This window comes from Vigna angularis, chromosome 9 (assembly GCF_016808095.1).
Source record: "Vigna angularis cultivar LongXiaoDou No.4 chromosome 9, ASM1680809v1, whole genome shotgun sequence".
Classification (NCBI taxonomy): domain Eukaryota; kingdom Viridiplantae; phylum Streptophyta; class Magnoliopsida; order Fabales; family Fabaceae; genus Vigna; species Vigna angularis.
In genome coordinates, this window is record NC_068978.1 from 23614652 (window position 1) to 23752318 (window position 137667).

Genomic DNA, 137667 nt, shown 5'->3' on the forward strand with positions numbered 1-137667 from the left:
GCTATGCGAAGGTGTGCGCTGTGCGAGGGGTACGTTTTAGTTCAAGTCTTATGTGTTCTTATGTTGTTAGATATGTATCAATAAGTGTTGTATGAAGTAAGTTGAAGTTGTAACATGTAATATATGTGGTGATTGTGGTATGTTGTAATCAAAAATGGTAAAGTTCAAGTGTGTTTATGGACGTAATTCCATGATCCTTAAGGAGAGGAGACATGGTGGTGCCCTATGTTGTGGTTCAAAGTAAAATCTCTAGTTGAGATTCAAGTAAGTTTAGAATGGATGCAGGAGCTCAGTCTTGGGGGTTATCCTAAAACTCCAATGGACTTTCATTCTCAAGTAGAGAGGATTGATCCATGTCGTGAGGAGTAGCAGGAGGTCCTAGTCTTGGGTGCTTCCAGTACGGCCCAAGGTGAGTGATAACGGACTAACCTCGTGAGTGTGGTAGGGTGAAACCCATTGGCAATGGCTTTGCAAAGCAGTAGAAGCCACCACGAGTGCACGACCCGCCATAGCTCGGCAAACATTCTAAGTCCGAACAGTCAGAGTCAGTGTGTGTTATGTGTGAAGGGTTTAAGTGATGTGAATGCATAATATACTTGTATGAATTCTATTGATTGTGGTATGAGTAGTCTTTGTTTAAACTAGCTTACCCTGTTGTGTGCTTATGTTTTGTATGTTCTGCTGTTATTCATCTGCGATGACCATCCTTTGGATGTGAGCAGCGGAAGAAGATGTTTCCTTGGAGCAAGCATTGGATGGAGGTGATGCTGCTGCTGAGTAGTTGTGTTGGGTTCTTTAGATCCTTGTAGATAGTTTTGGAATAGTCTTCAATTTGTAAAAAAAGTTTTAAATTTATAGTTGATTTTGGATGACTGTAAAGGTATCACTTTATGTTTAGATGGATAACTGTACTACTTTATCATGTATGTTGCTTCTCCTTATTATAGTCTATACTATATATATTGGGATGTTACAAAAAACACATGAATTGACACGTGACACTCTCTTTAACAGTGTTAGTACAATACTAACGAAAATGGTCAGATTGCATCAACTTTTCTAAATTAGGGACCCAATTAAGACAAAAAAAAAGTAAAAAAAACGATTTGTGATTTCGAACAAAAAAATAGAGACAAATTCCTTATTTTTGATATTTTCATTTATAATTACATAAAATAATTATTAAAAATATCTAAAGATATATATGTCTCGAATTATCTTTCATTATGAATGTTATTATATTATCAAAACATTTTCAATTTAAAAAAATATAGAAAACATCATACAGACCATTCTTTTCTTGGTTTTCCCTATTGTTCGCGGCTCAACATTCCTCTTATTAAGCTGAACTTTTGGGAGTTACTCCCTCTATCACCACACACTACTCCATGTACCTTCTCATTCCTCTTTTACCCTCCAGTAATATTTAAAAGAATGTGAATATGCGTTAAATTCTTAAACGGCTGTCAACATCCGTACACGGATATCAACTTTCGTAGAAGGACAAACGGATGTTGATATCCGTCTACTGACATCCGTTTAAAAGTATATATGCCAATCCTCCAATATAAAGTGTGCACGCATTGGTCCAGTAGGGTTTATGTGTCAACAATCATGAAATATGTCGGACAAAAGATTGAACAAGTCGGTCGTGAAAAACACCGTGAGATTTATACAGACAAACATAATCTTCAATGTCGTGTGCTGCTGTTTACGTGGAGTTAATTTATTGATCGAAAATGGAATACTGGAATTAATTTTTTTGCCTATGAGGAAATACATTTTTGAGTGATGTGCAGAAATTTCAGCAGCAAACATTGAAAATAAGAAGCAAAAGATTTTGTCTACAGTAGCAACATAAATGGCCAACATCTTTGTTAGGGACCTCACGTTTATTTCCTTTGTTACTCCAACTCTATCTATATTTATGGCGTTTATGTTTGTCATAAATATAAATATATATAAGAGTGAAAGTAAAAAGGAATTAGGGTTTTAAAAATAAAAAGTAAAATAGATAAATATAAAAGTAAAAAGAATAAAATTAAAATTTAGAAAAAATTGGGGAGGTGTAAGAAGAAAATAAGGAGGTGGTGAAGGGAGTAACACTCCGAACTCTTTTGGACTTGTTGGGCGCCAAAAATTCTAGATGAACTATTGTAAAAAAATTCATTAGGACAATGGATAACTTGCTAGACTAGACCGAGTTTTCAACATTTTTCTTTTTTTTTTCACTTTTTCATGATCTTTTTATTGTAGCTGGATGATGCTTGGATTGACTTTTCATGAATATGATGATTTGTTAATTTTGCTCGTATCATCAAAATTTAATTAATTTTTTTCACATTATGAGTTTATCTTTAGTTCTAATTGCACTAATACTTCTTAAAATATCTAAATCATATTTGTACAATTTAGCATATTTTCTTAACTTATAGTCAATAAGTCTAGTTATAACAAATTTTAATTCAAATAATTTTTTAAACATAAAAACCAATTAAAAAACTAAAATTAAAAATTAAATAAGACATAAATTTATACTAAGCATTCAAATTTATAAAATAAAATAAAAGCTTAATTATTGTCCTTTGTACAAAATTGGGCTGTCTCTTTCAATTTGATAATTAAAAATATTAAATAATGAAAACTTAGTGAATATCATTTTTATTGATTCATATAATAATATTCCTTTCATTAAATTATGTTCATTAAAAATTAAAATAGAATTAAAAATAAAATTTTAATTAATTAAAATATATTCTAAGATGTATATTTCCTAAAGCTGTCAAAACGGGTCATCTGGCCCGACTCGGCCTGACCCACCACGGGTTGATAACTTAGTGAACCAACCAAACCCGACTCATTTATTAGCGAGCCAGAAAAATTCGAACCCGGCTCGATCCACCACGGGTTGGTGGGTAAACGGGTTGACTCACTGACTCACTTAATTACAATTTTTTTTTAAATAAAAAAAATTTACCTATAATTCAAGTCTAGACAAATTTCATTCCCAAATTTTACTCCTAACATGATTGTTTAATTAATTTTGAAAATAAGGAATTTAAATAATTTTTTCAAGAAAAAAATAATAATAAATATTTTTTTATAAAATTAAAATTAAATTTTAATAAAATAAAATTAGGTAGGTGAGTTGGTGGACCAATCCAGTCCACCATGGGTTCAACTCGCATAAAAAAAACCCAACTCGGTTCAAACCTGTGGTGGGTCAGGTTAACCCGTGAGTTCTGAATCATTTTCACAACCCTAATATTTCCATATTATCAATACATTATATTCATTACATTATAGTTTTGTTTGGTGACTTTCTTGCAAGACTTTATTTAAGAAGATTGAATTTACTACTATTAATACTTGTTGGAAATATAAGGTGAAGATGATATTAAATAAGTTGAAAGTAATTAAAGTTTATTTTAAATTTTGATCGAATAATGTATTTAAATTTAAATAAATAGGAGGTATATTCTTATAGGATTAGCAGAGTGAATAATTTAGAAAGGAGTAAAAGAGAGTGTGGGCATTTTGAAACACTGAAACCAACGTACCACCCTGCTCCATTAATGCTTTTTTCCTCTCTTTTTTTCTCTCTTGTGACCCTGTGGCCTTTCTTCCCTTGTCATGTCTAATTCCATCACTTTCTCTCTCCTTCACAGTGCCTTGTCTTCATCCCACACCCATCTCACTCCCACAAAATATTTTCTCTCTCTTCAACAATCATGGTAATTCTGTGCCCTCCTTTCCCATTTCTCTTTCTTTTAGCTATCCAAATAAGTACCCTCCATCAACAATCAACCAAGCTGCTAGGTAGTTAGGGAGCAACATCAACCCTTTTACCACATCATCACCACTTTCTTCTTCTTGCATTCTCACCATTCCTCTTAGCAACCAACCAAGGATGAGTTTATCTTTGTGTTCAGGGCTTTAGGATGGTGCGGTTTTATACAATGTTCTTTTCTATGTTTTTCTATCTCTCTTTGTGCATTTGTCTTTTGATGTTGTTTAAGGCACTAGATTGTGGAAGTTTTGTATTGAAACGCTTTGTTTGTTTCGGCTTTGTTATCTTTGGGTTGGTGATGATTTAAGTTTTGATTTTAGAATAATTCTTTAAAATATTAAATGCATTTACTCTTTTATTGAATATTTTCTTTATAAACTAGTAACAATATGTGAGTTTATGTTTTCTTTCTTTTATTGTACTATCTGGGGATACTGAATCTGTTTTTTTTTTTCTGTATACTATGCTTTTATGCTTTGTTTTCGAGTTTTTATAGCTGATTCTATAATGAAAATGAATCACTGGTTCAGTTCTTATTTATGTGTTCCGTTCATTTGAGATTCTACTGGATACGAAATGCAGTGATATGCTGAAATTCATGTAATTCAATAAAAGAATTTAAGTAGTGTATTTTTTGTCTCATCGAAATGAATGCTTCGGATTCTATTATTCTATTTTGAAAAAAGAGATAAGGAGGATAGTTTTGTTTTATTGAGTGATGTGATTGTTTTTGGCTACTACCCTTATATAATTATTAGTAATTCAGAAAACAGTATATTAAAGGACCTGAAAAATTATTCACTTTTAGAAAGGTTTGTTGCGGACATTTTTTTATTCAGTAGTATGCCAATTGAATTTTTCTCTGAAAGATGATGACAAAATAGCCATTATTTTAAACTGCTTTCACCGTTTTATAATCAATTTTCACTTGTCTATGGAAGATCTTGACTAAATAGTCATTCTCTATTATGTATGCTTTACATGCATTATACATACCGACTGTGTACTGGATTAAATTTCATTTCTGGGTTTTTAGTAAACCTAATTCCCGAGTGGGTTAAGTGTTCTATTCTTAGTGAAACTCCTGGTTTTTAATCATGTTTGTCTTGTGAATCAACTTTGAAATGTACAAGTTTATGTAACTATCCAATTTCACGTCATTGTTGTGATGAATTATGCAGATACAGTAATGAAGAGTTCAAAATTGAAGAAATGGGCTGTTGGATTTGCAGTTGGAAATGAAGGAAAGGCAACGTTGGAAGGCCGAAGAGGATGCGTTGTTATGTGCTTATGTGAGAGAGTATGGTCCTAGGGAATGGAATCTTGTGTCTCATCGCATGAACACATCTCTCAACAGGGATGCAAAGTCATGCTTGGAAAGGTGGAAGAACTACCTCGAGCCTGGCATCAAAAAGGGGTCTCTAACCGAGGAAGAGCAGCGCCTTGTAATCCGGCTTCAAGCGAAACACGGCAACAAATGGAAGAAAATTGCTGCAGAAGTTCCTGGTAGAACTGCCAAGAGGTTAGGGAAGTGGTGGGAAGTGTTCAAAGAGAAGCAACAGAGGGAGAAACAAGAGATTAACCAAGCAATTGGCCCAGTTGACAATACCAAATATGATCATATTCTTGAGACTTTTGCTGAGAAGCTAGTGAAAGAACACCCTTCACAATCATCATACCTTATGGCTGCTTCTACTGGACCCTTTATCCACACTGATGCACCTGCAACTGCTTCTGCATCTGCATCTGCATCTGCATCAGCAGCAGCATTCCTTCCTCTTTGGCTTTCAAATTCTAGCACCACCAATCCCTCACCAGCAATTAGGCCACCTTCCCCTTCTGTTACCCTTAGTCTCTCCCCCTCAATAGCACCTCCTCCCCCTTGGTTGAATGTAACAACACCTCATGGTGATAACATAGTAGTGTTAGAGTTAATAGAGTGCTGTAAGGAGTTGGAAGAAGGACATCATGCTATGGTGGCGCATAGGAAGGAGGCGGCGTGGCTGTTGAGAAGGGTGAAGCAGCAGTTGGAGGCAGAGAAGGCAGGCAGAAGGAGGGAAAAGATGGAGGAAATTGAAGCAAAGATTAAGGCTCTAGGGGAAGAACAGAATGCTGCTTTGGACAGGATTGAAACAGAATATAAAGAACAGATAGCAGGATTGAGGAGAGATGCAGAAAGCAAGGAGCAGAAGTTGGTTGAGGAATGGAATGCAAAGCACATGAGGGTAGTGAAGTGTATGGAACGACAAGTAGGAGGCAGAATACCCCGAATTGATGAGCCTAATGGAAGATAAATAAAAGGCATTATTCAGAATCCTGCTCTTTGTGTAGTTTGGATTTTGTAGTCCAACTATCTATGTGTATTGATGTACATGTGGAATCTTGCACGAGGTGCAACCATCTTCATGAATTGAACTCTGGCTGTGTTCTAATTTTTGCTGCAAACTGTGTTGCATCTCAATGAAGGAACGATGCGTTGTTCCCTAAGAAATTGCCTCTCATTTGGGTATCTTGTTTATATATAATAGTTTCAAACATGTTTGTTTCATGCAAGATCGTTCAATTGGTGCGAAAAAATGTAAACAGTTAATAAATATTGTTATTTGTTTCAATCCCTAAAACTCTCAAATTGATTTCTATTGGAAGAATATTAAAGATTGAATTCCATATATATGTGTCTCAGTGAATTGAATTAGATAGTGCTATTGGAAGAATGTTAAAGATTGAATTCCATTTATATATAATAGAGAATTGAATTACGTTGTGTTGTATAATGAAAAATTGTATAGAAAGCTAGAATCTTTGATTTCAACATAGATATATGTTAGAGAAAAGTAAAACATAATATTTATTAAGTGTTTGATCCAACGAAAGTATAAAATATGATTATGTTTTTATATTTTAAAAACGATGTTTTAAATAGAGCTGTCAACTGGTAAGACTCACCCATCACAGGTTGGTCACTTAGTGAGTCAACTCAACTCGGAGCTCAAAAAAATTCGAACTCGGTCTGACCCACCACGAGTTGGTGAGTTAAACGAAGACAATTAAAAAAATATATTATACAATCGAAGCGTAGTCCAAAAACATGTACAAAAGGTGAACAAATGAGTTTTTAATATTGATAATTTTTGTATTACTTGTCCATTTATAATATTAGAGTCTTGAATATATAAATCTATAATATTTTTCTCTCTTTAAACATCTTCTTTATCACCATCTAACATGTAATAAAAAAAATACTAACTAATAATAGTGAAACACAAAATAATAAATAATTAAATTAAATTAGGTGGGTTGGTGAGCCAACTCGGCTCACCACGGGTTCAACCAGATGAGCCGAGTTCTAAGTGAGCTGGGTTAAAAATTAGCCTGCATAAAAAAATTACATTTGTTTTCAAACCCAACCTGGCTCAAATCCGTGGTGAGCCGGGTTCACCTGCACGTTACAATCCATTTTGACAACAGTAGTTTTAAATGAACAACATATCATGTAAGACATAATTGTCTCATCTGACGATGCAAACTCAAGTTATCGTTTAATAAATCACGAATGCTCTTAAATGGTAAAACACATAAAAGTAAATTAATGTCGTATTACACGAAAAATATATAAATGCATATTCTATGTTGAATATAAGATCTACTACTTTTATTTGTCAAAGAGATCCTTTGGCCAAAGGACAAGACAAATGAAAAGATCTCTTGAATAAAGAGTTAAAGATGTTTTCCTTAACCAAATCCTTGAACAAACACATTGTCAACTTTAGAATAATTACGAACTTTCTACAACACTGCAATTTCGAATGAGAGATGTTGTCAAAATGAAGAAAGGGTATTAATTACTACAAGAAAGTGCATTAAATGCACTCATTTCTATCAAGTTCATCAAACAAAGGAAAATGCACTCAAGCGCACACACACAAACACACACACATAGAGACACACACATACACACAGAAACACAAACACACACAGACACACATATAGACACACACACAGACACACAACACAGACACAAACACACACACATATTCCCGTATAAAACGATCATCACAGGTGGAAACTACAACTACAAACATAAGGGTGAGCTAACTGAGAATCAAATATAAGCAGAATAACAAAATACACCAAGGCTAAATATTCATCACAATATGAAACAAATAATAACACACTAATAACTTAAACATGGTTACACATCATTATCACAAACTAGTTGTTTATCCCTTGTACCCTACCATACCACTTGTTCTCTTCCTTCATCCACGGCCAATAAGAACCTTTTTTTCACATCCACGACCGAAAGAGTGATCTCTAGATTTACTAGGTACAGCGAGGCGACCCCACAATAACTTGTCACATTTTCACGCATATACATCAAAATGACAACACATATATACAATATTCACACACGAAAAAAAAATCAAGAATATAAAAACCAAGAATAACAAAAGTTAAGAATGTAAGATCCTTACGATACACATACCTCATTTAGCACCTATACAATGTAGAGTCTTGCACCTGATATTGCCTCCAGCTGAGGCATCCAACATCAATTTGGTCTGTGAGCCGAGACCTCCAAGGAAAAGAATAACTATCGTTGCTTCATCAAAACCATGAGTGGGTGTCTTTCTTAGCAAGCTTTTGTATCTATCCCATGCTTGCCCTAATGTCTCCTCCATGCCTTGTCTGAAAGAAGAGATTTCCTGCTTCCCTTTGTTGATCTTTGGTTGTGGGAAGTATTTATTCAAAAAATTTGCAACCACATCTTCCCACTCAGTAAAACTATTCTCAGGAAAAGAGTTCAACCACAGTTTAGCATTGTCTCCCAATGAGAAAGGAAACAAGCTCAGTTTAATAGCATCATTTGGCACTCCATTCAGGTTTACAGTATTACAAATCTCATTAAAAATGGTCAGATGCTCATATGGACTTTCATTAGACATCCCATTGAGCTAGTTGCTCTTTACTAGATGGATCAACGCAGGCTTCACCTCCATATTCGCGGCATTGACCCTCGACTTTTCAATGTTGTTAAAATGATGAGGGCCAACCACGGTTGCATAATCTGCTAAAGTGTGTCTGCCACCATTGTTTTCCATGTTTTCTTGATCTGATTGTAAGACTTGTGAAATTCTTTCTAGAGAAGGTACTCTAGATAGTCTCTTTCTCAATGGCCTTATATTAGTCTCAAGTTCTTCAAGCAGAGGTTCAGAACTTTTGTTGCTCCTTGTTCTAATTGTATCCTGCATAAACTAAAAACAAAACCCTAGAAAATATTGTTAGCACAAAAGTAAAAAAATAAATTAAATGACACAAAACAAAAAATTGAAAATAAAAATAAAAATGAGAAAAATAAAAATAAAAATAAAAATAAAGTCAAAGTTAATCAAGAATCACACAAATAGAATAGCTTAAACCGTGAGTCCCCGACAACGGCGCCAAAAACTTGTTGATGGATTGGCAAGTGTACCAAATAGCACAAGTAATATAAAATGGTAAGACCAAGTATCGTATCCTAAAGGACTCTCGGCACTAAACAGTTGTGTGATAACTCGATTAATTAAGACTTAAATAAAACAAGATTGTTGGTTTAAAATGCAAAGACATACAATTAAATATAAATGCAAATTGATCAATAGTAGAGTAACATAGAGATGAACAGATGTTGTTTAATATGAGATAAATATGTTGTTAGGGTTTGATTTCACCAAGTTTACTCTCATGTATATAAGAATTCTTCTTTTTACATTAATGTTAACGTCACTCACTAAAATACTTAGAACTCGATCCCTCGGCACAATAAGTCTGCCTTAATTCCTAGTTCGTGCAATTCCTAGCGTTCCTAGAAAATTAAGTCTGAAGATCAAGAGCTTAAGACGACCAAGTACTCATACCCTCATCCCTGAGAAATATTACCCTTGGGAGAATTCAACAAGAACCTGAATTGTAAGGAACCTCCCGGCACTCATGCAATTCATAAATCATGCTACTAAATGAGTTAAATAGAGCAAACATTGAAACAGATGAATTCCCAAACAATTAATGAAAAAACATATAAATTAAGAATCAATTCAAATACATGAGAGTTCACAAGGTTACATCATCCACCAACAACAAATAGAGTTTAGTTCCCCATAGACATGGAGAAACTATATGAATAATGGAAAAGCATGAGATAGTGAAACCCTAAGAGTAGAAGAGGAAGCTCCCGCCTCCAGATCCGCCTTTAGAGAGTAGAAGAGTGTGCTATTTTGTTCCTCCAGCCAGAGATACCAAACCTAAAGCGTCTGAGTCCTTTAAATAAAGTCAGAAAAGAGTAGAAATAGAGCCCGGTCCAAAAGAGTTGAAACAAAGCAAAAACTAGGCCGGATCTGCGACGCTTGACGCTCGGGCGCCCCATTTAGGGCACTCGGGCGGTGGATGGTCCTCATGTAGGGCTTGAGCCTTTAATTGGTCGCCCAGGCTTCGGGGGCCGTCGTTCGGGCGACCTAGGAGGGCGCCCGGGCGGTGGACGTCGATTTTTCTGAGGCTCAAGCCTCGGATAGGGTGCCCAAGCTTCGTGTGGTTCCTCTTTTGGTGCTTTTTCAGGCCTTTCTGAGCTCTAACTCCTTAGCACTTTATCTCTGCTTTCCATATTATCTCATTACCTATCAAAACAAGGGAAATTAGTTATAAAATCATCAAATTCAACCTCAACTCTCTTATTCACACAAATTAATGAAAAAGCATGAGTCCAAGCAAGTTTCTAAGTGAAAAAGGGTGTATTTAATATCAAAATTACATCACAAATAATGATATTTTCAACCGTTAACAATAGACGTCTGATGTGGGGGAACATACTTCTATATACTCATTTTTGAAATATAAAAAGTCACGTTTTGACTCCATTTAGACGTCAGATCCCGCCAATCCGACTTCTAAGCCATATAGATGTCTGATGTGGGGGAACATACTTCTATATACTCATTTTTGAAATCTAAAAAGTCACTTTTTGACTTCATTTAGACGTCAGATCCCGCCAATTCAACTTTTAAAGCCATATAGACGTCTGATGTAGGGTGAACAAACTTCTATATACTCATTTTTGAAATCTAAAAATTCACTTTTTGACTCCATTTAGACGTCAGATCCCGCCAATCCGACTTCTAAAGTCATATAGACGTCTGATGTGGGGGGAATAGACTTCTATATACTCGTTTTTGAAATCTAAAAAGTCATTTTTTGACTTCATTTAGACACTAGATCCCGCCAATCCGACTTCTAAAGCCATATAGACGTCTAATGGGGGGGGGACAGACTTCTCTATGGCTGCATTAAAACACTGCGAACGCGAGGCAGCAGTTATGCGCACTTAATGTTCATCATCTTCCTCGCGTTTTCTCTCCACGGGCTATGTTTTTCAGGTTTGTTTTCTCACGTTTGCACTGTTTAAAATTAGTTTTACTCCAATTACATTACTCTTTGATGAATTATCTTTCATTTGAATCGATTAAAATGCATTTTTGTTGGGTTTTGGTGCAGTCTTGCTCGTGTCCTTGGGCGGCGTTCTTGGGCGGCGATGTTTTGTGTTTTCCACTCCTTTAATTCCCTCCACTACGTTTTTAAAATCATCCAATACAAAAAAATTTACAATCCATTCTCTTCAACTAAAATATAAAGTTGTAAACTCGAATCACCTTGAGCTTGGAGCAACCCAAGAGGACTCAAGTGGAGAAAGATCCAATCAAATACGGCGACGCTTTAGACGTCTGATCTGTAGTGTCGGATGTCTATATAGACGTCTGATCTGTAGTGTCGGATGTCTATATAAACGTCTAATCTGTAGTGTTAGACGTCTATATAGACGTTTATATAGACGTCTGACAGTGCAAACCGATGTCCCATCAACGTCACCCACAAAGACGTCAGGTCAGGATCAAACGTAAAAGCCCAAAATAACATACGTCTAAAGCCTTTTCTGCACTAGTGAATACTACCTAAATAGTAGAAAATATAAAATGCAGTTTTTTGTTCTGAACAAACATTAAATGTCATTAAATGCTAAACCTTCAAAAACAACAAAAGTAATAAGAGAAAAGACATATATGTTGCATGTATATCTACTCTACTTTGTGCAAATAGCCTACTACATGCATCTACCTACTCCATCGGATAATATAAGAAGTGTGTTGATAGGGGAAGCACTATGATAGCTAAACCCAATCCCTGTGACTTTGGTTTTTGATGATGACAACACATTGATAATAAAAGTACATGAATATGCAATGTGTTATATGTCATATGTTGTATGTGTTGATGTTTACTTTGAAATATACACATATTATGATTGTCACATATGTTGAACATATAATGTGTTGAATGATACATACTTTGTTAGTAAAGTGATTATACTTGTGTATGCATACTATATGTTTTGATGAAATTCACATGCACAAAAGCATATCTGAATGACTAAATCAATTACAGTGGTGTGATAATCAATTCAGGTCATTAGACTGTTTGTGTTTTTAAACTAAGGCAAAACAACTTGTTTGAATCAATTATATTAGTTGGTGGATCGATTAAAACACGGGTGTTTGCACGTATCTTTTTCAAGTGTGTTGTGATGTGAATTAGAAAGAAAAGTTTTCAAAAATATGCTAAGTGTTGAAGCTTAATCGATTACATGGATTTTGTATTCAATTAAGTCTGTTATTGATTTGAAAACTGTTTCATGCTTGTCATAACTGTTTCAACGGTCATATTTTTAAATGTGTTGACGAAGCATTAAATGAAAATCAATTACATTAATTGCGTATTCAATCAAGGACCTCAGTTAGTTATAAATATGTTACAAGTATTTAATGTAACCGATTAGATTAAAAGAGTAATCGATTATATTGCGTCTAAAATGACTAAAACCATATATAGACGCATGATTTTATTTCTATAAGACAATCGAGATTAACATTTTCATATATGATTCAGATTGAGTTGAAAGGTTTTATAGAGGTGATCAAACGCTCTAAGAAACAAGAAATTGACGTGGTGAATCATTCTTAAAGATTTCTTGAGAGACAAGCTTTACGAATTTGAAGAGTTTGATCTTTCTACACAACTGAGGTGCTTGCTGTGTGATCAGGAGAAGTTATGCAATCTAAGTGTTGTTGTGTCCTTGTGCGTGTCACTAGGAGGAAGAACAAGAAGTTCTTGTACTTTGAGAGGGTTCTCAAATGGTTGACTGCAGGAGAGGATTGTTCTTGCTGCATGATTGTTGTATTTGGCTATATTAGACTAGTGAGTTAGAGAGGTGATTACATTTTGACAGTGTGGTCATTGTAAAGCCCTTGTTGTAAAAACTCAAATCTCTATAGTGCAAATTGGCTTTCAATCTCAAGTTGATTACAAGGACACTGGATGTAGACATTGAGGCCGAACCAGTATAAAACTTAGAGTTTGATTTTTCTTCTCCCTATTTCTCTACATTAAATCAATTACATACTATCATCATTCGAATACGCATACTGTTACATTGCATACATATTGCTTGCTGTTCAAGAAAGATTTAAAGATTCATTCCTTTTGCAAAAAAGATTTGAAAAACGATTATTTTTTTAAAACACCAATTCACCCTCCTCTTGGTGTTGAAAAACAAGACTTATCGTTTCTAACAAAGTGGATGTTAGAAACAAAGAAGACATTCACATAATGTTTTGTTCATCAGAAGTCGTTCTAGAAAAATAATACAACTTACTTCTATCAAAGTACTAAAAAAGCAAGCATCTAACAAGTTGATTTTAACAAAGGACTACTTCACATGACAACGCTAAAAAAATACAAGATTCAAAGCACAAACTCAGTTTAAGAGATATCTTTTGAGAAGCCTTTAAATAGAAAAAAATTCGAAAAAAAATCAATAATTACATAATATATATTTAATTACAAAATAATAATTTTATCATAAGTGAACATAACGTGCTCATAACGCATCACTATAGTATTATATAGAAAGATTGTCTCTTTTGGGATACATACTTTATTTTACATTTTATCCTTTAAATATTTTTTAAAAAAATTAAAATAATTACCTTACCAATTTTATCTTTTATATGAATTTTTTTTTAAATTTAATTAACTTTTTTTTGACAATTTTTTTAAACTTAATCACTTTTCTAAATGAAAATAACTACCTATAAAACAATAATTATCTATATAATAAATAAAATTTGTTTACAATAAATTATAAAAATTATTTATATTTATTTTTATAATTATAATAATAAAATTTTATTATTTTTATCATAAAATAATAAATATACATAGCACATCTATTTCCATTTATGTTGATAAATACGTCTTTTAAATAATCTTTTTAAACTCAGTTAACTATTCAGAATTAAGAAAAAATACGACAAAATAAATTACCTATACAAATTACTTATTTTATAATTATTCTTTATATAACTATTTTGTAACTTAATACTATTTTTATTTTAATAATTATTATATTATTATAATAATAAATTTTTTATTTTTTACATAAAAAAAATCGAGATCCACTAGTTCATTACCATTGGTTTGTTTAAATTGGATCAAACTAAAAGTTGAAATTAATTTGATTTGAAGTTTTTTAGTGTAATTTAAATTAATGAATTATTTTATATTTTTATTTATTTGAATACATGATTCCAGAAAACTAAGATATAATAAATCCAAGCTTGCTTGAATCTGTTCCACTCAGTCACAGACCACAAAACAATACCACCCTCACCACTCCACCCATGCTTCTCTGAAATTTTCTTTAACCATGGCCGTACGGGCAGTTGCCACCTGCTCCCTCTTCCGCCCTCCCTCTCCGCCCCTCTTATCCTCCGCCCTCCGCCTCTTCTCCTCTCCCTCCCGCTGCTCCTGCTCCCTCCGTCATGGCGCCAAAACCTACCACCGCTCCTTCCACTCCGTATTCGACAGCGTCATGGAAGAGCTCCGTGCGGCTCGCAGAAGCCGCCACAAGCGTGTCTCCGCCGCGGGTTCCAGGTACTCTACTACTCTCTCTCTCTTCCTAGGAAGGCTTATTGGCATATATTCTATGTCAAATTGTTTGTGCCTTCATAAACTGCAGACTTAACATAAGGCACTTTTGGTTAAAGTTTTCTTTGTCTCCATAAGCACTTCTTAGATAATAAATAAAAAAGAAACAAAATTAGTTTTTCTGCAAGTTATTCTATGTATAAACAAATAGCTAGAAACTTTTCAATATCAACTTCATCACATTCTCTCCATAACAGAAGAGAACATTAAATTAATTTGAACCTTGTTGCCCAGTAAAAAATAACAGTTTCTAACATGCTATTGGGAATCCCAAAGGAGCAAGGCTGATGTTGTCTGTCATGCAAAGACTTTGTAAGCTAGTGACTTTAAAGAATATACAAACACAAGCTTGCTTCATGTTCAAGGCTCCAAAAGTGGTGTTCTGTTTTTGTTTTATTTTAAAGGAGAACAGAAAAAGTTAGCAGTTGAACAATTTTCTGAAAAACTCCTTTCAAGGAAGTGTTGTGGAGGAATAAGTAATTAAATCCAAATTTTGAAAATATTGTATTTTCATTTTTATTTGGTTCTTATGTTTTCGGTTCTGCTTACAGGAAAATCATTAATAAGATCTAGTGGTTTCAAACTTTTAAGTTACATGAAAATCTATTTCTGCAATCTGACGTTCCCGAGAGTCATATTTGAAACTACTGCCATAAAAATCCTGAATTGTAATGTGGAAAGCTTGATCTTGTATTTTCCAGCTTTTTGATCGCATCAATTATTAATTATTTTTATGGATTTGGCAGCGCGGGATTGTTGAATGAAGAGCTTGTTGAAGATAGACTTGTAAACCGTTCATTGCAGAAAGGGTTGCTTTTGGAATTCAAGAAGGATTCTGATAGAGTATTGCTAGCAGTAGCTCAAAGACCTGATGGCAAGAAGAACTGGATGGTTTCTGATCAGGTTCTAGTAGAAACAACATAATGCGGCATGTTTAATAGGTTGCTAGGTGTTGGATCTTGCATTTTTATAAATGCTAAATTTTGCTGAATTTTGTGTAGTCTAACTTTTTGTTGGTTTTGTTGGGCTGAAGAATGGTGTCACTTCTTCCATCAAACTGCAGCAAGTGACATATATCATTCCTGGTATTGATAATTTTGACCAAGCAGATATCACAGATTTTGCTCTAAAGGCTCAGGATAACATGGTCAGTTCAAGTGTTCCACAATGGCGATGGTAACAGATAAGCTAATTTGTAACTTTTTACATTTGCCCATTACTAAATTCTGGATGATATACAACAGGACCCGTCTCTACTTGAATATGCTTGGGTTGAGCTCCTAGAAAAGAATAAGTCTGTCACAGTTGAAGAGTTGGCCGAGGTAATATGATTTATTGACTAAATGTCAAATAATGTTATTTTTATCCTTACTTGAGTTGCTTGCTCTGCAGATAATTTTTGGCAGCACCGAGCCCCTTGACAGCTATACTGCTCATCTCTTGCTATCAAAAGATGAAGTATACTTTACTGTATTGGAGACTAAAGGATCTCTTTCCATTTACGGACCTCGACCAAGTAGGCAGGTAGATGTTTTAGTATCACGTTTAGGTAGTTTTGAAAATTGATTCTTCTTTGCTCGTAAGTTATGTAGCTCCTCTGCGGAGTATTTTCATAACATATACACATTGGCTCCTGGGAGAGTCTTCTGTTGCTTTAGGTGTTTTATTTTTAGTTGTTATGAATTACTTGTAAACTAGGATCAGAGAGCGAGCACTAGGTAATTACTACGATAGATCAACAATCTAATAAAACATCTATTGATAAAATAATAAAATACAATATCGAACACTGTAATCACACTGAGATATACTTACTTCCCCAGAGACAAAAGTCTCCTTGTCAGGTACAATACTTCAATCCACTTATTGTCCCATAGATGAAAGTCTCTTACAGTGAGTATTCCTTGTTCTTAAACTTTAAATAACTTCACCCTCCTCAATTACACAGCCTTTTGTTAGATATAAATTGCCTAATTATGGTGAACAACTAGCACTGGATCTGAACCAAAAGATGTTACGTACTCGAGAAGGAGGAAAATGAGTCTAGGTGAAAAATAGAATTAATGTTGAGTTAGCTTTCAGTTGATCCATATGTTGGGGCGGGGAGGGGGAATTCTTTTAGAGGAGACTCTGTTAGTACGATGTTGCTAATAAGTCAATAGGTCAGTGGGGGAAAGACGATGGGTATTGTTAGGTTCCTTTCTCCCTCCAACTCCTAACAGGTATTGATTCTGATTGTATTGAGTTAGTAAGGAGAGCCCCTCTTTGGATAGGAGCAATGGGCTCTTGTCGTCTTTTTGTTTGTTAATAGGATTATACCCAAATCCTTTCCCACAAAACTGGTTTGATTTACTAGTTGTTTTGAGAAATGGAAATAAAAGTCTAATATTTTTTTTGGAAACAACAGGTTGAGGAGCTCATTCACAGGAAGCTTGCAAAGGAGGCTGCTGAGAAAGAATTTTTAGAGTTTATTGAATTACTGGCCTCTGTGAAGTCCATGTCTTTACAAGATAAACCTCCAAAATCTTCCTGGACCAATGATGAAAAAAATTGGAGGAGAATTGAGTCACTTGTAGCATATGCTATTGATTCATGTAAAAGTGATGAACAAAGAAAAACAGCTGGGATGGTAATTTTTCCTTCATAAATTGTTTTTTGATTTAATTTACCATTGCAGCAATTAGGGTTTGTTTGGACTACAAGCATTTCTAGAGAAAATAAGAAGAAAAAAATGAAATGGACTTCTCCATAAGCTAAAATTAGCTTATGCTCAAGTTAGAAAAGAAAATTTAGAGATACGAGAGAACTTCTACATATTATAGCTTCCCTAATTTAGCTTCTACGCTTTATGGAGAGTTTTATTTAAATTTTTCTTATTTTTCTTTCCTGTAAGTGTTTATAAAGAAGTTCATCCATATAGGTGTGTAGTGTTTTTGTAACATCCCATTTTAGTAGAATAAAACTACCAAGTAAAACATTACATAGATGATAACTTATCAGAAACTACTAACTTCCGATGAAGAAGATCTTACACTTGAAGAACAACACCGTATCTATGCGGCTGCTTCACTGTCAACTTCACACTGAAACGACTAAAAAGATGTTCTCCTTAAGCTCACACCATTTAGGTGATCATCGCAAAAGAGAAAACATATACAGAGACAGACAAGAAGGGTAAGCTAGATAAACAAGACAATTCATATATATATTATATTACAATTTCAAACATTAGTTCAAAAAAAAATAAAATAAACCATAACAATCCATTCATCTATACATGTCATAACCTAGACAAGACTCATCCAGATTAGTTATGAATGTCGAACTATTGGTAGTCTGTGCACTTGTAATGGTAATACAGCTAGCTGAAACCAAGCTACCATACAAGGTTAGTCCATTTCAGTTGTCTAGGGCCATGATCAAAGCCTATAGAGAAGAACCATCCGTTACTTTCACCACATGACTCACCCCTCTCTACTTGAGAATGGATGATTATTAGTGTATCAAATAGACAATCAGTCCAAAGCTCCATACATTCATACAACAACAACAACAGGCACGACCATGCAACCACTCCACGAGTCATGAAATTATGTCCAACAACCATTCACTTCATTCACAAACTTTTCATCACAATATTCATATGCATCATTTCTATTCACATGTAAATCATATACATTGACTAACATCATATAAGATCACTAATTATAATTCAAAGAACCAAAACCAACCAAACAGTCATCAGAAGTCATATAATAACATAATTTTTCTTCAAGACATCTTATTACCCACACTTAGGTAAGGAAAATAGCTTGGAAACTCTCACCAACAGCTTCGAAAGGGTCCAAAACCCTCAAAACGACCTAAAGAACGTCCAAAACTGATACCCAGAACCCTGAATTTGGTATTTCCAAAACCTGAAAAAGAAACCAAAACTGGTGTGGTAGCGCTTAGTGCCCAGAAGCTACCCTCAGTGCCATAGCCACTGGAATGGTGGCGCTCAGTGCCAGAAAGCTGGCGCTCAACACTGGTGCCCCTTGAATGGTGGTGCTTAACACTAGGAAACTATCCCTTAGCGCCATATTAGTTGATAACACACTGTTTTCATGGACTTTGATGCACTTGAGACTTGTTCTAATGATCAAATGGATTCCTTACACACTAGAATTGATGCAAAAACATATTTAGAATTAAAACAAAGTACCCATTTGATCATTAGACCCGAAATTAGGTGCACTAAGTCCATTTGATAGCTCCAAAAGTACTTAAACTCAAAACAACACTTTCTAATCCCTATATCAGTTTATCAACTGCATAACCAAGTCTAATTACACTTGTTAGCACCCTCCAATACCTCAGTTTCATCCCAGTTATCCTACTTTCCATTTCCATCACTTTAAACCTCTAAAATGACTAAAGAACTCAACCTATGAAACACTTTTCACTTCTATGACAGATTTTTCTGATCTAAACCTTCTAACAAGTCCTATTTGATCTCCTAACTTACCAAAAACTCTCCAAAACAGTTTACAATCCTTCCCTCACAATTTCACTACTCAAATCCCAAAGTTAGAACCAAAAACATGTAAAAACTCACTCAAACCATTCACAACCTCTTATACCAGATTTTACTGGGGTTTTACATTTTCTTCTTGTTTGCAAACAATACGAAGAGATAAGAAAACAGTGAAGTGGAGAGCTTTGCATGTGATTACTGAACATGTTTTAGTTAGACTACTAATATATATTTATATAACTAAGAATTGGATCAAATAAAACAGTGCGAAGCTATGCATATCCCAGTAGCAATTAGTTATCTTGGCATGAGAAAGGATGATTTTGGTGGATCCTTGTTTGGTAGTTCAGTATAAAATCAATGAATAATAATGCATCTCTAGAATGTTGTTTATTATTAAAGATGAATTTAATAAATTCATCTTCTGTGTTGCTAGCAGATACTGAAGGAATTGGGTCTGGCAAAGACAAGTTCCTCAGCCGTTAAACTTCTGATAGATATTGGATATTTTCCTGTACATATCAATCTTGATCTGTTGAGATCCGGAATTCCCACTGATCATTCAGAAGAAATCATATCTGCTGCAAAGAGTCTTTTATTGGACACATCTGATCCAGACAAGGTAGGTTTTAATTTCCTTTACAATGTTGCTCAAATATGAGATCGATCATATATGTTTTAATGACAGGATTCTTTATATGATATTTTAAGTTCCATGGAGTTAAGATGCAACTTTTTGACGCTTCTTGAATTTGGATATGATAAAAAATCAATGAGCATCTTCCTCAGCTGATTATCTCTCTCTCTCTCTCTCTCTCTATATATATATATATATATATAGATAGATATATATATATATATATATCTATATAGATATATATCTATATATCTATATAGATATATATATCTATATATATATATATATAGATAGATATGAACAGAGAATAGTACAATATAAGAAAACATTATATCCTATAACATTCAACTCTTGGCTAGTTACATACACCCAAAAAAGTAGTGTAATGAAAGCTGTAAAATACAATAACAATCATAAGTTTAACACTTCCCTTAATCCGGAGCATATAAATTCTATGCACCAAACTTGGAACATATAAGCTGACTTTTAGGCCTTCTCAAGCACTTAGTGTGAACAGATAGTTATAACTGATAAATCCAGCATGGAGTTCCTTGGACAACAACTTCTTCCTGATAATATGACAACCAATCTCTCTATCTGCTTTGTTCTCTCATTAAACACAGGATTATAAGCAATATGAAGTGCTGCGTGATTATCAAAATACAACTTGATCTGCACAACATTACAAAATTTCAGTTCTTGAAATTGTTTAACCCACACAAGTTCTAAGTGGTCAAAGCCATAGATCTATATTAAGCTTTTGCACTGGATTTGGCAACAACATTTTGTTTTTTGCTCTTCTAGAGGACAATATTCCCTCCAATGAATACAAAATATCTGGAAGTTGATCAATTGTTAATGGGGCAACTGACCCAATCTGCATCACAGTACCCTATAATTTGAGTATTTCCTTTGTCCTCATACAGCAATCCTTGTCTTGGAGTCTTTTTGATGCATCTTAGAATGCAAATTACAACATTCCAGTCATCAATGTGAGAATTCCTCATGAATTGACTATCAAATCTATTAATGTTATATGTTTTTTGTTTGTTGTTGTTTGTATTTTCTTATTTTCTATTCAGTTGTATCCCTTTTTCTGTTTTCATTTTCTCTTTATTTTGTAATTTTCGAAAGTTACACTAGTTTGTAACCACCCATAACTGCCTATAACTTCTTTCTCTCTCTCTCTCTCTCTCTCTCTCTCTCTCTCTAAGTTCTGTCTGGCAGAACTGCAAAACTGTATTGTATCATTCCAAACACTCAATATTAAGTATTATTTTTACACAGTCACACGCCTATTTCCCTGTTTGTTCAATCTCTATTAAAATCCAATAGCATAAGAAATATTAGATCCTGTTATACCGAGATAAATGAGTTTTCCCACCAACCTCTTATATATTTCTGAATCTAAAGGAATTTCACCTTTTGTCTATGATCAACTTTTTGATTCGGATGCATGACAATTAATAGGCTTGCAGTTTTCCAACCTTGTTTTGTCTAAAATGTCAAGAGCATATTTTCTTTGTGAAATAATACCTTCCTTTGATTGAGTCATTTAAGTACCGATAAAGTATTTTAGATAACCAAGATCTTTAGCTAGAAAATGGTTGAATTAGTGCTCCTTTAGTTAAGAGATACTAGTGGAATTGTTCCCTGTAATAACCATATCATCAACATAGACCATTAGGTAAACACACTTCTCAAGAGAAGTATGACCACAAAAAATGTCCAAAAACTGCATAGGATGACTGAATTTAACAAACTAAGCTCAAAGTGATTGCTTTAGTTCATTGGGTGCTGATAGGATATAATGTGATAGGTTATAATGGGTAATAGGTGCAGGACAGAGGAAACAGTTTAGGAATTAGTTGTTAGTTTGGTTAGTTGGTTGGACGGGCCTTTATAACAAGGCAGGGAGCTCTTGTGTCAGGGGACTTTTGGATAATCTTGTAGATTGAGCTTTGGCTCTTTGTGAAGGGGAAACCCTTGGAGGAGAGAGTGCTCTCCTATTCTTTGTGTTCTATATAGTCTATGCAATAAAAAATATTACTCTTTTGTCTCTTTTCAATTTTGGGTTCCTAACAATTGGTCCGACCTGCCGGATCAAAGGTTGCAGATCAAGAAGTGATCAAGAAAGGGTTGAAACATGGAAGGAAGAGACAATACCTTGGAGAGGAGGACCAACGAACAGAAAATGAGCAGGGCAGAACCGAAAATGAGCATGGCATAATGAGGAAGAAATATGCAAGAAATGTGGCAAGAAATTAGGATTCTCATAAAGGGCTTAGAAAGAAGTGAGAAATCTATCATGAAAGGAAAGAAAGAGGGAAAAATGGGTGCGTATTTTGTGAAAGATAGTTTGCTAGACATTAAGAAAGCCAAGAAATCCTCATATGGAGGAGAAAATTCAACCAATAGGGAGAAGAAAAGAGAAACGGAAGCTGCTGTTTTAAGTGTTGATGGTTTTGCAGGAATTAGAGGGCAGGATAAGAGAGAAGAAAATATTCGTGAAGAGGAAGGCAATGACGAAAACTGTGATGGAGACATTGGTGTGGTTGCTCTTGAGTGGAGATAGTGTGGTAGGTTGTGTGTATGTCAAAACTGTGAAGAAGGGGGAAGAACTGTTGAGGCATGGGGTTAAAACAATGGTGTCAGGGAGCAACCTAGTTGAGTATGTTTACAGAGCAAGAGAGGAAAGAAGAGAGGAACTTCTGCAAGACATCAAGAAAGCAAAGAAACACTAAGGTGAAGGAGACAATTCAATTAATTGGGGGCAAAAAGGAGAAGAGGATGCCATTGACAATATTGAAGTTAGGAAGGGTAAGGAAAACCCAGTTTTTCTGTAGGTGAAAAGAGAAAAGTTGACCACTAATGAAGCGATTGACACCCAAGGTCAAACAACAGCGGCATCAAATGCTTCTAAAGTTCAAAACACCAAAGGATCAACAAAAGTACACCCAAACAACAAAGAAAATGTAGTCCAGGGGTTCAAGACCTGGCACCAAAAATCCAAGAACCTTTCTTGGAAAAATCGAGCAACAAATCTACTAAAGAGAGTTGAAGGGAACAGGAGAAGCCTGCTATGTGAGAGTTAGGAAGCAGATTGGAAGTGTGGAAATTTTACATGAGAGTTTGCAAGTAGATGGAGTAGCTGCCGAAAGTGTTGTTGCCACAAGAGCCGATGAAGTCAGAGATGAGACTAAGGATTTCACAAAATTGGGCTAAAAGAATCCATGAAGAGTGGAAGTCATTGGAGGAGGATTTGCCACCACCCAAGCCTCCAGACTTGAATTGGAGGGCAGTAGCCAGTGTGTTCTATTCATATGATAACATGATGATGATGACCCATGAGACCAAGTTTCACGGTTCCAATCTTGAGGACAAGGTTGTTTTGCAGCGGGGTGTAATGATGGGATATAATGTGATAGGTTATAATGGGTAATAGGTGCAGGACAGAGGAAACCGTTTTGGAATTAGTTGTTAGTTTGGTTAGTTGGTTGAGGGCCTTTATAAGAAGGCAGTGAGCTCTTGTGTCAAGGGAATGTTGGATAATCTTGTAGATTGAGCTTTGGCTCTTTGTGAAGGGGAAACCCTTGGAGGAGAGTGTGCTCTCCTATTCTTTTTGTTCTATACAGTTTATGCAATAAAGAATATTACTCTTGTCTCTTTTCAATTATGGGTTCTTAACAGGTGCAGTGTAATATACACTCTACACTAGACTCCCTTTTTTTAGAGTAATGAAACAGAGAAAAGAGAGAGTAAACTGATCAAGCGTCATGAATTTTATTGATGCGTCAACACTTTAAAATGTGTTGTACAATTCTGTATTTATAGAGGATTACTCATATTGATAGTTGTCCACTTAACAACACACATTCCTAGTTGTACAATAATAACCTCCCTCAAACTCAAGGACTTCGTTTTCACAGTAGAAAAATTCTCCACAATGAGTTTGGAACGTAGAAAAAATAAACAAGATGAAGAAAGATGCTTAGTTAAAGCATCTGCCCACTGATCAAGAGTAGGAATATGAGAGACTTGCAGTTGCTTGGTCATACTTGAGATTCAAAACAAAGAAAAAATATATGTTTAGAGTGCTTAAGGGACCCCCTGCACAATCTTCTATTTATAATGAAAAATTGATAGAAGAATACATGGAAGATTAAGGGACGACTGCACTAGACATGTTGGTGCAAAACTAGGGACGACTGTAGGTACAATTGATACATGTTTCCAACACTCTACCTCCTATATATAGACTTAATGATAATACATAGATGTAATTATTTTAGCACTCACCCTCAATTTAGAGGATACAAATTGTATGTCTAGTTTGGAACAAATGAACTCAATCCAAGGTCCCTTTAAGGACTTCGTCAACATATTTGCAAGTTGGCCATTTGGTCCAACAAACCCAGGACAAATTTCCTTGAACAACAATTTTTCCCAAACAAAATGACAATCCATTTCTGTGTTTAGGCCTCTCTTGAAACACTGGATTTGATGCAATGTGGATAGCAACTTGGTTGTCACAATACATCTTCATGGTATGAATTTAACAAAAATTAAGCTCTCGAAGAAATTGTTTTACCCATATAAGGTCAAAAGTAAGAGATACCATTGCTTGATATTCAACTTCAGTCGTTGATTGGGCCACTACATTTGGCTCCTTACTTTTCTATGAGATAATAATTTCTCCAAGGAAGCCATACTATCCCATAGTAAAGTGTCTGTCAGTAGGAGAGTTTGTTTTACCCATATAAGTTCAAAAGTAAGAGATGCCATTGCTCGGTATTCAGCTTCAACCGTTGATTGGGCCACTACATTTTGCTCCTTACTTTTCTGAGATAATATTCCTCCAAGGAAGACACAATATCCCGTAATAGAGTGTCTGTCAGTAGGAGAACTGGCTTAATCAACATCACAGTACCCGAAAACTTTAACATATCCTTTATCCTCATGTAGCAAACCTTGTCCTGGAGCCTTTTTGAGGTACCTTAAAATATAGATGATGGCATTCCATTGGCCAATACATAGGGTTTGCATAAACTAACTAACCACTCCAACTGATTAGGCCTTGTAATAGTAAGATAAATTAGCTTTCCAACTAGCCGCCTATATCTTTTTGGATCTGGGAATGATTCACATTCTTCTGTCGTTAGTTTTTGATTTTGGTCCATAGGACTATCTACATGCTTATAATCAAGAGCGTATTTCCTTTAAGAGATTACAATCCCATCTTTTGACTGAGCTACCTCAATGCTTAAAAAGTATTTGAGACTTCCAAGATCCTTGGTTTGAAAATGTTTGTACAAGTACTCCTTCAATCGAGAAATTCCTGCTACATCATTTCTTGTAGTGATTATATCATCAACATAGACAATTAGGTAAATACATTTCCTAAGAGGGGTATTATAATAAAAAATTGAATGATTTGCTTCATTGCGTTTTAGCCCAAAAATTTGAACAATTGAGCTGAATTTACCAAACCAAGCATGTGGCGATTGCTTCAAGTCATAAAGAGAGCAATGCAACTTACAAACCTTAATAAACTCCCTTGAACAACAAACCAGGAGGTTGCTCCATGTATACCTCCTCTACAAGATCGCCATGAAGAAACACATTTTTGATATCCAATTGATGGAGTGGCCAATGACAAATTGTTGCCATGGCAAAGAAAAGGAAAATAGTAGCCATCTTGGCCACTAGAGAGAAAATATCACTATAATCGAGGCCATAAACTTGATTGTACCCTTTTGCAACTAATTAGGCCTTGAGACGATCGATGATAGGTTTCTTTGGTCAAGAAATCTATCTATCTACTCTCATGGCAAACAAAAGAGAAAAGAAGTTTGTATATTTCTTCTATAACAAAGCTAACCCTTTACAAGACCCTAAAAGAATTAACAAAGCTAACCCTTTACAAGAGTTCCCTAGCCTCTTATATAGGCTCCCCTCCCCTAACTAACTGATGCTAGCATTTACAATCATAACAGTATCCTCCTATCCACCTAACTACTTTATCAATTCTGTTTCCTCCTCTCATAGACTCTTAGTATCCTACCAATCGACCTCACCATTTGGACCAACTTTAATGGTATAAACTCATTGACATCCAACTGCCTTTTTCTCAGGTGGAAAGGAAACCAACTCCCAAGTATTACTCTGGTCAAGAGCTTGCATTTCTGCAATCATGGCTTGTCGCCATCGAAGATGATCAAGTGATTCCTTCACATCTTTGAGAGTAGAAATAGAAGACACTGAGGATAGAAAAAAACAATAGGAATGCGACAATTGGTGATAACTAAGAAAATCATAACTAGAATTTGGGTTTCAAGTGGAATGCATACCTTATCTAAGAGCAATTGGCCAGCTCGAATCATCTTTACCAAGAGTCGTGGTATTGAGTGACGAGGGAGAAGAATTTGAAGTAAAGGATTCACCTTGTTCTTGAATAACTAGACTATCCATTGGGGTCTTGTGTTGGAGGAGATCAATAGGTGAAGATGATGGTTTAGGAGGACTTTAATTAAGACTGGAATGGGCAGAAACACTACAAACACTGGACTTAACCACTAGTATTGGAAGAACTTGTATGAGATGGGCATCTTGAACAAATGAAGAAAGTAAGGAGTTTGTTCAAAGAATGTAACACTGGAAGAAATATAGTACTTCTTGGTTTCAGGAGAGTAACACTTTGATTGCACGAGTGGACAATTTGTCTAACCCTGGAAACATGTCATGAACAAAGCAAACACAACCAAACACACAATGAGAAATGTGAAAGAAAGGATCATTTGGAAAAAGAATTGAAAAAGGAACCTTATTGTTAAGAAAACATGCAATTAGGATGACATCTCCAAATGATGGACATGAATATTTGCACCAAGTAGTAGGATACGAGTGGTCTCAACTAAATATCTATTTTTTCTTTTTGCTATACCATTTTTCTGTGGGTGTGTGACGACAAGTGGATTGATGTAATATACCAAGTGAACTCAAGACAATAGAGAAATTAGATGAGAATACTCTTGCATTATCACTTTAGAAAATTTTTGATTACTTGACCAAATTGATTCTTGATTTCATTCAAAAATGACAATTCAGAACGAAAAGAACAAATTTGTGGTTTAGAGAAGGGGAAAGTGAAATTTGACCGACTCCCTTTGAGGAGGTTTTAGATCCATTTGCCAAGGTTATGAAATGATGATTTTTTTGAAAGGAAAGGGATGAGAACATAGAAGGATTACTGGAGATGTGATTAGAAACACCTAAGTCAGTTACTAACATATTTTGACCTTCCATGGATTGAGAAATGGAAGTTATTGATGTACTTGGAGTTTCAGATGTTTGTGCCAAGTGAATTTAGAGTTGGTAGTTCCACCCTTAGACACATTGGTTGTTTTGTAGGAAAACCATGTAGGGAGTAGCCGTTCTTTTGGGTGTGACCTATCCTTTTACAGTGTGCACTAAGGACATCCTCGACCTCTATATCCTCCTCCTCTAGTGCCACGTCCTCCTCTTGCTTGTGTGGCAACCATGATAGATGGTTCCAATAGTTCATGAGCTTCCTTAATTTGAAGCATTGGAACTCGAAGAAGGCGTGTGGTCAAACTATCCATGGAAGGGACCTCACAACTTGTCAGAAGTTGTTCTTTGAGATGATCAAAGTCTGGATGTAAAGCACGAAGGATCATCACCGTATAATATTTGTCAAGTTTTTGATGTGGTGTGGGGAGACAATTGGACTGATGTAAAATTACCTATGAGGACAAAAACAAAGCTCAACAAAAAAATATTCTTTAGCATTGTCACTTCAGAAGATTTTAATTATTTTTTCAAATTGGTTTTAATCTTATTAAAGAAAGGCATGAATATGAACAAATGTTCAAATTTGTTTTTCATTAAATAAACCCAGTTAAACCCAATGTGATTCATGTCCTTTGCTAGTTAGATGACCCATACCATGTTTCCATATGACAAAGGAATTAGCGTAAAAGGTTACAAAACAATTTAAAGAGCAAGTTGATTAGTTTAGAGAAATTCAACTATAAGGACAACGTGGAATATACAAGATAGAATTGGGATTTAAAAGAGATAAAGGAACTCTACAAATTCCTTGAGAAGCCACATTGGAAACATTCGTCACAGTGGCGATATGGGGATTTAAAACGAGGGCATCATCAATCATATATATTTGTTAGAAAAACTGTTTCTGACGTTATTCATAGAGGAGCAATAGCTCATAAATAGAATACAAAGACATAGTAACTGAAAAATCCTAATTTATGATGGATATAATCTATCCCTACAATACAGGATCAATGATCCTGTACAATAAATATAAAATACACTGTCTACCTATTAATCCTCCTAGTTATCCTCTTGAATATGGAATGCAATTAAATCCTAATTATATAATTAAAGCTGTAGAAGGAAATATTAAGTGCAGCATAAATCGTGGGATTTTGACGATATGATTTAGGAATTTGAATTGATTAACAATTGTTGTAAAACAATGGTAATTCTAAATATCTAGATTTCTTATTTTCCAATGTTTCACTCCCTTGCATTACGTGATGTCTGTGTACCTAAATACTTTAGAACGATGGATTAACCAAATTCTTCTGTTAAATACTTGACCTGTCCAATCACCATGGTTGTTTTAAATTGCTGTTGAGGCTGGACTCAAACTTTTCTTACATCTTGTTGTTCTACGCTCGTAATTATTGTAATTGTTATTTATCACATGTTAATATCTTGTTTTTATATAAATTTGTGTTTTCATTTTGTTCAGATTGACAGGAAGAATCTTACTGATTTAAAGGTCTATGCCATTGATGTTGATGAGGCTGATGAGGTGAACAGTCAAACCTTTTTATTATTTGATTTGGTTGATATTATTTCAAGTGTTACTCCATTTATCTTTAGAAGCTTACCAGTTTATTAACTGATGATGCATAATATTTAGCTTGATGATGCTTTGAGTGCAACAAAGTTGCAAGATGGCCGGATTCAAGTTTGGATACATGTTGCAGATCCAACTAGATATGTTCAACCTGGAAGTATAGTGGACAGGTATCTGGTTGATATTCAAAGAGAAATTTAATTTAATATTCAGTGTTGTGTGTTTCTCTATAATATAAATGTACTTCATGACTTGCAGAGAGGCTATGAGAAGAGGAACTTCCGTTTTCTTGCCCACTGCTACATATTCTATGTTTCCAGAAAATCTTGCCATGGGGGGCATGAGTTTGCGACAAGGAGAGCTTTGTAATGCAGTTACTGTATCAGTTGTGCTGCATTATGATGGCAGGTAATTAAAATGCGCTGTAGCATTGTGTGGTATAAATTCACCTTCTTTACTTGGAGTAGAATATTTCACTAACAAGTGAGATAACCTGTTAGAACTTGTCTGTTGGAGGGAGGAATTAATAGAACCCCATATTTAATAGGTTAGAGGAATGTTGTGTGAGCTCATGAGTTTAGAGAAACCGCAGGAACTATATAGTGTTGAAGTGAGGAAAAAAACGATAGCTCTTCTGAAGGCGTGAGTTACCTAGAAAAATATGCTTGGGAGATTTTGAAGAAACTTTATCTTTACATGGAGTAAGGTCATAGACAAAGCATGTCCAACCAAAGACACAAAGAGAAATGGAGGAAAGATCTTGTCTTGGATATAAGAGAGAGTGAAGAACCTTATTAAGGACGGATGAAGGCATGCTGTTGATCAAATAACATATTGTCAAAATGGCATCTCCCTAGAATCGAGGAGGAACATTGTGATGAAGAAGAAGGGTACAAGTAGTTTCAACCAAGTGTCAATTCTTTCTTTCGATGACACCATTTTGTTGTGGTGTGTGAGAGAAAGATGTATGATGAAGGATACCTTGTGAACTTAGAAAGGACTGAAATTGGAAAGACATATTTTCAATATAGTGAAAAATATGAGTTTAATCTCCCTTATGTTGAATATATACATATATTTATAATAGAAGAAATATGGGTTATGTCCAAAATACAAATAAGGAATAATAATAAACTAACTAAAGATAAAAGATAGAGATAAGATATCTAATAATATAGTATATCTAACACTTTTCCTTAAGCTGGTGCATACAAATCGTATGTACCAAGCTTGTTACTAATATAATCAATAGACTTAGTGAAAATATCCGCTTCTGCACTTGAGTGACATAAAATTGTTAATGAATTACGAAGACGATATAGAAGACGAAATACCAATCCATAAGACTCCCCCTAAGCAACAAATTTGGGAGGTTGTTCCGTATAAATTTCTTCTTGCAAATTGTCGTTTAGGAATGTATTGTTGACATTTAGTGGATAAAGAGGCCATTGTTGAAGAGCCACCATGACTATAATAAACTAACAAAAGCCATCTTTTTCATGGAGAAAAAACATATATGGACGGGTTAAACGCATCGGTGACAGAAGAGAGGTCAGAAGAGACAGTAGCCAAAGAAGCTATGGATGAATAGAAGAGAGAAAGCCTAAAAATCCAATATTCTCCAATTAAGGCATCTGGAAAACGAAAAAGAGGCGACCTTGATGGTCTAAATCTTTGCGCGAGAGGAGATGAAATGCGCGACCACGCACAGTGGACCTGAAAGAGGAAAAAGAGCGACCTCAATGTTTTGAATCGCTGCTTGAGAGGGCCACCACGCACGACGAAAAAGGGAGTAGATCCACAACTTCGAAAGGCACTAAAAGCACGTAGGAGCTCTGATGAAGGTGTTGTTAAAGATACGGTGGTCGCTTAATTGAGACGATCAAAACTTTGTGGTTGTCGGTCGAAACAGGAACTCCGGACTGCGGCGAGTGCAAGGGCACAGGCATCGAAAATTTTATAAAAAAGAACCTTAGGCTCTAGATACGATGTTCAATATAGTAAAAGTTATTTATGGGTTTAATCTCCCGTATGTTGAATATACACGTAGGATACTCTAGTTATAATAAAAGAAATTTGGGCTAAGTCCAATATTCAAATAAAGAATAATAACAAACAAACTAAAGATAAAAGATAAAGATAAGATAGAGATAAATTATCTAATGATATAATATATCTAACAACATATATTCACAAGCATTGTTAGTGCGGAAAATTTTTAATAGAGGTGCCAAATTGATTTTGAATTACAGTCGAGAAACCTTGGAATATAGAAAAAACATCAAAAAGATTTTTCATTAAAAATAACCAAGTACATCGGGAGAAATCATTGATGAAAGTAATGAAGTAATAAAAACCCAAAGTTGAATGGACATGACTAGGATCCCAAATATTGGAATGAACCAAGGCAAAAGGTGATGAAACCCTTCTATTAACTCAAGTACTATAGTTATGACGAGTGTGTTTTTCTAACTGACAAGACTCGCATTGAAAAGACAAACTATGAGAAAAACTTGAAGCATTAGATGCATTTTGGTAGGAATAGGATGACCTAAGTGTTGATGCTCAAGATCTTGAGATGTAGTGGAGATACAAGCAATCGATTATGACAGAGTATAATCCTCAAGACTCATGTCTTGTTCCAATCGTGAGTGAGCTTGCTTATGGAAATTAAATTAAAAGGACAGCCTAGCAATATATAGCACAAAATCTATTGTAGGATTAGAAGAAGGTTGTGTTTGACTAATGCTAATATCATGATTTTCCAGCTTCACAGTGATGAGGTTGGAGACAACATTGTAAAGGCAATGGATATCATTGGAGTATACTTTCTTGGCTTTGTTCCATACATCATAACAACTAATAGTCTGGTATTGAGGCTGCAATAGACATCAATGGAGAACTAGAGAACGCTACACAAAGAGGCTTCGATTTCATCCATTGGGCTTGATCATTGCGAGAAATGTCTTTGACCTGTTTGGTCAAGTGGTCAATATGAATTTGGCCTTGAAACCACAACTGGACAACAACATCTCAGGAGCTATAATTACTCGTTTTCACATGGAATTAACAGAACAGTAGTAAAATTCACTGTAGAGGGGGTACATGAGTGTGAGCTTTCAGAAGCCTTGGGGAATGAACCTGAAATTGGGCTAAAAAGGGGCACTTGGGTGTGAGGAAGGAGGTAGAGGAGGCGTTGACAACTAGGTCTAGCTAAAAATGGATAAAAAACGTAATCTGAGACGGGTGCGTGAAACGCACATGCCAGAAAGAGGCACATGTGGTTGTCGGAGGAAGGCGGTATTGGTTACAGTGGTCACCAGAGTGAAGGGACGCTTGGAAACAGAGAAAAGGGGCACACAATGGCTGAGTGTACAGTTCACCAGAAAAAGAAAGAAGAAAACTGGAGATCGAAGATCAAAACCTTAAACTGCTAATACCATATAGAAAAGTATATTTGTTGAATGTATTGTGTGTCTAATACATACCACACAATATGTATTTATACTAATTTACAGAATCAATTATAATAAATTTTCACCTAATAATAAAAAATCAATCATCCTAATTTCCTAGAATATGTAAATTTTAATTTCCTAGAAATCTGTAACAGCTAATTACATGCTAATAATATGTATCAAGTTTGTTACAAATATAATGAATTCCCGGTCATGGTAAAGATAGTGAAAATATATGCTAACTCATCACTTGAGTTAATGAACTCAATCTTAATATCTCTATATACAATCTTCTCTAGAATGAAATGACATTCAATCCCCATGTGTTTGGTCCTTTCATGAAAAGCAATATTAGAACTGATATGAAGAGCAGCCTGATTATCACATATAAGTTAATCTCCCTTGTTTAGAAAATACACATAGGGTAAAGTATTTATAATAATGAGAATGTGGGTTAAGCCCAAATACAAATGGATATGTAAAAAAAAACATAATTAACATAGGGACTATGTTTTCTGAATTAACATAAACCACAGTATATCTAACAAAAAAAATTTTCCTTACATAATAGTGACTCTAAATCAAGAGCAAATCTACCAAATAAACTCCTAATCTCTATCCCTTAATTTTAAGAGTTTCTTACAAACAAATTTATGTTTATTATTAAATTATTTTATATTTATTCTACCGTGACTGTGCAATTTATAATACAATAGATGATTCTAGAGTTATATTCTTGGATTTGCATATGGTTACTCTATCACCATTTGCAACTGCAATATTTTTGTTCTTTAGTCATTTTGACCTATGAATTGAAGAGATTGTGACTAAGAGTCATATGATTAGTTGCTTGAATCAATAAGCCAAACGCCTTGAGACAAAGAGCCAATAGCATTGAATATATTCTTACCTTAGATGGGTAGGTTATACAATCCGGAAGACTTAGTCATTGATCCAATCATTGTTTTCAAATGATCAAGTTTCTCTTTAAAAGCTTTCATACTAAACATTGGAAAACACAAAACAAAGAGATAAAGATTTAACTATTATCACATTCATTTGTAACAAAAAGAGACATGTTTGGAAGTTGAACTAAATCAAAGTCGTGAGAAATCACCCCTAGTGCTCAAGAGGTCCCTACTTCCTTGTCTAGGGCGGCAACATATGGTTTACACCTTTCTGGCTCACCACCAACCTCAATAATGATGGCAAAGATATTGAGCATAGGAATAAAATGAGGTCCGATGGCAAGTGGCATGATAGGCCCTCAAGTCCCCTCACTAGGATAAACTCTAATAGGCTTTGTTGCTATCTTAGAAAGTAGACTTTAAGCTTAATTCAACCTCAAAATCAACTTTTAAGGTGAAATTTGCATGCACTTATGTATTTTAATATAGTCTTATCTCTAGTTATTGTGTGATCTCTAGTACACCTCCGAGAACTAGACATATCGAGCATGAGACTAGATATTTGTAGATAGTTTGACAACAACCTAATAGCTATTGACATGATAAGTCCAAGAAACTTGGATAAGATATGCTTCCTTACCATTTTAAGAAGTGAACTTTAAGTGTAATTTAATTTCACAAACCTGGCTTGTGAAGTGAGATCTTATATACTGTAACTTGGCTTTATTTTAGTTAATGCAAGATCTTTAACAAAGATTAATGAAGTGTTAATGATATAAAACTGTTAACTCTTAAAGCTCTGTAGTAACTCAAGTCTTTGTTTTTCTATGTACTCAGGTCCTGAATTACTAATTCCTTTTCTGTTGAAACAAGTTAACATACAGGCATAGAAGGGTCATTTGAAATATGTGCTGAACCTCTGCTTAATTTTTCCTGTCAATGAGAAGACATCGCAGTGACAATAATAACTAAATGACATTCTAATATTGATGCCCACTGTGGGTGTAACAGCATTGCAGAATATTCAGTTTTTAACTCAGTGATTAAACCAACATACATGCTGACATATGAGAGTGCATCCGAGCTACTCCATTTGAATCTTCAGGAGGAGGGTGAGCTCAGAATTTTGTCTGAGGCTGCAAACCTTAGATCAAATTGGCGTCGTCAACAGGTATATTGTAGTTTGTTCTTTTAACTCAGGCATATAAAATTTGTGTTTGGAGGTATTTGAGTTTTTTCTTTCTTCCTTTTGATAGAAGGAATTCATTCTAGCCTACGTCAGATAATGTTCTTTATTTGAAAAATCATATATCTATTATTCAGTTAAGGAAGGTTTCCATTAACTTCATCAATGATTCCAAGTATTGCAGGTTCTAACACTGCCTTAAAAACCTTAGAACTGTCAATTATTTCTCCATCAATATATTATGTCAAGAGTCTTTGGTCCATTCCACGGAATCTAGTATTATATTTCCCAATAACAATGCTAGTACTACTCTGTTCTGGAATTTGTCTCATAACTTGGAAGTTCATTACCCTCTGATAAGTTACACAAATATGCTTTATTGTTTAATCTTTTGTTATTTAGCAAAGGGAACCACAAATATTGTTAATTGTATCATGATTTGAGGGATGAATTTCATTTTTTTCCTTTTTTTTTGTTGCTGCAGAAAAGCTTCTTTGATCTAACAACACACATATAGGAATGTCTATACTATTGATTATTGTTCAATAATAGTTTTTATCTGAGTGTGCTTGAATGGATTTGGCAGTGATTGAATTCCATGCATGTGGATTCATAAAAGCATTTGGAATTATTTGCATAAGTTAAAAATTGTTGAGAATTAATATCCTCTATTAGTAAACATTTCCTCTTCCTGCGCATGTTCAGGGTGCCATTGAGACGTCAACTTTAGATACTCGGATTAAAGTATTTAATCCAGAGGATCCAGAGCCATCATTAAAACTTTATGTGGAAAACCAGGCAGATCCTGCCATGCGTTTAGTCTTTGAGATGATGATACTCTGTGGAGAAGCTATTGCCACGTTTGGATCTCAGAATGACATTCCCTTACCATACAGGGGACAGCCCCAATCAGATATAAATGTTTCCGAATTTTCCCATCTTCCAGAAGGACCTGTTAGGAGCTTTGCACTGGTCAGGGTAATGCGTGCGGCTGAAATTGATTTTAGGAAGCCAGCACGCCATGGTGTTTTGGGGATTCCTGGTTATGTTCAGTTTACATCTCCCATCCGTAGATATTTGGATCTTCTTGCACATTATCAAGTAAGTCGTTTTCAATTTTATAGTTCATAGTTATAATAGATTGCAGTATTGATGCTTCTAGATACTTGCTATGAAATTTGAATTTTTAAGAAGGAATGAGGAAAGTGAAACAAAATGAAAATATCATGATACATGTTCCCTTCAATGAGGGACAGGATGCGGACTGTGCATCACTAGGCATTATTAAAAATATTTCACTTGAGATTAATAAGAGAGAATATAAAATTGGAGGGCTTGAAAGACCCTTCCTATGATCTTCTATTTATAATGATAGAAAAATGATACAATGAGGAGATAAAAGATCAAAAGATCACCCTAGACCCTAGGTACAATTCATAGAGTGCACTAAATTCCTAGGTACAAAACTAGGTACTAATCATAATTATATCCGATAAATGGTTCCCAATGCACTACTTATTACTTATTTCAACACTCTCTCTCAAATTGGAGCATACAAATTGTATGTCCCAAGCTTGGAACTTATAAACTCAACTAAAGGAACACTTATGCAAACATTTTCAAACCAATGGTCTTTTTAGTCTCAAATATTTCTTCGGTATTGAAGTAGTCTAGTCAAAAGGTGTTATTACTGCATTTAGGAGTAGACCACACAGCAAATGCGTCTTGTTATATAGATAATTTCTATTGGTGTAAGATGGCTCTAGAAGCACTGGAGGGGATTGAATAGAGCTTGTAAACAATTTATACTTTTTTGTGTAGATATAGAACAACTAAATAAGAGTATAAATGATAGAGAGCACACACAAAATTCATACTAGTTCACCCTTAACGCAAGGGCTATGTTAGTCTCTGAAGCACCAAGCTTAAGAAGTTTCCCTAATCAAATATACCAATCATGGATATCAAACTCACTATTCAACACATAGAATCATCCGAGTTTACATTCCCACACCCATTTCCTGAGTTAACTAACTTGATTTTGGAGCAGACTTGCTAAACTTATCATGAACGTGGTGAACTCGACTAAACTCGCGATCCAACACCCGAGATGGCAAGTCCATATGACTTTTCTTCAACCCAAAAAAGACACCAAAGATTATTGTTTCCTATGCAAAATCAGCTCGATTCGTTCTTCTCCTCCATTGTTACTTGTGATTGTTGATGCAACGTAGTTTTGTTCTGGTCGTTCGCCATTGTCTCGTTGGTGACCCATTGTTGCACGATCTTCCTATGCTGTGTTGGTGTTGCGCCACTATTATGTTGGTGCTACACTCCTAAGTGTAGGAGTAAAGTTTCATGAGAGATAATGTTTTAGGATTTCCTTTCTTCTAATATGGGCTTCCATCAACCTTTTTATTATATAAAATATAGTAAATAATGTAACTAATTAAAGTTATATAAAAGAATATTTAAAGTTATTATAAGAGAATAATAATATTAGAAAAATATAAAAAATATTTAAATAATATAATATAATAATCTAATAGTAATAATAGTAATAATATTATATTAAAAAAATTTAAAATTATTTATAGAATCATATAACAATAAAATATTATATTATTTATAGATATTTTAATTTTTTTATTTAAAGTAAATTCTTACGAGTTTACGTGAACTCTCGATTTGACAACCTTAATACCAATTTTGATCACGATAAGTACTCAAATCTTTGCAAGTTATGACTATCAACCTCTTTATGAATCATATGTATCAACCTCTCCAAGTGTGTACAACCTCTCAATTGAATAATGAAAAAACACTCTCACAGAGAGTACAAATAAAGTTTGCAAGGGTAAACTTCATAATATGAAGAATGCTACAATGGCTTTTCTCACAACCCTTTAATGAAGCAAACTATTTTAATGGACGTGATAAGCTCTTGTCTTTCTGAGTATTCTTTTCTCTAGTGTATTCATTGTATATTTTTTCTCTTCTCTTTTATGTATTTGAGTATGTCTATGTATTGCTTTTCATGTTGTGTCTCTCTTGATGAACTTGCCATCTATTGTATATTTCTTGTGTGTTTCTTCATAACCTTGTTCCTCAATTTATAGGAATTTTGGGATTATGACCGTTGAGGCTTTTTGATAGGTTTCTTTAGTCAAAAAACCAATCTTTCACTCCTCACAGTACCCACACACAAAATAAAGAATATGTATGTATATTGCTTTGTAATCAAAGAATGAAGTGTTTACAATCTTACTCTCAAGGGAGCACTCTCCCTCTATAGGAACAACCTCTTGTTAATACACTGAATATCAAAAGCTACCTTCACACAAGACCTCCCTGCCTTCTTATAAAGCCCCTCTCAACCAACTAACCAACTAACAATTAATTCTTAACTATTTCCTTTGTCCTGTACCTATTACCCATTATAACCTATCATATTATATCCTATCATCACACCCCTCTGCAAAACAACCTTGTCCTCAAGGTTGGAACCGTGAAACTTGATCTCATGGGTCATCTTCTATCATAGGAAGGGAATCCACTGGCTACTGCCCTGCAATTCAAGTCTGAAGGCTTGGGTGGTGGTCGATATGAGAGAATTGTTGACTCCTTTTGTTCCATTAATGATAAGAGTTGCTTTTTTTCTAGAATTCCCATGGACCATGTGATTGTTCTATACTGCTTTGTGACCTGGTGACCACTTACATGGGCCTATATATTAGCAATTCTCTAATGAATGATCAGTAATTCTTTTCTCTTCTTCCAGTCCCAAAATTTTTTCTGTACTTTTATAGCAGCAACACTTGCTAAACCCTCTCCTTGTCCAGATTTGTTCATCCTAGAAGCTAAAAAGGAAAGAGCTTGTTGATCTAACCATCCAATTTCCTCATCATCATCATGTTGAGCTAACTGTTTCCTCTGAATGTTATATTGTAGTCCTGCAAAGAATATCCCTGCCATTGGTCTTCTGGTATTTTATATGTTTGTGACAACCATATCTTGAATTCTTGGATGAACTTTTCCCCACTCAAAACAACTGCATCTTCTACTTTATTCCCAGCCATAATAGTCACCATGTTCCCACCATATTTTGCTTTCTTTCCTCTATCATAACCCTTCTTCACTATTTTGACATACACACCACAACCTACCCCACTATCTCCCGTAAAAACAACAACTTTTGCCACTTTCTCAGTAGCAACAACAATGTCTCCATCACAGTTTTCATCTTTGCCTTCCCCTTCACATGTATTTTCTTCTCTCCTATCTTGCCCTCTAATTCCTGCAAAACAATCAACACTCAAAACAACAACTTCTGACACTCTACTCCTTGATGTAATGGTAACAACATCCCCATCATGGTCTTGGTCAACCCTGTCCTCTGTACTGATAACTGTTTCTCTTTCCTTCTCCCAATTATTTGAATTTTCCCCTCCATCTAAAGGTTTCTTGGCTTTCTTGATGTCTAGTAGACTATCTTGCCCAACCTCCATACTTATCTTTCCTTTTTTCTTTCCTTTCAAGACATCTTGAAGAAATTCCTCTCTCCTTCCTATTTTTCTTCTAATCCTTTTTCCTGGTTACGTGCCCTTCCTCCAAGAACTCGTATGAGTTCTTTGATTTCCTGCTGCATTTCTTACATATTTCTTCTCCATTCTGCCATGCTCATTTTCGGTTCTGCCTTGCTCATTTTCTGTTCGCTGGTCCTCCTCTCCAAGGTATTGTCTTTTCCTTCCATGCTTCCACCCTTTCTTGATCACTTCTTGATCCGTGTTAGGATATTTATCCTATTTTATCATCATTATAGTGTGTCAAGAGTTACCCTATTTATCATGATTATATTGTGTCTAGGATTACCTTATTTATCATGATTATATTGTGTGTAGGGTTACCCTATTTATCATGTCCTTGTGTATCAATTTATTCTTATAAATAGAAGATTGTGAGAGGGATCAATTAAGCCCTCTAGAATTATTTTACAGTTTCAATCTTAAGTTGGTATCAGAGTGGGGGGTCGATCCCGCTCTGGTTTCTGTCTCGTAATATATATCTGTACGGCGCCATAGTTCCTCGTCGCCTGCCACCGTCCGCCGCCGGCCACTGTCCACCGCCTGCCACCGTCGTCCATCACTGTCACAGTTTCCTTCGTCTAAACCCTTAGGGTTTTCTTGTTCCTCGCTAGCACTATTCGTCTTCTTCAGAAATGGCGTCTGGCAGTACTCTTTCCTTCTTCGGAAGTCTATCAATTACCTTCGAGAAGCTAAATGGAAAAAATTATCTATCATGGTCTGCTGCCATTGAAATGTGGTTCCTATGCCAAGGGCATTATGACCACCTTAAGCGAGATGGAAGCCATGTGCCTACTGAAAAAGCTGATCAGTGGAAACAAGTAGATTTCCAGTTGTGTGCCCTGTAATGGCAATCAGTGGAACCCAAACTTCTTGTATCTTTGAGGACTTTCAAAACTTGTCACTTCTTTTGGAAGAAAGCCCAAAGCATTTATGCCAACGATATTCAACGTCTCTATGACACTACGAACAAGCTTGCATCTCTTAAAATGGCAGACCATGATATGGTGTCCTTCATGGCTGAAGCCCAATCTGTTGTCGAAGAACTTAGGATGTTTTTTGAAGTAGATCCATTAGAGGATATCAAAAAGAAACTAGACAAATTTTACATGGTGTTGATCCTTCGTGCCCTATATCCCGATTTTGATCATCTCATAGATCAACTTCTAACTAGTCATGAGGTCCCCTTTATGGAAACATTGACCACTCGCCTTCTGCGTGTCCCAATACCTCAAACTCAAGAAGCGCATGAACTAGTGGAACCATTTGTCATGGTTGCCACACGAGGAAGAGGAGGACGTGGCACTAGAGGAGGAGGACGAGGAGGTCGGGGACGTCCTTAATGCACATACTGTAAAAGGATGGGTCATACTCAAGAGAATTGCTACTCCTTACATGGTTTCCCTTCCAAAACCGCCAATATTTCGAAGACTGAAACTTCCACTTCGAAGACTGAAACTTCCACTTCTATGTTTTCTGAGGATGAATATCAAGAGTATTTAAGGTTAAAGTCTAACAGCTTGGCACAACCATCTCAATCTCCCAATACATCAACAGCCTGCGTTTCTCAATCTATGGAAGGTCAAAATTCATGGGTAATTGACTCAGGTGCTTCTGATCACATTTCTGGTAATACCTCTTTGTTCTCATCTATTTCCTTTGCAAATGGATCTAAAACTTCTTCCAAAGGAGTCGGTCATGTTTCTTTGTCTCCCTCCCTCAATCTTAACTCAGTCCTTTTTGTCCCTAATTGTCCTTTTAATTTAATTTCCCTAAGCCAGTTGACTAAAATGTTAAATTGTTCAATAACCTTTGATCATAAATCTTTTGTTATACAGGAGCGTGGTTCGGGGAGACAAATTGGAGAAGGATATGAAGCTGGCGGATTATACCATTTTAGATCTCGTCAAAGGGTGTCCAGTGTTGCTGCTCCTAATCTTAAAGTGCTACATGATCGACTTGGCCATCCTCATTTGTCCAAATTAAAAAAGATGTGTCCTGAATTTAGTGGTCTCCAAACCTTAGAATGTGAGTCATGTCAATTAGGAAAACATGTTAGATCTTCCTTTCCTAAAAGGTCTCAATCAATATGTAACTCTAGTTTTTCCATCATCCATTCTGATATATGGGGACCTAGTCGTATCTCCTCCTTTGGTTTTAGATATTTTGTTACCTTTATTGATGAATATTCAAGATGTACTTGGGTTTATCTTATGAAAAATCGTTCTGAATTGTTAGCTATCTATACATCCTTTTTAAATGAAATCAAGAATCAATTTGGTTAAGTAATCAAAATATTAAGAAGTGATAATGCAAAAGAGTATTTCTCATCCTCCTTTTCTGCCATCTTGAGTTCCCATGGTATCTTACATCAGTCTACTTGTCCTCATACACCACAGCAAAATGGTATAGCAGAACGAAAAAATAGACACTTGGTTGAAACTGCTCGTACCCTTTTGCTTGGTGCCCATATTCCTGTCCATCACTAGGGGATGCATCTTAACTACATGTTATCTTATTAATAGGATGCCCTCCTCCTCTCTTGATAATAAAGTCCCTTTCTCCATTTTGTTTCCTAATGATCCTCTCTTTCATACATCTCCCCGAGTGTTTGGCTGTATATGTTTTGTTCATGACATGTCTCCAGGTCTAGACAAACTCTCCGCTCGCGCTCTCAAATGTGTCTTCTTAGGCTATTCTCGACTTCAAAAAGGATATCGGTGTTACTCTCCTGAAACTAAGAAGTATTACATGTCTTCCAATGTCACATTCTTTGAACAGACTCCTTACTTCTCTCCATGTGTTCAGGATGTTTCTATCCTCCAGCAGGTCCTTCCTATTCCAATGGCTGAGTCAAATAGCTCCACTGTCTCTGTCATTCCAAGTCTTGATCACAATCCTTCTACACCTGTTTCTCCACATACTGAGATCATCCCACACAGGGCCCCAATGGATAGTCCACCTCCCCAAGACAATGGTGAATCTCCTACTTCAGATTCTTCTCCCTTGTCACCTCCTCCCACGCCTCTTGGTGCAAATGATTCAGCATGGCCTATTGCCCTCAGAAAAGGTACTCGTTCCACTTGAAACCCTCATCCCATTTATAATTTTCTAAGCTATCATCGATTGTCGCCCTCCTATTTTTCTCTTTTATCCTCAGTGTCCTCTGCTGTTATACCCAAGAATGTGAAAGAAGCACTTGATCATCCTGGATGGCGACAAGCTATGATTGCAGAAATGCCGGTTCTTAACCACGGTAATACTTGGGAGCTGGTGCCCCTTCCCCCAGGAAAAAAGGTGGTTGGTTGTTGATGGGTGTATGCAGTTAAAGTTGGCTCTAATGGTGAAATTGACCGGCTCAAAGCTTGGCTTGTTGCAAAAGGTTACACTCAGGTTTATGGTCTTGATTATTGTGACACTTTCTCTCCTGTAGCCAAGATGACTACTATTCGTCTCTTCTTTGCCATGGCAGCCATTCGTCACTGGCCACTTCATCAATTGGATATCAAGAATGCCTTCCTACATGGTGATCTTGAGGAAGAAGTTTATATGGAGCAACCTCCTGGGTTTGTTGCTCAGGGGGAGTCTGGTATGGTATGCAAATTGCATCGATCTCTATATGGTCTCAAGCAATCCCCACGTGCTTGGTTTGGAAAGTTTAGCTCCATTGTTCAAAAATTTAGGCTAAAACGTAGTGAAGCAGATCATTCAGTTTTTTATTGTCATTTCTCTCTCGGGAAATGTGTTTACTTAATAGTATATGTTGATGATATTGTCATTACAGGAAATGATGCTGTTGGAATATCTCAACTAAAAGAGTACTTGTGTAGACATTTTCAAACCGGATCTTGGAAGTCTCAAATACTTCTTAGGCATTGAAGTAGCACAATCAAAAGATGGAGTTGTAATTTCTCAAAGGAAGTATGCTCTTGATATATTACAAGAAACATGCATGATTGATTGTAGACCGGTAGACAATCCCATAGACCCAAACCAGAAATTAAGGACAAAAGAAGGTGAATTATTCTCCGATCCAGAGAAGTATAGGAGGCTGGTTGGAAAACTGATTTATCTCACTATTATAAGGCCAGATCTATCCTTTGCAGTTGGAGTGGTTAGTGAGTTCATGCAGGCTCCATGTGTTGACCATTGAAATGCTCTCATTCGCATTCTAAGGTATGTAAAGAAGGCTCCCGGGCAAGGATTGTTATATGAAGATAAAGGAAGCATTCAGGTCTCTGGGTATTGTGATGCAGATTGGGCAGGTTCACCTATTGATAGACGGTCTACTACAGGATATTGTGTTTTTCTGGGAGGAAACATTATTTCATGGAAAAGTAAGAAACAGAATGTAGTAGCTCGATCAACCGCGGAAGCCGAGTATAGGGCAATGGCATCACTAACATGTGAACTTATATGGGTGAAACAATTCCTTCAAGAGGTTAAATTTTGTGTATTGCGACAATCAAGCTGCTCTCCACATTGCATCAAATCCAGTGTTTCACGAGAGGACTAAACATATAGAAATTGATTGTCATTTTGTTCGTGAAAAGTTGTTGACCAAAGAAATATGTACTGAGTTTATTGGGTCAAATGATCAACTCGCAGATGTATTGACAAAGTCATTAAGGGGTCCTCGGATTGAGTTTATTTGTTCCAAGTTTGGTACATACAATTTGTATGCTCCAGTTTGAGGGGGAGTGTTAGGATATTTATCCTATTTTATCATCATTATAGTGTGTCAAGGGTTATCCTATTTATCATGATTATATTGTGTCTAGGATTACCCTGTTTATCATGATTATATTGTGTCTAGGGTTACCCTATTTATCATGTATTTGTGTATCAATTTATTCTTATAAATAGAAGATTGTGAGAGGGATGAATTAAGCCCTCTAGAATTATTTTACAGTTTCAATCTTAAGTATCCGCAACCTTTGTTCCGGCAAGTCAGACCAATTTAATAGGTTTCTTTAGTCAAGAAACCAATATTTCACTCCTCACAGTATCACACACACACAAAAGAAAGAATATGTATGTATATTGCTTCTGTAATCAAAGAATGAAGTGTTTACAATCTTACTCTCAAGGGAGCACTCTCCCTCCTTAGGAACAACCTCCTCTCAATACACTGAATATCAAAAACTACCTTCACACAAGACCTCTCTGCCTTCTTATAAAGGGCTCCCCAACCAACTAACCAACTAACAATTAGTTCCTAACTGTTTCCTATGCTGCACCTATTACCCATTATAACCTATCATATTATATCCTATCACTTTTTCTCTTCTAAATCTTCGCCAGTATCATAACCTTGTGTGTTTCTTGATTTTCTCCTTTCTTTTTTGGATATTCACGTCAATCTTCAATATAATCTTCAGATCTTCTTTGGACTTTTGAAAATCTTCAATCAATAGAATTTTCTTTAATTCTTGTCTTGTATTCAGGAGGCACTCAGTATAGGAAGGAAGTATTGATGTGATCTTCTCTTCTAACATTCATATTTTCTCTATCAAAAGAAACATATAAAATAAAATGTAATATACAATATTAATTTTTAGATAATGTTTGAGCATATATATGATATTTCTATAAATATGATCGGTTGACATTTATAAAGATTAATTTCAATTTTAAGATATGATTTGTCTATTAAATCCTGTGTTTCCTTATTTAACTTATCCAAAAGGATTATCATCGTTGTAATCATGATAATAACAAATATTAGAACAAGAATCCTTATTAAAGATGTTAAATCATAAAGCATCTGCTCAGTTCATTATGAATGGTCTTATGGATTTTGACATTTTCTCTTCTGATTAGCGCTTCACTTTATCTGGTCAACTTTGACTATTGAGTCATTTTTTAGTAGAATCGTCTAATGAACTTTGTTATTCTAAGGATGTCATCTGTTCAGTTTTGACTTTTTGAGTTGTCTGGTCAACTCATACTTGATTCATCTAATGAGTCACTTTATCTTTGTTACGTCTGACAAGTGCTACTTTGGGCTTTCATTATTTGATGGTGTTTGTCTTTACATCGTCTGATCAGTACTGTTTGACTTGTATAGTCTGTTCTCAGTCAGAGTAAACTTTGACAAACTTATGTATATCAGGTGCACTCATATATAAGCATCAGATTATGAATAGCAATATTTGTCTAAACATTGTTTTACCAGGTCTAATCAGTAAAGTCTTTTGTAATGTCTGATGGGTTACTTATAGTCTAACATTAGTGTAAGACAGAATTACTCTTGCGTTGTCTAGTCTATGCAAAACACTTTCAAGACTTAAGTACGTGAATGATTCTAACATATGTCTTCATTATATAGATTTTGTTATCATCAAAATCTAATAGAAGATTCCTCTTGAGGTTTCGTATAATGGGGTTTGATCTTTTGGTTCTAACAGTTTCAGCCTCTAGTGCATTCATGTTGACAACTTATAGTCATTGTTTAGTACATAACGTAGACAACCTTGCTTGATGTTCTGATAGTCTTTATGTGGGCTTGTTTTCTTCTCTTCAAAAATAAGGACTTGTTTTTCGCGATACACAATTGTAGAGAGATTAAAATTAGTGTGAACAAATGTGTAGGTAGTAAGCAAAAATTATGATTTCCTTTTTTATCAAAAAGAAAAAATACATTGGTATTTAAAGGAAAGTGAAATAGTAATAAAAGGATCTAAATCAAGAGCAAATCTACCAAATAAACCTCTAATCCCAACCCTTAATTTTAGGGATTTCTTACAAACAAGCTATATTTATTATTAAATCAATCTATATATATTGTACAGTAAATGTGCAATATTTACATCTATATTTCAATAATGAGCTCATTAAAACTTTGATTTGTTGTTATTAAAACCATAGTTATTGGTTGTTTTGAAAAGACTATATTAGTTGATCAGGATTATACTGTCGATGAAAGGGGTTTATTTATTTGTCAGACTATTTATGCCTTCACAGCCTATTCACCAGTATATCTGTCTCGATATTATCCACTTCTCTTAGATGCTTTGTTCATGGTTGTTTCAAGGGACTGAATGTATGCTTACCCAAAAGACTGGATAGCGTTGTTGCATTTCTTGTTATGTTTGTTTTTGTTTTCTTATATTTTCCTTCTCTCATTTATTTTTTGAGGATTTATTTCATTTCCCTATTCTGTACTTTCTTTCTGTGCTTTTATTAGAGTATACTTACCCTTATCTATAATCAATGTAAGACTTGGGTACTTTTTTTCCAATACACTCTCACGTTCAACACTGTTGTCTTGGTTCATGGATAATGTGGTAAATGATTATTTTAATGGATCTAAAATAGACTTGGATACCATTTTATTATTTAGATTTAGATGTAGCTGAACTCAACAAAATCAGCTATTTAGTGAGTTTTAAAGTACTTCCATTCCATAGTCATAATTATTGTGCTCGCAACTTTTCATATGATTTATTTTCCTTTTTCGAATCATCTTTTGAGTGATACCGATTTGGGTTATCTTGAATGAATCACTATGCCGTTGGTTTATTTGTATGTAACGATGTCATAGGTGTATTAGTTAGGTGTATTTGTGCAAAATATACAGCCTAGAAGACTTGATTATAACAATTTATGTTTTAAACTTGATTAATTGGATTTGCGTGTTACTGAAATACACTACTCCATCTTGGTATGTTATTATTCTAAAGACACTTTTCTATCTCTGTTTTCATTGTCTGGAATGTTTGTTTTCTTTAGGTAAAGGCATTCCTTAGAGGCGAGCTTCCACCCTTTACAGCTGGTAAGCTTGAAGGGATAGCAGCTGTTATCAATGAGAATGTTAGAACAGTGAGGAAACTCTGCAACAGCAGTCTTCGATACTGGATATTAGAATATTTACGAAGACAACCAAAAGAGAAATCGTATCGTGCATTGGTTCTTAGATTTTTGAAAGATCGAATTGCAGCTCTATTGCTGGTGGAGGTAAGCACTTGGCCGGTTTCCATTATGTAATTTATGTGGCTGTCCATGTTATTTGTTGGTTGTTGCAGTAGGAAATCTCAGTGTATAATGCATATAAATTGCTAACTTCCTAAAATTAGCTGCATCTGTGATTAGTTATGGATGACTTTACTATTTTGAGATCTACGGAAAATTGTAATCTCAATGTTCTTAATTTGATATGAATGATGGAATAATTTCTTAGGTTAACTTCTCCAGATGTAGTAGAATACAAAACAAGATCATAGGGAGGCTAATCATCAAATTTTACTACTTTTATTTGATGACTATCTGAAATTTGGTTACAGTTTATAAGTGGGGGAAATCCTCATCTTACAAGTTAGTTTTGTGAGATTGAGTTAAATTTATAGTTTATTTATGATGGAATATGTATATCCTAAGTTTGATAGGCTTATCACATGCTATAGAATCCAACCTACAAATATCTAGTCTTACACACGAGATATTAATGCTTTAACGTGAAATAAGACCAAATTATAATTTAGAAGTAGAAGTAACTCAGTTTATAAGTTAGTTTTTTAGGATTGAGATAAATTTAAAACCTACTTAATAGGATGCGCTTAAGAGACATTACTTTTGCCATTGTACACTTTTCATAAGGGTGGTTTTTGGGAAAATTTAGTTTGATAAAAAATATTTTCAATGAGAAAAGGTTCTTCGAAATAAATGCCTTATTATCCAAATAATGCAGATTTTAAAAGTGGTTTGGTATCATAATGCAGATATTACATGGTCATGTTTAGTCCTCGTAGATATTGCTTTTAACGGTGTCTTGCCCCATGTTTAATATGGAGCGAAGATGCAAATTGTGATATTCTATTGTTTTTTACTTCGTAGTGTGATTTTCGTTTGCAGATTGGATTTCAAGCTTCTGCCTGGGTCCCTGTTGGATCACAGATAGGGGATGAAGTATTAGTTAAAGTGGAAGAAGCGCATCCACGTGATGATATTCTTTTTCTGAAGGAGGTTGTAAAAGAGTGAGCTAAGATAGGATTTTGAATAGACTTGATCATTGTTCAGCGATTTATTCAAAACGGGTAAGCATCTCTCCACATCCCTCATCTTGGCTGGTAGGATGCAAACCTCCTTTCTCGTCAATTGCATGGAAAAGAGATCATACTTCATTGCCAGAATTTCATTATTTGAAACTGTCAAGTTGTTCACATCTTTAAGTGCCATTTCTGGCAGAGTAGTTATGGAAGTTAGAACCGACATATCAAGCCTTCATCCAGCTGCTAGTGTACAGTCCTCCAAACATTTTCTCATTCTGTTGATTTGGTGTGTGGTATTAGCAGCATACATGTAACCAAAAGCAGCCTCTTTTTTTTTTCTCTTTTCTTTTATTCAAAAGGCATGGTAAAGTAATTTGTATGTTACTCCCAGTTACTCATACCTCTATAATGGATCATCAAGGGCTTTGCATCCTCAAGTTTTGAGATTATGTAGATTATTCCTACTAACATAATCACAAATGTTAAATATTGTTTCTTTTAACAATTTCTATGTGTATATAGATGGGAGTTTGTGAACTTGATTGTAGATTACTTTGGTTAAAATTGAATTTTGGTGAATGGAACAAAACATAAAATAAACATTTTTGTAACATGTATTTGTATTTTAATGTTCGTTGACTTTTTTAGCAACTTTGCATATACAATTTTATAACTTTAAATAGAGGATACCTTATTATAGGTATAGGTACCTTTTTAACTTTCTCTACTTCACTAATAATAAGGATGACTCTTCCTGCACTCGGTTTTCTCATTTTACATGTACATTTCACTTTAAAATAAATCTAAATCTTCTGAACATGCCTTCGGCTCCTTGCGGCTGTTTCTTCCTGCACCCCATAAAATAGACTGATGCAAATTTTGTTCTGGAATAAAGGTGGGTGGTGGGAATTTGATATCCGGATTGAGTTTTCGGAGAATTATTATGTATTGGTTTAAATATGTTTCCGTCTTAATTTTTGTAAGATATCTCAAATTGGTTCTTCAATTTTTTTTATCTTAATTAAGTTTTGATTTTTGAAAAAATTGATTTAATTTAGTTTTTTCAGTTAGTATTGTATTAAGAACGTTAATGGTATATTTTGTTTTTTATTTTATTTTTATTTTTTATTTTTTAATATTTAAAAAAGTTCATGTGTCAAGCCAGTTTTGTGTTAGAGTATATGGTGGCAGTGGTAGTGACAATATCACGTATAAGTGAGTATTATTGTTAGTTTTATATTCAATTTAATTGTTATATTTATTGTTTTAATTAATATAATTTTAATATTTTTTAAAAGTGGAATAATTATGTCTTTTTCAAATTAAGATTAAATTTAATTTTTATATATAATAATATTTTTATTAAAATTTATATTTTTATTAAATATTTTTGGATTATTTTTAAATCAATTCAAACTATAATTTTATTATAAGTAATTTTATTAACATAGATACCTTTATTATGTGAAATGGATAAGTTGTCTAACATGGTATTGTGAAGGTTGTGGCAATAAAAAAGGAATTCGCTAGAAGAGATTTATGATCACCATTTTATAACATGTATATGGAATTTTATTTTATTCATGTAAACAATGTGGCACGACATATGTTTATGTTATAATGTATTTGTTTAAGTATTTGATACTTACTTGAAGAAGCACATAGGATAGCATTTTGAATTGGTTTTATAATTGTCATGTTAAGGTTTGATATATAAATACACAACTAGGAAGAAAAACATGTCTTGTTAGGTTGTGAATAGGTGATAGATATAAGAAATGTGAAAGTGACTTGCAAGTTATTGTAACTAGTATAGAAAAATGTGATTCCTTTTTTAAATTGTCGGTAAACAAATTCGTAATGGAGAAAAATAGATGTTGAAAGTAACATATGATAGTAATTGACATATATTGATAGTCACCCTTTGTTGGTAAATGAAACAAAATGAGAATTTTATTCTCATTGACATCACTAAAAGTTAGTAAAAACAAATATATTATTCACTTTAAGATGATAATAATATCAACAATTCACTTCAATAAAGTAAGTGTACAATGTCAAATATACGAGGATATTGGAGAAAAAGTTTAACCTCTAATATAAGATATATGACGTCTAAAAGAGAGTAAATTTTACAACTACCTACCAAACGTTTTAATAAATTCACCAAATTTAAAGGATACATAACGTCCAAAAAGTAAAACTCCTACCTAAATTGACGTTGGAATTTCACTTTTCAGAAGTCTAATTGCTTTCTTGACAACCAAAGGGTCATTTTTGTGCAAGTTGAAATGATTCATGCATTTATATAACGTCTTAGGAGTTACTTTCTAATGTTAATTGACGTTAGAATCTAATAATTCTGATGTCAATTAAGCATATGATGTTGGAATATGGGCATTTTCAATGTCTAAATAGGTGAATTATTTATAACAATACCACCAGTCATTTTTAATGTTGATTTTTTTCAATATTGACGTTGAATGCTAGATATGGAAGACTTATTTCACACTAGTGAAAAGGAACTAACACAAATCTTTGCATATCTAACCCTCATGTCTCTTTAATTTTCATTATCTTCTTCACAACAACGCGAACAAACACAGTAACAACCACTACTTCATTGGTGCTTGTTTTGTTTCTTTTGCTTCCTTTTATAAAACATTATGAACGTTAACGACCACTTACATTTTCTCTTTCTTCTTTATAGCTTGTGAACCAACTTGCAAACATGTTACACAAGCAATGTGAACCTTGGAGGGCCTCCATTGGTGCTTGTTTCTTGCTTTTTCTTCCTTAAATATCAAACCCTCCTTCTTTTCACTAATGTCTTCCCCTTTTTTCTTCACAACTCGCGAACCACCTTGCGAACACATCATAAACCACCTTTCAAACACGTTGCACAAGCACTACAAACCTTGAAGGGCCTTTATTGGTGCTTTTTCTTTCGTTTCTTCTACTATGGTATGCGATTCAATGGAAAACCTCTTTCCCTCCATTATTTTCAGAGGCTAGGTTGTTTTATTTTCATTTATCATCTTCTCCCTTTCGCATTGTTGGTTATGCGTATTATGAAGCATGGTTATTTTTTTTTCTTTATCTTTTATTAGATATTAATTTTAGGGTTTAGATATTTTACCGACCATAATTTGTGTGTGGCCCATTTGTACCAGACATAAATTTAAGTATGTTATGTACGTAAATTTAGATATTTTATTTTAACATACTTAAATTTACATCGGTCAAATTTACATCTAAACTAAACTGAACGTAGAAAGTCAAAATCACCAAACGTAAAAAGTCTTTTTTGTGTTAGTGAGTGGACAAAAAAAGAGTCAACCTTGTGTAATTGAACAACAAAGCAATGTATACTCTAATTTATGCTTTATCTAAGTACGAATATAAAAAGTCTTGTAAGTTAACGATAACATAGAAGATTTTGGACTCCTTGAAGATAAATTATGGTGTAATTAAGAAAGTTTGCCTCTTTCTAACATCAATATGAATCTTTCACCATGAAGAATAGTGAGTTTTTTTAGGGTATGTCTGGAAGGATGTAAATTCTCTTAAATGGTCTAAAATCTTTAGGTTGTGTTCACTTTAGAGGATGTATTTAGGGGAGAGTGAGTGGATGGATTTTAGGGGATTTGAGAGTAACTTGATTGTTGTTTTTTAAGGAGATTTGGAGGTGATGAGAGTGGATTTGAAAGTAAAATTTGTAAAAACTAGTATAGTATTTGACCGATGTGACAGATAAAAAAAATTGTTTAATTAGTAGAAATTGATTATTACCGGTGCTCTTAGTTATAATTTTGGTGGGTTTAAATATTTAAAAGAGATATTATTGTTAGATATTGTAGATATTTTAAATTATATATTAGATATTATTGTATATCATTAGATATTATGGCTAGATAATAATAATATATATTATTGATAAACTCATTATAATAAATTAGAATAAAAAGTATTATTAAAAGTGAGAAGATATTAGATATAGAGTTGAGTGATTCATAAATATTAAGATATAGAAAAGGAGGTGGTTTTGTGTTTAGAAAACCTAGAAACTCTAAATCAAAGAGAGAAAAATAGAGGAAGAAAGGAGATTGACGTTTTGGGAGAAGAAGATACAGCAATGGGAAACTCTTAGTGTAAAAGAAGATTGGTAGTGTTTGAGGGTTGTAGATAAAGCCTTATAATTGAACAAAATATGGGGAAACTTACCTTTTTTTTGTTTATTGTTATATGTTATATGTGTTCTTGGTTATTTTGGATTGATAATCCTTGTTGATACATGTTTATATGATTATGATTATATGTTGCTATTGTTGGGCAAGAGTTTGTGTATGCATGGACATATGGATTATGTAATATTTGTGTTGGGTTTTCCCTATGAATGTATGTATGGTTTGTTGGGTTATCCCAACAGGGGGTTTGATGGTAAAGGAGGATAAAGTTATGATGTTTGGGGGTTTCCATGCAAATATATGTCGTAAGTGTTGGGTTATTAGGATCTTTTCCTATGTGGAGAATAAGCCAAATAATGTGGACCATTATGTCTCACTTTGTTTTAGTGGAGATGGGTTATATTAGTATGGCACATTAGAGTCATTTGAAGAGAGGGAAAAACCAAGTAAGAGAGAAAGGAAGAGAAGAAGTAATTTTCCCATAACATATAACCTGCACTGCTGTTTTCGTCATTGTGAAGTCGTTCACCGTTGGATCGGACCAATTTTTGAACAATGGGTTCCAGACCTATGGTTCTTAATTCTTACTATTTGGATCATCAATCAGAGGTCTAGTGTGGGAGAAAACAATCTCGCATCAGCAGCTCTATTTTGGAGAATTTCATAAAATTGGCATTGGTGTTTCCGTTGTTTTGAAGTCGTTCACCGTTGGATCAGGCTGATTTTTGGATAGTAGGTTTCCAGACGTATGGTTCTTCACTTTAATCACTCGGATCGTCAATCAGAGTCTATTTTGGGAGAAAATAGCCTTGCATCACCAGCTCTGTTTTGGAGAATTTTCATCTTCTTGTTTCTCATTCGTAAGCATTATGCTTAGTTAGTTTGGTTGATCGAAAATCCTATTTTGGTGTTTTTATCGGAGACTCTTGCACCCTATTTTTGGGGGTATAACATGTCAATGATTGGATCTGGATGATTCAAGGGATGTATTATATGTGTTTGAGTATGTTTACATGGCTATGTGATGCTTGAATGCATGTACGATGTGTTAACTATGTTTCCACGTGATCTAGGGTTGATGTATGTATTTTTGAATTCTTGAATCATGTCTAGGATGTGTTTCAATTCGGCATCGATTATCATTAGTTATAATCGATTACCTACGCATTGGTTTTGAGTGTGGTTTCGGAAATAATCGATTATCTAGGATGATAATCGATTATCCCTTCCTATGTGATGTTGTTCAAGAGTAGGAAGTGATCTAGTGTGGTGGCGGTGATACCCTTAAAGTTAGGATCTCTCTTTCACATGTGTGACACAAGGGAAGAGGATGGGTTATGAGAAGAGCGATAATGGTTTTCCGTGATCATTTGTTAGTTTAGTGAAAGAGTCACGGTGTTGAACCCACCATATGGTGTGATGGTGGGTATGTTTTAAGTATGGTTTTTTGGCTATACTTAGCTAATCCGGGGTTGTACCTTTCCCCTTTCGAGGGGGTAAAAAGGTGGATCTCTTTGTTTTTAAAAGGTGGTGGAAGAAGATGAATCTCTTCGTCTTCTTCTTCCGCCTATCACCGACTCTGTAGTGCAATAACCATCCTTCATTCTCAGTGTTAACAGCAACAAAACACCGAACGTTAGCAGCACTTAGATTCACCTTGAACGTTCGGTTTCTAGCAAGAGGAGCCTTGATCACTAAACGTTGTCTTTCATCAAACACTTCTATGTATCTTTGCTGCATTGACACTGTATAGCCTTTCTCAAGTAGTTGTCCCAAACTCAGTAAATTTCTCTTCATATTTGGAACATACAACACATTGTTCATGTAAATTGATCGGCCATCCTTGTGTGTGTTCAGAATTTTTCCAGCTCCTTCAGCCATGGTCATGCTGTTGTCAGCAAATCTCACGCTGCTTTTGACATTTGTATCCAGGTCTATCAGCCATTCCCTCTTGCCTGTCATATGGTTGGAGTATCATGTATCTAAATACCAGCAATTATCGTCTTTTGCATGGCTCGTAGACATTAACACATGTTCCAGTTCTTGACACCTGTGCAACGCTCGTCCAGTTTCTTTGTTAATAACAGTTTGGTTAAACAATTGTTCGGTTTTTCCATCAACATCCGTTCGGTTCAACAACCGTCCGCTTTCTTCGTTAGCTCCCATTCGGTTGAACGAAAACTCGCGTCCGGTTTCCTCATCGACTCTCATTCGATCTGAAGACATCAGCCGTCCGGTTTCTTCATTACCACCCGTTCGGTTTGAGAACGACACCACTTCTTCAACACCGGTTCGGTTTGAAGGCAACACCTCTTCTTCAGCAACTACTCGGTCTGATGACAACATCTCTTCTACAGCAACCGTTCGGTCTGAAGATAACACTTCTTCTTCAACAATCGCTCGGTTTGATGACAACATATCTTTTACAGCAACCGTTCGGTCTGAAGGTAACACTTCTTCTTTAGCAACAGTTCGGTCTGATGACAACATCTCTTCTACAGCAACCGTTCGGTCTGAAGGTAACACTTCTTCAACATCTGCTGCAATTGAAGACCGTTCGACTTCTTCATCAGCTGCATTAAAGGACAACATCCGCTTAGTTTCTTTACTAGTTGCACTTGAATACAACAACCATTCGTTTTCTTCTTCTGCTACATTTGAAGATGACACCCGTTCGGTTTCTTCATCAACTGAATGCCTATCTTTACTTGACAGCAACAACACGTGGTCTATGCCACAGTGACACAGATCTACGTTGCTCTCGGTTGCAACACATGTTCATATACACATTCACACATGTCCCGCACTATCTCTCTACATAACTCTTCTTCCACTCGTTCTATAGTACTCATTAGCACAACAAGATCGGACTCCGAATCACATGCCTCTTGAGCAAGGTTCGTTGCCTCGTCATTCTTGTTCTTCTTCGCGGCTTCATTGTGCCAGCACTCTGTATAGTAGTGCCCGAACTTGTTACAGGTGTAGCATTGAACACTTCTTTTGTCCTTTCTTCCTCTGCCTCGAAACTGTCTTCCTCCTCTACTGTTTTCCTCATTATGCTCACCTCCATCGTCTTCACTGGTTTGATAAGAAAAATTTGTGCTTTTACCACTCGTTCGGCCACCGCGTGTCCGTCCTCTACCTCTTCCAGATCCTCGGCTCTTGAAGCTTTGATCATTTCTGGCTTGCAACGCTTGATTTATTCCTTGCACCGCATCCTTTTATGCATTCTTTCTCTCAATCAACCTCTGTTCATGCGCTTCGAGGGAGTTCTGTAGTTCTTCCACTCTCATCGTTTCCAAATCTTTGCTTTCTTCTATAGCCACAACAATGTGTTCATATTGGGGCGTCAGCGTTCTCAAAATTTTCTCGACAATCTTTTTGTCTTTCACAACCTTATCGCATGCTCTCATAGCATTCACCAAGATCTGAATTCTGCCAATGTACTCCACCATCGTTTCTTGCTCCCCCATGCATAGAAGCTCATATTTTCTCTATAGGGATTGCAAACGGACCTTCTTCACCTTGCCAGAATTACCATATCCTTCTTGTAGGATATCCCAAACCTCCTTCGCCGTAACAGCTTTCGACACCTTCTAGAAGATGGCAGCCGACACACATTGGTGCAAAAGCATTCGGGCCTTGCAGTCTAATCTTTTATTCTCTTTATATTGTCGCCTCATCTCTTCAGAGTCACCCTTCAATGGTTCCTTGAAGCCCTTCTTGACTACCTCGTCCACCTCTTGAAAACCAAGAATGGCGTCCATTTTAACGCACCAGTCGTCGAACCTCTTTCCATCAAACACAGGGAGGTTACTATGTATTACGCCGGCCATCTTCTTGATCGTCTTGAACTGATCCACCAGGTTCGCAACCTTGCTCTTGATACCACTTTAGCACTAGGTAGGTGATTGAGAGAGAATACAACAGGGAATGTAACGTAGAGAAAGAGAGAAAACGATAATTATTCTCATTAACCACAGTGGGATATATATGTAAATCAAATACAGAGAATGCTCGATAAGTAGAGTTTGGATAAGTAAAAGAAAGATAAGATTGAATTGTAGTTAATAAGATCACATGTTTGTTTTTCCTTTTCTTATGTTCTAATATAAACATTGTACGATATATACTCTTTATATAAAACTTGTAGCAATTACAATGTCAATATGTAGTTTCCCTGTCACAAAAGATGCTTTTCATTTCTTTTTCCAAAACATTTGTGGTTATGACTTTGATTTAAACATAAACAAATAACTACTATCATAGGATCGAATAATGGAAGCAACTGACGGGTGGTATGATGTATTTTAGTTAGCATAAAATGCATTAATTATATTGACATTTTAATTTGTTTAAGGTTAATGATGTTGAATAATATTTTAATACTTATTTTGTTTATTTGTGTAATTATATTATTTAACACTTAATTTTTTACTCCCTCTCTTTGTTATATAATTTTTTAACTATGATTAATATTTAGTTAAATAAATGAATATTCTTATTATATTATTATAAATAGATAAGTCAAGTAAATTTATTTTAATGTTACTATAAATATAAAATAAGATGAAACAAGAAATTATATATCTAAATGAATCACATCACTTAATACACTACCCATAAGAAGAACCGAATCACCAAATTTTTTAATTGTCAAAAGATAGGTTAAATTGAGTAGAATATATTTTAATTCAACTTTATTAAATCAACTCGTTTAATACTTCGAATTATAAAGATTCCTCCAAATGCAAATCATAGCCCACCAGTCATTTACTATAACTATAAGAAAATAATGTACTAGAGAAATTCCTCAAATCTTCATTCCTATTTTGGCGACATCTATTCTTTTTATTGGTTTTTCTTGTCACTTTTGAATTATGTTTTATCAAAATGTCCATTGTTATATGGCGAACAATTCTTCCTTTCAATGAGTTTTTGCCATTTATGAATTTTACTTTCCTAAAATCCCATATTGTTTTCATCGGTGATTTTTTTTTTGTCATTTTAAGTTATTGATGATTTACATTATTATTTTATCCTATTATCCATATTTAATTTGCTTGACACATTTTTAAAATCTTAATCTCTTTATCATTTACATTTGTTTCTTTTTCTTTTTAAATCCCTTCTCTGTGCCCACTATTTTCACGTTCCTATATTGTTCCGTAAAAGATGTTAGTGGAGTAGAAATTAAAAATCTTTAATTGTACTTAAGAAAGAAAGAGTGGCAACGGTTGGTTATAGTACCTATCCGCAGTTCGATCCGACAAAAAAATTATCCACCAATTGACCTGTTATTTGTACGGATATCTGTTTAAAAAATATCTGTGTATAATTTAAAACCCACGAATATCCGTAGATATCCGCGGATATCCACAAATATTTAAAAAAGTATATCTTTATAAAATATTATAATAAAATTACAAAAAATATATAAAATATAATATATATTAAAATAAATATAAATTAAAATTTAATTTTAATTATATTTAACCTTATAAAATATAAATTAATGTTAATTTTAATTAAATTTAACTTAATAAAATATAAATTAAATTTTTATTTTTATTTTTTGCGGGTAGTGGATATCCGCGGGTACGGATAGTGTAATACCCGCACCCGACTCATTTATAAGCGAGTATTAAAAAATCCGCTACTCGCAACCTGCGGGTAGTAAATATCTGCGGATACCAACTATCCGTCGTGAATTTTATCTGTTAATATCCGCAGACCCGAATTTTTTACCATCCCTAATTACACTCTTCAAATTATTTATTGCAATCTATTTTCTTAGTTGCCAAATTTTTATTATGATATAAAAGTAAATTATGAAAATAAATTATTAATAATATATTTTTTTATTTAATAAATTATTACAAAATACAAAAAAAAATCAAACTAGAATAAGGTAACCTGACACATTGATATTAATTTGACACACCTAATAAAAATAAAATAATTTAAAAAAAAATAAACTTTCCTAATTTTTCAAAAAATAAAAATAAAAAATAAGACAGAATAATATCAAATAAATATAAAAAAAAATTACGTGTGTCAAAATATTTTTTTTTCGCACTAAATTGTAAAATCCCAACCAGAGAAAATGAAACCAATTTATTAGTTATTCCATTTACACTTATTGAAATAAAAAGATCCATTCTATTCCATTGCCAAAAATAATTACATCACATCATCACATGGTTAGAAAGAGAATGCATTAATTGGATGGTAAGTATTTTGGACTGTTGGAGATTCCCCACTCCTTTCCCTCCATCAATAAGTACCCCTTACCTCTGCCACCGCGCATTCCCTACAAACTCAACACAACCAAAACACCTTATCACTCTCTCTCTTTCTCTCTCTCTCTCTCTCTCTCTCTCTATATCAGCCATGGCTGGAACGGTTTCACTATGCATTGCATCGTTGGTTACCCTTTTCGTTGCCACCAGTGCCAGAATTCCCGGTGTCTACACCGGTGGTGCATGGCAGGGTGCCCACGCTACTTTCTACGGTGGAAGTGATGCCTCTGGAACAATGGGTATGTACACAAATAAACCCTCACTCTTCAACTTTCTTGCATTTCTCAACCACCAAGTTTCTACTCTTATAAATGTTCCTCTTTTTAAAACCTTAAACTGCCCAATTCTTTCAACCCATGATGTCCGGTTCCCCTGCTCTTCAAAATGTACACCACTGCCGTTCCTTTTTCCACCACGCAACCTTCAAAATCTCACCTTTCTCCTCCATACAGTGCTCTGTTTTCTTTAAACTCACATTGAGTTGTTTTATTTTGGAACACTATTTCATGCATTGTGGATTTTGTTGTATAATCTCACATTAAAAGTGGGTAAGCAAAATTTTTGTTGTCTGAAACCTCTTAAATTACCTCAAATACAGACACCCTTTCATTTTTTTTCGTCTATTTTGTGTTTTTTGTTCATTTTGTTTTTATTTTATAATATTTTTTTACTATTTTTTTTCTCTTTATCTTTACCCTTCCTTGTTCTCACCCCAGTGGAAAAGTTAGTTAAGTATGCATGCATTGGAAACTGATGTTGGTAGCTTCTTCCAAAGATTATGCATAACTAGTAATTCTACCATGATTAAAATACAGATTTTATTTTATGACAATAGGTAAATTCACCCTGAGCCAAAAAAGTGTAAAATACTGCTTCTTGTTCTACCACTGCAGATTATTTATGTTTTTTAATTTGTTTATGTTTTTTAGGTGGAGCATGTGGGTACGGGAACCTATACAGTCAAGGGTATGGGGTGAACACTGCAGCTTTGAGCACGGCACTGTTCAACAATGGGTTGAGTTGCGGCGCGTGTTTTGAGATAAAGTGCAACCAGGATCCACGGTGGTGCAACCCTGGGAGGCCTTCCATCATCATCACAGCCACCAACTTCTGCCCTCCCAACTTCGCCCTTCCCAGCGACAATGGCGGCTGGTGCAACCCTCCGCACCCCCACTTCGACCTAGCCATGCCCATGTTCCTCAAGATCGCCCAGTACCGCGCCGGAATTGTCCCCGTCAGCTACCGCCGGTGAGATATTTACCACTTTGTATATATGTCTTGTTAATTTTTGTTTAACTTTTTTTTTCGGATTTATTAAAAAATTATAGCATTGATGGAAAATGGGAAAGTTCATAAAACACTAAAAGGTATAACTAAGTAATTTACAATTCAACCATCATCATTTTGTAAGTTTTTCCTTTAAAGATTATTTTTTTAAAAAAATTATGTATTTTTTTAGACTATTAGATGTTTAACCATATCACGATAAATCTTCGTAAAAGGTTTTATCACATATTTTTAATGTTATTATTACCATGAAACATGTAAAACGGTAAAAACAGTGTTTTTATTTGTCTAAGTGTTTAATTTATTTTGAAATTTTTAATTTTCACAAAACCATTTTGGAAGTTTTTTTTCATGAAACGAAATTTAAGAAACAAAGAATTAATTTTCCTGCAAAACTATACAGAAGATGGGGTAAATATTTGTTTTGTTCATTGTTCTTATTATTAGAGGGTATTGTCGTAATTTCATGCTTGTTCCAGTATGAAAACCGAGGAATCATGTGCTTTGGCCTGTTCCAAAACAAACCTCAGAGGATGAGGATGACAGCTTTTCTATGTTTGATTTATGTTCCATTATGATTTTCTTCACAAATATACAAAAACCCTATCAATATAATCTGCAGCTTCATCCAGTCTTGTTTGCATTACACACCAATAATGGTCTCATATTTGACTTTATAATTTTCTGATAAATTTTTAATCAAACTTTTTATACAATAAATATTAGTGTATTATTAAAAGCACAAGACCTGGTTCTGCAGTGATTTTGTTGGGTCACAGTCATACACATCACCCACAACACATTCTTCAAAAAAACTGCATTTTGGGACTCTGTAAAATATTAAATTACCAAAATATCCCAGTCAAACCTTGAAGTTTTAACCATGACCACTTTTTAATAATTTATCTTTTTGTTTTCTCATGTTCCAACCAATTTAAACATAAAAAGTGTTTTGATTTGATTGCTAGAATAAAGAGTTAATAAAATGAGCACATAAATAATAATAATAATAATATTTTGTTTGGTACAGGGTGGCATGCAGAAAGGCTGGTGGAATTAGATTCACTATCAACGGCTTTCGTTACTTCAACCTGGTTTTGATCTCCAACGTGGCGGGTGCAGGGGATATCGTGCGCGTGAGTGTGAAGGGAAGCAAAAGTGCGTGGAACAGCATGAGCCGAAACTGGGGCCAAAATTGGCAATCCAACGCCAATTTAGTGGGCCAGGCCCTTTCCTTTAGAGTCACGGGCAGTGACAGACGCACGTCAACCTCGTGGAACGTGGCACCTTCTCATTGGCAGTTCGGGCAGACCTTCACGGGCAAGAATTTCCGCGTCTGAAAGAAAATTTAAACATAAATGTTTCTTTTAGTAGTTTCAGTCTTTTCTTTAATTATATTTTTTATATCTAAAATTTGAGATGATTTTAGTTTTGATCTTTTGATTTTAAAAATGTGTTTTTAACCCCTTGAAATTAAAAAATATAATTCTAATTTTTACATGCTAAAAGTTAGAGATTAAAATTTCTTTCTTTTTAAATTTAGAAATTAAAAATATATTTTTCTAATTTCAAGGGATTAAAAAGTGTTTTTTTTTCAAAAGAAAACTAAAATTAGAATTATCTTGAATTTGTGGTCTAAAAATATAACTAAAAGTTTTATTTTGACTATGGTTTAGTTTTTTCCACTTCAAATTTCCTTTATTTTCCCTGGAATTTTTGAAGGTGTGTTGATAAGTTAAAGTGATGGTGGTAATGGTATGGTTTTTGGAAGGTGAATTTGTGTGTGATATTATTAATTAGCAGTGAAGTGTAATTGGGTGTTGCTGGCATATTTATTATCCAGCAATGCTTTCTGACTTAATGGGGCTGAAGAGGCTGCAAAGTTCATGTAGCCCGCAGCTCCTTTATGTAATATGTTTCAGTTATAATGCATGTCTCTTTCTTTAACTTGCCTTCAATTATGTTGTATTTATATGTTTCTTTCTTCCTTTGCACTTTATGTTATAGTACTAGTTTGATCACCTTCTTATGTTCTTCAATCAAAGCTTGAATAAATTCAATTCAATTGACAATATAAAAAGAACCATTGGATTTTCCGTTGATTAAACTCTATTTAATAAAAGATGAGATTGTACTTATTCTGAAAAAGAGCGTAGGTCTTTCCATAAGTAAACTGAATTTAGAATAAGTTGTGGTTGTTAAAAATAACTAATAAAAAAGTATCATACAAGAATATGTGATGTAAATTTAGTAAGAACATAAAAAAATGATTGAATATTTTTTTTCTTGTAAAATTGTATTATATATGTAAAGTTTTTTGGACTTGAACTAAAATGTGTGCAAAAACAAGTTAAAAATAAATAAAAACAATGTGATGCTTTACAAAATATTTATTATTTAATTTATTATCATATATATATATATATATATATGAGTAATTATATAATTCTATCAAATTTAGTTGACTTTATATTATTTAATTACATATTATTATATTGTTTATTTAGATATTACTATATTCTAGTAATATACGGACCCATGAAGATCCGAAAATAAAAGATATTTTTTAATTTTACATTTTTTATTAAATGTTTCTTTGATATTGGAAAGTACAAGAATATTATGTATTTTATGTTATTTGACTAAGTCATAGTAATCTTAGGAAATAAATTTCTTTCTATCTTTATAATCTTTTTTAATAATTTTTTCTTATCTTTCACCACAAATTTATAAATTTATTAGCAATTATTATTTTTAAATTTTTTATAATTTTTTATATTAGTATTATTGTTTCAAAACTTTCTTTATATTTCAACTTATGGAATAAATAAATATTTTAGTAAAAATAATTATAAAAAAAATAATTTGTATAACTTTTCATTATATTAATATTTTTTTATTATAAAAATATTTTTATTATAAATTATTTAAATTTAAAAAAGTAGTTATTAAAAAATAATATTAAAAATTATATTGTTTTGTTATGAATAATTATTTGAATTTGAAAAGAGGATTACTAAAGAATAAAATGGAAAAACAAAATATGGACAAAAAAATATTGATTTCTCTTTATATAATAGTGTAGGTGCTAGTTTTTTTAATCTAATATATGTAAAGACTTTCTTATTATATAAAATAGCTACAAATCTTTTGTGGTAATGATAAAACTAAAATGAGAATAATCACAAATCAAGTGAGTAGTTAATGAAATAAAAAATATTTACATAAAAAAAAGGAGATTGTTGTAAATTTATTAAGCTCAACTCAGATTAACAAATAGTTTGGTTTGGAAAAAAAAAATTGTAAATGTGTTAATTCAATTTCTAGAATTTATATAGAAAATAGTAATAACATAAATAACTATTTTCATGTTTAATATGAAAGTTATGAAAACATGAAAAAATGAAATTTATATTAAAAATAAAATACAATAGTCAAATGATCAATTATTTATGTTTTATTTTGATTAACGGAACATTCATTATGATATCTACGTAAATATACTAAAAACATATCTCTATTATTATTATTATTATTATTATTATTATTATTATTATTATATATATATATATATATATATATATATATATATATATATTCTTTTTTCTATCTTCAACTTATCACTTTTTGAGGTTATTTTCTTGCAAATTTATATGTTCATACGTAACAATTGATCATCATAGTTCATAAACAACACATATACAAACAGGATTAAGTTAAAACTTTCTTATCATCCTTATATCAATTTTATACACATTATATTCATATCTCATCTATTTAATCTAATCTAATGAATATAATTCCAATTTATTCATTAAAGATTCATCAAATTAAGTGTATAACTCACGTCCTAATCAGTTATCTCTCATGTCATAAGATTTTTATATCACACATCATAAACACTTAATTCTATTTTTGGAAGACTCGTGCATTAAATTAAACTCAAAGATTTGCATCTGTCATATTATCTTCACTCAATTATCACCATAACAAAGCTACATGAATAGGAACTCAATGTATTCCTATGATAGGGTAAATCCCTATGACCTATCAAACATAGTTCTACTTTTCACCATAAACTAGGTCATAGGAACCTCCTTCAACTATCATCACCTGATATTTTCTTCTATATGAGTCCAATATTAATTGAGTCGAGATAATCTCCTTTAGAGTCCCAGTTTGAATACATAACCTAGGTATCTCAATGTAGTATTCCCTCTCTACTCACAACACATCACATGTTATATCACAACCAAAACATTATACACTCTTATTAATATACATTTCATCTAAACTCAATTACTAATATTATCATCCATTTATCATATTTAACAACATTCAACCCAAGTGTTGATCAAAATATAATAATATTATTATAAACCAAACAAGTTGTAGCATTTAGAAACATTTTAAAAACTTATTTTTTCAAAGTTCAAAAAATACTCTCGTTCAACCATTGGTTGACCCACTCGACAAATTAAGCACATGTTCAAATTTATGTATTTACAATTCTACTTATCTAGTCGATGTCATATACGTAGTGAATTTTAGTCACCTAGAAAAAGTTTTTCTTACTTAGTGATCAAGATATTTGCCAACAACTACATTAGGAGTTTTTATTAAAACAACGTTGGTCAAGAATTCACTCCCCAACAACAAAACACTTAAATTTTTAATTAAATGAATTTAACTCAACGAGATTTGGTTCATCCAACGACCCAACAAATGGGAGCTTTATTTAAAAGCTCATAGAAAGGTTTTTCTTAACTAAGGATAAACTTCCCAAAATTTCAATTAATTAAATTTTGCATAAATAATTTAAATAAATGTATAAAATATATTAAGTGACAAAAATGTTTCAAATTGAACTTTCTCTTTAATTCTTATTCCTAACAAGAAATATTTTATTTTAAAATAACGAAAACTCGAACTAATTTGATTAAATTGAATTGTTTTGACTTTTTACTATTTGTTTCAGTATAATAGTTGAGGCCGAGATGCGAATCTGATGAATGACGTCCTCTCCTTCCAACAATGTAGTTATCCTTCTATCTTCCTCCTGCACAGGACTCTTCAGGGAGAATGGAGTGAGTACCTGCAAAGGCACTCCGACACTCAAGTCAGAAAAAGGGAATGATCGAACTTTTTTAGTTCAATAATGGAAGAAATAATATTTTCTCCTTTCTCTCTCTATCATCAGAAAACGTACCTTTTTTTCCTTCTGGTTTTCATATTTAACCTAACAGTAAGATAAACCGTTTACCTAAAAATCCGGTTGGTTGGAGAACTCAACTGCTTGGAAAACACGACCGCTTGGTTGTGCTTGATATTGGGTTAGTTGGTTCTGTGATTTTCGACATCATGGCCAGAATCTAACCACTTATTCTTTAGTTTATCTAGATTAATTGATCCAGTCTGACTAAAGCTGACCGAACGTCTGTTGACTCTTACCTTTGACTGGGTTGACGTGACCCTGTGAGCTAATGTTGACCGTTTGATTTAAGCAACAGACGATCGCTAAAAGACGGTCGTTGGACGATTGATGTTAGGAGCGACAATGACGAGCATATGATATGACGATCGTTCTGTCTAGCAGGTTGATGATCGTTCGGGAATGATCATATGATAACTCGTTAATATGTGACTTGTTTATTCTTGGTGGTCGTCTGGGTTGCTAGTCGCTCGACTCAGATATCCTACCATACACTATTCAACATGCAACAAATCACCAAATATTCAAAATTCAAACAACACATAAAAAAATTTGCACAAAAATGAAATAGTGTAACCATATAACCTCCACATGTAAGACCAGGGAAATTACACAATTTTAATGGAAGCAATTTATTAATTATGGGAATGTTGTGTTTTATAATTGTTTAATTGTGATAAGCTGTAGAGTAACATTTAAATAACTACTAAATGATTATTTTATTAGTGAATTGAGTTTGGATTAGTGATATTTGTGTGTTGTTGAATGTGGCGTTTAGAATCGAGGCTCGAACCTTGCTGAAAACAAAATGTGTTTCATTTTAGTTATTGCCTTCGTTTTGTTTTATTTTTTTTACTAACCTGCTTTTGGGTCGAAACCCGCGAGGGAGAGAAGTCATTCTCTTCTTCCTTCGAGAGTCAATTCTCGTCCCTCTCCTTGTCTTTTCCTTGATTCTTCGAGACTTGAAAACCCTAGAGCTTAAGGGCATGGTGCAATGAGGGAGAGTGAGGGCCATTAATGTGTTGGAGAGAAATAGAAATGTCTTTTCCTATAAGTGAACTTAAGTATTTTTGCTTCCTTAAATCTCTTAAGGAAACTTATTTGGAATTCATGTTTGTTTGTTGCATTGCATATTTTCAAAAAAATCTTGAGAATGTCTAAAATCGCAACCTATGAAATTGGTAGTGAGAGGTCAAACTCACTTTGAAAAACTTGGTCAAAGAGCTGAACAATAGGCTATTTTGAAAGAAAAAGAAAAAATGGAAAGAGAAGAATATTTTGCTAAATTGGATAGGGAGCTTAGAGTTCTCAATGCTAAACAAGAGAAAACATGAAGAAATAAGAAAAAGTAAGAGTAGAAGTAGAAATCACACTAGAAGGAGTTCAAGAACTTCAACTCAAATTACACACACTACCTCATATCATGAGGTATATAGTATGATTCTTAACCAATACTATCAATCTCCATCAAATAGAATGAGAAGAGAGCATGAAAGAGAACACCCTTCTAGAGAGGGTAGGGTGGATCTTCCTCATTGACTATGTATGTGTATAAACTCTTATTTAATGTAAGCTTGACTAGAGTGGTTGGACATGTGACTCATTGATAGAATGAATTAGTATACAAAACAACTTTGTACGAATCTTTTTCTCTCTAGCATTCTATTCTTAACATTTTTAAGTTCTTAGTTATGTGCCTAAAATTGAATGCATCCAAACTCTATAATGGGTTAATTTAATAAATCATTCCAAGTTTTACGAATTCAAATAACAATTAGTTTTAAATAGTTCAAAATAAATTCAATCTATATAAAAGTAATCCAATTTTTGTTTTTTTAATTGTAAAAGTAATTCAGTTCAATTCAACTGAACTTTATTTTCAGTTTGAAACTACAAGAGGGTAACTACAAGAAAATGAGAAAAGACTCCTCCACACCTTTGGCCTTTGAGAAGAGATGGAAAGTAACAAAAAAGAAGTGGAAGATGAAAGGTTGAAGCAGTTGGACTCCTCCTTTGGCTTTGTTGTCCGCTGTTTTAGCAATAAAAAAGTGAGAGAAGAAAGCATCGAGAAACGAGAGAGAAGGAAGAAGTGTGGGGAAATTTTCAGTGTATGATAAGAATGAGAGAAGACAAACTATTGTCTTAAAATTTTAAGTGGCTTGGGCACTCATTTGGGTATAGGGCCAACACCGAACTTATGGGAGGGGTGTGTGTCTAATATTTTCTGTTGCTCCTGTACCTATCAATTTTCTTCCTAAACTCCATAAATTTTTCCAAAATAGAAATATGTGAGTTTATTCTGGAAAATTGGTTGAGTATCTTTCGAAAAGATGTTTCCAAAATTGATTTAGTGTGTTCCTGAAAAATGCTTCCAAAATTGATTTACTGAGTTCCGGAAACTAAAATCCGGAAGGATGAGATGCAAGAGAAATTTGATGGGGTGCAGAAAGAAACAATCATGTTTTTTTGTCTTACAGTGTAAAATGATGAGTAGTTGACTTAGGAAAATATAAATCTATGTTTGAACAAAATAATTTAGTTTAGTTGGTTACTAATCCACTTAATCCTGGTTTATGAGTAGTTGACTTAGGAAAATATAAATCTATGTTTGAACAAAATAATTTAGTTTAGTTGGTTACTAATCCACTTAATCCTGGTTTAAATCTCAACTTTCCTCGACTATTTTAAGTTTTTTGGTACTAGACTTTACTAATTAAGTTCTTTTTAGGTTTGAATTCCTAAAAGCCGTCATAAAAGGATTGGCCTAAGTTAACAGTAGAAGTTTTGCACTTGAAGGAATATATCATTAGAGTAAACTGCTTAATGATGAAATCTCTAACGAAAATTAATTAAATGGTGTTAGATTTAAAGGATCATAGTGATCAACTTTGTTGGTTCCATTGCACTTTCATAAAGGATTCAAGAGTAACAAAAAATAAAAACTTTACGGAAACAGATGGAACTATGTTAACAATCAGTGTTACAATGACAAAATGTAGGCCAAAATACAAGATTTTTAAAGGGAACTATACAGTACTTAACAGGTATGGTTCATGTCACATCTAAGAACAGCTACTCCTTTCTCACCATAAAATTCCTTGACTAAGCATACAGAAAAGAAGCAGAAGGCCTTGGATAAGCAAACTTTTTTGGAGCATCAGAACTTCCTGTGCTAGCAGATGCAGGGAGTCCATTGGGGTGGCCATGGCCAGAGGCAGAGCCACTTAGTCGACGCTTTTTATTATGATCACCATTTTTCACTTGATCATTTGACTCACGTATTTGCTCTAATACTCTCACCACCTCATCCATGTTTGGCCTGTATTTGGGCTCTACAGAAAGACACTGAAAAGAAAGAGTGGCTGCTCTTTGAGCTTGGTTAAGGGAATACTGACCTTCTAGACGACTATCCATTACACGAAAAACCCTTCTTTTGTTAGCAAGGTAAGGTTTTGCCCATTCAACTAAGCACTGTTCCCCAGATGGCCGATTCTTGTCTATGGCTCGTCTTCCTGATAACATTTCCAAAAGTACTACTCCAAAACTATACACATCACTCTTGGCAGTGAGGTGACCTAGTAAACATGGAAAAAATAAAATAAAATAGTTACATATAAAGGTTCCGATAAATATCTAATCATATTTTATTATTTTAAAAATAAGCATACAACATATACATGTGGTTCCAATAATCCATGCATAGTAGTGTATAGGATATTATATTACATCCCAAGAAAATGGTGCCGGTCTGTAACCATTGCTATGTAAGCAATAATGTGTGGAGCCACTAATGAGAATAGTCTAAACAGAGAAAATGACCTGACTTTGATCTATATGGTCCATCAACAAAGTATACTATTATAGGGAAAATTGTGGCATGGAAAGGTAAAAAAGCTAGTACGGAAACATGGTTCTTGTACCTGTTGCTAGATACTCTGGTGCTGCATATCCATGTGTTCCCATGACCCTTGTAGAAACATGGCTCTTATCACCAGTGGGTCCATCTCTGGCCAGCCCAAAATCAGAAAGTCTGGCATTATAGTTCTGCAAAACATTCGTCAATTAACTAGCTTAGTTATGGAATCATAAAATCCATCATATTAAACCATACAAAACATGACCAATTTTTCAGTACATACCGTATCAAGCAGGATATTAGAAGTCTTAAAGTCTCTGTATATGACTTTAGTTTCTGAGTTATGGAGAAAAGCAAGACCCCTAGCAGCCCCAAGGGATATTTTCAATCTTAATGTCCAAGAAAGCTGCTGAAAATGAGACCCCCCTGCATTAATGATGATATCTTCAACGTTAGTACTGAAACATTGGGAGATTAAGCAAAAATTACAATCTCTTTTGAAAGAGGAATAGCACAGCCAGTACAAAGCCTATATGGAAAGAAATATGGCAATATAGCAAACAACTCCTAAGATTGATTCGAAATTACACAATTAATTGATTCAACAATATGCTGAGATATTCTAGGATACCCTAAATGTATTCGTATAAACTACATGGTACTGACTCCTGAATAGATGATTCTCCACACTGCCCTTTGGCATATATTCATAAACTAGAAGCCTGTGCTGATCCTCTAAGCAGTAGCCTATCAACTTGACAAGATTAGGATGCTGCAGTTGCCCGAGATAGTTGATTTCAGCCTGCAAGTTACAGTGTAAAAACAAGAAGAAAGTTATCAAAAAAGTGTTTAGTAAAGTAATGACAATAAAATCAAAAAGAAGAAGCCGTTTAAGTTAAACAGAAATCCGTGAAACAGGACCAGAAAAGCTTGGAGCTGCCTAGAATCTTGTTAATGTAAAACCACTTAAAGCCAGAATCTTCATCAAATGAGGAAACAGAAATGTGTTTAGAAAATAATTGATACTTACCAGCCATTCCTTGTGACCCTGGAACCCCTCTTGGTTAAGTTTCTTCACAGCAACAACCATGCCTATACCAGGCTTGGTAACAGAAAGCGAATGTTCATCAATCCAACCCTTAAAAACTGAACCAAATCCACCTTCCCCTAAGACATTGTCTGGGCTGAAATGTTTTGTTGCTATTCTTAGGTCATTGTAGCTGTAGCTTTTCAAATTTGAAGATTGTAAGATCTCACCCTCACTCCGAGGGGTCATGGGTATGGAGGCTGATGAGTTCCTGCTACTTGAATGGATGTCATAGCCCTCTCTGCTCACACTTCTAGAAGTGAACCCTGTCAACGTACCAAAACAAATGATCAAAAATTCAGTAACCACAGTACCTTGTAACAAACAAAATAAACAAGGTTATCATCACTCTTTACAACCAAATTTACATGGATTCCAGCTACGGCCACAGATTATCCCTATGTTGCTGACTAAATTTTCTCTCAACCTCAAATCAGTTTTTTCCAACAGGATTCACCACAGTGATCACCACACGGGGTAAAAACATCGAAAATTTAGATAAGGCACAAATCTAGAATTTAGGCATTCAGTGAGATTCCTCAACTATGAAGAAACAAGGATCACCCCATAAGATAAGACATAGCAGTCTTATATTGCACGGATCTGAAGTATAGCATGCATGTCTATGGCAGTCCAAATCTTCATCAACTTGACAACTTCAAGATTAAGAGAATCAAACCCCAACTCCAAAAACTAAATCTTGACTAGTAATTTAGCGTATTCAGATATCAAGAGGAAACAAAATGATGTAACATGCAATTCAATAAGCAGCTTACCTGCACTGGAAGGGCTCACAGCCTTCGTCCCACTGCTCCAACAAGCACCCATCAACTAAAATCACCCCAATACTAAAAGGCTTCTGTTATATCTTTCAAACACAACCAGACAAGCATGCAAACAAACAACTCCAAAATCTAGGAGTGTACAAAAGTTGCAACCCCAAATGAAAAAGCAAAAGGAAATACCCAAAACAGGAGAAAGATAAGACACTAGGCCTTTTGGGTGATGCTAGTGATTGCTCACTGAGTAGCTGAGATTTCATAAACTTTTCAAGATGAAATGATTTTGGTTAAGAATAGAAGAATGATAAAGCAAAAAGTACAAGGATAAAAAGTTAGACTTTGTAAATGGAGCCACTTGACTATTCAGAGAATTAGTTGGTTGACTTTACTTTTTCCATCAACTTTGTCTATACTAACTACCAAACGCATACGAACATGAGAATTTATTAGCTAATTTATTCCTCTCACGTTTTAAAAAGAAGGGGTAGGTGAAAAATAAATGCGGATATCAAAACCTATCTACTGGTTTTATTGATCGGTGACAGCTTTGTTTGATCTTATTATTAAAGCCAATCCAGTGATAATCCACTTCATTATTTTTGATTGATGCCGTGTTATGGTCTATGGTCATGATCTTTCAAGTTACCAAGCTGTCATGCATGATAATCTGTCCATTCATTTGATAGGGCCATGAGCTTAAGCATCTGGCATCACTAATAATACAACTTTAAGTCATCTACGATTAGTTTTTTCTGAATTAAAATGGTAGAACAAATGGGTGTTCATTATCTGATTCAATCTATTCACATGTTACAACGATAAGTTAACTTGGTTTCGCTAGGGACAGAGATTATATCCGATGAATGTTAAGAACACGTTCCAATCATGTTTTTCCTAACTCAGGTTCAAAATAACTATAGTGGAACAAATGCTATAATATATATAGAACTATTATCTCACTAGTGCAGCGAGGGGCTTTTACCGCGGTTGATTTTCACTATACGTCGCGGTTCTCGAACCGCGGCATATTCAGCCGCGGTAGTAAGTCAGACACTATATGTCGCGGTTCTAACCGCGGTATATAGGCTGCGGAATATGCCGCGGTTGTCTAGGGAACCGCTGCCTAAATTCATTTTTTTTAAAAAAAAAAATTAAAAAAAAAATTAAAAAATGCACTATATGCCGCGGTTCAACCGCGGCATATAGGCCGACGAGTATGCCGCGGTTAGTGTCAAAACCGCGGCCATATGTCTCGTTTTTAAAAAAAAAAAGAAGCACTATATGCCGCGGTTGTGGTTAGAACCGCGGCATATTCCCCTGCAATTTTTTAAAATTGCAGGTCTGTTTTTGTGATATCCACTACCACAAAAACAGACCTGCATATAAAAACATTTACAGAAATTCAATTTCAACATAACAAACACATGTTCAAATGTATTTCAACATCAAATAAAGTAGAGAGTCTAAGAAAATTCTATCTAATCAAATGCATTGTTTAAATCTAAATCTAAGAGCTATTGTATAATCTAACTATATACTTCGCAGCAGCGTTCCTAATGAATAGTAGTGACTTCTCAGGAACTGGTGTAGTAGTCTTGAATCTCTGCAAAAGACAATTCATTTTAATTAGTGTATATGGATTCAACATTTGTTAAAAAATCAAAATTTGTTAAAGTTAAATATTACCGTTTCCCAGCTTGTTGTGATGTGAGAACGAACAATATGGGTCATCCAATACATTACATAGTATCCACACTCATATGACCCATTTTGTCTGTTACACTACAATATATCATCACAGTTGATAATAGTTAGTGAATAACATTTGTTATAAAACAATTATAACAAAGTATGACTTTAGCATATGTCAAACCTTGAGAGAAATCCAAGCAATCTTTCTACTCTTAACAATTGATCTCCCGTCCATCATCATACTTGCTGGAATAGAACTGTATATAAAAAAATGTTTTAGCATTCAGTTATATAACAAAGAAAGTCCAAACATTGAGGTTCTTACCAATCAATTGCTTGTCTGAGTTGTGTGGGAGGAGGCCTGTGCAATGAGCAGAACCACAAAGCATAGTTGTCTTGCACAGACATAACAAGAAGTTGCCAATGGCGCCTGAAATTCATAATAACGTAACTATTAAATATTAAAATCACATATGGAACATTATTATGTTAACAAAGTTCACTTACCCGGATATATAAGGCAAAAAGTATATTTTCTTGCCCCTTCGAAAACTGCTTATCATTCTCATGTTGATATGATCAAAATCATTTGATTCATGAATGTCTTGGGGATCAATGAATCCATAATCATCAGAACGCCCCAACTTATTAGTGACCCCAGACATATACCTGAAATCAAAAATTAACTTTGATATAAGGATACTTGATATATAAATCAATTTTATATATAAATAATTGGTCATAGACTTACATCGTCCATAGTTGAATAATTGAAATATTCAACTCTTGTGTTCCCGACGCAAGCTCACGGACATCTTGGCTATTAAGGTATATTGGGACCTCAGAGCCATGCCCAAATACATTAGCATCATACTGAACCTCCAAAGGCTTATCATCAAGGATGTCAGCAAGTAGATGCAATGAAGAAAGAGGGTCATCCTCAGATAGAGGAATCTTCTGTTGTTCCTGCGTCTGTTGTTACATGAAAAGATAAGATAAGTTTTGACATCAAAAACCTTTAAAATTGAGAAGTGTAAAGAAGAATTTCATACCGAGGGGTCAGAAACTGGTTTAACCAAAAATTTAGGCCAAGTGATAAACGACTTATATGCTTGTTCCACAGTGAAAATCTCTTCCGTGGACAGTGGAACCGAGGCATCTGGCATGATCATTTCATCCACTGAGACCTTCACCTCATCCTCTAATAGTTGCATACCATGACATACAGTCGCTGACCTAAACTCTGTTCCACGAGCTACCAGCACCATCTCATCTTCTTCTAAAATGTATAGCAGACATGGACTACCATCGTCCATGTCATCCTCTGGGATGGCTGATGCGGAACAACTTCCTTTGCCGCTTCTCCCTGTCAGAGTAAATGTTAGATTATACAAGAGATAGAAATAATTGCACATAAATGTTTATTAAGTTTACCTGTGGGAGGGGGAGGGACCACATGTTCCTCTATAGGAGACTGCATCGGGCGCATGCTCTGAAACTGCTCCTGGTAGAGCATCTGGAATTCAGCCCTCACCTCGGCCCTGATTGCATAAGGTCTTGTCGGACCTTTTTTGTGATCTCTTCTGTCATCCTTTGTGTATCGCTGTACGAATATGAAGGCTGACGAGAAGAGCTCCCAAAATAATCCGTAATGCCCACTCCAGGACCTGCAGCACGTACACGTCCAGGGTGCTCAGGTCGTCCAATTGCAGCAGCAAGAATATCCTGGCGACCCTCTGGAGTGAATTGGCCTTGGGAGCTCTGCTCAACCAAGGCGTCCTGTAACATTACAAAACACCATTATTCTTTAAATAGTTTAATGTAGTATGTATAATGACAATATTCATTATTTTAGGAACAGTGATAACTTACAATTTTTTCAGAAATCTCTCGTGCAGTGTCGGAAGAGTAGGTGCCCGATGGTCGCATACGGGCCAACTTCCATTTCTCATGTCTAGACGGTGGAGAAGGAGGCTGAGGAGGGCTACCACTCTGAGATGGTGGTATAGCATCTGCCTTTTGCTTGAGGATTTTCTCCTCAAGCTTCCTATACCCACCACGAGATAATAGGTGGGGGTTTTTGTTCTTAGCACTTGTTCCTTGTGCTTTGCTTCTAATTGTCTGTCACATACACATTAATTAATGAGTTCATATGATATATATTTGTTAATGAGGAATTGAATAATATGAACTACACTAACCTGCCATTCCTCTGACATCCGACTCTCTTTAAAAACCCGCCAAGTCTCCTCATCAATGGACTTATATGCATTACATGGAGTTTTATGTTTAAGGTGTCCAAAGATGTACCTTGATGTCAACTTGCTTTTAAAGTTTCTGAAATTTTCTGCAACAGTTGACAAACACTTATTTCTAAGTGTTGGGACATTTGGAATGTCAAATGTCATCTGAAAAAAACATAATAAAGTTGTATTAGTACAAAATTATCAATATAAACAAATTATAATTCAAATGCTATTAACTAACTTACCAATATATCTTGCCAAATAATGTTCCGATCACCCTCGGACACATGATCAAAAGATGGAATGAGAATGCTAATCTTATTACGTGCCACTACTCCAAGGTATGATCGGAAGTCATCTGCATGGGGGCCAGTTGCCACACCCGTGGTGACATTCACATTCACCGGAGTTCTTTCACCACTATTTTTCCTGATTAATAGTTGTTTCATCCTAGTGGGTCCTCTAGTGGATCTGGGTGGGGGAGCCTCATCCCCTGAAGAATGTGGATGATCAGCCATATATCTGTCAAAATAAATAACAACATTAAATTTTCTTTCAAGACTTATGTAATATCATATAAATTAACAAAACATGTAATAGTACAGAAATTGAAAATTCATACATAAATATATGGATTCATCATATGTATATTCCCTCATCATGATCTGACCGAATTGCATGTACATCATCGTCAACTACAGATTGGTCATCCAACTTTGTTGTAGTTTGAAATGAATGGTTGTCAGCAATATCAATATTAATTAGATTGTCTTCGTTAACTTCAATTTGTTTTTTGCCTTGAAGAGCAACATACCAATGGTCAGACGAAGGATCTTTGACATAAAAAACTTGAGATGGTTGATGTACCATGATAAACGGTTCGTCTCGATAACCCACCTTGCGAAAATCAACCAGTGTCATACCCGAGTCATCTATTTTCACACCACTCTTATTGTCAAACCACTTACACTTGAACAATGGAATGGAAAACTTGGTGTAATCAACCTCCCATATCTCTTCTATTATACCATAATATCTCATTGATCCAAGTACAGGAGATTGATCTTTTGATGTGGAAAATTGAAGTGACTCAACTTCTAAACTGACTCCACTATTTTGTACTGTGCTTTTATCATCCAAAGTCTTCGTATAGAATGTGCAATTATTGACTTCATAACCTGTACAACACACGACATCAAACTTCAAACCATTTGCAAGCCACAATAAAGTTTCAGAAGAATGTGGCTCTTTGTCAATTTCAGATTTGAACCAAGACATAAATGTTTTGTTATGCTCCATCAATTGCCATTTCAACCCCGTCAACCCACAAAACCTTCAAGTCTTCAACTAGTGGGCTTAGATAAACATCTATGTCATTTCCAGGCTGCTTTGGACCAGATATCATCATAGACAACATCATGTACTTCCTCTTCATGCACAATGCAGGAGATAAGTTGTAAATTATCAATATAACTGGCCAACAACTGTGATTGGTACTCAGATTACCAAATGGGTTCATTCCATCAGTGGCTAAAGCAAGCCTAAGATTTCTACACTCTTTACCAAATTCGGGGAATTGTCGATCAATATTTTTCCATTGCTTTGAATCAGCTGGATGACGAAGCAGCCCGTCAATTTTTCTCTCATCTGCATGCCATCTAAGATTTTTAGCATCTTTGGGATTCGCAAACAAACGCTTAAGTCTGGGCACTATTGGAAGGTACCAAACTACTTTCAAAGCAGATCCATTTTTTTCTATCTGACCATTATCTTCACTATTGTTTTTTGACTTGTATCGTGATAAGCCACATTTTGGATACTCTGTCAAAAATTCAAACTCTTTCCTATACAAAATGCAGTCATTGGGACAAGCATGTATCCTTTTATACTCCATACCCATTGGACAAAGAATTTTCTTCGCATCATAATTACGAGTGGGCAGTGTATTTCCATCTGGCAACATTTCATTCAACAACGTCAACAGTTCTGTAAAACTCTTATCAGTCCATCCATTGCTCGCCTTCAAATTCATGAGCCTTAACACCGCTGACAAACATGTGAACTTAGTTGAACCGACATACAAAGGTGTTTCTGCATCAGTCGACATCGTCTCATACACATGAGCTTTGGCAAAATTTTCTGCTCCAACATCGCGGATCATGTCCTCCAATTTGTCTTCATCCGATCGATCTTCTTCCATGGTGGAATCAGTAACATTTACACTTTGAGAGTTAGTGGGAAAATCCATTTCTTCGCCGTGCCAGATCCATGTTGTATAGCATCTTAGAAAACCATCACATATAAGATGTTCTCTAATTTGAGTTGCGTTCAACTTTCTCCCATTCAAACAGTTCACACAAGGACATCTAAACTTCACTTCATCATCAGTTCTCCCCTCATTACGTTGCGCAAATTGTATAAATTCCTCTACACCTCTCTCGTACTCAGCACTAATACGTGGTAAATTAATCCAATTTCGATCCATATTCCTAAATATTACATAAATAATATTTTAAGGTTTATAAATAATACAAGAACTACAACACACATTACCAAAACTATAGCAAAAACCATATCATACATTACCAAAACTATAACAATTTCATGCACTATCAAAATTAAAGCAAAAATTATACCAAAACTATAGAAACTTCATACATTACCAAAACTATAGCATTATGCAAAAATTAATGAAGCAATCACGTTAAAAATGCAAATGGACATAAATACCTGGAAGAGGAACGGCGGCGGAGAGGGTGAAAAACGCCAGGAAATCACGATTTTGAACGGCTAAAACTCGTTTTTATCGTCAAAAACGAATAATGACCGAACAATTTTGAGTTTAAACGGTTAAAAACGCAAAATCTGAGATGAAGTGTGGTTCGGAGGAAGAAGAAACGCGAAAACAGAGAGAACGCGCGAGGAAGACGATGCACTGTTCCAAGTTTTGTTTTTTAACTCTGAACGGGGGAATCTACCGCGGTTCACTACTTAACCGCGGTATAAAAGGGTTATATGCCGCGGTTTAACCCCCAACCGCGGCATATACTAATTTAAAAAATTATCAGAAATGACATTTTTGAAATTATATTCAAACTATATGCCGCGGTTCAGCGGGCAACCGCGACATATACCTCGAAATATTTCAAATGAACATTAAATTAATTTCATATAGGAGAATATGCCGCGGTTCCCCAGAGAACCGCGGCATATACCCCTGAAACGTGTTCAACACAACTGTCTCCCCAACTGTCTTTCAGAGAATTTCAGAAGTTACAGGGGGTATATGCCGCGGTTCTCTGGGGAACCGCGGCATATACCCCCTGTAACTTCTGAAATTCTCTGACTGGCAGAGAAGTTGAGACGTTACAGGGGTATATGCCGCGGTTCCCCAGAGAACCGCGACATATACCCCCTGCAACTTTTCAAATTCTCTGACCCAGTCAGCACCTGCAATAAATTGGCAGGGTATATGCCGCGGTTGTGCAGAGAACCGCGGCATATACTCTGTTATTTAATTTTTTATTCATACGTGGCGTCAAAGGCTATGGTTGACTGGGGTATATGCCGCGGTTCCCAGTAGAACCGCGGCATATATGTTCGTTTTATTTACAAAACTGCCACCGCGCACCATTATGCTGCGGTTTTCGTTGAACCGTAGCATAATGTGCGCTGTAAAAACCCGATTTTTTACTAGTGTCTATAATTATGAACAAGTTAATAAAATTATTTTTTAATTTTGTTATATATAATTTTCTTTTCATTTTGTAGCTCTTCTTTATAAATAGTTATTTTAGTTTAAAAAATGGTCAAAATAAATAAAAGTAATCAAGTTTAAAAAACGATCATTTCAGTAATAAATTAGGCAAGAATTCCCTTTATCGTATATATATTGCTCTTGCGTATATTGAAATATATTATCAAATATATCTTAATTATAATGATAAATTTAATTTTACGATTTAAATACATATAAGTATAATATTAGTATTAATATATGTTCTAGGGTAGGATAACAATTTTAGGTCAATTTTTACATTCAAAATGTTTTTCAGTTTTGGATTTTAATCTTTCATCCGCTTTTAATTTTCCTCCGAAAGACATATTAATTCATGGAAAATATGATAAATATAAATTACTTTTCACTTTAATTCCTAAAAATTTGATTTTTTTAGTGAAACAATTAATAAAGAGCAAGATTGACATTAAACTCTACTTTTTATCCCAATAAATTATATCAATAGAGCAAGAGTGACTTTAATTTACTTTTTATCCCAATAAATTATATCAATGTTTTAATTTAATTTCATTAAAGTTAATGAATTGTATATAAATTAGTATTGACTTTGAGTTTTAAATGATTTGAGAGTTTTTCACATAGATTATCTTAATCAATAGGTCTAGAAGTATAGAAATATAATGATATATTCAACTTGCTAACATTTTTAATAGATCTTGATAACAAGTTAAATTTCTCATCATTATTCATTCAAATTTCAATTAATTTGGAGAGGATTTGATTTTTAGACGTAATAAAATGGTAGGAGTTCATACAGAACTTTTAAATACTAAGGTCAATATTAACGTGATGTTTAAATTGATTTTCATTATTTATTGCAAATAAAGTTAATTTTAAAAATAAAAAAGAAAATTAATTGAAATGTGTTAGTGTTCATTTGGAAGCGCGTCAAACCATGTCAAACGAGAAATTGAAACCTACCAAAAAGACAAGAAGAAAAAACAAGAAAGAGTCATAAAATTTTCAATTACTTTCATGCATGAAGAATGCTTGCTTTACTTTTCACATGACGTCATTATTTATTCTTAAACCTCATGCTTTCTTCCTTTATCCTTTTCAGAGGTATAAAAGGCAAAAATGATTTCAGACTATTTCTTCATCGTTTTTCCTTTTGTTATCAGCACTCTATTTCTGTTTTTTTTTTTATCTTATATCTTTTTTATCTCTCATTTTTTTCATTTAAAATTGGTCAAAATAAAAATATTACATTCTCATGAAAATCCTATTAATATTTAATAATAATGTTCATATTATATAATTTAGAATAATTTCCAAATTCTACAATTTAAAAGCTTTTTTTTATAAAAAATTATTTTTAAGTACTGCAACATTCTCATATTATACAATCCACTTTTTATTAAAGTAACTTCTAAATTATATAATCTTAAAAAAGAATTAATGTAAAAATGACTTATAGATTATATAATCCAAAAATCAAAATACCTTTTAAATTATACAATTCATAAATTACGTTTATAAAGAAATGACTTCTGAATTGTATAATATAAATAATACTTTTGACTTTCAAATTGTTTAGTATAAAAAGCTTTTAAATTGAAAATCCAAAAGGAAAACTTTAAATGAATAAAAGTAAAGTGAGAACTTTTCTGGACAGAAGAAATATGGAAATACAGAAGTTGTGCATCTTTCCTTCAATATATAGGTGACACTTATCTTCATCTCCACTTCAGGGAGGAAAATAAATGGATAAACATAAAAAAGAAATAAATTTTAAAAAATACAAGTGAACAATTAGTTATGATTATTATTTAAAAAAAAAAAAGAGAAATAGATGTAATGACGGTCCAAGTCCCTGTTGCTAATTCTTCTTGTTATTCCCGAAGCATGCTTTTTCTGACTGCCGATGCATCATCGCTGGTCAAAGGTCCACTGCAATAGTCAAGCTATTCAGTAAAGGATTGAGTCAGCCAATTTTCAAATAAATTCATTTGATATCATTAGGTTTTTTTGTTTGGATGAACTACACTAATGGAATGGGATGGGCATTCATTTTTTTACTATAATAAAATATATTAAATTATGAGATTACTTTTTATAGTAATTATTAAAATAAAAATATTATTAAAATTATATTACAAATTTAAAATATTATATGTAACATCCCAATTTAGTAATATAAAACTACTAAAATGAATATTATATAGATAATTGTATAACAAAAACTACAGTTTTGTGAAGAATAAAATTCTTTCCATTCGCTCAACGAGTTTGCATAATTCTGCAGCATGAAAACTGTAGAATTATCATCCCACACTGCCTTAGACCAATTTGATATAATTTTTCCAACTTTTAACCTTCCTAGATTGTGTTATATACCTAATTATACTTAACCAATGTTGTCTAAACGCTTCTAACCTCCATCTAAATAATTAGACTCAAGATCTCACTCAAAAACTCACAAAAACTCAACTTATAGACCCAAATTGAATCCTACCTTTTGTGGCAAAATTCCAAGCAACTTAGGGACTCTAACAAGTCCCAAATGACTTACCAAGACTCTCCAAATTGACCATACGCACACAGAACCACAAACTCAAGTTTTCACTAGTTCACTTCCTCCAAAATGAGTTCTAAACCGGGTAGAGCTCTACCTCATTACCACTACACTCTCCTAACTTCAATATCTAACATCATCAAGTGTTAAACAAACCCAAACCAGTTCATAAAGCACCTCAACTACACCAAATCAGTCCAATAAGCCTTTCTCACTATTTCACTACCTTAAACCTCCATTTTATACCACACAACTAATACCAAAGATTACTCTTTTCCTATAACAGTCCAATTTGTACAATTCAACTCATCAACATCAATTACAACATCACCAAGATACCTACTATAGATTTCACACATGAAGAACAATCCATCCACGTACAAAGCATGTAATTCCACCAAATACTACTAACACAAAATCATGTGATCCAATATAATAATTTAATTATAATAACCATCTATCTCACACCACATATTTCTATTAAAAGTAATTAACTAGCTTCCCTTACCTCTAACAATACCGCACCACTCTATAAAATACTCCAACCGAGACTTACACTACAATGAAAATCTACAAAAACCTACAACTCACTGATTGGTGATGGTAAACCAACCTCAAGACCTAATTGAAGTCAAGAATTGAAGGGAAAGGCTACTTGATACATGCAAACAGAAACCATTGCATGATCAAGATTTTCGGCTGGCTATTCCCGACGGCCCTTATTTTCCGACGGTCTGTAAAGTAGTACATAATTGGAGGATTTAGGCCTTCGGTAATTGACATGAGACATTATCGAATGACCTTCGGTAAGTGGTTGGTGTATAAGAAAATCCCCCTCCCCCTCATTTCGCGAAAGCTCTTATTCCCCCCAATATTCAAAATCTCCCAACTCTTTCTTCCCCTAACTCCTTCGCCTAACTCCCTCTGCCGCTTGTGCACAGTGTTCCCTCCACCGTCATTGTGCTCCAGCCTTGTCGTTCAATCAAGGAAGTCGTCTTCATCATTCGGCCGGCCATTCCAAGAACGTCCTTAGAGTCATCTTCTCGAAGGGTCTTGGTCGTTGGCTACCGGTGTTCGCCTGCGTTAGCTACTGGAGTTCGCCGCTCACATTATCACTAGGGTGAAAATCAGGTATTCCCTCTCACATTTTCATTTCGCACTGAAACACATTTCCCCTCCCTTCTCTGATTTCCCCAATCTGAGAACCGTCACCGTTATTTTGTCCAAGGGCCGTAGGCGCGGGGTGTTAGAGTTCGCCTCCCTTCATTGTGCTTCAACTACGACGTGAGCTCGTGAATCGCCATTGCAGTTCAATCGTGCCTCCGCAAACCTGTATTGGCTTGAACTTCACTTCCAGTTTGAGGACTCCTATTGGGGACACTTCACTCGCGAGGTAACATCCCTTCGTTCCCCACTTGAAACCCCACAGATGATATACATGTGTTGGAAATATGGTGTGGTGTGTGATTTTGTGTTGTTCTGATTATTGAATTGATCAATTTGTAATTGTATAATGAGAAACATGAGATTTTGTTCCATTTTTCTTCTTTCATTTGATTTGCCTGATCTTGTTTCTAGTTTCTAGTTGTAAATAGGAATCTAGGTTAGTTATTGTGTTCTCATTCAAACAATCAAACATGAGACAACCATAAGCATAAAGAGTTTATTTATGAATGTACATATACCGTGAGGTGCTGCTGAACTCATAGAGCTAAGAGCAAAGGACTAAGAGCTCATATAGGCCTTCTTGAGCAAGCCATTTCTTCTCTTGGCAAATGTGACTTGCCTGTTGATTTTCTTGTCTATCCTCTTCAGTTTATCCCTCCCTCTTCCCATCTCTCTTTTCTCTATGTACGTCTCTTAAAAACACACACTCTTTCTTGCTCTGGAAACTCCCTTTTCCTGTATTGGTTAACAGAAGAGTGTGCTTTCCTAAATTGACTCTTTGCTTAGGGTACCAAAAGGGTTAAAACAATGTGCAATAGTGGAAATAAAAGAGGAAACCTGAAAAAGGTTCTCTTATGTTTGTTTTTCATAATATGTTTGATCAGCTTACTAACTTACCACAATTCCACACCTCAACTTTTTGTGTAAATGCTACACACATTTACTACTTCATTCAACTTTGGTTATGCTTGAATAGGAAATGTATATTGAGTTACTAGGTTATCTTCACTTTCATTACATTGACACATATGCGATAAAGCTGGCAGATTAAGAACATCATTCTTCTTTTTTATTACCAAAAGGAACATTCTTCTTTATAAGCTGCAAAACATAAACAAGTTTTAGGGTTTGAGTTGATTAGTTATTATATATATAACAATTAGAGGCCATTAGGTGCATATTATTTTCCAATTAGGTGCAGATATTATACATATATATATATATATATATATATATATATATATATATATATATATATATATATATATATATATATATATATATATATATATAGTAATTAGGTACGTGAGCATTAGGTGCAGATTTTGTTCCATTTAATTTCAGTTTGCATTGCTCTCAGTTTAGTATGTTACCTTGCATTAGCATATTGCTTGTTGTATTCACTTTTGCACATGATGTTGTACCAAACCAGATTTTGCTTTTGTTTGGTTCACATAAGTAATCATATTCATCAACCTATATTTGAATAGAAATGTGAAATAGTGATCGGTTGCATGCTGTTTCTTGTTCTATATTTGAATAGAAATTTCCACAACAAAGTTCAACACAAGAGTCAAAAATTTGTTGGCAGATTTTAATAAGTTTAATAACTCAATGTTAAGGCCTAACTTTGTTCGTTGCTTGACTCCTATAACAAGCTTGATGTTCTCAACAATTCTTCCTTGCACCCTTTGTTTACTTTCTGAATAATTTCTTCCACTCTTTTTCTCAGTTCATCATTGTTGTAATCTCTTTTCACTTCTGTCATCATCCTTTTCCTGTTCCACTTTCTCTACATAATCCACTTAATCTGGTTTTTACTCATAATCATATTTGCATGATATTTCACTATTTGCCTTGCATTTTGTGGTTTTTGGGTGTGGTTTGAAACTGCATAATAGATTTGAGAAGGATATCTCTAGTATTGGTAGTTTTTTAGGTTTGAAACTGCACAAAGTTTGAGTAGTTGCAAATTATGACAAATTTTATACTAGAACACAATCTAAATGGCTTCATCATTGTTTTATTTCAGTACACATATCTTTTTTCTTTGATTTACTTAATTGTACATTCTTTGGTCTTGTAGAGACATGTAGGAAATTTGTTGGAAGGATTTTCTCAGACCCAGATTAGAACATTGACAGTCAAGGATAAACTTCTTGTTGTTGGTGGCTTCCAAAGAGAGCTTACCTATAAGGTAAGTCCACATGATTTATGCTTCTGATACTCTATTAAAAGATGAATGACTTTTTATTATTAATGATATATTTATATACTTCTTGAACATCTATCCATTCGGAGACTTTATATATTTATATACTTTGTGTCAAAACCCAATTTCGTCCGGGTAAGTAAATAAATAAATAAAAAATAAGAGAATAATAATTAATGGTGGGTAAAAAGGATAAAATAATAACTATAATATCGAACACAATATTTTTGAAATGTTCGTTTAATATGGTAATAATTTGAATCAATATTATCCTAATAATTATAAACAATAATTAAAATATCATATAAAAGGAAAATTTGATTTTAAAAATGGAAAAATTTTCTAACAATAATTATAATTAATGTCTTGAATATTATTTGATTTCTTTTTCTTGGAGCCAAGAAATTTTCTTTTCTATTTTGTTCGTTGAAAATTAATTCACAATTAAGGGTAAAATTTCCATAATATTACAATGTGTGTATATAAATACGCACCATGTCATGAAAAAAGGGGGAAGGGAGAAAGACTCTGAAATAATGGAGATAGAAAGAGTATGAAAGAGTATAGAGAAAAGTAAGTTCTCACGCTAGAGGAATTCTGCCAACAGAAACTATCAAGGAAGAACCAGGAGAGTATTGAAAGCTAAAAAGGTATGTCATCTCTGCACCTTTCTTTTTTCTCTTTTCAGATAAGGTCTTTCTAAAGGTTTTTTTTTTACTACACACAAATAACATATTTTTTTAAAATCATAAATTTTGGAATATAAGTACTCGTTGGCCTATGGCCGATTTCTTTCCTTTTTCCCACCATTCTTGAAATAAAAAAAAATACAAGATCTTAGAAATAAAAAATGTCAATCGTGTTAAACCAAATCCTTGCCGGTTCACTTTTAAAAAATAATCCAAAAAAATCCATAATAATTTTGAAACAAACTCACAAACCTTTTTCTAGATAAAGAACTACGCGATCCCTGATTGTCCATCATAAATGGATATACGTAGGAGCAAGGTCAATCCTTATCGGGTTCATAAAACAAAAAATATTTTTTGTTTCTTAATAGTTTCTTTATATTATTTTTTTAGGGAAAATTAAACATTTTGAAAAACCACGTCAACTTTATACATTTAATTAAAGGTACTGCCTTTGGGCAGACACGATAGGGTGCTAACACTTTCCTTACGCGTAACCGATTCCCGAACTTAAAATCTACTTTTCGCAGACCATGTCTTATTTTTTGGTTTTCCATAGTTTTTCCATAATAAATTATGGTGGCGACTCCCAAAACTTTTCTCAAAACCCGTTTGTTTTTTGGCTCGTCGTCCTGTCGCGATCTCGGTTGCGACAGATGGCGACTCCACTAGGGACGCTAGAAAATCAGGCCTTCTTAATTAAATGCGTAAAATTGATGTGGTTTTACTTTGTTTTATTTTTATTTTATTTTATTTTATTTATTTTCCCTTTATTTATTATATATGATTGTCTTTATTTATTTTGGCAATTTATTAATATTCGTTTTTATTATTATGATTATTGTGCATATCATGAGTGCGACCCTATACCCGGGTCAAAGTGCAACATAGAATTAGAGGGATTGTGTAGTAGTGTCACGTCTGGACTACTTCCAGTTTGGCTATCGTGAGAATCCCAACCAGTGTTTGTTCTCTTCACATGTAATTTCACACCTAGTTGCATATCAACTGTTGTGGAAAATGCTGTGAAAAGGACCATAGCTCTGGCGGCCTTGATTTTAGGTTTAGGAAGTCATCCCTGTGAGGTTGCATATACAATGCTTAGACCTTAAAACATTGGACTTACCTTAAAAACATAAAACATGTTGTCTTTTAATCATTATTTGGCATAAACATCTTCATGCATCATATGCGTTAGCAACATTTTCATCATTTTTCCTTCATTTTCTTTATACATAACAATAAATGTGTCATGTTTTTATTTAAATAAAAAAACAAGAACAAAAATGCCATGCTTTAATGAATAAATTAATAAGGCAAAACAAACACTTTTTAGTCAAATGAATTAATAAAACTTTCATTTTTTTTAAGCATTTATAACATGAAATTGCGAAAATAGTTTTCTTCTTCATCATTTTTCATCATCCATCTTATCCATAAAAAAAAATCAGTTTATAAGGGGCACTATCTCAAAGTGATCACAAGCAATCTTTTTAGCAAAAAAATAAAAAAAATAAAAAATTGAAAATGAATAAAAAAAACCAGGGGCAACTTATCTAAGTTAAGATTTTCGAAAATAAGGCAATCATAATTTAATATGTAGACATGTTTCTTCATCAAAAAAAATTATCATTCTTTGTAACCTATTTTGAGTCTTAAAAATAAAAAAAAAATGTTTTTGAACAAGTCAGGTTGACATCATGTTATTTAAGAAAGAATTTTTTTTTTGAAAAAAAAAGGAATCAAAATTTCAAAACACAAGGAAAAAATGAAATTGACAAAATTAAGTTTCATTCACTGTGACAAGACCTTTTTTTTAAGCCCATTGGACCCAGTTGATAGTTTTCTTCAAATTCAATTTCTTGAAAAAAACAAATGAATGCGATAAGAGGAAAATATAAAAAAATATTTCTCAAAAAGTTTTATCATTTTAATTCTGCCAAAAATAACATAGAAAGGGAAATCATTACATTTTGAGTAATTTATACGTTTTTGTGACCAAATATTTTAAATAACCAATAGCATTTTTCTGTTGAGACATGTGTGTGTGCATTGCTTGAAAACCTTCATTTTCCAGCCTTCCCCAAAAGAAATGAGATTGACTCTAACAAACACTAAGGCTACCATATACTAGAGAGCATATTTGTCTTGCCAAAGTTTTTCTCGCTTGTGTTATTTGAGAACTCCCTAACTAGCCATGCAAAAGAAAATCAAACCATTTGGGGCAATCTTCTTTCAGTAAATCCTTTTCATACCCGTTCCCTATCCTGAACAAAACCCATGCCTAAAAACTAGGGCAACTTTGACATTCATGGATCCATATCTCCATACTTATTTTACCAAACACCAACATCTTTTTGGTGTGTTGTATCTCATATTCACATATCACACGCCAACATCCTTTAAATCCTTTTAAATCATTACCACTTTCAACTTTTCTGTGGATTCAAGCATGCACATATCAATGTCAAAAGAAAATGCCAAGAACTGTTTTGAATATCCAACTTCAAAATTTTTTACATCCATTGTTTTCAAATTGACTCCGCAAAAATAAAATAATAATACAAAAAAAAATCAATCAAAGGCAGGACATTACTTTTTTTTTTCAAAAAAAAAAACTACTTGCACAGTATTGCATCATGAAAAAAGTCATAACCATTTATCTGCATAAATAACTATCATGCATATATCTTCGTCAATGAGAAGCTTTATTTGAAACTTTTTTTTATGTGGGTTTCAAATCTCTTTCATTCAAAAAATACAAAAAGCTTAGCATGCATCTAGGTTTCCTCTTTTAAGGTCTTTCTATATCGGTTTTCTACCAAGCAATGGTTGAAACAAGATTTTTCATTATAGGTCCATACATTCATGCATTCGATATCATTCATGCATTCATCATCATTCATGAATCATCATAGGGGCCCAAAGAAAAGCATAACACACTATGCATCGCCAACTCCAACAAGAATTCATGAATTTAATGGAAATCATTTCAAAAAGTACATCAGTGAAAAAGTTCAGAATTTTCAAAAAAAGGGTGAATAAGGATCTCACGTGACTTCCCACCCATATATCAATACATCAAGCACGCATTACCATGGCGTAGAATGCAGGGAAGTACTAAAAGCCAAAAAGTATAAAAAAGTAAAAACAAAACTACGCGACTTCCACGACATCCTTATAGGACTCGAGCAAATTCTGACGCTATGGAAGTTTGGGAAGAGGAACATGAAGCTGTAAAGGCTAATATTAGCCAACTAAAGGATCAAATTGGTCAAATCTTAGAAGCTTTGAAAGCCATGAGGGTTGCAAGAGAGACTTCGTTTGTAAAGGCCAAGGATAAGGCTCATCCACCAGCACATAACGTTGTGGGCACACAATTCATGTTTCCAATGTATGGTTTTCCATCAGGTTACACGCCGCCCATTGGAGATCACTCAGAGGCAGAGCACACTTCTTTGTCATTTCCCATAACCAATAGCGTACTAGAGCTCAAGGGCCTATCCACACGATAGAGACGAAGGTGAATGAAATATCCAAGTCTCCTCACACAGTTGTTGCACATGATGTTTCAACTAAGGCCACCATGCACACAGACATAGAAGAAGCGAAAAGTAAACTTGAAATGTTGGAAGACAAGATGAAAACCATAGAGGGGTCTGAAAGTTATGGGTTTAGTGATGTGGCGAGGTTGAGCCTAGCCCTAGGTGTGATAATCCCACATAAGTTTAAGGTGCCATAATTCGAGAAATACAAGGATAACACATGCCCTAAAAACCAATTGACCATGTATTGTCGAAAAATGGTTGCTTACGCTCATGAAGAAAATTTGCTTATCCATTTCTTTCAAGATAGCTTGGCTGAATCATCATTGAGTTGGTATACGCATCTGGATTTCTCTCATATCCGTTCTTGGGCAGATTTGGAAGATGCTTTTGTAAGGCACTACAAATACAACATGCATGTCGCGCCAGATAGATTACGATTACACCACATGGCGAAGAAAGAGGAATAGTCTTTTAAGGAATATGCGCAACGATGGAGAGAGTTGGCAGCATAAGTTGATCCACCTCTATATGACAAAAAGATGGTTGCAATGTTTGTAAGCATGCTACAACCACCTTTTTATGAGCATATGATCGAAAATGTGACTTCCAATTTTGCTGATATCATTATCATAGACCGAAAGAATCGAGATTGAGCTAAAGAATGGGAAAATTACATCTTCGGCCACTATTCCAAAAAAGTCTTTTTATTCGGAAAAGGAGAAGGAAATATGCAACTTTTACGAGGTTCGTGTGCCTCTCCATCAAATTTTACGAGGTTCGTGCCTCTCCCCATCAAGTTATACGAGGTTCGTGCGCCTCTCCAACAAATTTTTCAAGGTTCTTGCGCCTCTCAAAAAAATAAAAGAAAAAAGAGTTTCAATCCACGAGGTTCATACACTTCTCCAGCGATGTTCGTAGGGTATGACACACCCTCCGCAGGTGTCACGACTCTTAAAAAAAATCCACAAGGTTGCTACATTCTCTACCAGGTATGCTTCGAGGTAATCTCTCTCCTTTTCTTTGGACCCGAACGAAATTAGTGTCTTTATCTTTATCTAACTTTTACTATGATAATACAAAAACTCTAAAGTTCATGTTATCTAGCAAAATCTAAATAAAGAGGGGCAGTTGTCAACACCCAATTTTGTCCGGGTAAGTAAATAAATAAAAAAAAAAGAGAATAATAATTAATGGTGGGTAAAAAGGATAAAATAATAACTATAATACCGGACAAAATATTTTTGAAATGTTCATTTAATATGGTAATAATTTGAATCAATATTATGCTAATAATTATAAACAATAATTAAAATAGTATATAAGAGGAAAATATGATTTTATAAATGTACAAATTTTCTAACAATAATTATAATTAATGTCTTGAATATTATTTGATTTCTTTTTCTTGGAGCCAAGACATTTTCTTTCCTTATTTTGTTCGTTGAAAATTAATTCACAATTAAGGGCAAAATTACCATAATATTACAATGTGTGTATATAAATACGCACCATGTCATGAAAAGGGGGGGAGGGAGAAAGACTCTGAAATAATGGCGATAGAAAGAGTACAGAAGAGTATAGAGAAAAGTAAGTTCTCACGCTAGAGGAACTCTACGAACAGAAACTATCAAGGAAGAACCAGAGGAGTATTGAAAGCTGAAAATGTATGTCATATCCGCACCTTTCTTTTTTCTCTTTTCGTTGAAGGTCTTTCTAAAGGTATTTTTTTTACTACACACAAATAACATACTTTTTTAAAATCATAAATTTTGGAATATAAGTACTCATTGGCCTATGGCTAGTTTCTTTCCTTTTTCTCACCATTCTTGAAATAAAAAGTACAAGATCTTAGAAATAAAAAATGTCAATCGTGTTAAACCAAATCCTTGCCGGTTCACTTTTAAAACACTACAACATATCCTGAAATTTCCGGCGGATATTTACCGAAGGATATTGTTCCACCGGTACTGTTATTTTACCGAGGGATATTCCGAAGGATTTGGGCCGCCGGTAAAAGCAATGATATGGTCGAAGGATTTACTCAGCCGTTCAGGAAATCAAATTAAACATTTTGGAGGGTGATTCTCCCTCTTCGAGGACATAAGCCAGAGCACTTAGAAACCTTTAGAAGCGTTTAGAACCCTTCTTCTCCGCAACCCTAGTGTGCACATCTCTTCCTTCATAGAGGGTCGGCTAGTGAGAGTGCTTCTTCGTTCAGTGCGTGTGACCTATCGGAGTCCTGCTACCGTTGTGGATGGTCGTCCATTCTGCCATCATTCTCGGCCAGTGGTAAGTGTTCCCATCCTTCTCCGTCTTTTTTCCCCATCTCTGGAATAAACTGAGTGAAATTTGTGATTAATGTCTCAAACCTCAGGAAAACTCCCAAACCCGCCTTGCACTGGCGAGAGCCTTAATAGGTCTCAAAGCCAGTCGTTCGAAAAAAAGTTCGTGCGTGAAACCCGCTGCTGAGGAGGTCGAGCACGTGGTAGCACTAATGCTTCTCCCGTGAAGGTTAAAGAAAGTGCTTTGATTCCTAAAGGTGAGATTTTTAAAATGGTACATTCTAAAATTGTAAGACTATTGTTTATTTTGATGCATTTTTGTTTTTGGAATTGGTATTGGTTTGGGTTTTGAGATTTCCAATGATATCATTTGGTGTTCCAGTGGTAGTTGTAATTACACCTTCATTCTGTGTTTACTGGTTTAGGTTCTTCCTGTATATATGTGATTAGTTTATAGGGTATAAAAATAGGGTTATGGATACTGAAGTGATGGATTTATTTATAAATAAAACATTATAGAATACATTGAAATATTTGGGAGAAGGGTTTTGGATGAATTTGAGAGAAGGGTTTTGGATGCATTTGTCTTTGTCTGGTGATTACTCTGTGATTTGTGTAATGAGTAATTGTAGAATTGCTGACATTACTAGTAAATAATGAAGACAACATCACACTAAAATAACTTCAACGAGAGCTTTGTTATCTTTTAATACTTTTTCATGTTTATTGAGTTTTTAAATAATTGAAGTTTCAATATGCTAGAGTTGCTCATGCCTGATCAATTTGTTAGTCTTGGAGCCAAGCATCAGTAATTTGCATATAAATGTTACCAAGAGAATTTACTTTACTTTTTGAGTGAAATGAAAAAAATAGTCTTTTGATAGCATGATAACATCATCTGTCTTAGTTGCCTACTTCGTGAAAGAGATATGGTGTAATCATTTTAATTATTGAGAAACTTTTTAGCATGATATGATATGAGCCATATTATGAAAATCTAATTTTTGGGTGCAGATTTATGATTTACTAAAAAATAATCACGTGGCTTGTCTTCTATGCAGCTTTAAGCATCCATGCTTATATACCTTTTAGCTTTAAAGTTATCATATTCTTTGTTATTTCTCTCTTAAAATGATTACAATGTTGTGTCATTTATTATTATTATTTTAAAAAACTATAACATAATACAACATAGAATAGTAAATAACAGTAGTGATGATATGACACTAGAGAAGTCAGGTATCTGATGTATCAGAACCACACATAAAAAAAGGTGATTGCATTAGGAACCTCACATGCTTTCTACATCTTCAGATGTGTCTCTATTTAAAATTTGAGTTGGCTCAAGGCAACTTCTTAATGTGTCGTGACCAAGTTGTGCTCTTTCATTATCTCCAAAGCCAAATATCTTTGTCCTGCTAGTGAACACAACAGTGTGGTACAAGCCAGTGCTAATTTCATAAACATGATGAGATATCTAGGTATATTCTAAGATTCGAGGTTCCAATACTTTATCTAATACCCTTCTATTCAGGAATCCGAGGCTGCCAAATCCCATGGAGCCAAAGCCATAGACTGAACCAGAATCAACTAGCACAAATGTTTTCCTCTTCCTTGCACAGACCTACAAGTAATAAATAAACATAAGCCCTTTTACACTATGGATATCTTAAGACTAGTCAACATCTCTGGAGTTGTCTTCTCAATCTCATCGCCATAGCCTAAAGCACCACAGTATCCCTTGCCCCATGTATATACCTGGACAATTAACAAAATCTTAGTACCTGCATGGTCAAATTAGATTTATTGTCCTCAAAGTGGCCAATGGTTTTCATTATGATTGAGTTGTCTATTGTTTAAATTATAAAGGACTTATTATAATAAGACAACTCATTTTGTTTGTTTGGGTTGTTAATTTGTTTATATGTTCTGATTTCCACTGCAAAGATGGATTCTTTTATAAGTTACTTAAGTGTTAATTTCTCTCTTCTCTCTATTGCTTTGGTTTGTGAAAAATGTTTCTTATTTTTGTTTAGTGCTTTCAATTTCAATTACAAAGTAACACCTTGTTTTCATTTTGTTTATTCTTTCCAAAAGTTGGGATATGAAAGTGGAAGCAACATTTATCTGTTATCTGTTTACATTGTTTCCTGTACAAATTTTGACAATAGGAAAGAAAATGAAAACATAAAACATTTTGTTGAATCAAATGATCTCAATCATTTTCCATTAATGAAAATCCTTTGCTGAAATGAAAAAGGTTCTCTTACCCAAATATAGTGCTATCTTTTGCAATGCCGTTCAATTTTGCTAAGTCTTCCTTTAATTACTAACTCGCAAGGTTGTGTATGTGTCTTAATGTTGTGATTCTGTTATAACTATCTTTTTTTTATGCTTAACTCTGTAACAGTAAAACCCATGCATGCTAATTATTTACTTTTACTTATTTGTTGGTTAGGAAGTTAAAGTAATTAGACCTTTTATGCTCTATGTTTATTAGGATTGTTAATAGAACAAGTGTTTAAAGCATATAGAGTACTGGTGAATTTGAATTCAAAGATTGTACATTAGTTGGCTTACTGGCTAAATCACTTTTTTGAAAGTATAATATTAATTACTTTTGGGGAAATAATTGAATTCTTTTGGGGAAATAATTGTGTGTTTTGTTAAAATGCAGTGTAAGGGTGAATTAATTGAGTTCTTTTGATGAAATCTGGAATTTGATTGTTAACATAGTAAATTGTTTCACTGTAACTCATTTTACATTTGATTGACTAAGTTCTATGGAAGTTAATAAAATTTCATTTGCTTGGTGTGAATGTATAATTACTGAAAAGATTGCTTTATATATATATATATATATATATATATATATATATATATGTATGTATGTATGTATTTGAATGGAATTATATCATGTTACAACATCTTGTTGGTAGTTTATGGTTAATGATTGAATCTTGATTGTCTAGGGTGTGATTATTTCACATACTTAAGAGTTTGATATGTGGCTCATTACTTTCTATGGTATTTAAGTTGGTATGAATTACTATAATGTTTGCTTTTCACTACAATAATACTGAGGCTGATTTACGTTGGATTGCTATAATTTTACAGGTGATGAGTGTTAAGGCCCTCGGGACTTCTTTGAAGTTAACTTTTGAAGGGAAAAATCAGTTGATCTACCCAGAGACATGGATTTTTATGTTAGTTGTGACTATATGTGTCATCATGCAAATGAATTATCTTAATAATGTTTCTTTTGAAGATTGCCAAGAATGTAAATGACGATTCATAACAGCTTTCTATTTACAGTTAGATTTTATAATTTGTAGCCTTTTTTCTTCTGGAGATATATGTATTGGAATATAAGAATCATACTTTATTCTTTGTTGAATGACAAAAGATTACATTCATTATTACCTTCTTCAAGATATATGTTCCGGAATATGATTTAACTTGAAAGGAAATTATAGAGTTCATCGCATTACCAGTTGCATTACAATTTGGTAGAGATTTTAAATGTAGTTCATTGATTCTTTATCATTTAATCCTGCCTGGTAAAAGGTAATTACCGAAGGCTTTTGGCTCTCGGTAATTACCGAAGGCCAAAAGCCGTCGGTAATTGTTATCGACAAGGGATTTACCGACGGCTCGTTGGCCGTCGATAAGCCGTCGGTAAATGTCCTTTTCCGACGGCTTTTGGCTGTTTCCGAGGGATTTTGGCCTTCGATAATGCCCTTTTTTTTTGTAGTGAAAAAAAATCCAAAAAAATCCATAATACTTTTCAAACAAACTCACAAACCTTTTTCTAGATAAAGAACTACGCGATCCCTAATTGTCCATCATAAATGGATATACGTAGGAGCAAGGTCAATCCTTATCGGGTTCATAAAACAAAAAATAATTTTTTTTCTTAATAATTTCTTTATATTATTTTTTTAGGGAAAATTAAACATTTTGAAAAACGACGTCAACTTTATAGTGGTAACCGATTCCCGAACTTAAAATCTACTTTTCACAGACCATGTCTTATTTTTTGGTTTTCCATAATTTTTCCACAATAAATTACGGTGGCGACTCCCAAAATTTTTCTCAAAACCCGTTTGTTTTTTGGCTCACCGTCTCGTCGCGATCCCGGTTGCGACAGATAGCGACTCCACTGGAGACGCTAGAGAATTAGGCCTTCTTAATTAAATGCGCAAAATTGATGTGGTTTTAGTTTATTTTATTTTATTTATTTTCCCTCTATTTATTATATATGATTGTCTTTATTTATTTTGGCAATTTATGTATATTCATTTTTATTATTATGATTATTGTGCATATCATGAGTGCGACCCTATACCCAAGTCTGAGTGCAACATAGAATTAGAGGGATTGCGTAGCGGTGTCTCATTGTGCATATGATGAGTTCGACCCTATACCCTATACCCTATACCTTTAAAGTACTTAAATGAAGCTAAGAGAGATGTCAAATTGGATCATGTAGCAAAATCACAAAATTTTACAACCTAAAACCTAAAAAGAGTATTAAATAGGTGAGAAAATGGTATTTCAGCTAAAGTAACCTAACAATGTACAATCTTCATATCCTAACAACTTTAAAGTACTTAAATGAAACTAAGAAACATGTCAAATTGGAAGTAGTACATAAATCTCAAAATTGAAGTATTTAAAAGTGTGCTTTCAAACCCAAAAATGAGGGGCAGTGTCTCTAAGGCTCAAGTGATGATTTAAGCAACTTTATATCATCAATTTAAAGGTGTTTAAACATTGAAACAACAAGGAATCACACTACACTCGAAAATCACTAATTCACTTCCAAATTTAAGCAAAATTGATGGTTTAGGAAGTGATTTTGCATGTAGGCTCAAATTTGCCCAAATGAACAGTGCACACAGGTTTGAAATGGTAAAATAAACTTGATCAAACATTCACAATGCACAGAAATAACTAGATGCTTCAAATCACACCTGCTATAGCCAATTATGCAGCATTTTTAAACCAAAATTAGCACTAAAATTGAAAACACACTGGAATAAACTGGACAGCATAAACAAGCTAATGGAAGTCCTAATTCACTATATCTAGATACAAAATCTTAGCTAGGAGATGTTAAATGGCCTAAGACACAACAAAATTATAGTGCAGGTTTGTTGACATTTTAATGCATATTTGGCTATAGCAAGTATGATTTGTTGAATCTTGCTGTGTTTATGCATATACAACGTTTGAGCAAGTTTATTTTGCCATTTTAAAGTTGTATGCACTGTTGAAATGATCATTTTTATGCCTATATGTAGAATCATGTCTTAAACCATCAAAAATGGCTTTAAAATGGAAGTGAACCAGTGAATTCACATTGCAATCTGTTTTCAAACTATTTAAGTGTTTAAATATGTTTAAAAGGATGATACAATACTGTTTGATGCATCAATTGAGCTGCTGAATCACTTCCAATCAATATTGGGTTTAAAACCACCAAATTAGAAGCATTTTCCTGGTGCAATGTTCAAATTAAGTGTTGTTTGAAAATTTGTTTGCTCCAATTTTTGATTCTGGGTTGGCATGTGCAGGTTTATGTTTCCAAATGCAAAGATATGATTAAAACATTGTAAATAATCCATAAAAAACAAAAGAATAACCTAAAACTCAAAGTTTAAGTCTTTAGTACCTAAAAAGTGTACTTATAAGGTGAGAAATTGTCATTTCACCTAATGTAGACTCATTCTAAGGTATGTAAACATCCTTCAAGTCTAACTTAGTGAAATCAAGGTAGGAAAGAAGTGAAAAGCAAAGAATAACCTAAAACTAAAAGTTTGAGTATTTAGTATCTAAAAAGTGTACTTATAAGGTGAGAAATTGTCATTTCACCTAATGTAGAGTCATTTTAAGGTATGTAAACATCCTAACAAGTCTAACTTAGTGAAATCAAGGTAGGAAAGTAGTGAAAAGCAAATAATCAACTAAAACTAAAAGTTTGAGTATTTAGCACCTAAAAAGTGTGTTCAAAGGGTGAAAAATTACAAATAGAACTAATGTAGAATAATTTTAACTAATGTGAACATCCTAACATGTCTAAAGTAGTGAAATGAACCTAGGAAACTATTCAAAAGCAAAGAATTAGGTACAACTCAAATTTTGAGTAGTTGGAACCTATAAAAGTGTGCTTTTTTTGGTGAGAATTTGCATCCAGACACTTATTTTAAGTAATGTGAACATCCTACCATGTCTAAACTAGTGGAATGAAGCTAGGAAATTTGTCAAAAGTAAAGAATTACCTCAAACTCAAAGTTTGAGTATTTAGAACCTAAAAAGTGTGCTTAAAGGCTGAAAATTTGCAACTAGACCCAATGTAGACTTATTTTAACTAATGTGATTGTCACTAGATACTTTTATATCTATTTAATTGCCTAAATTATGTTAATATGTACATGCTTTTATAGATATTTGATTGCCTAAACTATTTTGATGTATATATATTGTATGTTGATGTATATTGTATTTCATTTATCAGGCTACTACTTGATTAAGTTAAGTAGTCATTTAAAATCCTATGGTACTACACACATTCTCAATGCAATGAGAAGGGTAAAAATACTATAAACACTTAGAACCTACATAATATTTGGAAGCACTCTATACAAGAGAACTTTAGTAGTAATAAGTTGTCTCCTCTAACTTTAATACACAGCCCCTTAGGACGTCTAAGGCATTTCAATACTGAGGACTTCTCTTTGCATATACATATTGTATGCTTAGGACAATAGTGTTCAAATTGCCTTCCATGTTCGACTTGAGTAGTAATAGCTTTATTACTTATGTCACATGGAGTGTTGCTGTTTTGGCTAAGTTTGCCTTTGTTTGGCTTGTCACAGAACATGACCCATTTTCCCAACCACCGTGGATGGATGTACGACCGTTGTTATAGCAGAAGGAGAGGTTTGAAGGAATCTTTTGTCATCGGAGTTGAAGAGTTTGTGGAGACGGCTCGACGATATCAATATTATGCTCTTGATGGAGGGATTCGATGCCCATGCATCAAGTGCGAATGTACAAGGATTTTGAAAGATGAAGACGTCAAAGTTCACCTATACCAAAAAGGGTTCATGCCTAATTACACGGTTTGGACATTTCACGGTGAAGAAATTCCTTCCACCTCCACTGCAACAGAAAAGCGGCTTACATCAGGTTCGAATAATATTGTACATACATATGAGATAGATCAATTTTCCTATATGCAAGAGATGGTCGACAATGCTCTTCATCGACATGCTGAACAAGAAGCAAATGATAGTCATGATGAAGAGTCTCCAAATGAAACCACTAAGAGGTTTTACAATTTACTGACAGAGGCAAATCAACCTGTATTTGAAGGTTTATTTGAATCTAAATTATCAGTATGAATTAGGCTAATGGCTGGTAAATCTAATTGGAACGTTCCCAATCAAACATTGGACTTCTTTACAAAATTGATGTTAGATCTGACAACACCAAACAATTCTATGCCGAAGAATTATTACCAAGCGAAAAGATGTGTTTCAAAGCTTGGATTGGAGGCCAAGAAGATTGATTGTTGTGTTCATGGATGGATTTTATTCTATGACAATGACAGTGGCAAAAATGATGCATTGTTGGTTGAATGCAAGTTTTGTGGCTCACCTCGATATCACGATGCATGCAGGACGAAGACAAAAAAAAACAATTCCCTTAAAGTCTATGTTCTGCTTGCCTCTAATTCCAAGATTACAAAGAATGTTTACTTCAATGCAAACATCACAATACATGACATGGCATGATGGAAACAAAACTGAAGGAGTTTTGCGTCATCTTTCTGATGGTGAAGCTTGGAAGCACTTCAATCGTAAACATCCATCCTTTGCTAGTGAACCGCGTAACGTGACACTTGGTCTATGCTCTGATGGGTTTACGCCGTACATTCAGGCGTCTGCATCACCATATTCATGTTGGCCGGTGATAGTTACCCCATACAATCTACCACCTAAGATGTGTATGACAAAGCCTTACATGTTTTTAACGTGTATAATACCAGGTCCATCTAATCCCAAATCAGCGAATGATGTATATTTGGAACCTTTGATTGATGATTTGAAGAAGCTATGGAATGGTGTTTGGACGTATGATGTTTCAAAGAAGCAAAATTTCATTATAAGGGCAGCTTTGATGTGGACTATTAACGACTTCCGAGCCTATGGCATGTTATCTGATTGGAGCACGCATGGTCGATTAGCTTGTCCACATTGCATGGAGCATACAAAGTCATTGCAATTGAGTTATGGTAGAAAAAGTAGTTGGTTTGACTGCCATTGACGGTTCTTGGCCATTGATCACTCCTTTAGAAGAAACAAAAAGGCATTTCACAAAGGGTAAGTTGAAACAGATATGCCCCCGCCGAAGTTGACCGGATCACATGTTTGGAGAAGAGTGAAAGACTTGCCAAAAGTCACTGAATGTGGTCAGAATAGGATAGAAGGGTTTAAGGAGTGGCATAATTGGACTAAAAGAAGCATATTTTGGGATCTTCCCTATTGGAAAGACAACTTGCTAAGACATAACCTAGATGTCATGCATATAGAAAAAAATTTCTTTGACAATGTCTTCAACATAGTTATGAATGTTAAAGGGAAGACAAAAGATAATGACAAAGCAAGAAAAGATTTACCTTCGTATTGTGGGCGAAAAGACTTAGAGTTGATGGCGTAAGCTAACGGCCGATTGTTCAAACCAAAAGCAAATTACACCATGTCAAAAGAGGAGGCAAGAATAGTTTGTGGATGAATCAAGGAGCTTAGAATGTCAGATGGATATTCTTCTAACTTGTCCAGATGTGCCAATGTTCATAACGTTACTATTCAAGGGTTGAAGAGTCATGATTGTCATGTATTTATGGAGACTTTCATCCCTCTTGCGTTGAGTTGTTTGCCAATGCACGTGTTAAATCCACTTATAGAAATCAATAACTTCTTTAAAGATTTGTGTTGCACGACACTAAAGGAAAATTCCCTAAGAAAGATGGAAGAAAATATTCCAATTATTCTATGCAAATTAGCAAGAATATTCCCACCTGCATTCTTTGATTCAATGGAGCATCTTGCAATTCATCTTTCTTATGAAGCTTGGCTTGGGGGACCGGCGTAATACAGGTGGATGTATCCCTTTGAAAGGTTTATGGGAGAATCCAAACGTTCAGTTAAAAATAAAGCTAGAGTAGAAGGTCAATTTGTGCAACTTACTTGCACAAAGAGACAACGTATTTTTGTTCACATTATTTCAAAAACTTCATGTTGTCCTCTACTAATGTAAGAAATGAAATGCAATGGTAAGCCGAACCCTGTCAAGGTAAATTGTCAGTTTTTCGACAATCAGGCCATCATGCAGGGAAAGAATTTACTCATTGGTTAACTGATGCTGAATTTCAACTCTGCTCATGTCCATGTCTTAATCAATTGTAGTGAAGTTAAGTCGTACCTTGAGTATGTCGTCATCCAACTCGTACCTTTGCAATGCTTAAATTGTTATACACTAATTCATTTCATTCGTACCAGCTCATTTCTTGTGGCTGAGCAAGTCACAGAAGGAAATGCTTCTGCTAGAATACACTCAGAGTTTCCTCAATGGTTCAGAAATCAGGTATGTACTTTTTCCCATGTTTTGAGCAAGGTTAATTTGACTCTTGCTTTGAAATTTTCTTCATATCTTTGTAGGTTTTTAATCAGGTATTAACTCCCACAGTTCAAGAGTTAAGACATCTATCCAATTGACCAATGAGATGTGTGAAAGAATGGCACACTTACTTCACCAATGGTTACAAATTCCATACACATGAGTGGTCTAAAGGAAAGAAAACAACAAATTATGGTGTGTATGTCAAGGGCCTTACAGAAGGTTCCTATGATGATTTCTACGGCATCATTCATAAAATATATGAGCTAGAGTACAACATCACTACTTCTCCAAATAGAGTTGTACTTTTTTATTGTGAATGGTTTGATCCTTCTAGAGCTGGTACTAGAGTGGATCCTAGGTTTAACATTGTCGAACTCTACCTAAGATTAAGATATCAATCATTTGATCCTTTCATTCTACCAACTAATGTCAGACAGATTTATTATGTGTCATATCCACCATTCCGCAATATTGACAAATGTGGTTGAGCTGTTGCAATACAAACCAAGCCTAAAGGCCGCATTGACTCAAATGAGGTTGAGGAAGATGTCGCCTACCGACTTGACCAAATGCCACAAGCACAACAAGTTATTGAAGTTGAACGTATAATCGCATTGCACGACTCTGATGGTGATGGAGATGAATTAGAAGCATCAATACAAGGACGACAAGAAGGAGAAGAAGAAGAAGAAGAAGAAAAAGAAGAAGAAGAAGAAGAAGAAGAAGAAGAAGATGATGATGATGATGATGATGATGATGATGATGATGATGATGATGAAGAAGAAGAAGAAAATGACGATGATGAGTATGAAGAAGAAGAAGAAGAAGAAGCCAAAGATGATGATGACGATGATTGAATGTTGGACATTTATTGTAGCAAATTTAACTAGCATTTCAAAAACATTCCAATTGAGTTATGCAAAATACCAGCTTAAAAGTTGTATGCAATTATGTTACATTAACGTTATCTTGTACTGATCCTTCCTTACACTTTTTTATTCTTTCACTTTATTTGTAACCATTTCAATGCATTCCACCCTCCTCCTACCTCTATAGTACACCCTCCTCCTACCTTTGTAGTACACCCTCCTCCTACCATGTAGTACACCCTCCTCCTACACCCACTCATCCCCTTGTGATTATTACCCCTACTGCTCCCCCTAACCCTACTTCTATACCTTCCTCATCTTCTATACCGCCTTCTGAGACTGTCACACCATCTGCTGATCCAGATTTAGCTGGTGATGGTGATGATGTTGACCCGCCCCTCCATGATCGACCATGGATTGAGCCATATGGTAAAGGGTAAGACTTTAATCCCTTTTTTAACCATTTTGATGTTTAAAGTTTATCTTACTTCAAATGACTTTTATTTCTTTATATGTAGGTTTATTCCATCCAGGGTTGCTTCCCAGACCATCACACGATCAATTAAGCAACAATATTTGAATCCATGGCCTACTTGGGGAGCAATACCTATAGACAACAGAAAGCCATTCTCGGAGCGTTTTACAGTAAACAACCAATTAAACTAATTGTCATTCTTATTTTAGTATGTTTATTAATCAATTTTTCTTCTTTTTTTGTTACAGATGAAGGTGCAGTGGAAACCTGAACGTGAAACTCAAATACACAGAAATTTCCACATGAAAGCATCTCATCGGCTGTCAAAGATGTTTAGGGATTCCCACAATGCAGGGGAGCCCTTACTGGTTGGGCGAGTACATTTGGAACTCTTTACTCGCTCATTGGAATTCAACAGAGTTTCGCAATAAGTGTGCTACAACCCAGAGGAACAGAGCTTCTGAAAAGGGTGGTACCCTGCATACTGGTGGGTCGATCACGGTTCATGAGCATGGCATTCGTATGGTAAACTTTCAATACTTTTGTGTTTCTTTCATATATAACTTATGTAATTTCTATTTCACGTACACTTCTAACTATAAATTCTGTTACAGGCACAAGCTCTGGACGGGCGGTCCATGTTGATGAGGTCTTTGCAAAGACTCATGTTCGGAAGGGCACTAATCAATTCGTTGATGAAAGATCTCGGAAGACTCATGTAAGCAAATAACAATGGTACTAATATTAATTTCTCATTATGTTATTGTATCATTCCCTAACATTGCTTTTCATGTTTGAACAGGAAGAATTTTCTACGAGACTTTCACAGATTAGATCCGAACATGGGTCAGCTCCTACACCAGATGATGCGACTAATGAGGACGACGACATTCGTAGGACACAGTGCTGGGTTGATGTCGTTGGTGGGAAGAAAAAGGGACGAGTGTACGGTGTAGGACAACTTGCTGCAAACTATACAATATCAAGAGGAGGTACTCTAAAGCACCAACCTTCTTCTTCCACAACTACTGCTGAAGAGACCATCGAGCGCTTGACACAGCTACTACAAAAACGTGACCAGGAAAATCATGATTTGAGAGAAAATTACAATGACTTGAGAACCGAGTTTACAAACTTCAAGTCCCTGGTCATGAGAGCGTTGCCTGATGCTTCAGACATTCATTCCACTGTCCCTCTAACTCAGCCACGACCCTCCCTGTCACTTGTTGTCCCTCAACAGCCCACACCAGTCCAGCCCACACCAATCCAGCCATCTACAGAGCAACAGGATGATGAAGATCATTCTAATGATGACTATGTAGATTTTTAGTTTTATTTTGTTATTGAACATAGTTGTTAGAACATTTTTAATGTTACATTATGATTCTCTTACATTACATTTTCTAGATGAACAATTGTTTTATGTTTTATGTTTAATGTTTCATCTACAAATACAAGTTCTTAAATTTCAACAATACAAACGATGTTATTATATTGTTGTTTACTCCATTAATGATTGGATGACTTTGGAATGTATATTATGGAGGTTTGTCTGTGGTTTGAAAATGTTATACAGGTCTGTCTGTGATGTGAACATGTTATGCATGTTTGTGTGGTTGGATAACAAATACAAATATCACTTAATTCTGCCTGGTTCTTACCAAAGGCTTTTGCCCTTCGGTAATTACCGAAGGACGGAAGCCCTCGATAAATGTTAGCGACAAGGGATTTAGTGAGGGTACTTTGGCCGTCGATAAGCCGTCTGTAATTACCTTGTACCGACGGCTTCAGGCTGTTTCCGAGGGCTTTTGGCCTTCGGTAAGATCGCCTAGACACTTCCTGATTGTCGAACAGACGACTTGAGATCAAGAACTCTTAGAGAGAAGGTAGAGAACTCTAGAAAAGTGGTTTCTAGATAGATGGTACGTTTTAAAATAATGAAACTCGTTTATAACAAAACTATTTATAATAAAACTGTTTAATATTAAAATAATCAAGTCTCACTATTTTTAGACTACCACCACTTCTGAAACACCATTTTCTGGGGTTTTACAATAAATACATATTATAGTTATATTTTATTAATTTTTATAATAATTTTAACTTTTTTATTGTTAGTAATATTTTTAATTATATTTACAAAGGTAAAAATCGTAAAAGAATAATTATAATTATTATCAAGACCAAATACTCGTGATCATTTATTTTTTTCACTAAGGATGTTCTTGATTGTTATTATTCCTTGGCCATTTGGCATTTTGCCCTTTAAGGGTGGATATTTGAAAAAGGTTTTGATGATTATTTTAGTTAGTGATTTTTTTATGATAATAAATATTGTAAAAGTCAAACGTGATAATTATCTATTCATTGTTTATTAGAATCTTTTTATTTGTCTTTATATAATCCATTTGTTATTATTATGGAAAGAAGTATGATTTTATTGAGTAGCTATAATTATCTTTTTATTGAATTATTTTGTAAGTATTTCGGTTTATGGATCAAGGTTAAATCTTTTTACACTAATAATTTTTAAACTCCTCGCTTAGGTTGATGTTTCAGTCTCAGATTATCTCTCTTTCTCTTTCCTATTTGGTATAATCAGGTGCGTCAAGTGTTATCTGCAAAACACACTCTGATGTTAAAGTCAGTGTTTGTCCGAACACTTTGATAACACTACAAAAAAGAAGGGCATTACCGAAGGCCAAAAGCCCTCGGAAAATGCCAAAAGCCCTCGGAAATTGTCATTTACAGACGGCTTATCGACGGCCAATAAACCCTCGGTAAATCCCTTGTCGCTAACAATTACCGAGGGCTTCTGCCCTTCGGTAATTACCGAGGGTCAAAAGCCTTCGGTAATTACCGAGGGCCAAAAGCCTTCGGTAATTACCGAGGGCCATAAGGTAATTACCGAAGGGCAAAAGCCTTCGGTAATTACATATTCAAAAAAAAAAAAGAAAAATCTAGGACATGTGTATGTGTCCCATAATAAGGACAAGATGTGCATATTTAGAAAACGTATGGTAAAATATACATGAATTAGAAGTATTTTTCTGTGTTGATTAATCTAAGATAGTATGTCTAATATCACACGGAGTCTAATAGAGTATTTATTAGGAGAAAATGTTAATTATGTTAGCCTTTTATGTTATAAGTATTTAGTGATTTATTTAAGTGTAAGGAAGAAATGCATTATATTTGAAGGGGTTAGAGATAGTTACAATGTTTAAGACTTTTAATTATTTTTCTTATAATTTAGTTTTAATTTTTGTGATTACTGTATTAGGTTTTTATTTTCAAAAAAATATTAATTACAACCTTTCCAAACAATATAGTTTTTATATTAGTTTGTTTAAATGATTTTATAACTTTAAATTAAGTCATTGACATGATTCCTGGAGCTTAAAAGAGAAAGCAGATTCATTGTTACAGAGGAATTATAGAATGTTTTGTTAGGATTCAAACATTTCAAACATTTAGTACAACTTTAGATTCAATTGAAGACTAGACAATGTTTATCTTGCCAACAAAAAGGAGAACCTCTTGGTCTCCCTCTCCCCTTTTTAGAAGATTAAAACTATGTAATTTTCTTTCCTGAAATTTTTTAGGATCTAGCTTCTCTTTTGCAAAGTTCCTTCTGACTGTTGAGGACAAAATGAAAATAAGAGAATAACCATTTGATTATGATTTATTTCGTGGTGGTTTAGCTTTTAGGATTACTGCAATATTCAAACTACACGTCTAATAGAGGGACTTTAGGTAATTCTCATGTTTTCTAGAATAAGTTAGAGATGCCTACTTTGCTGCAAACTTGGCTCAACCATCCCACATACAAACATTTTCTTAGTTATTTTACCAAATAAAAATAACAAGACCGTAATTTCTTTCATATTTTGGACTGATTCTGTAGGCTGTTCCTCTGTATCTATCTGAAATGGCACTACCACAACTAAGAGGAGCAACTAGCAATGGCTTCCAATTAAGCATTTGCATTGGTGGTTTGTTTGCTACCCTAATCAACTATGGAATAGAGAAGATAGAAGGTGGGTGGGGTTGGTGTGTGTCTCTAGCAATGGCAGGCGTACCAGCCTCAATCCTAACATTTGGTGCACTTTTCCTCCCTGAAACTCCCAACAACTTAATACAACGCGGGCATGACCATCAAAAGGCCAAGTTACTACTTCAGCGAATTCGAGGCATAGAAGACGTGCAGGCAGAACTTGATGATCTTATAAAAGCAAGTTCTTCAAAAGCCAACAACAAACAATCATTTAAGGTCATTTTGAAACGAAGGTATAGGCCTCAGCTGGTGATGGCAGTAGCTATACCCTTTTTCCAGCAAATGACAGGGATAAACGTCATTGGCTTCTATGGCCCTTTACTTTTTAGGACAATTGGGTTAGGAGAATAATCAGAATAATCAGAACTCATAATAACTTATTAATGATCACTAATCTGGATCTGGTTATCCTCTGAGTATTTTTCTTTCACAACACAGACACAACAACTTCATGTGGTTTCGTTTCCGGTGCTTGTTTTTTTCTATTTACACAGCAAAGTTTGTTTCATTTGTACTTGTTTGATTGACTTATAATTTGGTTCAACTTTTGCTATATTATAGGATTACATAGCTTCAACCATGTGCTTGAAGAATGGGTTCTTAGTGGATTTGACTATTGATAAAGAAAAAGCCAAGAATTTGAGGTTGGACAGAATTAGCTTTGGGGATAAGTGGAAAGGAGTTGATGTTTTAATCAAGAACCTATGAATAGCACTAGAAACATGACACAGAACAGATCCTCTGAATTATACAGCCTCCTTTTATTGAAGGGGGCCACACATCAACTGTTTCACAAATTCACTCATAGAAGAAAAATAGACACATCCAAAATACCACCCTCTGTCAACCATGATGCTTCACGTTTCTACCACTCATAACTCACAAGGCCCAAACTCTCATCAAACTCATTACTTTTCCCCTAACAATTATTATTATCTCAACCACATCTCCTTCTTTTACCAACAAAACTAGTGCTTTAGTATACACACTACCATACACATTTCCTCATAATAATTAGGATTATTATCAATATATATAATAACGTAAAACAAAACACCATCAATTCTTCTAATTAGCTAACACTTGATTCTCAAACCTTCTCACTGGCATGCCAATTCCTTGCCCCTCATTCCAATTAAAAACCAATCTTTCTCAATCAAACAACATCATACAATCAAGCCACAACAACATCAAACAATTCAAGATCACATCATAACTCATAATGAATCTGTAAAAGCACAACTTACCTCAACCGAGATAGCCCTTCACGATGCAACCTTTGCACACCACGATGGCGACGCCCCACAACGGTCACTCCAACGAAGTCCCTCAACCAAGTTCCTACACAGAGTAATGCTAACAAGTGAATGAAAAGTAGATGAAGGCAACAACACTGTCTACGCTTCACCAATATGAACATCACAGTGTGAATGAAGTTGTGTGGAACTTACCTCTACCAAGATACCGCTTCACCGAGCACGACAGCGACAGCAGCCCACAATGGCCCTCCGACAAAGTCCCTCAACCTCCACACCACCAGCCGTCAACGAACCAATCAACCCACGACGAACCCTAGCCCAACACTCCTCGAACAACCACGCACCGTGAACGAAGAGCGATGACCGAACCACTCACCATCGTCACGGACCACCACCGGTGACTGACCGACAAACTGACGGAGCTTGAAGCAAGGGAGGGAAGTGTTTGCAGAGAGGAATGACAGACAAAAACGACGAAGTTGATGTAAAATGAAATTGGGGCATGAAAAACCTAATTTAGGACTTAAATTAAACAGGGAGTTGCCGACGGCTTAAAAGCCTTCGGTAATCATCTCAATACCGAAGGCTTCAAAGCCTTCGGTAAAAGGCCGTCTGTAAATCGCGCTTTTCCAGTAGTGTAATAAATGTGTAGTAAAAAGTAACCAACTATTTGAATATCAAACTTGCATTTATAAACTTTTGGCATGGGCTTATAATTAGTGTTGGCTCAATTGCGGCTCATACACTAATGAATTGACTTAGGGGAAACATAATCATTCTTATTTGTTAATCTTGTTTATCGTTCAACCGATCAGTTCATTTAAGAGATGCGTAGGGGTTTGTTATGGCTAGATAAAAGATCATGGTCAAGGTGTGGGAAAACACTAAAAGAGGAGGGGGGGAGTTGAATAGTGTTTCCAAACTTTTTCGCAACTTATGATCTGATCATGATAGACATAATACTTGTTTGTAAATGCTATCCTAGTGAAATCGTTTACTTAACCTACTTTATGCATCCAAGTTAGAGTGTAGACAAAAGTCTTGTGTAAAGCACATTATACAAGAGTGAGCTTGGGAAAGTTTAACAAACTACATCGTCTATCAATAGATAAAAACACAGAAGATTTTTTATATTGGTTCACCTGTTAGGGCTACCTCGAGTTCTCCTCTAAATTAACTTAGAGGGTTCCATTAGATATTCAATGAAGTACAGTTGAGTTTAACTCACTCCTGATTTCGTAGTATTATTCACCACTCCTGGTATCCCTCTCAATGCCTTTGAGACTCATCTAGTTTAGTTTACCCCACTTCTAGCTATGTAGAATAATTCACCACTCTTGGTATCCTTGATCAGTGAATAACCTCCAGTTACCCTATATCAGTTGAGTATTCGACCACTCCTGGTACTCAGCTACCTATCAAGATTTCCTTGAGTATTCGCACCACTCTTGATAGTCAGCTACTTGTCGAGATTTTCTTGAGTATTCGCACCACTCCTAACACTCAACTACCTATCGAGATTTCCTTCGTGGTACTCAACTACCTACCGAGATTTCCTTGAGTATTTACAGCACTCTTGGTACTTAGCTACCTGCCGAGACTTCCTTGAGTTTCATCCACTCCTAGTTGTGCATTATTCTTCATCACTCCTAGTATCCCTGATCAACGAATAAACTTTAGTTACCCTAGATCAATTGAGTATTCCAACTACTCTTGGTATTAGACGATCTCGCCTAGATTTCCTTAACTTGTCAAAGTTAAGCTGTAAGAGTTTTGATTCTCTTTAGAATTGCAATCATAGATTGCTTACAAGTTGTTCAAACTATATATCTCTACGGGAGGATTTGAATACAATAGAAAGCAGTCTAAACACTCGCAGGTGTTTCTCTCATCTCTCTTTTTCTCTCCTTACAAAAGTAAGCATACAATACAATGAAGTGCAAGAGGAATGCTTTACTTTGCTCTTTTCTCTCTTTCTCTCATGTGACAAGCACAAGTTGATATTACAATGAAGCTTGAGAGACTCTGTTATTTTTCACTCTTTCACTCTATCTTCAAGTGGATATTTTGATGAAGCTTGTGAGTGTTCTTTTCTTTTTTCTTGAGCTCTTCTCTTTCTCCTTGTTCTTAATAGGAGTGATTTAGCATTGACAACTTAAAGAGATTCCCTCGCTCAACGGATGATGAGATATCTTCACATCTTCATATTTTCTTTCATCTTCATCACCATCTTCTTCTTTCTTATGCTCTTCTATTTACACCTTGTAAATATAGTCATTGTCATGATGCTTATTTTTGGAATTTGACAATGTGACCATTTGACGAAACTTATCTTGAGATTTGTTCCTTTTTAGCTATTTGTTTAGGTGTTAGTCATAGGATGTTGTCTTTTTATCAAAGTTGACATGCTTTTCAGAACATTTATCAAAAGTGATTTTGACTTGATTTTTGACACAACTTTTGATAGTTTGATTAACGTTCATTTTTTTCTTTTTCTCCAACATTCATTTTGATATCTATAAAATGAGTGTTCGTAGTGATTGACCTGCATAAGGTAAAAACATGTATGACAATTCTATTTATCTTTTAATGTTTTTATCTTCTGTTTAGACTTTTATGTTTTCTTGTGTCTTGTTACTGTTTGAGTGTATTTAGGTGTTTTACTTGTTTGGTGTTTTGTTTAGACGTGGTTTTATAATCTTTATTTCTTAGGAGAAAACATTATGTGAATGTCTTTCCTGTTACCTGCTTCTGATTAGACTTGATATGCAATCAATTTATCAAATATCACTTTTGTTATTTTTCAACGTTGAGCATTTAATGTCATTTGTTGCTTGTTCAGAACAACAAAGTATTTTTTTTATTTCCTACCCTTAGGTATAATTTTATAATTAAGTTCTTTAATTGAAGATACCAAACGTATATAAATACTTCATCAAAAGATGAGGTGTTTATGTAGCTCATGGTATCATTTGATCAAGTAAACACTTATTTGGCTTTTGTCTCTTTTTAGACAGAAAACATTTAACTTGCTTAGGCTTTCTTATGTGTTTTTAATAATTAAGTGTTTTAATAAGGTTTTGTTAGAGACATTGTCTCGACCCATTTTGTTTTTTAGGGACGTTGAATACCTACTCAAGGTATTATTAGCATTAAGCGTTTAACTCAATCTCGCTTAGACGCTTTTAGACAAGACATCATTTAGTCAAGTTTTTGAGTGTTTTAGCCTATATGTTTTTCTATTCCTAAGTGTTTTTCTAGATTTTTTTTCTATTCCTAAGACCTAAGTGTTTTTCTAGATGTTTTTCTATGTTTGGGGTTTAGGTTCTAGGTTGTGTGTGTTTGGAATTTTGGCTTTAGGTCTTGTATTTTCATCCTAGGTTATTTTCTGATGTTAAGTTTCTTAGTATAGTTTTTCTGTTATTTAAATCTTTTGTTTAAGATCTTTGCCTTTGTGAAATTGTGATTTCATTGACCCTTCTTAGTTCATGGCTTGGTGTTTTTCTATCCTAGTTTAGGGTTTCTTAATCTTATAATTTTTCCAGTTCAGAGTTGGTTTCTCTAACTTCTAGCCTGGGGCTTTTCTATCCTAGTGTTAGACTATAGGCTAGTTTCCTAATTTAGGTTGGCTTTTCTATCTAAGGTTGGTTTCCTAACTTACGTTGAGCTTTCTATCTAAAGGTTTCTTAATTTACGTTGGGGTTTTCTATTAGAGTGTTTTGTTTCTCTAACCTAGATGTTCTTACAATAGTTGTTTTAGATATTTTTCTAGTTTAGGGTTGGTTATTCATACATAGAGATTTCTTCGTTAGTCCTCTTCGTTTCATGTTATTTAGTTAAACTTCAAAACTAAAATCAGGGTTTATAATAGATGAGCTTGTCTTGTAGTGAGCTTTTTGTGCCTTGACAATCTACCTTTTTTTGATGTTTAACAAATACACATGCTAGACGAAGAGTCTTACTAGAAAACATAATGTTCTTTTAGGAAGACTCCTAAGTATTAAGTATGTATTTCTCTCACCTGTTTTGTTGCATCTTAAATTTCCCTTTGTTGTTAAGATTTTATGTTTTAGTTCTTCTATTTCTTTTTACTTTTTTAATCAGTTTTGGGTTTTTACTAACATTAATTCTTTACACATCATTCAAGCAAAATTTAGCGAGGATTGACTATTCACAGCAATTAGAAGGAATAATAGAAGATCTAATAGTAAGCAAACATAAGAAACCACAAAATGATCCATGAAAAAAAAAGCTATGATTTTGGAGAGTTATGCACAGACTTCAGAAGATTAATAAGATGATCTTCTAAAGCGCTTTTGTGCTCCCCCAACAGCCTTTCAATCATTTGAGTTTGACACTCATTTTGCTACACGATCAATTTCCTAATCTCATTGATCGTCTCTCCATCATTGTCGGAAGATTCTTCTGAGGAACTTGTCTCAGCAAGACTTTCAACCTGATTGCTCTTTGGCTTCTTCCTTCCACTAGAAGATTCTCCTAATGTAAGTGTACGTTTCTTAGGATTCTCTTCTGGTGCGTCAAGTAGAAGTCTTTCTCCTCTTGCGGCTCTGCTTGAGAGAATGATTTCTAGATTTGGGTTTGGAAAGGATGGGTTAGAGATGCGGTTTAGGATTATCATCTGAGTAAGAATCTTGAAGATGAGAAGGGAGCAATAGCATTCTTCTATGTTTGGATTGTAGTTGGCTAGGGTTTGGTTTAGGTGTAGGAGGAGGAGGTGAGGAAGGTTGAAGGGGTTGTTTGTCAACAGATTGAAGAGGGCAAACTTCTCTAGCTCCGTTACCTTCCTGGAGGGGTTAGAGTGCAGAGTGGTTCTCCTACACATGCGAAGCAGATTCTTGGCTTCTTCAATCATCATATCGATGACAATGTCATCGCTGATGAATGTGCATTCAAAGTTCTCACCATAGAGAACTTTTTCTACGTTCTAGTTGAAGGCATATTCTTCATCCTAGTCATCCGTGAAGCAGTCGAAGAGCTGTAAGCAGTTTATTGCATTCGCAATGATGCCAAAAGTGATTACTACTGGTCTTCCAACGACTGTTGACACAATGCGACCATGTTCAAGTAGAGAGTTTTTCCAGAACTCTCTTACCAGTTCAACTAGGATGGGCTCATCCAAGAAGAAGAAACCTTATCCCTGTCAGCTTGGATTCTATCCCTTGGAGCTCGATCAAGGTGGTCACGTCCTCTAAAAGGAGAGTCTCATTTCTGGAGGCATTGTAGCTAGCTGTTCTGATTGTTGTTTCCAGAATGTCGACTAGAGCAAGAGCGTCCATTTTGGTTTTAGGAGATTTTTTAGAAGGATAAGGGTGAAGAGATTTGGAAGTTTGGTTAGACAGGAGGTGAGTGATCAACTTGTCGAGAGGGAGGAGTATTTAAAGGGTTTCTTAATGGGGAAGAAAGACCTTTTTGGAATTTCAAACCCTTAAGGGTTCGACGGTTTACTCGAATTTCAACCATCAGAATTGGAAGGAAATCATTACGCATTACTCGAATTTCAACCATCAGAATTGGAAGGAAATCATTACGCATTAAATGCGTGCAATAGGGATTTCCTGACCCAAATTAATTCCTAGAATCTTCTGTCTAGAGAATTAATACCCTATGTACTCTATCTATCCTAAAGGTTTACTATGAGTTTTACGTCAACCAAATGCTCCTCCATTGTTTGGAAGGTTTCAGTATGATTTTTCAAATTAAATGTAGTAAGGTATAGAGATATTCCTTCATGCATTAAATTTTCTATTAATCTTAACAAAATGATAACTTGTCATATATCCATTATAACATATTTAACATGTTCTTGGGTAGTTATGACATTATATTGGATAATTTAATACTGTGTGAAGGAGAGTGACTTATGCCTATTTTTCCATAGCTTAGCTTTAAACGACTTGTTCAACTTGTAGAGACAGCTCCTCATCTTAACTTCTCTACAACGAGCTTTGTGGTTGACTTATGGTCCTTGATGTCTCTTGATTTCTTCGATGGATCACCTTGGTTGCTGCTTCTTATATAAGTGCTGGAGATTTGCGTATGAGTCATGTGCTCTTCCTTCACAGTTCTCCGGGGACTTACCCAAGTCCTTTCCTGTACTTATGAGCATTAACTCATGTAATTGCTTTCCAGACCAATGAGCATTGGTAGTTTATCCAGATAACTGCTTTACTGCTAATTGAAGATACATTCCTTTATATCTCTAGTACTCTTGTTTTCATTTGTTTTGAAACAAAGGTTTCCTTGATGAGCATTTCCTTTTATATTAAGATAAAAGGAGAAGAGGCTTTCTTATCAGAGATGCTGAGCAACCATGGTTTTAAGCATACCCATACGAATAAACATACACTTGTAACATCTCAATGAACCCAAACATGCATACCTTTACAACAACAACCAGTTTCGAAAATGAACATGGATAACCATCCTTTATACCACCCAACACGTGCAACATAGCACAAGATGAACATGGTTGGAACATTATTTTAACAGTAATATCCTACCTATCATACACCATATTATATTACCAAGTTACCGCCTTACCTCTAATTTACAGAAAGTTTCCAAAGGGTTCAATGCCAAGCAATGACCAAAAGAGCTCCCTTCAAAGTCCTTTACCCCACTTTGCTTCACTCCCACCCACGTTTCAAGTGCACAAGGCAGTGTGGTGGCTCAACACTCTCACAAAATGCTTTAGTTGGTGAAAAATAGAGTATTTTGTCTCCTTCTCTCACGGTTTCTTTTCTTTAGTGTATACCCCTCCCTAGGTCTTCTTAACACAACTTAAATATTAACTACACTAGTTAAAAAATTGTTTTTAAACTCGCGTTATAGGCACCGGTTTAGGTGAAACCGAAGCCTATCAAAATGCGGTGACATTTTTGTAGTTTAAGCGAACTTATACGTCTCGGTTCAAAATACCTCAAAGCATATAAGTCACATTACCTCGGTTCAAGCAACGACCGAAGCCTAAAAGCCCACATGTCCCCTGACAATCTTTGAAATTTGAATTCTGTGCAGAGCCTATGGCTTCGGTTCGTTCAGAACCAGTACGAAATAGTGTTTATGCCTCGGTTTAAACGGAAACCGAGGTATATAGTCATTATATTTTTTTTTTCATTTTTTTCTGTGGACTATATGCCTCGGTCAGGTGTAGAACCGAGACCTATATGCATGTATTGTTTCGGGCGAGTAGAGAACCGAGTCATATGTGCACGTATCTTAACCAAAAAAACGTAACCTTTCATTTCCTTCTTCCTCCAGATCTAACTCCCACCCTCGCTCCCTCGCTCTCCCTCCTTTCCTTCTTCCTCCAGATCTGACTCCCTCCCTCCCACTCCCTCCATCGCTTTCTCGCGTCGTCCAGTCTTGTTCTCGACCATTCCACTGGCGGCATCATCTACTCCGATTGCGGCCTCGTCTCCGACCGCTCCACCGCCGACATCGCCTTCTCCGACTGCGGCCTCGTCCTAGACCACTCCACCGGGGACATCCTCTGCTCCGAGTGCGGCCTCGTCCTCGAGTCCCACTCCATGGACGAGATCTCCGACGGGCGACAACGACCCCAAAGTCCTTGAGTCTAGATCCCGTCGCGACGATGACGGTCACGGCACCCACACAGCCAGCACAGCCGCGAGATTGGTGGTTTCCCGCGAGATTGGTGGTTTCCGGCGAGAGAGAAACGATGGTGGACACGGCGACGGCGAGGACGCGGCGACAGCGAGGACGTGGTGGCAGCCACAATTCCTCGATCTCCCTCACCATCTCTGTTTTCTCTCCTACCGTTTGAGTTTCTGTGATTTGATTTTGGTTTCTTCGATTTGAGTTTGGCTTCTGCGATTTGAGTTTGGTTGTTGCAATTTGAGTTTCGTTTCTCCGATTTTTTAGTTTCTGGGTTCTGTGTGCAGGTTGGGGTGGAGAAGATTGAATCATGGAGGCACGATTTGGGTTTTGGGTTGCTATTATGGTGGTTCTGGGTTGTTGTTCTGGTGAAGAAAAAGAAGTGCCAAAACCACGTTTCTGTTGCTTTGATTTTTTCTTCTTGCAGTTGCATTTTTGTGAATCTCGGTCACCAAATCCTCCTGCTTGAACTGAACTGGGTTACCTAAATTTAAAAAAAAAAGTGTTACGGCCTCGGTTATCTAAAATTCGGGGCATAATCTTACCACTTTTGTCTTGGTTCATGACCGAGGCATAAAATCTACATTTTTTTACCTCGTCTGGTTATGCACCGGTTACAGAACCGGTGCTTATAACCAATTTTAACCGGTGCTATATCCTCCTCCTGTACTAGTGCTAACGCTACTATCTATCCAAGCTTACCTCATCCACTTACTTTACCCGAAAATCCCATGGTAAAACTAACCTTGGGTCTCATTTTTCTTAACTCCCTATTCTCTCCAATAAAACCAAACTTTAATGGGTGTAAATGTGTTTTTAAAGAGTATTAAAGGTGCCTATAACGGTGGTTATGCAGAACATGACAACAACAAAGGTACAAGAGTCTCAAAAGTCACGGTCAAGGCTATAATAATTCCCCAAAGAACTTACGAACTATTTTTTTTCTCTAAACCATGCAAAGTCAAATGAACTAAAACTTTGGAAAGTGTTTCTAGTGTAATGGGACAAAGATGACGCATGTGTGATGTTCCTGTCTCCGCCGAATGTTTGCTCCACTCCTTGCTATGTGTGACCGATGGTGTGTAAGGGTGACTTACAGAATACACTCCGGCATTCAAGTCAGAATTTTTCTCTAGAGATTTAAAGTAATTCAATGATAAATAAGATGAGTTTACCTCGACATTAAACCTCTATTTATAGAGTTTATAAAAATCTGACTAATTAATTTACCTCTTAATAATCATTAATGCAAACCTTAACCACTCAACAGTATTTGTTGCACCATTAATTGCGCTTTAACTCCGCTTAATTGTTGTCAGGATCGGGCGACTATGAGGCTCTTTTCTGTACGTCGACCGCTCAGTTCTTTCAAGGCAATTGTCACCATACTTGATCTCGACTGGTTATAAGCCCACAATAACAAAAAGCCTTAAACACTCTCTGTCGCAATTCTCGTGAACCATGCAAAGATGAAATAAACAAAGGATAATGATATTTCAATTCCAAAAATTTTCAAATTTTTAACTTTGACACGTGTTGGCATCTCATTGATCGATCTAGACAAGTCAAAAAAATGAAAATGACGTGGAAATAGGAAGCATTTGAGGTTCAGATAGTTTTAATCTTCGCGGGGTTCTTTTTTGGGATTCAAAGATTTGATTTCTCAATTGCAAGAGACAGCCTCCTACCACCTACAAACCTCCCTTCACCGAACCTGTCTTAGTCGCTGTTCGGGCCAAACGTATCTTTGTTTTGAAGCACCGTTGAGCGCCGAAACCACCATTGACGTGGATTTTGAAGCTTTCCGCTCTTCGTTGGTGAAAACCACCATTGAAAACGAAAAAGCACAGTTTGTAAGTTTCCGTAGTTTGTTTTGATTTTCCTTTCTTGATGTTGTTCGGTTATTTTCACTTGTTTTAAATATTTGAAATTTCGTCACGATTTTTTCTTTAAAAAGTACTTTAGAGGGTAGAAGAAAAAAAATATTTAAATTGCTTTAGACATCAATTCTTAAACGATGTGAGACTATTGAAAATGGTAGAAATATAAACGATGTGAGACTATTAGATATAAGACACCGAAAGTTAGAGATTCCACATTTATAGAAATATATAATAAAAATACAATATATTGTAATAAGGTTTGATCGCCATATAATAATATCAATCTATTGGACCACTTACATTTACTAAGACTTCACTAAAACTATTGACACGAGGGGATATATTGAAAATCCTATGATTTAAAAGATATAGAGTATGTAATAAGGATAATTATGGGTAGGATATTACACACATCATTTGGCTTTTCTTGGTAAACAAAATACATGTGCTTAACTTTGTTTCATTTTTGCTCTTTCTAAAGACCTAGCGCGAAAGGATGGTTAAACAATATCTCTGCGAGAGTATCGAGATTGAAATAGGATCGAAACCTTTTTTAGGTGATTCTTAATATAACTAGCCATCAGTATTAGCAAATGCATGCATAGAGCATGCCAATGGAATTGTTCACTAAAATGACATAGAAAAGAAGATTCGTACTTTCATTACGGCCACAAGTTTATGATGAAAATGGAACTTAATTATAACATTTTTTTCTTCAAAAAGCAAGTTTGAGAATCACCAAAAAATTTAGAAGTTTGAATGGCTGAACATACAATACTCCTTTAGAAAACTAATGACAGAAAGACGGTGGATATTTAACAACGGATTACATTGAAAAGGGAAACCAGCACAATTGATATCCCACATCCCCTCGTCATTGCTGCAGAAACACATTATTGCAAAGGCATTGATGGATATGATTATTTTGATTTGGTGTAGAAATGAATACCAACTGCCAAACCCAAGATAAGCAAGGGAACTAGAAACTGGAGGATCCTGATGATGAACTCTGGTGTCTTGTCCTGGTTATACTTAGGTTGGTTGGGAGGAGTGTACGCCACCTTGCTGGGGATGGATGATGTATCAATGTCTCCAACATAGAACTCATCCATCATGGCTACGGCACTGGTGCTGTGACCAATATCATCAAAATCATTACTTGCATCCTTCCCTGCAAAACAAGTGTCATTTGGATATAAGCCATTTGCAGAAATCTCCCCTCACTGCGATCATGAGGAATGATGAATAATTAAATGCATTAAGAGACAAGGTTTGATACCTGTGGAAGACAAGAGGACATCATCACCACCAGGGTGGTCCTCCAAGAACTTCGTCACATTATAAACCTGTTTCACAAAGATATGGTGAAGGAGAGCAACAATGGCCACTAAAACATAAGATTCGTAATCAACTAGCACATATTACATGGAAAGCTTTTAGATCTAATTCCATCCACCAATGCCCAGTTGGATAAGCTTTTTAATAAACACTTTGAGTTAGAAAAAAATTATAGTAAATCATAATTTTTCTTTTTAGATCGGTAATGCTAGTTGTTAGTCTTTGCCTATCAGGAGAGTTGAACCCAGAACCTCTCTCACCTTTCTTTCCAAACCCACCAAAACCAACCTTGTAATTCCTAAGTGTTAGTGAAAGAGTTGAACCCATAGCTCTCCTACCCTCCCTTCCACTTTTATCATTAAGTCAACCTTATAACCTTATATTAAATCATAAAATGAATAGAATTTATCTCAAGTAGAAGTTACAATAATTTGAGCACCTTAACTTTCAAATACTATGTTAGGAATCCCATTTTGAGTAGTAGGATATAAGCTACTTGATGTGATGAGATACTTCAACTGTGAAGTTCTCGCACCTAATGGATTAGTGGGTTAAGCTCTCCTTTTGTACTTAAGTGCTAACAATTGATATTTTTGTTGAGAGTGTCTATGGAGTGGAAAACTTCCCTGGATATCAGCCCTTAAAAGGAATCTTAAAATGTTAGGTAGGAGTCTCATATACAAGATAAGCTACTTGTCCGATACTAAAACTTTAGTATTCTTTTAGATTAAACTTGGTTTTAACATATGAAAAGTGTGATTTATTTGACCTCTCTTTTCTTCTTCCAAGTACTTGTAGAGAACTTGATATAATCTGAACTTAAATCTCTACCCTAACAAGTTTACAAATGACGCAATTTCATTCTGACTATTTTCTTAAACCTAACAGGCACATGACTCAGTACTCCCTAGCATCACAAAATTATTAGAAATTTTTATGATCTACGAGAATGTGGAATTGAATCCAAATCATTCCTAGATATTATTACTGTGTATTTCAATGGACAAAGACAGTAAAAATGGATATAAGGAAACATGCACAAAGACAATGTCAGTAAAACTCAATAAAAATTCCAAAGCTTTTTCTCGGTGTAGGATGGACAGAATGCAAAACTTACAAAAAACATGAAGGAATTTTCTTATTTCCAGAGTTTACAAGTCAACCACGAAGGAATAAAAGCCGAGATGAACTTTCATACTATTTCAAAACAACTTTATACTCACAAACATAGCCTTAAAGAAACACAACATGGCATAAGTAACCTACTATCTAATTACGAATGACACTCCATTTGCCAGATATTCCATCCAAATTCAGTTCATTTTCAGAATAATGGTTAATGGTAATTTTAGATCCTCGAAAATTACCGGATCTTGGTTTTACGTTTACTCCCTTACTTTAAAACCAATAGTTTTTGTCCTTGTATTTTTTTAAAACTACAAACTACAGTCACTAGAGCTATCACTTTTTTCCCTGTACAACCAATGTTTCAAAAATTAGGGAACTAAAACCAAAATTTAGAGATTGGACTAAAAGCACCATTAATCATAACAAAAAACTCCCAACAATCCACCATCCAATCATGATCCAGAACAAGAAATGCACAACCTGAATATGTAGTGAAATACCAACAGAATTTCAGAAACTGAACTTCAAGAACACAAGTATATCCTTAAGAAAATTAATGTCATCAATCACTACCAGAGTCAGAGAGAATTTATAGGTTTCTTATCAGAGTCAGATACAATTTATATAGTGAAATACCAACAGAATTTCAGAAACTGAACTTCAAAAACACAAGTATATCCTTAAGACAGTTAACCTCATCAATCACTACCAGAGTCAGATACAATTAATAGGTTTCTTACAGCTTAGAAACGAATAATTATTAAAAAAAAAATTACACGAAACACTTTACATGCTTCAAATCGAAACAAATCTCAGCCCTTTGAGAGATCTAACACATCCTAGTCCTCCAGTTAGTTTGGACAAATAAAAGATAGCTGGAAAAGTAAATGTTTGAAACAGCATCAGCCAACCCAACAGAATCTAAAATCGAAACCCACAAAGCAGAAGGCAAAATACCTTGCCATGAATGACAAGCCAACAATCTTTGGCATTATTGTGCTGAGAAACCTCAGCTAAAGTGAAGACCTTGTTGCTCTCCCCTCCCATTGTTGAGCAGAAAATAGCAGCTCTCGATGTTAATTCTCTCAGCAAATCCTAAAGGTAGAGTTGAGAGGATTTGAATAAGAGGTAGTTGGTGAGAAGTGAATTGAAAAACGTGGTTGGTGAGAAATGAATTGTAAAATGTTGTTGGTTGGTTGGCACACGATAGTAATGGGTTGGTGAGGTGGAAGGTTTTTTCAAACCAACCAAACCCAGACACTTTTCAATACTGTGGTCGAAAAAAAATTAGGTAAACTTTGTTGAATTATAAAAACATTCTAAGTCAATTTGGGTCAAATTTGCTTATATAAATTGTGAATTTTACATTAGAATTTTATTTTCTATTTTCACAGTGATCTTTAAAGCAAATAAAAAACGGTCTTTTAAGCACTTATTTTTAATCCTTCAAATTTATAGTATGTCTTCGAAATTGTTTTTCCAAACAAACTCATTAAAAAAACTAAAAACAACTCCAATATTTTATTTACTCAAATAAACTCGTTTAATGTTTACAGCAAAAATTCTGAACCATGAATAATGTCCCGATATAGAAAGATAGGTTGGAACTCGGTTGTTAGAAAGTAGTATTCAAACACATTTTTCATTCTTTTTCAAAAAAAAAATAGTAAAAATTAGAAAAAATAATGACGTACATGTAATATGATTTTCTTTTAGAGTTTTTAAATAATATAATAAATAAAAATAATATAAAAAACATTAAAATTATTTAAAATAAACAAAATATTATTGTTTTTGGTTTTGAATAATAAATTGTTTATGATTATTTAATAAAAAAAATCTATAAATATTTAGTAAAATAGACAAAAGAGAGGGAAAGAGAAATCATGTTACATTATGAATTACGGTGTATGTTTTTATTAAATAATTAAAAAAAATTATTGTGAAACAAGCAATGTAATTTGAAAACTTTATTGATGTGTATGGATAGTTTGATATTTAAATGATACATTTACATTTTTAATTCATTGAAATAATAACGTTAAAATAAAATAATTTAAAATCTATTAAATAATAATTCATGATGAAATATTGTAGAGAGTTTTAAATAATGAAATTAATTAAAAAAATTTAAATAATTAATAAAATCATTGCATGTATGAAACTAATTAATAGAATATGAAAATAAATATACTACACCAAAATGGAACTTTTATAAGAAAGAATAATATAATTAAACAAATTTAAGATAATATAATTATATATTTATATATATTGGATTATCTACTAAATAAATATTTAGGTGTTATGAAACTAATATCGTCATATTTAAAATAATTTTTAAGCAATACAACGGGTAATAAATTTAATTGTGATAGATATAATTTAATGGTAACAAATATATGTATTTGATGTTTTTTTTTCATTTTGGTTGTTTTTATGGGTTGTTGGACACCTACATAAAAAAGTATCATAGATTTCAATTATGCATTGTTATTTGGATAAGTGGTTGAGGAAGTGTTAGCTTGGTTATGAAAATTCTCATAGTAAGGTAATTACCTATAGGTACATGTGTTCTAATATTTGCTGCATATAAATTTGATATGAAATTATGAAAACGCAAATGATTGTGGCTTATATCATCCATAGTAAACTGTGGTGGAGGTGTCATATATCATTCCATGTAATTAATCACGTATGTGGTGCAGGGTCCTGTATGGAATTACCCATTTCTCATAAGTTTTTTGCATCATTTCGATTTTCTGTAACTTACCCAAATTTTTCGATAAGGAAGGTACCTTTTAGACCAGACAGAACTGTAACTCGACTCCGTCAAATTGGTGTCATTTAAAACACTTAAAAAAAATGGTGCATTATTGAAGGCTTGGGTCAATGTTGACCTCTCTGGTCACCTGGTGGAAAATAGGAAAAAGCAAAAAGGAAACAACAAGAAGAAAAATGGTTGAATTGGGTTTTAAAAATTTTATTTGTTTTCTACTTTTAACCATTTGTGTGAGAGTAATCAAATTATATAAGAGTATGTAACTTGTTTAACAAAAGAGATTTTTCCAAGTTTAGTTGTTTGTTTTATCCTTTCCTCTCCAATTAGCTAAGCAATTGTAACATGAAATATGAAAGGTTAAAGGAAAAAGGGATATTCATACTTTTATACTTATTTGTCTTATCACATAAATTATGTTAAATTACTAATAAAAAAAATATTTAACGTTTGTTATTTTGGATATTTAACATCGGTTGAAAATTCAACATTATAGTGAGAGACATCAAATTAACGTTTGTTGTCTTTCAACAGACGTCAATTAACGTCTATTACATACATTAATTAACATATGTTACAAGGACAACAGACGTAAATTTGTAACGTATTTTAAAAAATCATTAATATTTTTCTCTACTGAAATCATAAAAAACCAATATACAAATCAAGAATATACCATAACAATTTCTCGAATTTTCTATGAAGGTATGAGTATTTCAAGCATAGCGGTAAAGTATTGAAAAATTAGTGAAAAATACTAAGAAAATAGAAAACATACCTTAAACGATGAATTGTTGAAAATTCCATAACCTTAATCCCCTTCGAGAATTGGCCAACACGCGCGTCGCTCTATTTCCAACAACTTTTGTTTTGAGAGCATCTTCATTCGACATCCGTAACAAAAGTTATGATCATTTGAAGTTTTTCACCACCAAATCTTCACAACATTGAACCAGTAACCAATATCTCATAGTTGAAAACTTTATATTTAGATACAATCTAATAGAAGTTCCAACAAAAAAATTTGAGTCAAAAATAATTTTCTAGCCATTTTTAGTGAATTTACAAAGTGAGAGTTAACCTAAAAAATGTAGAAGAAAAACCTTTAGGGCACACAACAATGGCTAAACATCAACCTTAATGTGAAATGTAATCGGGGAGAATGAAAACTTGAGCCCAAACAAGCACCACAATGTCAAGATGAAGTGAAATGGGTTGAAGAACTTCCTCATAGGAGTTTGACATCATCGTTGCTGAACTTCGTGGTAGGTTAACGAGAAAGAGAAAGGTGAGGGCACTGGTAGTACTGTTTCTAAAATTTTAAAACACATATTGATGTTGGACTCCCTCACAATAAACGTAAAATTGGAAATTGGTGTCAAAACAAGGATAGTCCAACATTATTTAAGGTCTATTGGCCTAAGGCTGACGTCAGTTTCCAATTTGACTTTTGTTGTGATGAGGTTTGTTGACAATTTTGACGAAATATTTACAAAGATGCCATCACGCAATTGTCGACAACCTTAATGTCAAACTTTTGGTTATGTGACGTGAAACTAGCAACATTATAAGCCTTTTTGCCTTAGTGAATTCTTGACCAACCAATCAAGTTCCACTAGGCAAACTCATGCTACAAAAGAACAAATAATATTATTTTTCAAGTGACTTCTGCCTCAAACAAGTATTCTTTCTCAAGTCACTTTTGGATCAATGAAGTATTTTTTACTAAGTAAATATTGTCTTAACATGAGTATTCTTTTGGCTCCAAGCTAGTCCTAACTACTTCGTTCAAGTATTTTTTCAATAAGCCACTTCTAGGTTAACTAGGCATTCTACTGACAAGTCACTCTTAACTTATACAAATATAAGGCTTGAGTGATCAACAAATCTTTCCCCGTCATCTCGTGAATCTATCATAAATTTAGAACATCTGCAACATCATATGTTCACGTATAATCCATTATATAATCATTGCTGATAATATCAATCACAAACACGAACACAAACAAGTATGTGATAAGTTACCATTAAAAACAAACCATAATCATACAATATATGATTAACAATAATATGACATAACATTAACAAGCAACTCCATCTTTATCACTATCAAGACAATTAATAATTAATTCCATCGTCAATGCAAATCAATAACAATTCCTTGAACCTCGATGGCATCACGATCATCATGAATGTAGACCCTCGGTCTATCCCATCCTTGGTACTTATGCTAAGTACACCACATGATAACCATTAGCATGTTCGCCCTCATAAATATCCTCATCACAATCATCTCCATAAGCATCCACATCACCATGAACCTCACCATGAAAGACTCAATCACACTCTTCTACCCAACCTCACATATACACTATTATACTAAACAAGCCCGCTGGAGTCGTCCCGCCTTCGCGATTAAAAGACTTGTTTCCCTACTCCGCAAGGACTTACGAGTAAAAACATTGGCACATCGCGCATCGAGCACTATACTCAGCAACTAGCTGAAGACTAGGAAAAACAACATTCCCCCATACAAAGAAGGTTCAACAATCGAACACCACTCCCTTTTCGCACACAAGGCTAAAGAAAGCCTCTATCCCATATCAGGATTTACTAGGTACAACAAGCAGACACGTCTTTCACGTCTCATGTTGATTTATCAATTACACACCTTTGTGCATTCCATCCCACATTTATACATCATCGTCAATAAAGAGTCCAATTTAACCCCAAACATACCAACTAGCTTCATTCCCTGCTCAACATCATGTTTTGTAGCTTTTGAAGCTTGGCCCTCATTCGCACTTTTCTAGTAAAAATGCATTGGGATATCGATTATCACTAATGATAATCAATTATTCTAAAGAGGTTCAACGCACTAATTTTCCATATGTACTGTAAGATATATTATCTTTATTTTATATTTATCTTTTATCTTTATCTTTTATCTTTAATTAGTTTGTTATTATTTGTATTTTGGGCTTCACCCATATTTTTTCTATTATAAATAGAGGACCATATGTGTATATTTAACACAAGAAAGATTAATCCCATATATAATTTTCATTATATTCAACATGGTATCAAAGCCTGGTTCCGATCTAGAGACCTGTGGGTTATAGGCCCACCACACTTCTACTGCGCATGTCTCATCTCAAGCGGTTATTCAGAGCATCGAGGTTGCTCTTTTTCTTTTTCAGGTGCCTTGATTGGAGAAGTTTGTATTTTTTATGGTTTCTCTCTCTTGTTCATCCATGTCTTCTTCCGCTGGTGTCTCTTCTAACCTCATTTTTTGTCATCGTTGCGTTTGATCCGTCCATATATGATTTTTTCCCATGGAAATAATGTTTTTTGTTAGTTTATTTATAGTCATGGTGGCTCTCTAACAATTACCTTTTTATCCACTGGTGGCATTCCTCAATGGCAATTTGCAAGAAGAGATTTGCATGGAGCAACCTCCCAAATTTGTTGCATATGAGAATCTTTTGGGTTGGTATTTCGTCTTTTATGTCGTCTTGCAAATCATTAGCAATTTGGTCTCACTCGAGTGTTGAAGTAGATATTTTCACTAAGTCTTTATGGATTATATTAGTAATAAGCTTGGTACATACAATTTGTATGCATCAGCTTGAGGGGGAATGTTAGATATATTATATTTATTTTATATTTATCTTTTATCTTTAGTTAGTTTGTTATTATTTGTATTTTGGGCTTAGCCAATTTTTTTTTATAAATAGAGGACCCTATGTGTATATTTTCTATATATCATTTTCATTATATTCAACATGTACAACGATGAAAGGATAATCGATCATCATCCTAGCACTAGTGCAGTCCAGGGAAACGATAACGGTTATTTTCGCCCATAGCGGTTCTTGAACTGAGGCATATACAGACGAGATAAAAAGAGGTAGGCTTTTGACCGCGGGGTAGGATTTTGCCTCGGTTCACAGGTAACCGAAGCAGTAGAACCGAAGTAGTATAGTGGTTTTTTTTTTTTTGCTTTTGTTTGTGAAAAGTTGTTTCTCAAGCTGTTCGAGTTCTCCTAGTGGATTAGTAAGCAAGGTAGCACTTTGGCATCTTCACTCTCAAGAAAGGTCCACATCAATCTTCAACACTCCATTCTTACATCGGACCACCACCCAACAACCGTGCCACCTTTACCGGACCACCACAGACCACCCCGCGAAGTCTTCTTCTCCAACGACATTCTCCAGAATCACATCGCTATCCATGGCAACCTGCAAGAAATAGAAACCAAGCCAAAGAACCAGGACGCCGCCGCGACTGCCGCACAATATTGTCACAGTAGATCAGAAAGGAGGGAACCAGAAAGGCAACCATTTTCGGACCACCACAAAACCATCGGAGAACTAGGACGCCGCCGCGACTCCACCAATCTTCAACACTCCATTCATCGGACCACCTTTACCAGACCACCACAGAACCACCGCGAGAGCTCTCTCTCTCCTTCGCACAACCTGCAATCTTTCCCCAATCTTTCTCTCTCTCCTTCGCACCGAACCACCATGACTCCACCAATCTCTCTCTCTCTCTCTCCTTCGCACCACAAAGCACCATCTTTCCCCCAATCTTCACTGTCAATGTCGTCGTCATCAAACCTAAATCAAAATGTTTCCCCAACCTCACTTCACGCAACCCGGTTCAACCTCCATTCATCCTCATCAGCAATTTTCAACCTGCAAAATCAAGCTAAACCTGCAAGGGATGGTCTGAACCCTAGAATCGTAGTGAAGAAGGGGAACCTTGACTTTTTTTGGTGTCGACGTCGAGGACAGAGCCTCTGTCGTGGAAGATTGAACACAACAAGATTGAAGCAGCGGTGGAGGCAGCAGTAGCGGAGGCAGCAGTGGCGGAGGCAGCAGTGGTGGGCACCAATGACGCGACGACGCAAGGAGGACGCGCGGGCAAGAACAGAAACAGAGGTGACGAGTGTAGAGGTGGCAGCGCGGCGAGGCAGGCATGAGCACTGGTAGCACAAGGGGTGGCGCGACGAGGCAAGGAGTGGTAGTGATGGACGAAGCTGCAGAGGAAGAAGGGGAGAGCGCGAGGAAGAAGAAGTTGTTGGGCGACACAAATGAAAAGTCAATAGGTTAAGTTTAGAAACTTAAGAAGAGATACTACCTTGGTTATTTAAAACCCGAGGCAATATCCCAATATGGCACCGGTTAAAGGAGAAAACGAGGTAGTATCTCCCTTTGATGATGTTGTCAGCCAAAAAGCTTCTGCTGCAAGTGGACATGTGTACATTTTAGGCTTCGGGTGTCTTGTTAACCGAGGTCATAGCACATTTATGCCTCGGGTCAATGGGAACCGATGCGTATAAGTTCGGCTTAATTACAACATGCCACTGCGTTTTGATAGGCTTTGATTTTCTATAAACCGAAGCCTATTGGGCGAGTTAAAAAGCGAATATTTTACTAGTGTAAATAATTTTAAAACATCTTTTAAAATAAAATAAATCATAAAAAGAACAAATTATTTTATCTTTTTGTTTAAATAGTTATCAACATTTGTATATTTTTTTAATTATTTTAAATTTTTATATATCTAATTTTTTCAAGTCTTACAAACAAAGTTATAAGTTAATGAGTTAAGAAAAATGATACTTTTACTACTGTGATCACAGAAAAAAAACATTGGTAAAAAAATATTTATGCTAATAATGAATTTAGTGATTTATGATTCCGGATTGCCTTTTAAATTTTAAAGAGGACAATTCTCAGTATCGCTTTGTTTTGTAACGAAAATCAATAACAGCAATCAGCAATCTCTTGCCAGAGTTGAACTTTATCTCCAACATCCAATTTTCACACATATATAACTTGTTATAGTTGTTTCTAGAGTTAAAAAAGAAAATTAAAAATCCTCATTCTAAACAATAGAGAAAATATTAGTACCACAACCAAAAATATATATTGTGTACAAAAAAATCTTCGAAAGTCTTTGAAAATAAACATCGAGAACATTTATCAAAGTTAAGATTTTGAGTTGTTTAGTAGTTCAATGACAGAAGAATGACAATCATAAATGTTCACAGGTTAATGAAAACTATAATAAAGATTGAACTCATGTTATAGGTTGGTCCATTGACCTCACTCATATTGGCAATTCTATATGATTTATTGTTTTTAGAATTTTGAAATCTAATAATTTCAAAACTACATGAATATATTCTTTCAGGGCATGTTCAATAAGAAAGTTCAAGTGTTCAATTTTAATACAATGTTTGCACAATTAATAATCATATATTAATGTACTATATTAATATATGCTTATTGATTATACTTATTATATATTTATTGATTTACTGATGATACTTGCACATTACATTTATTCCTTATATAAATAAAACTATTTATTATATTATAATTATAATAATAAACAAATAAAAATCTAAATAACCTGTCCTTTTCCATAAATAAATAAAATTAGTATATATATATATATATATATATATATATATTTGTATGTGGAAGCTTTATATGTGTATAAGTGTGTCATGTTAAAAAAATTATTACCGTATATTCTCTCAAAATAGTTCTTTTCTTTTAATCTAGTTTCTTTTTTTCTTTATTCCGAAAATTTGCTCACATATACTTCAGTAAGCGTGAGCATTTTATATATACATAATATATGTAGTCAAACAACAAAGCAAAGCTAGTGGCGCAATCCCCGTAAAAGTGAACCTGCAAGCAAGAGTAACTTCTGGTTGTACTGACATAAAGGTGAGCAAAAAGGAAGAAAAGTAAACAAAAAGTGGTGAATATGTGACCATGAGCATAACTTACAATTGCCGCATGCTTAAGAAAATGATAGCTACACAGTTTTTTGCCTACTCTGTGCTGGCACAGGTTCTCTCAATCACCTTTGAATCTGTTCTATGAGAATTCCTGGATGGAGAAGTTGATCCTCTAGAAGAACTATGCCCAAAAAGACTGAGCTTACCAATTTTTTTGGAGAAAGAACTCATAAATTTACGCGATCCGGACTTAGCCATGTCCCTCTTCATGCACGCATGCTCCCTCTCCAGATCGTTTAGTCTCATTCTTAGACGTGCCAATTCAAGTTTAAGCTCACGGTTTTCGCGTCTCAGTGATGCATAGTTGTCTCGTGGTGACATTGCAGCACTTAGTGCACCACTGCTTATGCGCCATGACTGGTGTATTGGCTTGGGGTCATCTTCCCCGTAGGAGCAGGACAAAGAATTTCTAAGTCTTAGCTGTTCAAAATACAGAACTTGCACTATTGATTGAAGAGGAAGACGCTCATTTTGAGCAGCGTGTGCTCCAGCTTCTTGAGAAAGCTTTTGAAAGTCAATCAATCTGCATAACTTTTTCTTGTCCAAATCTGACAAACCTTGGTGTGCCTGAAATTTCATAAGGTATCAGCTTAGAACAAAAATGTCAATTTTACAAGTGATATATATATAAGAAAATTCCCCTTCATGCCTTAGAGAATACTTAAGAATAAGAGACATTAAGGTGAATATTCTTTAGATTATATTCAGGAATAACATGTTACTCCGTTTCCAGGTTAAACTTGTTCACTGCAAGTAGAAAACTGTTGTACACATATAATGAAGCAGAAACAATAAAACATACTTTTAAGTAAATATCAATTGCGCGATATAAACCATCATGAACTGTGCGGGCATGTGCAGGCAAGGTTTCTGCAATGACCAAAAACTTGGAAAGTTTCAGGTTTGCATCGGGGGCTATTTCAGCGAGGTAGTTATCCACTAGTTTTGACACTTTGACTAATGCAGTTTGGGAGGGTGAACGAGGGCTGTCAGATTCAAAAACAAATGCATCTTCTGGATCTTCTTCACTATCATCCTGCTGAAAGAAATTTACCAAAATTCTATGAACCGTGTCAACATCAAACAAGGTATCACCTGCATGCCTGAAAGATGGAATCAAGATATCATCAAGGGTGGCAACATCTATCTGTGATCCAATCCTTCTTTCCAAGTCAAGTCTAGAAGCAATTGTACAATCCAGCATCACTGCACTTCGCAGAAGCCCGAAAAGGAAATTGATTGGAACAGCAAGTTTCTCCACAGGCAAAAGGCTAACAATGGTCTCAACCACAAGCTTTTCATGTAATGTGGAATTTGAATCAATCTTAGTCTGGCTAGACGGATTCCACAGGCTGGATTTCTTTGTCAGTTCTTTCTGTGCATAATTCACAAGGGAAGCACCAATACTCTCTGGCCGAACCCCACGGCATTTCATGGCCGTTATGACTCTTTGATACATATCAATTCTCAGAACAGAAAGATCTTCAATCCACCAGTCACCATCGCATTTGGCTTGCCTACTCATGTGTAACCTTCCTGAGCTGCTATACTCTAATCTTGAGAAACTAGACGCTATTTGTTCTGCACATGCTTTTGAAGCTATTGCATCAATGCAGCGGCTAACTACTTTTAGCTCATCAGCAAGAGGCAGCAGGTTCTCACATTGTTGCAAGACTTCAACACACATTTCGAGATTCTTGCAAACTATACTCTCAAGGTATTCCTCAGCACGCGAGCCAAGGTTGTCTTTTGAAAAGTCTTCAGTCATTTCAAGGTAATCAGAAACACAGCATAGCTGAGCAACATTTGTGGATGTAATCTCAAAGTTAATGCCATAACAAAATTTTGCTGCCAATTCGAAGCATTCAGCACCTCCTGGTAGATTAAGAAGCTCAAATCTTGAGATATCATCACCCCTGTGTTCTGCAACTATTCTCCTTATTCTGCCACTTCTGGAGACAAGAGGAAACTTCATGCAAAAGTAATAAAAATTAGAACAATCATGGAGGAAATTCTGCATATTCCTTTTCATATCATATCGATAATCCTCACAACAAAAATATATGAGAAGGTACTAACCTTGTGCAATGAGAATGATCCGCCATTCACTTCTATTGTTATATCACTTGGAACATCACGAAAAATCCTGCAAAAGGTCATTGCGTTGAATCATTCAACACATAAATTTGATAACTCCTCTTTGTTGACTTTGTATCATAACAACTCATGCACCCCATTCACTCATCATAATGATTTCAAAAAGCAAGGAAGATAATTGATCCTTACTTTGCTTGGAAGGATATAAACACTCAAAAGCATGTAGAATTAAAAACAAAAACGGAATAAAAATCACTTCGAAATTAGATACATATAAACAAACTCTTATATTCCTTCACTTACATTTGCATTCTAGAACAAACAATGTAACAGTTTTAAGGTGGATCATATGTTTTTTTTTCAGTAAGTTGCATTAACTCCAAAGGACCGACCCAAAAGATGAAAAAAAAAACTCAAATTTTAAAATGAGAGTCCCATGAACATGTTGGATTAATTAAGATAACAGAATCCCCCGACAAAATTTGGTTGGTTAAATTCTCAACAATCTTTGTTTATATGATCCTTGCAACAACCCTGCATTACCAAAAAATCTTAGAAAAAAAGGCTCGTCCAAATGTCTGTAATTCATGAATAATAAGTAAAGTGAAAAATGTAAAAAATCAAATTGAATTACTAGGTTTAGAATAATAACAATTGCTAAAGACAAAATTATGCTAGCCAAAACAAAATCAATTCAAACAGAAAGCACTTTTTACAAAAATAATTCAGATCATCCAAGTAACCAAGAAGTCATTCACTTAGAACATAATCTGCTGAACATGAGATACATTACATCATCTCATAAACAACATTAGAATAGATCTTTGATCATTTTTTTCCAGCAGCAAGTTCAGAAGAATCATAGAAAAATCAAGTTCGGTTGCAACAGTCTCTATCAGAATCCAAGTTAATAAACACAATTACAAGAATACATGACAAGGCATAGACCACTTGTCCAACAGATCACCTACTGATAATACAAGAAAATTTTTAACACAGGAAATAAACTACCAGTGCACATGATAATAACAAGAATGACATAACATGGATAATCAGAAACTCTCCCTTCAAGCAAAAACTTGTCTAGGAGGAAAACAAAAGGCAAGCATGGAAAATTAAAATCATAGACAGGAAGGACTCTGAGAAAGGATGAAACGAACCATTCATTGTATCTTTGCCTTGTACCCTTGACCAAGGATAGCTGCTCCTTGTCAGTACGATCCATAGGAAGTGAGAAAAAACAAGATAGTAAAACAGAACCGAATGTGAAAGGAAAGATAAAAGTATAGTAGCAGTGAGTTTAAGGTAGTAAGCAGCGAAGTGTGGAAAGAGACAGAGACCCAGTTGGAGATGTTGCTGTTGGGGGAATTCTTTGGCCATTTTCGTTGAACAGGTGGTGCTCATTGCATAGATTGCAATTGTCCAAAGTAATGGGCCTGTGATGTGGGTCACACCTTGCTTTACGTAACTCATTTATCTTTACTCCTTTTATATAATATATAAATTAACAAAAATAAAAACATACATACAGTGTACACCATGATCCAATGAATTTAAAATAGACATGTTTCATCAGGTATAGTGTGCAGAATACACTATATATATATACATCAATGCTTTAATTTTAAATCGAACGAACCTTCTAAATCTAAAATTAGCATTGTCTAGAGTTTACTGTATTTATTACTTTAATCATGGTATAACATTTTAGTTAAATCAATTAAATCATCACCACAAAACAAATAATTGAGACAACTATTTACCATTTTATTCGCTATTGATATGACCCCAATTAGTTACAAAATTTTCAAGTTTGGTGGAAGAGAAAGTCAGTGATTGTGTGTGAGTGAGACACGAGGAGTTTTTTATTTGTTCGGTGCTTTTTCATTTTTATAGGCTTTTTTAAGAGGTTAAAGACGCGCGAAAAGGTAATAGAGGTGTTAGTAGGTGTTCTTTAAGAAAGAGGTTTTTGGAGAAAAGTTAAAAGTGCTGCTCTGAGTAGCAGAAATGAAGGTGGGAACAAAAGTTGTTAAACAGGTTTTGACAATTTTGTCATGTCACTCTTTTTGTCTCCTTTACTCCAAATTTCATCATTTCTTTCTCTGAACAAATTACGCTTGTGTTTGAATATTTCTTCATTTCAATCTTATGGCAGTGCCATGTAACTAAATAATGGACATGACTTTTGCGCAGATTTTATGGACTCCTGTCATAATACTGAGTTATACAAAACTTTGTCTTATTTTATTTTTCAATGCAGACTATAATATTTTGTTTATACAAGTTTTCTTTAAAGAACACGTTGAGAAACCGTTGCCATGGAATCAAATGTTTATTTTTTTTAGTTTCTTTTATTTTTTTTAACTTATTTTGTAAATTGGCAAAATATAGTCTTTATTTATAAATTAAATAATAATAAAAATGTTTAATATATACTTATATAAAAGAAAAACATTTTTTTGGACTAACTCCACGAGAGATTTTGTAAGGACCTAGTCTTTTTTTTTATATTATTTTAAGATGGGATGGGGGAAACGCTAGCTGCCATAGGGAGAGATAGGTTTTGTTTTATTTGGAAAATTGGGGGAAGCAATTAGGGAGTCACGGGTTGCCATAAAAAAGGGAGAATTTGGTTTTATTTGGAAGTGGGGAGCAAAGACGTCCGGATTTTTACTCTCCTTGCTGGCACCATTCAACAACGTGGAAGATATAAGGGGGTGCTGGGTTCTGAAATGAGGTAGGAAACCCTTGCTGCAAAATTGGTGAAGGAGGTGAAGTTCAGAGTTGCTGGAGTGGGAAAGAAACCTTGGCCCTGGAAGTCTTGGAGAAGATAGATTCAAAGATTTTGCAAAGGAAGTCTTCAAGAGGTAAGGGGAGTTTGATTTATTTACTTAATTTTTGAGATATTTTGTGGTTGCTGTAAATCTGGGTAAAAATTGGGAAGGAGATGAAGGGGGAGGTTTTCTGGGTTTCTGGACTCTGGTGCGTTTCTGCAGAATTTCTGCAGAACGCGCGTACGTCCAATTTTGTGAATCAAAATTGGACGTTCGTCCCAACAGTGCTCGACCAAATAGTGGTCGGCCTAACGTTCGTCCAATTCTGGTGAAACTGGACGTTCGTCCAAATTGTTGAGCGTTCGGTTCTGAACGAACGTCCGCGTTCGTTCGTCTTAGTATGGGACGCTCGTCCAAATCATATTTTAACAGTGATGAATTCAGTATGGCGTTCAATGGTTTAGCGTTCGGCCTAAGTCATTGATCTTAGCGTTCGACTCAGTAGTTGAGCGTTCGGCCTTGGTATTGTTGTAATTATGAGCGATCGGCTGAGTTATTATTCTTAAGTTTCAATCGTTGAGCGTTCGTTCAAACAATAGTCAATTAGATATAACGTTCGGTTTTAGCGTTCAGTATTTTGGTATATTGAGTGTTCGGTTTTTGGCCATAAATGAGCGTTCGGTATTAAGTGTTCGGTGTGGATCTTGGACGTTTGTCCTTAAGATATATGTTGAGCGTTCGTCCTTAAGTTACATGTTGAGCGTTCGTCCTTAAGATATATGTTGAGCGTTCGTCCTTAAGTTACATGTTGAGCGTTCGTCCTTAAGATATATGTTGAGCGTTCGTCCTTAAGTTACATGTTGAGCGTTCGTCCTTAAGATATATGTTGAGCGTTCATCCTTAAGTTACATGTTGAGCGTTCATCCTTAAATGTTATAGTGAGCGTTCGTCCTTAAATGTTATAGGGAGCGTTCGTCCTTAAATGTTATAGTGAGCGTTCATCCTTAAGTATTATACTGAGCGTTCGTCCTGGTGAGTGTAGCGTTCGGTCAGGAGGTTTAATCTTTGAGCGTTCGTCCAAATAGGGTTCGTCCAATGGGTTTTGGACGTTCGTCCAAACAGTGTTAGTCCAAGTGCTTTTGACGTTCGTCCAAACAGTGTTCGTCCAAGTGGTGATATTTTCTGTTATGTTTTCTCTCATCCAGTAAGTTATGTTATTTAAATATTTCGGTTACAATTTATGAATGCATCTTCATGTGATCCAGATTGGTTGAAAGTGTATGGTTATAAGTGGTTTATGATGTACATTGTTGATCCAAAAGAAATATCATGAGATTTAAAATGGTAGGATTTAATCGGAAATTAAGATCTCTCGGTGGGATCGGTTAGTGTATTGAATGAATGTAAGAGGCTTCCATATGGGGGGTTATCCCTAACACTCCAACGGTCTTTCATTCTCACTTAGAGAGGATTGACGTGTGTGGTGGGAGTAGTGGGAGGTCCTAGGGTAGACGCTATTACTGGAGGTCTATCCCGCGGTAACGGACTAGCCTTGTGTATGGTCGGGTGGAACCCCTCGGCAATGGCTTTGCAAAGCAGTAGAGGCCATCACAAGTGCACAACCCGCCCCAGCTCTACATACATTCTATGTCCGGACGTGTCTAGAGTCTTAACATGATAAGATGCTTGTCTTGATGAGTTTTATGAAATAAATGCTAGATTGATTGAAAATGAATTGTATGATTGTTTGAGACCTAGCTCACCCTTGCATTTGTATGTGTTGCATGTGTTTACTTTCCCCCCTCGCGATGATCATCCAATCCTTTGGATGTGAGCAGTAGGTGATGATGTACCTTTGGAGCAAGCTTTGGAAGTTGAGGAAGACCCAGCTCCTAGTGCTTAGGATTTCTAATAGCTATTATGTTAAATAGCTCTTTATTTTGAAAGACTTCTAGCCTTCATTTTTAGCATGATCTGTGTTTTGGAGAATTGTGAACTTGTACTTAAGTTTTAAAAGTTTTCCAGCCAGACTTGGATAACTGTACTCCTTAATTCAATCTATTGTGTACTCTTAACTGCTTTCTATTATTATAATCGATGCATTCTACGTATATACATTGTTATATATTTTGGGATGTCACATTTATGATATCAGAGCAGTTTTTATCCTTAGAGAACCTGTAGGTTATGTACATTCCTTACTTGTGCTTGTGTGCCTTAAATGTACGGAAGCCTTCTAAATTCTTGAGTAAGACTAATTGTTTTACTCTCTGATCTTAAACAGAATATGGCGCCTAGACCTCCTTCAAATTTTGTTATATAAATTAATTTTATGAAATTAACCTAAAGTATAAAGTTCAGGTTCTAGTTTCTAGTATATATTATATTTATTTATGTTTCAGATAATGAATGTACTATTTCATTTAGATGTTACTCAATTATAATATTCAAGTTAATGCAAACATATATTTTTTAATTAGTTTTATTAAATTAAATTATATATAAATTTAATTTTTAAAACATTTAATATAAAAAAATAGTTTAAGATCTGGAAAAATAAGATTTTTAAAAATAAAGTAGTTTTGAGACTTTGATTTTTTTTTGAAAATTAGTGTTATTGAGTGTATATTTTTGTTAGAACATAATTGTTATGTTATTTCTTTATTTTTATATTTTTGTCTAGGGGCAAAAGCGGTCTTTTACTTTTATTTAATTGGTGTAAACAAAAACTCAAAAAACTCAAAATCAAAGAGAGAAAACAAAAGAAAAGAGAAAACAAAAGAAGAGAGAAGATTGATGTTTTGGAAGAAGAAAAGAGAGAGTGGCAAAACTCTCTTAGTGTAAAGAAAGATTAGTTATGATTTAGGGTTGTAGATAAATCCTTATGATTGGTCCAATGTATAGGAAAGCCTACTTTTGTTTGTTTATGGTTGTATGTTATATGTGTTCTCGATTATCTTGATTGGTAATCCTTATTTTGATACATGTGTATATGATTATGATTATTTCTGGTTATTGTTGGGTAAGACTTTGTGTATGAATAGGCATAGGGTTTATGTAATATTTGTGATGAATTTTCCTTATGAATGTTTTATGTATGTTTTGTTGGGTTATCCCAACAAAGGGTTTAATGTTTTCCATGCAATTATATGTTGTAAGTGTTGGGTTATTGGGCTTCCTTTCTATGTGGGGAATAGGTAAAATAATGTTGACCATTATGTCTCACTTTGTTTTAGTGGAGATGGGTCAGATTAGTAGGACAAATTAGAGTCATTTGAAGAGAGGGAAAAGCCAAGTGAAAGAGAAAGGAAGAGAAGAAGTCATTTCCGCATAACATAAAACCTGCATTAGTGTTTTCGTCGTTTAGAAGTCGTTCACTATTGGATCGGGTTGGTTTTTCTAATGTCGGTTCTGGACGTATGATTCTTCATTTTGACCGTTCGGATCGTCAATCAAAGGTCTAGTTTGGGAGAAAACAGCCTCGCATTAGCAACTCTATTTTGGAAAATTTCATGAAATTTGCACTAGTGTTTTCGTCGTTGTGAAGTCGTTCACCGTTGGATCGGACTGATTTTTGGACATTGGGTTCCAGACGTATGGTTCTTTTGTCGAACCGTTCAGATAGTCAATTAGGGGTATAGTTTGGGAGAAAACAGTCTCGCATCAGCAACTCTATTTTGGAGAATTTTCATCTTCTTGGTTCTCATTTGTAAGCATTACTAGATATTTTTTTGAGAGCTGGAAGCAATTGGATGAATTCCCCCTAAAGGTTTACATTTCAGTAGCGCCAGTTGATGAAAATTACTTTAGAAACAAGTAAAATTCTGGGGTTTTTTATTCCACAATTATTATTCTTAAAAATAAAAAGAGGGGGTAATGAATATTTTTAAAAAAAGATCAAAAGAAGTATTGATCTATTCTATAACAGGGTCTCGAAAAATAAGCAAT

The 137667-nt window shown here is 34.6% G+C and overlaps 7 protein-coding genes across 12 annotated transcripts; 3 read left to right on the forward strand and 4 right to left on the reverse strand.

Moving 5' to 3' along the window:
- The first annotated feature begins 3531 nt into the window (after nt 1–3531).
- LOC108346923 (transcription factor AS1) lies at nt 3532–6291 on the forward strand. Of its 3 annotated transcripts, none has more exons than XM_017585992.2 (2): nt 3532–3944; nt 4972–6291. In XM_017585992.2, the coding sequence occupies exon 2, from the start codon at nt 5029–5031 to the stop codon at nt 6082–6084; it is 1056 nt and encodes a 351-aa protein (XP_017441481.1). In that variant the 5' UTR covers nt 3532–3944; nt 4972–5028; the 3' UTR covers nt 6085–6291. The 3 variants fall into 3 exon arrangements, with proteins under 3 accessions (XP_017441481.1, XP_017441482.1, XP_052724902.1); XM_017585993.2 differs by lacking the exon at nt 3532–3944 and adding an exon at nt 4255–4760; XM_052868942.1 differs by lacking the exon at nt 3532–3944 and adding an exon at nt 4773–4889.
- Nucleotides 6292–14508: 8217 nt separating this feature from the next.
- LOC108347491 (ribonuclease II, chloroplastic/mitochondrial) lies at nt 14509–48580 on the forward strand. Of its 3 annotated transcripts, XM_017586767.2 has the most exons (14): nt 14509–14806; nt 15607–15763; nt 15894–16007; nt 16105–16182; nt 16253–16384; nt 17268–17489; nt 19816–19998; nt 28811–28873; nt 28985–29091; nt 29180–29329; nt 34299–34458; nt 35179–35574; nt 46791–47015; nt 47910–48580. In XM_017586767.2, exons 1-14 carry the CDS (start codon nt 14580–14582, stop codon nt 48033–48035), a joined length of 2340 nt encoding a protein of 779 aa, XP_017442256.1. In that variant the 5' UTR covers nt 14509–14579; the 3' UTR covers nt 48036–48580. The 3 variants fall into 3 exon arrangements, with proteins under 3 accessions (XP_017442256.1, XP_052724363.1, XP_017442257.1); XM_052868403.1 differs by lacking the exon at nt 19816–19998; XM_017586768.2 differs by lacking the exon at nt 14509–14806 and having other exon boundaries at nt 15622–15801; nt 15894–16036.
- Nucleotides 48581–58512: 9932 nt separating this feature from the next.
- LOC108347440 (expansin-A4) lies at nt 58513–61769 on the forward strand. The gene is made up of 3 exons (XM_017586674.2): nt 58513–58774; nt 59465–59783; nt 60853–61769. Exons 1-3 carry the CDS (start codon nt 58627–58629, stop codon nt 61160–61162), a joined length of 777 nt encoding a protein of 258 aa, XP_017442163.1. The 5' UTR covers nt 58513–58626; the 3' UTR covers nt 61163–61769.
- A 6189-nt stretch (nt 61770–67958) lies between these two features.
- LOC108347439 (receptor-like cytoplasmic kinase 176) lies at nt 67959–71165 on the reverse strand. The gene is made up of 6 exons (XM_017586673.2): nt 70754–71165; nt 69921–70243; nt 69557–69692; nt 69174–69316; nt 68955–69078; nt 67959–68609 (listed from the first exon to the last, which is right to left on the reverse strand). The coding sequence occupies exons 1-6, from the start codon at nt 70803–70805 to the stop codon at nt 68137–68139; spliced, it is 1251 nt and encodes a 416-aa protein (XP_017442162.1). The 5' UTR covers nt 70806–71165; the 3' UTR covers nt 67959–68136.
- Nucleotides 71166–72076: 911 nt separating this feature from the next.
- Nucleotides 72077–82847, reverse strand: LOC128193938 (uncharacterized). The gene is made up of 11 exons (XM_052868134.1): nt 82798–82847; nt 74324–74564; nt 74077–74230; nt 73886–74017; nt 73504–73817; nt 73203–73423; nt 72959–73120; nt 72777–72881; nt 72633–72708; nt 72446–72541; nt 72077–72362 (listed from the first exon to the last, which is right to left on the reverse strand). The coding sequence occupies exons 1-11, from the start codon at nt 82845–82847 to the stop codon at nt 72267–72269; spliced, it is 1647 nt and encodes a 548-aa protein (XP_052724094.1). The 3' UTR covers nt 72077–72266.
- A 34573-nt stretch (nt 82848–117420) lies between these two features.
- Nucleotides 117421–120515, reverse strand: LOC108346230 (cytochrome b5, seed isoform). The gene is made up of 3 exons (XM_017585247.2): nt 120204–120515; nt 118060–118126; nt 117421–117951 (listed from the first exon to the last, which is right to left on the reverse strand). The coding sequence occupies exons 1-3, from the start codon at nt 120291–120293 to the stop codon at nt 117701–117703; spliced, it is 408 nt and encodes a 135-aa protein (XP_017440736.1). The 5' UTR covers nt 120294–120515; the 3' UTR covers nt 117421–117700.
- An 8075-nt stretch (nt 120516–128590) lies between these two features.
- LOC108347002 (BTB/POZ domain-containing protein At5g48800) lies at nt 128591–132391 on the reverse strand. 2 transcript variants are annotated; one of them, XM_052868932.1, is made up of 5 exons: nt 132106–132391; nt 130928–130994; nt 129651–130817; nt 128838–129415; nt 128591–128735 (listed from the first exon to the last, which is right to left on the reverse strand). In XM_052868932.1, the coding sequence occupies exons 1-4, from the start codon at nt 132168–132170 to the stop codon at nt 128882–128884; spliced, it is 1833 nt and encodes a 610-aa protein (XP_052724892.1). In that variant the 5' UTR covers nt 132171–132391; the 3' UTR covers nt 128591–128735; nt 128838–128881. The 2 variants fall into 2 exon arrangements, with proteins under 2 accessions (XP_052724892.1, XP_017441582.2); XM_017586093.2 differs by lacking the exon at nt 128591–128735 and having other exon boundaries at nt 128737–129415.
- Nucleotides 132392–137667: the final 5276 nt, after the last annotated feature.

Coding starts and splice junctions, on each gene's coding strand:
- LOC108347491 (XM_017586767.2), top strand. CDS start 14,580: ATGGCCGTACGGGCAGTTGCCACCTGCTCCCTCTTCCGCCCTCCCTCT. Junction 15,764..15,893: donor ACTGGATGGTTTCTGATCAG/GTTCTAGTAGAA, acceptor GTTGGGCTGAAG/AATGGTGTCACTTCTTCCAT. Junction 16,385..17,267: donor GACCTCGACCAAGTAGGCAG/GTAGATGTTTTA, acceptor TGGAAACAACAG/GTTGAGGAGCTCATTCACAG.
- LOC108347440 (XM_017586674.2), top strand. CDS start 58,627: ATGGCTGGAACGGTTTCACTATGCATTGCATCGTTGGTTACCCTTTTC. Junction 58,775..59,464: donor TGATGCCTCTGGAACAATGG/GTATGTACACAA, acceptor TATGTTTTTTAG/GTGGAGCATGTGGGTACGGG. Junction 59,784..60,852: donor GTCCCCGTCAGCTACCGCCG/GTGAGATATTTA, acceptor TGTTTGGTACAG/GGTGGCATGCAGAAAGGCTG.
- LOC108346923 (XM_017585992.2), top strand. CDS start 5,029: ATGAAGGAAAGGCAACGTTGGAAGGCCGAAGAGGATGCGTTGTTATGT.
- LOC128193938 (XM_052868134.1), bottom strand. CDS start 82,847: ATGGGAAGAGGGAGGGATAAACTGAAGAGGATAGACAAGAAAATCAAC. Junction 74,565..82,797: donor ATAGACAAGAAAATCAACAG/GCAAGTCACATT, acceptor ACAGACAATTAG/AAGCAAAGCACAAGGAACAA. Junction 73,818..73,885: donor GGTCCCTCCCCCTCCCACAG/GTAAACTTAATA, acceptor TTACTCTGACAG/GGAGAAGCGGCAAAGGAAGT.
- LOC108347002 (XM_052868932.1), bottom strand. CDS start 132,170: ATGGATCGTACTGACAAGGAGCAGCTATCCTTGGTCAAGGGTACAAGG. Junction 130,995..132,105: donor AGGCAAAGATACAATGAATG/GTTCGTTTCATC, acceptor GACCTTTTGCAG/GATTTTTCGTGATGTTCCAA. Junction 129,416..129,650: donor CAATTGATATTTACTTAAAA/GTATGTTTTATT, acceptor ATGAAATTTCAG/GCACACCAAGGTTTGTCAGA.
- LOC108346230 (XM_017585247.2), bottom strand. CDS start 120,293: ATGGGAGGGGAGAGCAACAAGGTCTTCACTTTAGCTGAGGTTTCTCAG. Junction 118,127..120,203: donor GGCTTGTCATTCATGGCAAG/GTATTTTGCCTT, acceptor TTTGTGAAACAG/GTTTATAATGTGACGAAGTT. Junction 117,952..118,059: donor TGTCCTCTTGTCTTCCACAG/GTATCAAACCTT, acceptor CTTGTTTTGCAG/GGAAGGATGCAAGTAATGAT.
- LOC108347439 (XM_017586673.2), bottom strand. CDS start 70,805: ATGGGTGCTTGTTGGAGCAGTGGGACGAAGGCTGTGAGCCCTTCCAGT. Junction 69,317..69,556: donor GGAGAATCATCTATTCAGGA/GTCAGTACCATG, acceptor TCATTAATGCAG/GGGGGTCTCATTTTCAGCAG. Junction 68,610..68,954: donor ACCAGAGTATCTAGCAACAG/GTACAAGAACCA, acceptor CATGTTTACTAG/GTCACCTCACTGCCAAGAGT.